The sequence below is a fragment of the Microtus pennsylvanicus genome, chromosome 7 (assembly GCF_037038515.1).
Source record: "Microtus pennsylvanicus isolate mMicPen1 chromosome 7, mMicPen1.hap1, whole genome shotgun sequence".
Lineage (NCBI taxonomy): Eukaryota > Metazoa > Chordata > Mammalia > Rodentia > Cricetidae > Microtus > Microtus pennsylvanicus.
The window spans coordinates 106,280,788-106,424,966 of NC_134585.1; the positions used below are offsets into that span (position 1 = coordinate 106,280,788).

A 144,179-nucleotide genomic window follows, 5' to 3' on the forward strand; every position below is an offset into this window, starting at 1 on the left:
TTAAACATTCTTGTTTTATGATCTGTGTCACGTTTCAACTTCAGAGTCCGCTGAGCTAGATTTTGCTGCCTTTTCTCTTCTGTGGATCCTTGCATAAGCTACCGTGTTTCTTGGTGTGAATTCTGATTAAGAGTTCCCCCCCCCCTTTTTTTGGAATCTTTTCTGTATAATTTTTTGGGGGATCTGGTTAAATTTGGCTTCTAATTTGATTTACCTAACCGGTTGAGAATACCATCAAACTAAAATCAGGTTAAAGCGAAACACTTTGGCTTTTAAGACAAGCTTTAATTTAAAATTAAGAGGCAGATAGGACTGGAGAGATGGCTTAGTTCTTCTAGAGGACCAAGTTTGGCTCCTAGCACTCTCATCAGGTGGCTTCAAACTGCTTTCAAACTCCAGCTCCAGGGGATCCCATGTCCTCTTCTGGCTCCCGTATGGCATGCATTCACACAGACACACACGAATAAAAATAATCTTAAATCTTTATAAAAGTAAAAAACATTCTCATGAGTTAGTTTTCTATTTTCTTAGAGATCTCTCCACCAGCAGTCTCAAGTAATTGAAACTGCATTTTCCTTATTAATATGTATTTTGATTTTTTTGTGTTCCTTCATTCATTATATTTTCATGCTTTTATTTCTTTAAATATATTAAACATTTTATGATCTGCCGTTTGTTTCAAAATCTGTGTGATATATATGTATATATAAAATGCTCTTAATTGCACTTATTAAAGAGTATATATATGTGTGTGTGTAAATATACATATTCTGTTTTTTAAAGATAGGATCTCACTATGTAGCCCTGATTGGCCTAGAACTCACTATGTAGACCAGAATGGCCTCAGACACACAGAGATCCACCTGCCTGGGCCTCCCAAGGGGTGGGATTAAAGGTATGTGAGACAATACTGAGCTCTTGTTACTCCTTTTATTTTTGATCATTAAATATTCTCAAGGAGAAGAATGCACAGTCTGATGTATGTGTGCTTTTGGAAAGATGACTTGCAAGACCATTCAACCTGAGTGGTTAGGAAGATGTACTTAACTGATAGCCGAGATAGAAAGTCAAATCTAGGAGAGAAGAGATGCAGGAAAGAAATGGTTCACTTTGGCTATACTGAATTTGAAATACTTCCATTGTGGTTTCCTATATCAATACCCTCAAAGAATTTATGCGTATAGGAAAATTACAATGCCTACCTCTGCAATAGTACAACCAGCTAATTCAGCTGTTTCTAAGAACCTGGTATTAAGGGTGCTGGCTGAAAATAACAACAAGGGAACCATTTATTGAGCAGCTTCGATGTGTCAGCAGCGGTGTTAACCGTTTCATAAACTTTACCTCCTGAAGCATCATAACAAACCTTATTAGAGGAGAGCTCATTATCCGTGTTTTACAAGGGAGGAAGCTAAGGCTACAGAGGACGCCTCGCTTGCTCAAGGGTCAGTCAGTCGGAAGGCGCGCGCGCACACACATACAAACACACACACACACACACACAAAGGAGAAATGTTCCTTGGAACAGTGGTCATGGCCATCACCAGAGAGATACTGAAATTAGGATTTCTCTAACACCTGTCTAACCCAGTAAAACATTAAAACTTCATCCCAGCGGAATAATAACCAGTGGCTATATAACGTAACTAAAGTCGTCAGCTTCGCACCAGAGAGCAAAGTAAGATCTATTTTCTGGTGAACTAGACTTGAAGGCGTGAACAGAATGGGGATGTAGCTGCCGAAGCTGATTCAGCTCGCCACTCTGTTTTCCCTGGGAACCAGGGATCCTGCCGTCAAAAGAAGTTTGCTTTTCAAACAGCTGGAAACGCCAGAATTGTGACACAGCCTCAAGAACTGAGGCTCCTTGTTCTGAGGTTCACACCGGACCCTCTGTTCCTTTCACACAGGCCTCTTTCTTTCTCACATCTGCCTCTTGGAAGACTTTCCCAGGGCGGGACTGAGCCTGCAGGGCAAGAGGCACTGGCCGCGGGGTTCCAGCGTTCAAAGTGTGAACTAGACCCGGTCTGAACTCTGATGTTTATTGTTCCACTTTTCGGCGTCGGAAGGAGAAATTCGAGATCAATAAACTTCCAGCTGGTGGCGGAGGACAGGTCAGATGCATAAAAGGACCAAGCCCCACGGAGCTGCAAGCTCCCAGGTCTTTAGGTGGAGGGAACCCCGGCTCACTTAGCCCCGCCCCCGCTTGCCTAGCCCCGCCCCCGCTTGCCTAGCCCCGCCCCGCCGTCGCCATTGGCCGGTCCAAAAGACGCGGGGCGTTGTCGGTTTGAATGGGAGAGCCCGGAGGTCGGCGCAGGCGCAGAGGAGCACAGGCGCGGAGAGCTGCTGGCAGGCGGTGGGTCGCCCGGAGAGGCCAGGGGGGCGTCCGAAGCTCTGGCCCACGTGACCTGCCGGGGGCGGGCGCCGGGGGCGCGCTCCGGCCTCCCGCGGTGCCCCTGCCTGGCTCGGCGTCGCCGCGGGGACCCGCCCGGGGGAAGCGCCGTGGTCCCGGGTCTGCGGCCGGAGGCACTCAGCCCTGCAGCGGCATCGCGTTCCTCGGAGCCGCTGCCCGGAGGGAGGTGAGCGGAGCCTGAGGGGGCGACCGAGAGGGGCGTGGAGGCGGGGGGCGTGTGGCCGGGTCTCGGGCCACCTGAGCTCCAGCGGCTCGGGTGACGTCGGGACCTCAGGGCTCGGCGGGGGGCTTCGCACCCGCACTGGCGCTCGGCTGGTTTCTTTTAAATGAGGGAAGAGTGGGGAGAGGGTTCTGCAGATCTTGCAAACGTTTGCAGGGATGCAGCGACTTCACGCGTTCACGAGTGTAACAGACAGTAGGTACAAAGCCTTATCCCCGTGGAATCGAATCCGAGACGCGTCGCCGGCCCCTGTTCCCCAAACCAGACAGGTTTTTTTTTTTTTTTCCAAATCACATTTAAACTCGTGAACTTTTGGAACTCAGCCTGTTTTCTACTGGCAGGTGAAACTGATAGATCGTTGCTAACAATTTTAAATCAGGCGTAAAATGTTGTGAGACCTTTCCCCGAAATCTGTGAACTTATCTTCAAATGAAAAGTGGACAACCCAGTTTCCTTGCATTTTAATGGTAAACAGTGAAGTAATTTTAACTAGTATCATTTGAGCTCTGTTGAAACGAGTAAGGGTGGAAATTTTTATTTGCCTCAATGCATAATTTAACAGTACTGTAGGATTAGAAGAGGTACGTTCTTGACTTTCGGGGGCGCGTATTGATTGGAGTGGTTTGTTCGGGAAGTGCCTGTCACCAACGGAGCTGAAGTTTCAGGCTGCTGCTTTGAAAGTTTACACTGAAAATTTCCCGGCATGTTAGTAATCATCCCGATTGCTTTGGATAAAGAAGAACGAACACTTTTGTGTGGGGTTTCTGCATGCTAGAGCACCGCTCGTTATCCAGAAGTACAAAAGCGAAGATCTCTGTCGTTTGACGACGTGGGGGGGGGGGGGGGGGCTCAGAGGTACTTGACTGTTCGTACCAGGCATTTGTAAGTCCCTCTTGCAAGCTACTTCTAACTTTTAATTTAAGAATTGGACTGGCTATGAACTCAGAAAATGTGGGATATTGTGGACGCATGTCCCACAGAAAAAACTGAATTTTTATTAAGTCAGTTCATACAATATTATAAATATGTTTTCATGTAAATTTGAGATTTAATACTAGGCTAATTATGAAAAGGAATGGAATAGAGTCGTTTTTAACGTGGCTCTCTCTGCCTCTATGCTTGAGTTTGAGCCCTGAGCCACGTGAACACCAGACAAGAGTTCTGTCACTCAAGTACTTCCAGGCTTGTTAATTTATTTCAGATAGTGTTGCTAGGTTTCCAGGGTTGTCCTGCAACTTGGAATCCACCTGTCTCAGCCTCCCCAGTAGCTGGATTACAGCTGTACACAAATTACACCTGTGGAAAAATTACTGACTTTTTTTCTTTCCTTCCTTCCCTCTTTCCTTCCCTCCCTCCCCTCCCCCCCTTTCTCTCTTTCAATTTGAGACAGGGTCTCACCGAGTTTGTTCTTGACCAGTGCTGTGAAGAAACCCTTCATACTTAGAGTCAAATCTAGGGCAGGTGTATGCTAAGCAAAACTGAGCCATATCTCCAGCCTTCGCCTTTTCTTATCCATAAAATATTCCAAGATTTACCAAAAAACCCCAAACCACCAGACTGTGGGTATTTAAGACTATAATTAATAAGTTACTGGCAGGATTGAAGCTGCCGCCCCGTCTGAAAGTGCCAGCTGTGTGTAGTGCATTTAAATCCCCACACGTCTCCCTCCCATTTGTGGCGCATTATTCTAATTAAAACCGCCTATAGGTTCTGTGTTTTGTTATGAAGTGTGAAGGAATATTTCCTCCCTCCTAACTATTGCTTGCTTTTATAGCCTTCTAAATCAAGTTACACTTCCCATTGCTTTTAACCTTTCTAAAAACTTAATTTCTTCATGAATATAGTCTTCACTGTAAAGCAGGAATGTATTTAACTCTTGTTTGTGCATTGTTACAGAATTCTTGTCTTTCAAAATGCTGGGGGTTCTTGCTTCCACTTCTTCTGAGCTGCACCCCCTATCCCAGCATTAGTGAATTCTTTGCTGCCTCCTAGTTTTTGTCGTGTTCTCAGGCAAAAAATCCAAGGAAGATGGTTGGACATCTGTTATGCAGATAATGTACTTGGTGTTCTGAGATGACCAGAGAGACTTCTGATTCAGGTTTTGTAGTATTTTTCTCCTCTTTCTCCTCGTCCTACCCCATACAGTGCTGCTAGTTTCTCTCCCTGATGTTGAATTTTGCTATTTTTTGTTGTTTTTGTTGAAAAACAGAAACAACAACAGCAAAAAAAATCCCTCTGAGGTTCCCCATTGCAGAAATACAGTGCCAAATACGTGTGTCAGCCAGATAGTGAAGCCTCATAATTCGGTCCTGTCCTCCCTTCTGAGAATCTCACTCATGACAGTGTGCTTGCCCCGAGCAGTCTGAACACGCCACCTCTTTGCTTTTGCTGAGTAGCTTCCCTTAAATAGAATGCCTTGCTTCTGTTTGCCTAATAAGTTCTAACATCCTCCAGTGCCTGGAGTACAAATTTCCTTGATTCCACAGAGGGGTTTCTTTTTTTTGTCCTTTTTAATTAGAATTCTTCTCATATAACCTTATAAAATTAAACTGAATGGAAACATTTCCTTCCATAGAAGATGAATAATAACATGTTTTACGTATAAGATCATGATTAATATATATTTTCCTACAAAAAAATTCTAAACTCGGACTTTCTAGGGCCCTTCTTTGGTTGAGTGTAATGTTTTGCATTTAGGATTCATTTTTGCTCTAAAATATATCTGAAGTTGGAGTTGCCTTTGTAAGAGGACTGAGCTAGTGTGTTGACTGAGGAAGGACCAGCTCTCATCAGCCTTGCTGTTGAGTTTGTAAATTGTCATGGACGTGTGCTGATGGAGGAAAGCTGGCGGCTGACCAGCATTGGTGCAGTACCTGTTGCATCCACTGGGGACACTTTAGGACCCCAGTCTTGAAATCTTGAGTAACACCCAACAAGCCTTTTCCTGTATAAACATACATGTAATACATGTGATAATTAATTTATGATCAATAGGTGAAGTAATAAATTGATATCTAATAATAAACAGCAGTTGTAGCAATATATGGTAACGAAATTGTAAGTGTCTCTGCTCTTGTGCCTTGAAACCATTAATAAGAACAATGAAGATCACGTGACTAAGACTGCAACACTGTGACCTTTACCTGTCAGGATAGTTGCTGGTAAATGACTGGCAGGTGTGGATACAGTGGACACAGTGATGATTTGCTTTCTCGGTAGAGCTAGGGCATTTCATCTTGCGTCTCAGAATGGTTCATATGTAAAGCCTTACGAATTATGTGCTTTCTGGAATTTAGGACTTATTAGTTTTGGACTGCCGTTGACTATAGGTATTGAACTGAAAAGGAAGGTCACGGATGAGAGAATTCCTGTGCAATCCATGGCTGTGAGCCGTGTTTTCAAAGGGCTCTGTACCTGTTTTTAAGGTTTTTCTCAGAGTTGCATGCTTTCCACCGTTGACTAATAATTGTTCCCTCTTTCTCTGTAACAGTAATTGTCATGAGACTATTTTACATTTATTTCTTTGAACTCTTAATTATATAATGTTTGTTCAATAATTTGTGTGATCTTTAAAAAGGTAAAATTTTAACACCTTTATTTATACTAACAAAAAACTACAGATAGGAAAAGTTGGTGACATAAACATATATATTCTTTTTTTCCTTTTTAGAAATTGTGTGTGGCTCTTCCAAAGGTCCTGAGTTCAATTCCCAGCAACCACATGGTGGCTCACAACCATCTGTAATGAGATCTGGTGCCCTCTTCTGGCCTGCAGGCATACACACAGACAAAACATTGTATACATAATAAATAAATAAATATTTCAAAAAAAAAAAAGAAATTGTGTTTAGGTTGGAGAGATGGCTCAGAGGTTAAGAACACTGACTGCTCTTCCAGAGGTTCTGAGTTCAGTTCCTTAAACCACATGGTGGCTCACAACCATCTGTAATGAGATCTGGTGCCTCTGGTGCAGGCAGAACACTGTATACATAATAATAAATAGATCTTTTAAAAAAGTTTAGAATGTCTAAAATGTTACTGAATTTTCTGATGATGTTATGTAAATAACCTGAGAAGGACCAGGACTCAACTCTGCAAGGGGCTTTTGAATGTACACCTTTCTTTTTCTAGCTCACAAGCCCACTCCCATTCTCATGAATGCCCTTTCTCTCTCTCTCTTTCTCTCTTTGTGTCTGTCTGTCTGTCTCTCTCTCTCTCTGAAACAAGAGTTTCTCTATGTAACCCTGGCTGTTCTGGAACTCACCATGTAGACCACATCAGGCTGGCCTCAAACTCACAGAGATCCACCTACCTCTGCCTCCCAAGTGCTGGGATTAAAGGTGTGCACCACCACCGGCTAGCCTCAAATGTCTTCCCTTTTAATAAATGGCCTTTATTTCCATTCTCATTTTCTCTACAGCTGACTTTTACATCAGTGTATCCAATTTAAGTATTAATCATAATTATCTAGAGATCATTTTTGCTCAATCCATTACAACTCATTGAAAATGGTGGACACAGTGGCACTTTCTTTATTCCTAGCGCTTAGGAGGCAGAGGCAGGCAGATCTCTGAGTTCAAGGTCAGCTTCATCTATATATCAAGTTCCAGGACAACCAGAGCTACATAGAAAGATCCTGTCTCAGAAAACAACAACAAACAAAAAACAAATTCCCAATACTTTGAAAGCTTGTTAATTTTATTGATGGAGTGCTCTTGTACACTGTAAAGATTTGTCACTCAGTTTAATAAAACACTGATTGGCTAGTAGTCAGGCAGGAAGTGTAGTCGGGTGACCAGACTAAGAATTTTGGGAAGAGGAAAGGCAGAGAGTCAGTCGCAAGCCAGAAGCAGAGGAAGCGAGATGAGAATGCTGTACTGAGAAAAGGTACCAAGCCACACAGCCAAACATAAACAAGAATTATGGGTTAATTTAAGTTGTAAGACCTAGTTAATAATAAGCCTGAGCTAATAGGCCAAACAGTTTATAATTAATATAAGCATGTTTTTAGGGGACTGAATGGCTACAGGACCTGGCTGGACAGAAACTTCCATCTCCAATGGAGTTAAATGATAATGTCTATTTGAAATAGTTTTGGTAGAAATGAAAAATTTAAATTCTGGAGTTCAATATGATGAGAAATAAAACCAACTAACGGGGAAGTATTAGTTTTACCGCCATGAACATATTTAGTATAAAGCCTTTTTCTTTTATTTGAACATGTTTCATAGTCTTTGATCGCACAGTGAGTGATGGGAATCAGACGCAGTTTATCATGAGTGCTGGCTGGGTGTTCTTTCACTGAACTAACAACCGCCAGCCCTAACACACTTGTAACTTTAAATATTTGTCAGTAGTCGTGTTGGAAGCAAATCCTGGTGACACATGCCTGTGCTCCAGTCCCATTGGGTAGGAGGGAAGAAGATCGGGGTTCAAGGGTAGCCTGGGTGACAGAAAATCCTGTCTCAACTCCCTCCCCCACCCAGCTCCCCCCTCCGCCGCACAACAAACAAAACAAAATAGGGTTGTGGGGTTGTGTGTCCATAATCCCACATTGTGGGGCAGATGCAAGGAGGGTCATGGGGGTTTGCCAGCAAGCCAGCCTCGCTGAGGTGACAAGATTGAAGTTCAGTGAGAGACCCTGTCTCAAAAATTTAAAATGGAGAGTAATAGAGGAAAATAATCCATCATGACCTGTGACCTTTCCACATGCATGTGAGAGTACACAATTCTGCATTCATATGTGCACACAGCCATGTGACATTTACACATAAAAGTAAACACAAATCTTTTGGTGCAGGATTTTTATTTCAGTAACGACTGTGTCAGAAGAAATTGACGAAGACTAGACTCTTGCTAAAACAGCCTTCCTATGACATTGAAGATTTTAAGTAAATAGTTCACCCTCTATTAAACTGTTACAATGGCTAAAGATTGTAGTCAAAAGACAGCAGCTTTTGATTAGTCTTTATCAGAGTAATTTAGGTTGACTCCATGTGTGATACAAAAAGTGGAGCTTTATCGTCCCAGTCAGGTCTTTAATTTTTTTTCTGACTTAAGTGCTGCTAAACCCTAAAATGCTAAAATGGTGCCGTGCAGAAAATTACATCTGCAGTGCTTTGTATAGACGCTGGGAGACTTGACCTCACATGCAGCGTTTGACTCCAACATGGGCCTCCTTCCTGCTGGTGACCGTGCTGGGATGAAGGCTTGACATACTCAGACCCCTTTCTGTTAAAGTGCAGGTGTTCTGTGTCCCTTTACTTTGAAATTTTATGTGTGGGTTTTGGCAATTCAGGCAGCTGGAGTCCTTTATATGATGGGAAAAAATAGAAATGTTTGTCTGACCAAGAAAAGGAGGTTATACAGTTAGCCCTTAGTATCAAAGTGGAGTGGTCCTAGGGCCCTTGAGATATCCAAGAATAAAAAGTGTTTGAGGAGGGTGGAGAGGTGACTCAGCAGTTAAGAGTGTTTGCTCTTCTTCCAGAGGACCAGAGTTCAGCTCCTGGCACCCACATTGATTGGCTGGTTCACAGCAACCTGTATCCAGCCTGTGCCAGGGGATCTAATGCCCTTTTCTGGCCTCTGACAGCAACTGCGTACACTCACACATGCATAAATAAAAATGATAAAAGTAAATCATTAAAAATAGTTTGGGATTATGGTCTTACTTTCATGTATTCTTTATCATGACTCATGTGAATTAATTTTAGATGCATTTGAATGAATTCCAATGCTTTTTGGCCTGTTGGATAAGATTAAATGAATTAAGTTCAGATATTCTTTTGTCTGGTGTGTTCATTTGGAATCATTTTGGGTTCATTTGGAATCTCTAACTATTGCCTTGACTCTCCTCCTCCTCTTCCTCCTTTTCTTTCTTCTCCTAAGTATACATTGTTCTGCCAGAAGAGGACACCAGATCTCATTATAGATGGTTGTGAGCCACCATGTGGTTGCTGGGAATTGAACTCAGAACCTCCAGAAGAGCAGTCAGTGCTCTTAACCTCTGAGCCATTTCTCCAGCCCTGGCAAATATCCTATGTTCCCCTATATTAACAACCCATTCTTTTGTTTTACAGTTTTTTAATTCAGAGTTTAAGATTTATTTCGTTTTTAATCATGTGTGTGTGTGACTACAGGCGCCCTTAGAGGTCAGAGGTTTCAGATCTCCTACAGCTGTGGTTCTCAACCTGTGGGTTGTGACTCCCTTTTCATGTGGATCACCTAAGATCTTCAGAAAACAGAGATACTTACATTACAATTTGTAACAGTAGCTAAATTACAGTTGTGAAGTAGCAACAAAATTAACTTTATTATGGTGGGGTTCACCACAGCTGGAGGAGCTGTGTTAAAAGGTTGCAGCAGTAGGAAGGCCGAGCACCACTGTCCTAGAGACAGAGTTACAGTGGTTGTAAGCCCCTGATGGGGTGCTGGGACTCATACTTGTATCATATCTGCAAGAACAGTATAGACTCATGAGTGCTGAGCCATTTCTCCAGCTGTGTGTGTGTGTGTGTGTTGTGAATCAGCTTCCTACACTTACTGTCCTCTTAATTTCATGTGTATTCCTTATACTTGCTAACTGGTTTCCACTTACCTTTGGAATAGAGTTGGAATAGAAATAGACTTTGAGGAGCTGAGGATGTAGCTCCAGGGCAGAGCACTTACTTAGCCTGCCTTAGGCTGCAGATTCAGTCCTCAGCACCGAGGTCTCAGAGTGGAGTTAGACTCCACTCACAGGCACATGATTAGACTCAAAATGACCAGTTTACCTAGGGTAGGGTTTCTCTAGAGGTGGCTGTTGTGGAATCCTGCTTTACTGCCTCCATACTTATTACCATGATGAGCCTGCGTTACTAGCGCCTGCACTCTGAATTCTAATATAGCAGGGCCTTGCTTTGAGTTGTTCTTGTTTGTTCCTCTTTCTTATTCCTGTTCACGTTGATGAAAGGCTGCTGTATTTAACATGAAATATTATAACTAAGGAGATTTAAGGAATTTGCATATTCATTGTATGTTAGAGAGAACTAATAGGATGCAAAAGATGTAAAGAGTTTAGATGACCTGAGGTGGGGGAAGAAAGACAGCTTACCTGGTGAGTGCTGCCGATATGTGTACATCTTTTTTTAGATTTACTTATGTGCATGAGTGTTTTGCTTGCATGTAGGTATGTGCACTGCAGGCATGTCTGGTACCGGCAGAAACCAGAAGGCATCAGATACCTTGGAACTGGAGCTGCAGGTGGTTGTGAGCCATGAGGGTCCTGGGAATGGAACCCAGGTCCTCTACAAGAGCAACAGGTGCTGGTAACCAGCAGGCCATCTTTCCTGTTGCATTTATGGAGACCTTTAAAAGAAGCAGATTAAAAGTTACTGTCTTTTAAGTTGGAGTCAGTAGCAAATTGTATAGATAAGTTCGTAGAAGTGGAAAGTGTAGCTATGTTCCATCAGCTCCCCATCCCCATGGTGTAGTTTGAGAACTCTGTCAGTGGAGTGAACCTCGGCAGGATTTCCAGTCTGCACTCCTTGCATGCTGTGGACGATACCTAAAGTCCACTGGGTGTGTCTAGGGAGTTTTCCTGTGTGACTTTCTAATCCAAGAGTCCTATGCTACTTCTTCCTGTGTGCTTCGGCCAGTTCTGAGATATTTTCTTTATTTCTTTATGGCCAGACACAAGCATGCTACCCCTGCGCTGTCGACCTTGGTTTTTGGAGCATTGTTGGGAGATGCATTGGGGAATAAATGCGTCTTGCAAATTATTAGCTGTGGTCTTACTGGAAGTCGAGACTGAAGCTTGACCACTTCTCACTGGTCTCTCCGAGCTCTCATTTTCATTTGCAGTTTCTGTCATTAAAATCTTATTCTAGCCGGGCGGCAGTGGCTCACGCCTTTAATCCCAGCACTCGGGAGGCAGAGGCAGGCGGATGGATCTCTGTGAGTTTGAGGGCAGCCTGGTCTACAAAGAAAGTTCCATGACAGGCTCAAAAGCTACACAGGGAAACTGTAGTAATAGGAGCGTTGGGTGCCGTTCTGTTGTATTAGGAGCGGTGGGGCTGCATCCCCAGCACCCCAGCCGCCTGCTAGCTTATGCCCCGAAATAACAACACACAAATTGTATTCATTTAAACACTGCTTGGCCCCTTAGCTCTAGCCCTTACTGGCTAATTCTGATATCCAGATCAACAAAAAAGACAAAAAACTTACTCTAATGAACAATTTAATAATGTGAATGTAATTAATGTTGCTCTTATGTGTACTTATAATACACATATCCTACTAGCATTTCTGTATATAAATATGCATACACACAAATGTGGTGCTGGATATGAACCATTTGTTAGCTGTGCAGTACGGAACAGAGTGAACGCATTGTTACAAAGTTGGTTGAGCTGTGAATCTTGAGTCAAGAATTGCTTGTCTGCCCAATGAGCAGTTTTAAGACTTCAGGTACAGGAGCACTTGTGTGGCGTGTTGAGGACCTGTGTTGAAAGAGAAGAGAGAATAAAATGCTACCCCATTGTTGCAGAGAGTAAATTTGGGGGCAATAGATTTGAGAATACTAAAACCATGTTGACTATTTCCTTCAGAGTTCTTTGTGGTGGGGCACACCTACCTTTACACTCGGGACTTGGGAATTGGAGGCAGGAGGATCAGGAATTTGCTACCCTGGGCTACATGAGATCCTAGATTGGAAAAAAAAATCAGTTCACCAGTCACTGAATCAATGATGTAGTTTTTGTTTGCAGTTTTTATCAGATAAGGTATTTTTGCAACTTCCTATGTATACGTTTGCTAATTAAACATGTAAACATCTTGCATTTTTACAGTATGAAGCTCACATCTTAGTAAAAGTTGGAATTCGATTATCTCATAGATGAAGGTATTTAAATACAACTTAACTTTAAGTAGGACAAGATCTAATACCTTTCCTTGCGCCTCTCTTGTGAATGACCGGCCAGATGTCATAGTGAATAGCGGAAGACTGTCTGATTGCCGATTTGGCTGCTCGTGTTTTCTAGATGCCCTTCAGAGCAATTGTTCTGAGTGTCTACACGAATTCAGTCGTGTTTTTAAAAGGGAGAAAAGTACACAATGGGATTGAGGGGGGTAGGGCAAGAGGAAGAGGCTTGTTGGGTTAAGAGCTGCAGTTTATCTTTTCAGCCTTAAGTTATTGCTTCCTTTATTGGGCGAGAGAAGGAATAGGAAGAGCAGTATTGTATGTTCCGTACATGCCAAGCTGGTGGCTTATGTGAAAAGCTCATTCGTCTAGGCAGCGTTGACAGTCTCCCAAGGCTGACCCCTCCCCCCTTTACCTCTCTCTGCACTAACAGCATCCACGACAGAGCAAGGCTTGTTCATTATTTACGGTCGGACTGTGCTGTAGCGGTGACACTTACAGGGTGTTAGATGGGAGAAGAATTAGGCTTGATTGTAGATGGTGGTGTGAAGAAAAGCCCAGACAAAGGTGCAGAAATGAAGACCACATAAACTAGGAGACAGCCTGGCAGTAGCTGTTCGCTTTGCAAACGCTGTGAAATGGAGCAGTCTCACGTGTACAGGCTTGTTGACAGCGCTGAGATTCAGGACTTTACAGTTACATCTTTGCTTATTTGTTTCCTAATTTCTGCCATAAAGGGCTACAGTTTCATCTGATGCACTCATTTCTGGGCTGTGTCTGGGCGTGGACCTTCTCTGTGTTGGGACTTGTGCTGCTCTGTCTGCCGATTGGTGCTTCTGAGTTTGAAAACTGCTCAGCCTTTGTCCTTTAGATTGTATCTGCTCTTTCCTTCTGGTGCTCCTGTTCCGTCCGTTAGAGCCGCTCTTCTGCTTCCCTCTCGCACTCAACCTTTTCTTCTCTTTGCTTATTTTTCTACCTGCGTCTACCCTGCTGCCTAACTAGTGCATCAGATTATGAATACCAGTCTTTGTGACAGTTCATTTAGTTAATAATAGCAAGGATAGGAGTATAAATGTTTAGTACAAATGCCTACCAACAGAAAATTGAAAAATACGCTTGCTATATAATGGAGAGTGGAATGGAGATAAGAATGTGCACATTATAGCTACGGGCAGCAATGATTTAAGTGAATCTCAAAAACAGTGTTGAAGAAAACCTTAGAAAGCGAAAAGCTGTGTTGCTTAGGGCTGTGTGCACACTTGAGGTGAAGTTGTTAAGCAAGAGAATGATGAGTCCATTTAGAGACCTCTGACAGAGGACATGAACGCATGGAGAAGTTGGGGTATCCAAGAGAGTCTCAGGGTGGTGGGGTGCACATTGTGAGTTGCCTTAATTAAATATTTGGTTCTCATTCTTTCTCTTTTTATATGTATTTCCTAAATTCTCTTTGTGCCTACTTGATATTAATGCAACTGTTTTAAAGGACTTAAATATGCTCAGAGCAAATGAATGCAAACATAGTTTAATTACCAGTGTGGTATCATCTTGAAAAGAGGTCGATAGAGTTTAGTTGACTTATTTAGATAGGTGTTGGACTCTTGATTTGTTTATAGTAGCTTTTAAGAGCTCAAAGTATCATGATTTTATTTTAAAGTATTGATCTGATACATTGCTTTTGCTCGATTGCTAGTAATAATTCCGTAAGATGATTATACTTCGAAACAATGTTAAATTTGAAGTGCAGTTCTCAGGCAAACCCCTCAGAGTCACATCCTTGTTGCTAATCTCCGCGGTGGCAGTCCAGCTGTCCGCTGTCGGCTGCGTCTGCAGTGGCTGGCCGGACCCGCGGTCGGTCGATGGCATTAGCTGTGTGGTGTACAGCTCAGTGGCTGCAGGTTAATCTTTGGAAAGAGGACTTCCAGCAAAGCATCTTGTATTCCTTTTGCAGAAATGTTGCGGAAGGGGCCAGAGGCGCAAGGATTTGGGACACACGTGCACCTTTAAGCTACCTGACATTGACCTCCTTTCATTATTAATAAAGAAGAAGCAGGAGCTTAGGATGTATTAACTGTCTCATTAATGTACTAACCGGACAGTCTGCAAACTCCTCTGCGCTCTAAAGACCTGGACTGGACAGGAGACAGTAATTTCACGTTTCTCAGCTTATAATATGACTCGATGGAGGGAAATTTGCTAACCATGAGGGAAGACCATTCTTTTCATGTTCGCTACAGGTAAGACTGCTGCTCTCTGAGTGTGTGGCTCTTCTCTGTGTAGACATGTATTTAGTTCTTGTCCGTTTCAATTTTCAATTCAAAATTCTCAAAACATACCAACTAAGTTTTGTGTATTCTGTATGCAGTTTTGTGGTGGTGGTAAGTTTCTGTATACTTTTGTGGGAAGATGGCGGTAGAGACCATATGTACTGGAATTTATTGATATTCTCTGTGGGAACTTGTGAATAGCTGCTTTCTATTTTGTAACTTGTGCATTATAAATAGGAAAATGGATTCCACTTTAAGACTGTCGTGGGTAGTGGTTGGACCAGCTGACTTTTCTGCTTGGCCTTTCAGAGCAGAGAGGCTAGAGAAGGTTGGAGTGAGTAGGTGCTTTCTAAACCTGACAGATCAACAGCCAGCTCAGTAGTTAGTAAGAAAACACTAACGGCTCGTCTGATAGGAGTAAAGCAAGCATATTTCTGTTATTCGCTATTCTAGAAGTGCTGGTCCAACCATAAAGCCATTCCTCAGATGTAACAGTAGATTCTTCCTCAAAATGTGTGGATGAAAGGCACCTGAAGTTCCTAATGATGAGCAGAATTCCAATCAGTGTCTGTCTCTGTTTCTCTCCCACTGGGGATTGAATCCATGGCCTATGTGTGGCTGGCAAATGCTTTGCAGCTGAGCTAATGGTCTCAGCACTCAGACTGTCCCATGTGAGGTGCTTGTTACTAATCCTCCCTTTCTTAACCTATGTTTAATAGGAGATTTATACTGTGAAATAGATGGCTCGTGTTAGGATGTGGTGCCAAGGAAGGTTATGTAAAGTTAGGATCCCTTCTTCCTTCCCTCCCTCCTCCCTCCTCCCTCCTCCTCCTTCCCCTTCCTTCGTTCTTCCTCTCCCTCTCTCCCTGTCTCCCCTGTGTGCGCGCACGTGTGCATACATGTGTGTTGTATGATGTGGAGGCCAGAGGACAGCTTCAGTGGCATTCTTCAGGTGCCATCTACCTTTTTTAAAGACAGGGTCTTTGACTGGCCTGGAACTTTCCAGAAGGGGTTGGCTGATCAGCAGGCCTAGGGATCCATCTAATTCTGCCTCCTAGCTCTGGGATTACAAGAATGTGGCACAACACCTAGCATTTAGATGTAGTTCTAGGCTATAACTCTTTGTGGTTTTTTAATTTGAAAAATAGATTTGTTTGTTTGTTTATTTGCGCTGTGTGTGTGTGTGTGTGTGTGTGTGTGTGTGTGTGTGTGTGTGTGTGTGTCTTGGGGACAGAGTGTGTTTGCCATAGTGTACATTTGGAAGTCAGAAGACAGTTTGTGTGAATTGGTTCTCTCCTTTCACGGGTGTGGATTCTGAGATGGAGCTCAGGTTGCTGGGCTTGGTGATAACCACCATCAAGCACTGGACCACCTTACAGGCCTAGAATTCATGTCCTTGTGCATGCGCTTTTCTAACCGGACTGCCTCCCCAGCCTACTAAGGACATTTTTATTAAAAATTAAAGAAAAAAAACCCTCAGGCTGCTGAGATCAGTCAGTAGAAGAGGCACTTGAAACGTAAACTGGCAGCCTGAGTTGCTGTGGTGTTCAGTTTAAACCAGTGGTATGCAGTTTAATCCCGTGGTATAGTTTAATCCCGTGGCATACAGTTTAATCCCGTGGCATACAGTTTAATCCCGTGGCATGCAGTTTAATCCCGTGGCATACAGTTTAATGCCGTGGCATACAGTTTAATCCCGTGGTATGCAGTTTAATCCCGTGGTATGCAGTTTAATCCCGTGGTATACAGTTTAATCCCGTGGCATGCAGTTTAATCCCGTGGCATGCAGTTTAATCCCGTGGTATACAGTTTAATCCCATGGCGTGCAGTTTAATCCCGTGGCGTGCAGTTTAATCCCGTGGTATACAGTTTAATCCCGTGGTGTGCAGTTTAATACCGTGGTGTGCAGTTTAATCCCGTGGTGTGCAGTTTAATCCCGTGGTGTGCAGTTTAATCCCGTGGTGTGCAGTTTAATCCCGTGGTGTGCAGTTTAATCCCGTGGTGTGCAGTTTAATCCCGTGGTGTGCAGTTTAATCCCGTGGTGTGCAGTTTAATCCCGTGGTGTGCAGTTTAATCCCGTGGTGTACAGTTTAATCCCGTGGTGTGCAGTTTAATCCCGTGGTGTGCAGTTTAATCCCGTGGTTTACAGTTTAATCTTGTGGTATGCAGTTTAACCCCATGGTATGCTCTGAAAGTCAAGAAAGAGTTGACTCTCAGCAGTTGGCCTCACTGGCATGCAGTGGTACGTGTATGCAGGTGTGTGTATGCACACATACATACACAGTAAGTAAATGTTCCTTTTTTGAAAGCAAGGCATGGTGGCTTATACCTGTAATCTCAGCACTTGGGATTGAAACAGGAGTTTTGCTGTGAGTCCAGCCAGCCTGAGCTATATACTGGTTTCTAGTTTAGGCTACAGAGTAAGACTTTGTCTCAAAAAAGCAAGAATATTTTCAAATAAAGGAAAATGGAAGGCATTCAACCTTGGTCAAGCATTTACTATGAAGTACTCCCGTCTAAACCCCAGGCTGTATCCTCCCAGACCTGAAAGGTTACTTCTCGTCTTTTCACATACTCAGTCCTGCGGGGGAAGCACTGCCACGTGATCTCTTGAGTGTTCCGTAGATTCTTCTGCCCATCTGCATCTTTCCCACCCTGCAGTGGTTCAGGTTCCCAGTGTCTTCCTTCCTCCCAACATTACCCACGCTTACCTTCCAGGAATCACCTTAAATTTGCCACTGGGAGCTCAGTGAGAACAGAGCTAACCGTGCAGTCCCGGGCGGCCCCTAGATGCCTAGATGAGCACAGTGTGAGCCGCTCCACCTTCTGCCTTTGTGCCTGGGCCATACGCTTCCCTTGTGCTGCTCTCTGTCCACACTGTGCACTGTGCTGCTCGGTGTTTAGCTTGGGCGTGTGCATGGGGACTTGAATCCCCTTCCTACTGTCTTGGTTTAACTCATTCTACTCATGCCTAAGAGTTAGCCCAGAGACCCTGATGGAAACTTTTCCTAAGCTTGATAGTTTGCTCAAATTGTGACCTGCACAAACTGTCATTAGGTGGAAGGGCTGTTTGTCCTTCTTTACCTCTCTCCTATTTCTCTGATTGCTAGCGCCTCAGGGCAGCACAGTTGCCTAGTGTTCGTTTGGTATGCATGCCTGTTGAACTTTGTAGAATGTAACCATCAGATGAACCGGGAACACATTTATCTGTCTTTGATCCTTGTGAGTGCTATGCCCTGTGGTACAGTAGAAGAACTGCAGATGAGGAGGAAAAGATTGGATCCCTGCCTCTAGGGAGATCTTAGTTTTCTTCTTTTTCTGTGACAGGTCAGACCTGGTTGCACATTGCTATAGGACTTGCCGAAGGAAAGATTTGTCACAGTAGTGAACATCCCGAGCACACCTTGGCCCCATCCGTGCTCTGACACAGCATTCTGTAGAAGGTAGCCTGTGTGCCGCTTCCGGTCATGATGTGATGTGTTGTGTCTAGTCTAGGTTCCTCTGCTACAGGGTCCTCTGTAGTAAATACTTAGCGTGCCATGTCTTAGCCGTCTGGTTCCTTCGTTGTAGAATTCCTCGTCTATAGGAATCTCTGTAGTTCAGTGACAGCAACTTTGAAGTATTTCCCTTGATAACAGAGGAAGCTTCCTCCCGGGGGACATCAGGAAATACTTTACACCTGTTTAGGAACATGAATGCTAACAACAAAATTAGAACATTTCTAAACTTTAAAAAATTCTGATTAACTTTAGAGAATTTTAGGTATGATAAAATAATCTCTCTCTCTTTCTCGGTCTTGAGTCAGGGTCTTACTATGTGCCCAGGTTAGTCTCAAACTCCAGAGCTCAAGTAACCTTACCTCTTTCTTCCAAGTGCTTAATCTTTTTTCTTTTTTTTTTTCTTTTTTTCTTTTTTTTTGGTTTTTCGAGACAGGGTTTCTCTGTGGTTTTGGAGCCTGTCCTGGAACTCCCTTTGTAGACCAGGCTGGTCTCGAACTCACAGAGATCCGCCTGCCTCTGCCTCCCAAGTGCTGGGATTAAAGGCGTGCGCCACCACCGCCCGGCTCAAGTGCTTAATCTTAATGACGTTAAAATACTCTTTAGCAATGCACACTAAATATTTGTTAGTGAAGTTATATGCATTCTGGAATTTACTTCAGGATAATCTGGGGTTGGAATGAGCTTAGTTGTAGAGCTGAAACGTTGATCGCACTGGTGAGGTTGAAAGATGGGTACATTATATTCATTACACTAGCTTCTACAGTTTTGTATGTCTTTGGGACCTGCCCTTCTTTATCCTTGTCACACGAAAATTCTTCAGTACTTAGACATTATAAAAAATAAGACGACAACATTCAAGTAAAAAGAGTAACCACAAGCTGGAGAGATGGCTCGGCAGTTAAGAATTTCTGCCCTTACAGAGGACTCGAGTTTGATTCCCAGCATCCATGTCAGACTCACGACCACCTGCAAGTCCATCCAGCTCCAGGGGATCTGATGTTCTCTTCTGGCCTCTGAGGGCACACACACATGTGGCAGGGGGTTGGGAGTGCGGGAGACATACATGAATACAAATAAAAACAAATATTTCTTAAAAAGAAAGTAAAATAGGACTGGGGAGGTGTCTCAGTGGGTAAGAGTGTTTGCTGCCTAGGTATGAGGACCTGAGTTCAGATCCAGCACTCACATGAAGGCCAGGGGTGGCCACGTGTGTAACCAACCCTGTTGCTGGGGTGAGGTAGAGACACTTACTGGCCATTACTTGAAAGACCCTGTCTCATGGGGATAAGCCTGAGAGTGATATCTCAGAACACACCATGCCTCCATTGACCTCTGAACCCACAAACATGCATATCATACATACACCAAACACACCTATAAATAAAATGAAAATATTTTAAAAGATACAATTTAGGGACTGGCTGTGGTGGGGAGGGTCCCGCAGTTGGTAAAATGCTTGCCCTACCTTCAGTGGTCCTGAGTTTAATCCCTAGAACTCATATGCAGAAACAAACAAAAAACAGCAAAAACTCAAACAAAATCCAGGCTCAGTGGCACATTGCTGTGGAGGCAGAAACTCGGATTTCTGGAAGTCACTGGCAGCTAGTTCAGCCTACTCAGCAGGCTCAGGCCAGTTAGAGCCCTTCTCAAGGCTCCCGAGGAGCAGCACGGAGCTTTTCCTCAGGTCCCTGCGCATACACAGAGCAGCATACACATGACAGACACAAACAGCGAAATAGAATTTGGTATTGAATTCAGTTTTGCTAGAGAATGTAATTGCTAATATTCCTTCCTGACGCCGAGGAGGTAGCTCGGTTGGTGGAATACTCTTTTGTGTGCCTAACCTGAATGAACCCCAGCAGAGTATAAACCAGGTGTGGCAACTCACCCAGCTGTAATCTCAACACTCAGTATGGAGACAGGAAATAAGAAGCTCAAGGTCGTTCTTTCTTAAGCAGAGTCAAATCAAATCTGGGATATATGAAACATATATATATATATATGTATATGTATATATATATATATGAGACATATATATATGTCTCAAAAAAATAGCAATAATAATACTATTATTTTCCTAAGATAGTTTGGGGTAACAAGGAACACTAGATTAGAAAACAAACAAACAATTTATATCCTTAGCTTTTCCGCCATGTGATCATTAAGCCAATCAGATAACCTATCTGAGCATCTATTTCCCCTTCTGTTATTTTGGGAGATGTAAATTTGAAACTTACTATATAAAATTTAAAGCTGGGGACTGAAGAGGTGGTTCATTGTTTAAGAGCACTTGTTGCTCTTGCAGAGGACATGGCTTCCATTCCCAGCACCCTTGTGGTGGTTCACAGCTCTTCATAACTTCAATCCTAAGGGAGCTGAAGCCCTCTTCTGACCTCCTCTGGCATCCAGCACACATGTGATGCTCAAACATACATGCAGGCAAAACACACCATAAAACGAATAAACCTAAAAAAATTGTCTAATTAAACTGTGAACCTAGTACGTTTGCAGTGCTTTTTCTTCCACAAATAAAGTAGAACAACTCGACCTATTGATAAGTAAGATACAGACAGCGTATAGGAGCCAGGACTGCTGGTGGAAAGGTCCATGCCCGAGGAGAGTACGAGAGCAAGACTAGGCTTTATGAAAGGAGGTGGTGGACGGTGCTCCTGGTTTGAGGTCGTAAGTCCCAGCTCCCATCATCATCTATCCTGAGAAACCTTTGGAGGAATCAGATTTGGACATAATCAGTATTATTGGGCGTTTTTAAATGCAGCTTCAAGATTTTAATCCTGTTTTGCTTTGACTGATATAATTTGAATGCAAGAAATTAAAATTAAGATGGTAATGAAGATGCTAAATGTCAGAATCTATTGTAGAAGTGAGAAAAGTTTGGCATTGAAATACCAGACTTGTGCAGAAGAGGAATTATACCTGACATATTTGTGTTAGTTACTTCCTGATTATAAAATGCCTGACCTAGACTTGAGGAAGCGAGGGTTTATTTTTGCTTACAGGTTGATGGTACAGTCCCTCAGGGCAAGGATGGCATGGCCGCGGAGACAGTGGTCACTTTCTGTCCATACTCAGGAGGTAGAAAGCAGGGACTCTGGTATTCAGATCACTTTCAGTTATTTTTTTTAAGATTATTTATTTATTATGTATACAACATTCTGCCTGCATATATGCCTGCACGCCAGAAGAGGGTGCCAGATCTCTCTACAGATGTTTGTGAGCCACCATGTGGTTGCTGGGAATTGAACTTGGGACCTCTGGAAGAGCAGCCATAGCTCTTAACCACTGAGCCATCTCTCCAGCCCTCACTTTCAGTTTTATTCAAGTCCAGGATCACTGCCTGTGAAAGGTGCTGTTCCCGGTCAGGGAGAGTGCACCCCAGTTCATGTAGAAACCCTTCACAGACAACACAAGGTGCTGTTCCCGGTCAGGGAGAGTGCACCCCAGTTCATGTAGAAACCCTTCACAGACAACACAAGGTGCTGTTCCCCTTCAGGGAGAGTGCACCCCAGTTTATGTAGAAACCCTTCGCAGACAGACACAAGGTGCTGTTCCCCTTCAGGGAGAGTGCGCCCCAGTGCATGTAGACACCCTTCACAGACACACTGAGAAGCTTTTCTCAAGGCGATCCTGTCAATTGACAGTCGACATAAACCGTCTGGTTTGCTCTGCTTACATTTATTCAAAGCAGTTCTTTGATTGTGCATCTAGACAGGCTGCCAGGAGCGACTGAAGAAGCCCTGTCAGAGAGGAATTGCCCTGGCCTGGTTCCTGCAGCTGAGTATGTGCTTTGTCTTCACCCCAGCTGGTAAACAGATGAAGTAATTCTCTTCTCTCACGGTGACAGAGAGGATAGGAAAATTTCTCTGTCATTTAATGATCTTCTAAAAATGCATAAGCTTAACTTGCTATATTTTACAATTCCAAATATTTGATTGGAGTTTAGGGATTTTGTTGCGATATTAACTTGTTTCTTCATAATATATAGTAGAGTCATAGTATGTCTGCATTGACAGTCCCCTAGATAGTTTTGAATTTTAGCTCAGACATTAGTTACTATAGTAACTTAATTTTTCCTATGAACATTCTCACGATCTCAGAGGACAGTGAGGTAGGTCAGTTCCAGTTGACTATTATGGTTTCTGGTGATAACTACATAAAAATGTCTTTCCAAAAGTATGTAACTTGGACTGGGGGATGTCTCCGTAGGTAAGGTGGGTTATTGGCATGAGGGCCTGAATCCAGATCTCAGCACCCGTGCAGTGTAGCAGCCAGGTGTGGCAGCACGCTTGTAGCCTCCAGCCAGACAGTACAGCCAAATTGGTGAGCTCAGGGTTCACAGGCAGACTGTCTCAAAGGTACAGTGGAGAGCGACGAAGAAGACCCTTGCCTTCGGTCTCTGACCTTGCCAACTGTACACACAGGCAAGCAAAGCTTCACATCCATGCGCACACAAATGTGTAACTCTTATGATATTGTTTTGTCGTCATATAGAGCAGACAGAACACACCCATACACACAAATTTTGTTATGTATTGTATCATTTGGATTGATGATGTCATGTTGTATGAATAAACTTAGAAATCCAGAAGGCCATGTATGTGTACTGGTGATACTTACTTTATATGTATGCTTGCTTTATATGGATGCAGGCAAACACATAGATCCTGTTTGTAAATGCCTTTTTTATGAATAATTCTGCTTGTCCCTGATGTCCTGTGTAACCCAGTCATCCTGAATTGAGAGCACCGCTGTCTGACCATTTCCCTACTCTCTCTCCCTCTGTGGAATTATGTGCCATGTATGGCTGCATATATTTTTTTATTATTTTGAGTATGAGTGTTCTGTCTGTTGATATGTCTGTGTACCACATGGGCCTAGTACCCGAGAAGGCCAGAAGAAGGTATTGGATCCCCTAGGACTGGAATTACAGATGGTTGTGAGCCACCAAGTAGATACTGGAAATCAAACCCAAGTCCTCTAGAAGAGCAGCAGTGCTCTATCCACTGAGCCATCTCTCCAGCCATGCTTGTCAGAGCAGTATTTATTGCTATGAATCTCCTTGTGTAGACGTCTTGTGGAACTATACTCTGAAGTTCTGTTCCTAGAAGGGAAAATGCGTGTTAGATATTTCCTACACAAGAATGTTTAGGTTAAAATTTTAGTAGGAAGATTTTATATACATATATATGTATACATACATACATACACACACATACACACACTTTTTTCTCTTTTCCTAATGTTTCCTGCTGGTAGTTCTTAGGTGGCCACTGGTTCCGGTATTCAGACAAAGACAAACTGGTTCAGATGCCTCATCTAGCAGCTTTCATGGAAAGGGAAGTTTTCGCTTGTGAAAGACAAGAAGAGTTTTGTTAATTTCAACCCTGTGGATAAAGAAATGTAACTAGCTGCTGTGGGGTGCCTGCCTGTGATCCCAGCACTCTGGAGCCTGAGGCAGGAGGATCTCCAGTTCAAGGCCAGCATGGCTACATAGTGAGGCTGATTCAAGAAAGAAAAAATTAGGGGAAAAAAATGGATAAATAGTAGCTGACCAAATACCTGTACAAGACTGGGGCCCGTCAACATTCCATCGTGGGTGGGGGAGGGGCTCATAAGACCTCACCTTCTGAAGAGCTGTAGACAGTTAATGGTTGCTAGGAGACAGGGAGTCATATTCCCAGTGTTGTAGCCACTGGTAAGTTGCCCACTTGAAGTGAATGACTCATGCTCATCCAGGCGGGCACCCTACACACATCCATCCATTGTAAGTGTTACACTTACCCAGGAAGCTAAGAGGGCTCCTTGTTGGGAAGAAGAAAGGTTTGGCAGTACAGGGAGAGTGTAAGAGAGGGTAAGGGGTGTAAAGTGCCTTGCCTATCTGTGTGAAATTGTGAGAACATAAGTAAACTGTAGAACAGTGTAGCTGGTTACGTTTCTGATTAGACTGATTTCATCTTTCTGTGTACTTAGTTCTTCCTTCCTGGTCTCGTTGGTTCCGTCTACTGTTGAAACATGTTAGCCTTGGTTATATTGACTTGGATTGCTTTTGTAAGTTCATACATGGAAGGCAAAGTTACCATCATAGAACAAGCAATAGACATTGGCTAAGTATTTCAAATTGTTAAAGAGAAAGCTACCTGAGTGCAGAATTGAGGATTACCTGTTAGAGATGCTGGATAAACCTGCCTGTTGTAATTCAGGAGTCTGCTTTGAAGCTTTGCTGTTGGTTCGTAGTTGATCTTAGTCCATACTTTTCTAGTTCCAGCAGGGTATAGTCTACTTTTACAAACACATTTTAATGTATGGCTGTAAGGGCAGCCTGGCCTATCCTTCTCAGGAAGACCATACATCTCCTCTGACAGTTTTTCTCTGCTCTAAAGGTCACCACCTAGGCTAGACTGGCTGGCCAGCGCACCTGTGGACCCTTGCCTCTCCAGTGTGGGATGACAAGCATGTGCCAGACCTGGCATTTTTACATGGGTCTGGGAAATGAAATCAGGTCATTATGCTGGCAAGGCAGGTGCTATACCAGCTCAACCATCCCTCCACCCCCCTGCTGTACCAGCTCAGCCCTCCCTCCACCCCTCTGCTGTACCAGTTAAACCCTCCATTTCCATCTAAATTAATTGCTTTCCAGGAAAACATGTTGATCTTTAGTTCTCTGGTGAATCAAGATAATTTGTTCTTTTATTCTTTTAGATGATAATTGCTTGTGTGCTGGTAAGAAATGAAAAAGGAGAGAGAGAGAGAGAGAGAGAGAGAGAGAGAGAGAGAGAGAGAGAGAGAGAGAGAGTGTGTGTGTGTGAGTGTGTGATATGAGACTGAGAAAGGCAGATGGAACGATGGATGGGTAGATGGAAACACTACTTAGGATAGCCTCCCTAGTAAAGTGGGTTGTTACTCTGGGCAGGCCACTTATAATTAACTCCATATACGATATTTAGCTACCCCATCTAACAGACCTCTGAGGCCCAGAGAAATATGAGCAGGCAAATTAGCTGTTGTTTCAATTAAGCATTTACTGTTTTGTAATGTTAGTAATGTGTATGTAATTCAACTAAGCGCCCGTCTGATGAAGAGCAGCCACAAAGCCCTTGTTTATATTACTGGGAGTTAAGATCACGGATGTGGTTGTGATGCTCCAAGTGTCTGTCCTATATAATTTGCAGAATGGAAGCGTCTTGCCTTGAACTGGCCTTGGAAGGAGAGCGCCTGTGTAAATCGGGGGACTGCCGCGCTGGCGTGTCCTTTTTTGAAGCTGCAGTTCAAGTTGGAACTGAGGACCTCAAAACCCTCAGTGCTATTTACAGCCAGCTGGGCAACGCTTACTTCTACTTACACGACTATGCCAAAGCCCTGGAGTACCACCACCACGACTTAACGCTCGCCAGGTAACGTCGGCCTTTGACTTACTTAAAAAAACCAAAGCCAAACTCCCATTCCCTCAAAAACCAACAGTGTATTTCACGGCTTGTATTTGAAAACAAATGTTTAGGCAAAACTGTTGAATTGAGCAGAAATGAAACAGCTCTAAGCTTAATTGAATGGAAGAAGATGAACTAGAGAAGTGCTTTTTATTATTTAAAATAGCTTTCAAGGTTCATGAATTTCATCTTAGCTGTGCCATTTGTCCTTAGAGAAACTGTTCTTTGACTTCTTTGTGTCTTAAGTTTTTGTTTGTTTGTTTAAGACAGGGTTTCTCTGTGTAGCAGCCCTGGCTGTCCTGGATGGAGCTCCCTCTGTACACCAGGCTGGACTTAAACTCAGAGATCCGCCTGCCTCTGCTTCCCCGGTGCTGGGATTAAAAGCCTGCACCACCATTGCCCGACTGTATCTTAATTTTTAAAAATGTTTTTTTTTGTGTGTGTGTGTGTGGTTTTTCGAGACAGGGTTTCTCTGTGGTTTTGGAGCCTGTCCTGGAACTAGCTCTTGTAGACCAGGCTGGTCTCGAACTCACAGAGATCCGCCTGCCTCTGCCTCCCGAGTGCTGGGATTAAAGGCGTGCGCCACCACCGCCCGGCTTAAAAATGGTTTTAACATCATTCACTTTTCAAATTTCTGTCCTAGGACTATTGGAGATCAACTGGGGGAGGCTAAAGCCAGTGGCAACCTTGGAAACACCTTAAAAGTGCTTGGGAATTTTGATGAAGCCATAGTGTGCTGCCAGCGACACCTGGATATCTCCAGAGAACTCAACGACAAGGTAATAAAGATGGTAGGCCAGATGAAGGCTATTTCCTCGAAGTTTATCTGTAAATTCAAATATTCATAGACAAAAGAAAAACAGAGTTTTTTTTTTAATAGAAAAAGCAAATAGCAAAAGGTCCTTCTTTGCGAGTGGAATGATGTGTTTGATTCTCTGTGAATGGGCATTGGGTGCTTGGTTTCCTTGACAACAGCATTGAGGATATTATAAACAAATGGGGAGTGGCAAGATGGCTCAGTGGGTAAGGGCACTTTGACTTCAGTCCCGGGGACCTGCAGGAGGGTGGAGGGGAACCACCACACACATCATGCACTCACGATAACAACACATTAAGTAAATACATGGGATTAGCAGTAGAAACCCCTGGCCTCCGTCTTTAGAATGTAAGCTTTGTTGACATCTCCACCCAGGTGGGAGAAGCTCGGGCACTCTACAACCTTGGAAATGTATATCATGCCAAAGGGAAGAGTTTTGGTTGCCCCGGGCCCCAGGATGTCGGAGAGTTTCCAGAAGAAGTGAGGAATGCCTTGCAGGCAGCTGTGGATCTCTACGAGTGAGTATGCGCACGCGGTGGGGCTGTGGGCCTGGGCCTCCCGTGCTCTTTACCCTGTGGGTGGTTCTCAGTTTGTCAAAGATGCAGAAATAGGGGCTGGAGAGATGGATCAGCGGTTAAGAGCATTGCCTGCTCTTCCAAAGGTCCTGAGTTCAATTCCCAGCAACCACATGGTGGCTCACAACCATTTGTAATGAGGTCTGGTGCCCTCTTCTGGCCTTCAGGCAGACACACAGACAGAATATTGTATACATAATAAATAAATATTAAAAAAAGAATTTTAAAAAAAGATACAGAAATAGCCCGGTGGTGGTGGCGCACACCTTTAATCCCAGTACTCCTGAAGCAGAGGCAGGCGGATCTCTGTGAGTTGGAAGCCAGCCTGGCCTACTGAGCGAGTTCCAGGGCAGCCAGGACTACAGAGAAACCCTGTCTCAGAAGAAACAAGAAAGATGTAGGAACTGTGAGCTAATTCACTGGCTGTGGTAGCACACGGCTGACCTCCCAGTTTGGAAGTAACCTGCTCTACATTCTGAGTCCAGGATGACATATTGAGGTCCTGTCTTAAACAAAACAAAACAATGTATCTGTCTGTGTGATGTAATGTCTCTGTGTCTGTGCTGTGTGGCTGTGTATGAGTGTGATGCGTGTATGCATAATTAATCGGAAAAAAATACAAAGGCAAAAGTAGGCTAACTTGAAAACTAAGCACTGGAAACAGTAGCTGCTGAAGTGCTACTGTACTGCAGAAACCTGCTCTTCACTTAAACTGCAGACCAGTGCCCCTTAGTGGTGAAAGCAAGAAACACCAATGCTTAGTTTAATTTATTTGGGGTAAGTTTAGTGTTTGGTCAGTAGGATTTCAAACAGTCACCTAGCTGTCGGGCTCCATGATCATCTCTTGCTGGCTCTGAATAAAGACCTCCAGCTGGCTGTTTCAGTGAATGAAGATACTGCCCCGCTCAGAACGTGCCTTTAAGATACTGTCATTATAACTGTAAGCTGGCTTTTTTTCTGACTAACAGATTAACTCTGGGGCTGGGGTATAGCTCAGTGGCCAGCACTTGCCGAGCATGCCCTAGGCCTGGGTTTAAACCCCAGCTATGAAAAAAGTAAAACCTGTCTGCAGTCAACCAAGAACTTTCCCCTAAACTTATGCTCTCACTGCTTTTTGTCATCACTAAGGGAAAACCTGTCGTTAGTAACTGCTCTAGGTGACCGAGCAGCGCAAGGACGGGCCTTTGGGAATCTCGGCAACACACACTACCTCCTTGGCAACTTCAGGGATGCAGTTATAGCTCACGAGCAGGTAAACACGGAGCTGGACCACTTCCTCCTCGGAGCGGAGGGCCGTGATTGGGCGGTCTTCAGCTCTCTCGTGTCTCTGACGAAGGCTTTATGTTACAGCGGCTCCTTATTGCGAAAGAGTTTGGAGATAAAGCTGCCGAAAGGAGAGCCTACAGTAACCTCGGAAACGCATACATCTTCCTGGGGGAATTCGAAACCGCTTCCGAATACTACCGGTTAGTCAGATATCTTTGTGGGTCAGTGTAAAGCGAGTCCTTACGTAGCCTGTAAAGTCACAGTGGGCTTTGGGGGTGAGACCCGGCTACTGACGCGTGTCGGCAGGGCCTAGGCTCCCAGGCCTGTCTCCTCATCTGTGTGGCCATCAGGATCTGGATTTGGGGATGTTACAAGAACTGGGCATGTTAAGACCTTACCTGGTACGCTGCGCTCAAGAAACATTGTACTCAAGTTTTGTTTTTGTTTTTTTTTTTTTTTTCTGGGAGTTTCGACTGGGGCCTTGAATTTGTAGCCCTCCTGTCTCAGCCTCCTGAGTGCTGTCATTGCCAGCATTGGCCGTTGACTGTGGCCTTTTACCTGATACTTAATAGCAGAATATGACTTCCTTTATGTTTTTTATTACCTTTTGTTTAAAGTTTGAAACTTCTAAGGTCCTTTATGAACCTGTTTAGCATGTAGGGTGTGTGTTTTATCTCACTCAATTACTAGTGGTAACAGAGGCCAAAAGGAAGTTTGGTAAAAAAAAAAAAAAAACTAGGTCTTGTGGGAAGACTATTAAAGTTTTCACACACACACACACAAAAGGATGTTAATCTCCACCAATGGCCACTGAATTTTTCCATCCTGCCCCACCGTCAGCCAGCAGTTCTCCCTTCCTTCTGCCCAGCATCAACTCCACCAAGGCTCTGCTCATCTGCCTGCAGCATTGCCAGCTTGCACTTCTGAGTCAGGGCCCCTCTAGCCCACGGTAGGCTGGAATTGATGGTAGCAAGGTCTCACCAGCTTCAGGTCGTCTGCTCTGTACCTTCTGGACTGTTGAGGGTTTTCTCCGCTTAGTGGGCTTCAAACAGTCATTCAGACTGAACCAGACACACAGGGGTTGGTTTGTGCTGATACTTCAGAGATTCCTGTATACAGGATTCAGATAGTTTGTCTCAAATCAACAACAAAAACAATATTGGCTTTTTAAAAAGGAATCTTTTAATTTTTTTTTTAAAAAAAATATACATTAGTGTTTTGCCATGGGTGTCAGGTCCCCTGGAACCGGAATTACAGACAGCTGTGAGCTGCCATGTGGATGCTGGGAATTGAACCTGGGTCCTCTGGAAGAGCAGTCAGTGCTGTGCTCTTAACCACTGAGCCGTCTCACCAGCCCAGTGCTGGCTTTTTGGTGTATGTCTTTCCCAGGTCACTAATCCAACCCATCTTTAGGAGTACCTTTCTTTTAATACATTTTCTCTGCTTTTGTTACTACACAAAGAAAAATCTGGGTGTTTGGCACATGCCCTTAATCCCAGAACTCAGAAGGTGAAGGCAGTGGATTTCTGTGAATTTGATGCCAACCTGGTCTACAAAGTGAGTTTCAGGCCAGTCTGAGGAACACAGTGAGACCTGTCTCAAAAACAGAGGAAAGAAAAAGCTAAGGTTGGGGGCCGGAGAGATGGCTCAGCGGTTAAGAGCACTAACTGCTCTTCCCGAGGACCCAGGTTCAATTCCCAGCACCCACATGGCAGCTCACAACTGTCTGAAAATCCAGTTCCAGGGAATCTGACACCTTCACACCAATGCACACAAAATAAAAAGCTAAATAAACAAACAAAAAGAAAAAGAAAAGAAAAAGCTAAGGTTGCTTTGGTCCATCTAGAACATTAAATGGTGCTGTCTTTCTTTAGCCTCCAAAGGGGCCATGACCCACAGGTTGAGAACCACTGAATTCACTAGCTAAGACATTTTCTTCCTAGTATGTCATGTGAGGAGTATAACATACATGTTAATTTTTAACTGCCAAGTTTCTTATATTTTAAAGTCGAGAACACAGAAAAGTCTTTGCTATTAAATGTTATACCTACGTTAAATATTAAAAGTTCTGTTACAAATTGGTTGATGGCTTTTTGACTACAGAAGTTACGAGTTTGCTGTTAACGGCTTGTTCCCCACAGCAAGCAGACTAGAACTCAGAAATTTAACCTCTGTTCCAAAAACACAGGCAAGTGATACTTTTGGAACGCGCCTTCAGAATTGTCTCCAGGCCCGTGGAAAAGTATGTGACCCATGCTTTTCAGGATACAAAGCAGCAGCTTGGCAAACAGACCTAAGTAATTGAATTTGCTCCTAGAAAGATTTCTGATCATTTACAAACAGTAATGGTGGAGCAGAGACAGCCATACTGTGGGGTCTGACGGCAGTTCCTGAAGTCTCAAAACTGCCTGTGAGGACCAGCCACTAGAGTAAGCATGCAGCCTCCCAGGGCGACAGCTCTGGAGATTATCATTGTTAGTATATAGCTTCAAATTTGTGTTTTTGAAAAGACCTATCTTATTACCATATTTCAATTTTGAAGTAGTTATGAGCGGTGAAGTGATTGTGCTTTGGGCAGAAACTCTGGAAAAGGTAATTTAGATTATTGAATCCACAGGCGTCTGTAGGCTTAAGCACTGATACAGTTTGCATACATCCTGGTGCATCTCAACGTTCCCAGAGCCTTGTGAGGTATTTCTCCCAGCCGTTATATACATATATGAGAAAACCGATAGGAAGCTTGAGTAGCTTGTTCTCGAACACATAGTGAGCAAGGGTAGGGTCTGAATCAGACAGTGCTGTCCCAAGACCGTGTTCTAGCCTGTTACACCAACTTCTTGCTGACAGTATATCACATGTGTTAGGTAGAATTTGTGTCATGTTAAATAAAATGTTTGGTATTTATGAATCAGTACTGTGATTCACAGTACTATAAACCCGCATTTAAGGACTTTCCCTAAATATTATAAATGTTGACAGAGGGTAAAGATAGCAGTAGGATTAAAGACAGATGTTGGGGTTAGGGAGACGGCTTCACTGGCAAAGTACTCACTACACAAATATGAGGACTTGAGTTCGAGCCCCTGCACCTACCTCAAAAGTTAGGCACCATGGTGTTACCTGTAATTCAAGTGCTTGGGGTAGAGATGCAAGGACAAAGATCCCCAGGCTCACTGGGCAGCTAGCCTGGCCAAGTCAGTGAGACCCATCTCAAATCAGAGACTGATGAGGAAGACAGCAGCCTGGTGCAACTCTGGCCTCCACGTGATGCGCGCGCGCGCACACACACACACACACACACACACACACACACACATGCATAAGACAGCCAATGCATGAACACGTGTAAGTTACCGCCAGCACAGAGGGGAGAGAGCGTCTTCTTGACATACTTCTGCTCTCCAGAGGCATTTGATCTCATGCTTCAGCACGGCTGTATTTTGGTGAGCTTATTAGGACTCAAAGTCTAAATCTATTTTTTTTACACTTTAAAACAGGTTTTTACTTTTTCTAAAGTAATGGAAGATAAATTGAACTCTCAGACTTGTTTAAAAGGCAGCAGAAAGCAACAAGAGATGGGAAATGTCAGTATTATGATTCTTTTAGAACCAGAATTTCAAATGAGCTTTATGCGAATTGGTTTCTCTTAGGAAGACACTGCTGCTGGCTCGGCAGCTTAAAGACAGAGCCGTGGAAGCTCAGTCCTGCTACAGTCTTGGGAACACGTACACTTTGCTGCAGGACTACGAGAAGGCCATCGACTATCATCTGAAGCACTTAGCAATTGCTCAGGAGCTCAAGGACAGGTAATTCACTCCCGTCCCTGAGTTAGGGCAAATGCAGATGCGTTATTGAATTCCGGCCTTTTGCCTCTGCCTCCCAAGTACTGGAATTAAAGGTCTGGCCACGGCATAGTTTAAAGACTGTTGCCATGTTTTAATATTTGACTTGGAGTTTGGTGTCGAGTATTCCCGTTTCTCTGTCTGGACTCCTCGTTGCTCTATCTGAAAGGTTAAGTAAATCCAAAGCATACTTTGATCCTTGAATTACTGCTTGGTTGTATTTATTCTGTACAAAGACCTCGTTTCAGATAACTGCATGTGAATTTTCAATTACATTTTAGAATTGGCGAAGGACGAGCATGTTGGAGTTTAGGAAACGCATACACAGCTCTAGGAAATCATGACCAAGCAATGCATTTTGCTGAAAAGCACTTGGACATTTCAAGAGAGGTATGAGACAGAGGAGACCACGGCCTGCCCTGTTGTCGCTTACAGATCAGGGAGGCCGTGGGGTGTTTTCCAGAGCAGCCTTACAGCTGTGCAAGCAGACAGGTGGCTGTGTTGCCTTCATCTGGGGAGACAGTGGGATGAGCTGGGGCATGTGGGAATAGGATGTTGCCAGAACACTCCATCTTCTTACCCGTGTAGAGAAATATCATGGTTTTTTAAAGAAAAAGTTGATATTTAGAACCAAGGACTGGCTCTTGTTAGACCTGATGGCTCTTTGAGCTTAGATACCATTTCTGAGCTTCATTTCTCTCATGTGCAAATGGAAATGGTAATAGATACCATGGGAATTGTTAGCACACGCACGCGTGCACGTGCACTGTGAACGGATGCTTACCATTTCTCTGTGTCACTCTAACAGGTTGGGGACAAAAGCGGTGAACTGACCGCACGGCTGAACCTCTCAGACCTGCAGATGGTTCTTGGTCTGAGCTACAGCACAAATAATTCCATGATGTCTGAAAATATTGAACTTGATAGCAGCTTACATGGTAAGTAACAGCTTTCAAAACCCCCACTTCTGATCTCTGTGAGTTCAAGGCCAACCTGGTCTACCTGGACAGTGAGCTCCAGGATAGGCTCCAAAGCTACACGGAGAAATTCTGTTTCGAAAAACCAAACCAAACCAAAAAACAACAAAACCCCATTTCCTATGCTTAAGATTTACTTTACATTTAGGAAAAGAAAGGCTCTTTTAAATCACTAGTGATGCGTGTCTGCTGTACCCAGAGACCACGTGTGACGGAAGTGTAACTTCTCCAACTTTTGTGGTTTTACACAGTTCAGTTAACCCATAAACACAGAACATGGCATTTTACAATTCTTATTGTGAACATAGAAATGATGAAGGTGTAAGTCTTTAGTTAAAAAAATACTCAAATGCTGTTAGATTAACCTATAGGTTAATTCAGAAACCTATAAATAAGGTACTAGAATGAAAACACTGTCTATCCCTTTATGTTTCAAATAGTTACAATATATCTGATTCTTAGTTAAGTCCTTTTTCTCCCCCATTTCACTTACGATGAAATAGCTTGGGATGGCTGTCTCTTCTTTCAAACCCGAAAACACAGGAGATCTTCTACCTGTATGTGACTCAGAAATACATTTTTAACTTGGTTTCATGAACCACAGACGTGACTCAATGGGTAAAGCATCCGCTAACAAGCCTTGTGACCTGAGTTCAAGCCCTAGAACCCACATAGTAGAAAGCGAGCACCAACCTTAAAGTTGTCCTCTGACCTCCCTGCTGGCACTGTGGCATTTGTGTACCCCACCCCCGACAATAAATAAATGTACTTTTAAAAAATATATTTGTTCCTAAGCTTAGATTCACAGTTGTGGGCTAGAGAGATGGCTCAGCACTTAAGAGCACGGGATACTTTCCCAGAGGTCCTGAGTTCAAGTCCCAACACTGACATGGCAGCTCATAGCTGTAACTCTAGTTCCAAGGGTTCTGTTCCCCTCCTGGCCTTCAGCACCAGACACAGAAGTGGTGGACAGACATATATGCAGTCAGAACACCCACATACAAAATTAAAAACTGAAAATCTTGGTCTGGAAAACACTGACACATTTCATACTTGAAAGCCAGTGAAAAAATTAGCTTTGTCACTGGAGTTTTCTTCTCTAAACTCAGAGATAATGGCGGGAAGTCTGTCCTGATAATTGCAGGATAGCAAAGAACATTTCATAAAAGATTCTGAAGTGGTGGTGTAATAAATTGCAATGTGCTTTGTAATCAATTATTGCAACTGGATAGTTTCCCAATGTTTAACTTGTAAGTCGGTATGTTGTAAGAATTCCCATCTTTTAAAACTGTCACGTGTTGTCACGAGCCCTAGCTCCGGAGCCTCTAGCGTCTCCTCTGCCTCCTCTTGCCATCGGAACCCACTCACCAGCCTGCACTGCTAGCCTGGCACCTCTTCTCAAGGTCACACGCTTCCTTGGCAGTATTTCCTGCAGCTGGTCACTCCACCTGCGGGGCTCTCTGCTCTTCATCCCCATCCGGTACATCCCTAATGCCCAGGGCTCGGCTCCAGAGCCTCCCCTTTCTCTGCCTCCCTCTCTATTCACTATCTACCGCTGGAACAGATTTATCCTTTTTCGTTCTAGTCCATGTCCTAGTTCAGTGCCTTCAATAGAACTTTTTAGAAAGGGAGGAAAATTCTTGGGACTGGAGAGGTGGCTCAGCAGTTAAAAGCACTGGCTGCTCTTCCAGAGGATCTTGTTCCATTCCCAGCACCTACATGACATCCAGAGCCCTCTTCTGGCCTCTGAGGGTTCTGCACTCATAGGTACATACTTAACACAGGACACATATGCAGATGCATGAAAATAAAATCTTTTTTAAGAAATGAAAAACATGGACTTCATGAAATATAAATGCTGATCACTTCACAGCTTGTAATCAAAGTTTAACCCTAAACCCTTGTAATTAAACCCAATATAGAAAATAAAAATTTCAGAGGCTCTGTATCTCACAGATAGTCTGTCCTCAGCACAGTGCAATTAAGTTGGAAATCAGTATCAAGAAAAAGTAGCATAGAAGTCTGGACCTAGTGACACATACCTCTAAATCCCACTACTAATCTAAGGCCAGGCTGGGCAACTCAGTGATGCTGGCCTAAAAACTAAAGAGGACTGTGGTGTGGCTTAGTGACACAGAACACTTGCCCATAGCTTGCACAAGGACCAAGCCCCATGGACTGTTTTACACACACACACACACACACACACACACACACACACACACACACACACACAGGGAAACATAGAACATCCATTTGAAAACTTAAAAGCACACTTCTAAATAACTTGTAGATTGAGGAATTCTTAAATAAGTGTAGTAATAAGGGCGGCGGGGCTGCGTCCCCAGCACCCCGGCTGCCTGGCTAGCTTATGCCCAAAATAACAACACACAAACTGTATTCATTTAATCACTGCTTGGCCCATTTCTATCTAGCCTCTTCTAGGCTAATTCTCACATATTAACTTAGCCCATTTCTAATCATCTGTGTAGCGCCCCTAGGTGCGCTTACCGGGAAGATTCTAGCCTATGTCCATCCTGGGTTGGCGCTTCATCGCATGTGTCTGCCTGGGAGCTGGGAGCATGGCATCTCTCTGAGGCGTCTGCTCCCGAGAGGAGAGCTGTGGAGTCTGAGCTCACTTCCTCTTCCTCCCAGCGTTCTGTTCTGTTTACTCCTCCCACCTATCTTCTAACCAATGAGGGCCAAGCAGTTTCTTTTTATTTAACCAATGACCTTCCTCCATCATTTCCCCTTTTTCGGTTTAAACCAAAAAAAAAGGCTTTAACTTTAACATAGCAAAATTACATATAATGAAACAGTTATCAAGTAAAAGTTACAATAATTTTATCATAACTAAGGAAAACTATAACTATAACTAACTATTCTTAACTCCATCAAAGACTCCAGAAAGATACAATACTACCTAAGCAAACAAGAAGAAAGCAATTTTTAAAACTTGAGAAATGACAGAGACATCTCGCTGCCTGGACAGTCACCCAAAGTTCCTCTGTACCGTTGGGGCATCCATCTTCAGCCTTCAGGTCCATGGTATCCAGCAGACATTTCCATAAAGCAGGAAAATTCAAAGTCAGTTCAGTCACTATCTGTTGTGTCCTGCAGAATGTCTTGCAGACTTTTTCATGAATCAGGAACCCCGAAAGATCATCTCACCTTAGGCAAGTTCAGTAGTCCTCTCTCTGTGGGTTCTCTGTGTCCATTTTATGCAACAGTCCAGGCAAGAGCAGTTTCTTGCCCAAATGGCTATCAAACTCCATAACGAGCCTCTTCGATGCCCATCTTCCTCTTGAAGTAGATTGGTGCTGCCAGGAGCAGAGTGTCTCATTGTCAGGAAAAGTCCTAAGTTATTAAAACATTAAATGCCATATTCAAAGACATAAATGTAGTCTTTGAAAGATATGACGAATGCCTATCTAACTGAAATATATATCTATATATTTAGAAAATCTAACTAATATGACTACAAACGACTATTATGATTATCTATTAACAATCTATATTTCTAATTATATATTACATTTTTAAATGAACTACACAATCACAATATCTTAATCAATAGCAGAAATATGCATATACATATAACAAAACTGACCTTAAATCTCTATCAATGAAGCAAAATCTATACTAATGCAAATTATTCATACCTATATCATATCCCCCTTTAAATGTAAAAGAACATTTATAAACCATATTTGGGAACATGGGCACAGTTTTTTCTCTCCAAACTGCTTCCTGCTGAATGGGGGCGTTGTTAATTAGGTCTTTCATGGTATAACCTGTGTGCTAGTTTCATCTCAGTTGGCAGTTGAGTGAAGCAATTTTCTGAAGATGTTCACACCAACCCTTCAGGAGGGCGTGGTCCATCATACCAAATCGGAATGGAAGAAATGAACAGGGTCTCATCCTCTGTGAAAACAAAATAAACTCCTTTCCAAAGCATCATGTCCTTAGATCCAAATTTCAAAGTCAAGGCATCAAAATATCTATGTTGGATTAGTTCAGCAGCATTTATAAATAAATATCTTTTAGCATCTGTTGCTCCTTCCTCAGCATTTAAATAATTTAAAGAGAGCATAATAGCATACAGTATCAAAATTCTCTGTGTATTTTCCATCTTTGTGCAGCTTTGTTTTAACCTCTATTTTGTTTATTTTTACTTTTAACTCTTTGCTTTTTGAGACAGGTTCTCTATATCTTTGACCTGAAGTAACTCTGTAGACCAGGCTGTCCTTGAACTCTCAGAGATCCGCCTGTCTCTGCCTCCCAGGCATTGGGATTAAAGGTGTACACTATGACACCTTGAACTCACAGAGAACTGTTTGTCTCTGCCTTCTAGGCACTGGGATTAAAGGCGTGTGCTACCACACCTTGAAGTCACAGAGGTCAATCTCCCTCTGCCTTTCAAGTGTTGGGATTAAAGGTGTGTACTACCACACACAACAACTCTCTTCCTTTTTTTTTTACTTTAAGAATTTTAACTTTTAGTCTGCATATATTTTTAACACGCTGTAAATCATTTAAAAATTTTCTTTGTCTTTGGCGCTCTCTTTACTGTATCTCTCTCTGTTTTTCTGACCACATGAGTCTTTAATTTACCAAGCAATCTCAGTAGGACTAAAGCCGTGGCTTTGACGGCTGGATCCAGCCCATTCCTTAGCTTTCCAGCCTCATGGCTGAGGTACTGCCTGTAGCCATGTTTACTACCATAACTCTGGCATTTCAAGGTCCCTGCCAGCAAGCGAGCTTCAGCAGCCTGTGTTTGCAAACCGCACGAACTGCCTGCGTAAAAGAGTCAGAGTTTGCCCTGGCAGGACAGCCCAGAAAGCCGGCATTTTAAACGGCGCAGCTTTTTTCCTGCTGCGGCTGAAAACCGAAAAGCATGCATTCAGCTTTTCGTCAACACCACTTAAGTGTTTCGTGGCAGGACCTCTTAATGAGCTGCAGGGTTTTGCAGCTAAAGCTGAGTCAGGAAGCTTCTCTTAGATGAGAGCGCTTGCTTGCCTCTAGCAAGCAGAGTGCCACAAATGCTTTAAAGCCAGAGTTCACGCTGGCAGCACAGCCCCAAGAAGCTGCGCTTTAAAATGACACAGCGTTTTTTCTGCTGCTGTTGCCGAATCAGGAAATCTCTCTACAGCACGCCACCAACAAACAGCAAAAATCTGTGTTAAACTCTCTCTCCCTGCCGGGCGGTGGTGGCGCACGCCTTTAATCCCAGCACTTGGGAGGCAGAGGCAGGCGGATCTCTGTGAGTTCGAGACCAGCCTGGTCTACAAGAGCTAGTTCCAGGACAGGCTCCAAAACCACAGAGAAACCCTGTCTCGAAAAACCAAAAAAAAAAAAAATAAAATAAAAAAAAACTCTCTCTCCCTTATTTTTAAGCCTTCTCAGGTTTTTTAAGTGGGTTTAGTCCATCACGTCGGGCGCCATTTGTAGTTGGGGACGCAGCCCCGCCGCCCTTATTACTACAAATAAGATTAAATCTAACTTAGAAGTTACAGTGAAAATATAGTGTTTCAATGAAATTTTTTATTTTATGTGTTTGGATGTTTTGTCTGCATGTGTGTTTGCCCACATGTGTGCCTGGAGACTAAGGAGGTCAGAAGAGGGCATTGGGGCCCCTAACACTGGAATTACAGTGGTTGTGAGCCAGCGTGTAGATGTGGGAACTGAATTCAGGTCCTCTCTACCCCTCTGTACTTCAGTTTTTGTGGCATGTTACTTGTAGTGGTTCTTCAGCAAAACTTGTATTTAAAAGAATTTTTTTAAAACTTTGTGCATGCATGTCTATATTCAGACAAAATGCAATGAAGATTTTCTTTAAAGTTAGATTTGGTTCTTAAAGGTGAGCAAATCTACAAGATTATTTTTATAAAGAGAAATTGAAAAAGAAAGGAGGGAGCACTCAAAATAGATGTACAGATTGAAAAGGTGAATGGCTTAGTATAATTTTAGAGGAATCTATTTCAAAACCTAGGAGAAATACCTATTTCTAGAAACATAACAAATCATAAAAAAAATTAGGTCAGGTATTAAAAGTCTTCTCACTAGGAAACATGAAAGCTCACAGTCGTCGCCACCTTTTGATGGGGTCACACATCCAAGTTAAACAGGACACTGACCGGAGTGCAGGTGGACTTCCCTGATGATCTGGAAACTGCCTCCCACTTATAACTGCCCAGACCATGAGAATATCCTGCTCAGATACCCAGGGTACGGAGGAGGGACGATCCAAACTCAGTAAACAGTTTCTACTGAATGTTCAAAGTGTATATAACCATTGCATTTTCCAGATAACTGAAAAACTGGGAAAGTTCATCAGCTTGAGAATCATATAACCTTGATACCTAAACTAGAAATAAACAATACAAGAAAGTAACTTACAGAAAGTAACTTACAGACCAGCTTCACTCATGAATAAAGTTTCAAAAATCCTCAAAACAAAACAAATCCGGGAAAGTGTTGAAAGCAAACGGGTTTTAACAGAGCATGAGCAACTACGGAACCCAGAGGAACCAGTGCCGTTAATCACAACACGCTCTGCTCTTGGACTTCCTGCTCTCATTAAATATGTAAAGTTTCATCTACATGGTTCTGATCACAGCAACTAATAACATTCTTTTTTTTAAAATTTATTTATTCATTATGTGTACAACATTCTGCTTCCATGTATGCCCACACACCAGAAGAGGGCACCAGGTCTCATTACAGATGAGCCATCATGTGGTTGCTGGGAATTGAACTCATGACCTCTGGAAGAGCAGTCAGTGCTCTTAACCTCTGAGCCATCTCTCCAGCCCCATAACATATTCTTTAAATAATGAAAAATCAATCAGGGATTCAACCAGATTCAAGATCAGAAAATCAATTAATTTACTAGTAAGCATAATAAATATGAAAATAGCCCAGATAATGCAAATGGAGCTATAATTCTTTTAAATACAAATGCTTCATTTTAGAGTATCCAATTAGAGAAAATAAGATCCAATCTACTAATAAGAGAAATACGTAAAATACTAAGATGTTGTAAGACTGAAAATAAAAGGATGAAAAGGATTCACAACTCAAAAACTACCATAAGGAGATAGCTGTGCTAATACTGGATCAGATGTGCTTAAGGAAAAAGGTCTGTGGCAAGGGTGTGGCTCAGTGGGAGGGAGGCTTCTGTAGCATGAGTAAGGTCAAGGATGGCTCTCTAGCCCTGGGGAAAGAAAGTATGTTCATATTTTAAATCTGGATGTTAGGTATCAGCTATGCTTTATATTATGTCCTTTTGTTCTTGGCAGTAGTTTTTTTTGTTTTCCTTGTTTTGTTTTAAACAAGGTTTTACTATGTAGCCCAGGCTAGCCTTGAAGTTACTGTATCCTCCAGACTCAGCCACCAGAGTGAGGCTAACAGGCATGCAATGCCATGTCTAGGCATATTGTGCTTTTAAAGGCTGGCTGCTCTACTGGAGGACCTGGGTTGAGTTTCCAGCACTCACAAGGTGACTCACTTCATATGTAACCCTAATTCCAGGGGAACTAGACATGCCTTTCTGGCCTCCTGGGACACCAGACATTCACACATGGTACAGACATGCATGTAGCAAGACATCCATACACATGAAATATTTATTTATTTATTTATTTTGTATACAATATTCTGTCTGCGTGCATGTCTGCAGGCCAGAAGAGGGCACCAGATCTCATTACAGATGGTTGTGAGCCACCATGTGGTTGCCGGGAATTGAACTCAGGACCTTTGGAAGAGCAGGCAGTGCTCCTAACCACTGAGCTATCTCTCCAGCCCCCATGAAATAAATTTTTAGAAAAAATACGACTTAATTTTTAAAGGCTTGTTTGGTTACAGAAACTCTGTACTTAATATTGAGCAATGTGAACAAAAGCTGGTTTTTTGAAACTTGACTTCTATCTGGCTTGTGTCCTGATGGTGAACCTGTCTGGAAACAGGAAACTTGGGGAAACTGTGTGGAACCAGGGTGTTATTTTTAATTCTCTCAAGACTGAAGGCCTTCAGCTTTCCCGTGATTTCACTCACTTAGACCACAACATGTTTGGGTTTCTTTGAAGCATCACAGGGAATATAAACCAGTTATTATAAAATGCCTTTTCTAAATCAAGGGGTAATGTTAGAAACCACACTGGTTAGCTTGCAGCCAGAATGTGGCTTTTGACATCAAAGTGTTTTAGAGAGGGACTCTATTTTTAAGTTGTGTGGAAAATAATTACTCTTTTTAAAAGTTGTGCTCCTTCCACGAGGGTTTGCGGATCAGATGTGAGAGTGGAATCATGTAGCGATGCCAAGTTTGTGTTCTGAAGGGCTCCCTGGATTATTTGAATTAATTTTTTTTTTTTTACAAAGGTTCACGCTCCAAGCTGGGACGAAGACACAGTATGGAAAATATGGAACTTATGAAGTTAACACCAGAAAAGGTTGGCAGGTTTATGTTTTAAATTTCCATAACTGTAACAGTATTTCAGTAACTTTTAAGTAAAAAAAAAAAGGTTAAGCCTTGTGTAACTGGAGGTTTCTCTCCTACCTACCAGTTCACAAATATCCACTCTGAGGCTTATTAATTATAAACTGTTTGGTCTATTAGCTCAGTCTTATTATTAACTTGCTGTTACAACTCAAATTAACCCATTTCTATCTGAAGGTCCAGGGTTCAAGTCCCTGCTTGGGCACCCGATGTTGCTAGGTCCTAACGGCTCTCTTGGGGGAGTAGGTGAGAAGGCACGGTGTCAATGGCATAGACATTGGGAGTCAGGTAAAAGGCAAATGGCAGACTCGTTTATTCAGTAATGGGGAGAGCCTTGTATGCTCTCCTCCCAGCATCCAGGCTGCGTTCCCCTTCACTGACATTGCATGTCCATCCCTCATTGGCGAGGCACCATCAGGACCTCTGACAGCACTTGTTGCTAGGTCCTCAGGCAGACTCCAGGTTGGCTCATCTCTCAGCCTTGTAGGCCTTATCTTCCTACAATTCTTTATTTTACCACAAGGCTCGTGGCTTTTTAACCCCTCATCTTGCTTCTCCTGTGGCTGCTGGCATCTGTCTGATACCACCTTGTTTCTCCCTGTGTCTGTTTGGATTTCCTGCCTAGCTATATTCTGCCCTGCCATAAGTCAAAGCAGCTTCTTTATTACCCAATGATACTAAACAGCATACAGAGGGACATCCCACATCAGCCTTGTCCTATGTGGATATCACTTTCGCTTTTAAATAGAACCAGAGCAAAAGGAGTGAATACAGCATGCCGTCATGGGTGATATATACATATATGTGTGTGTATACACACACACACACATATACATATATAGCACACTGGCTATTTTGAACTGTTTTCCTTGTTAAAAAGGTTTTAGCCAGGTAGTGGCGGCGCATGTCTTTAATTTCAGCACTCAGGAAGCAGAGGCAGACAGATCTTTGTGAGTTCAAAGCCAGCCTGGCCTGCAGAGTGAGTTCCAGAACAGACTCCAAAGCTACACAGAGAAACCCTGTCTCAAACCTCCCCCTCAAAATTCTTAATTGAAAGGATACCAGATTGATTAAAAGCAAGAACAATACTTCTTGTCATTCAATTACATATAGCAACATCACTGCAAAGTTATTTGTGTGTGAACATGTATGTGCCCATGTGTCTCCAGGCCATGTGTGTAGAAGTCAGGGAACTACTTTATTCTTCCACCTTTTAATAAAGAAAACATTCATATGTGCCAGTGGGTGCACAAGTCGGAAGACAACTTGTATGGGTTGGTTCTCTCCCTTCACCGTGTGGGCCATTAGCCTTGGCAGCAAGCCGCTTTCCCCACTGAGCCATGTTACCTGCCCCCACCTTGCATTCTGAGACATCTCTACCGCACCCTCTTCCCCTCTCTTCCTCCCTCTTCTGCACAGAAGAGCCAAGCTAGCTGGCTGATTGTCACGTGCTCCCCCAGCCTCTCATCCCTGTGGAGAGCTATGATTACTGCTGACTTTCTTGTGGTTCTGAGACTCAAGCAGAAAGTTCTAGTACTGCAGGACCTTTTCCTCACCTTTTAGCCAAAGTACCTTTTATTCAAGATGCATCCTTCCTGTGTTTTTGTTTTTTGAAACAGGGTTTCTCTGTGTAGCTCTGGCTGTCCTAGAACTCACTCTAGACCAGGCTGACCTTGAAACTCACAGAAATCCACCTGCCTCTGTCCCCTCCCCCATGTGCTGGGATTAAATGTGCACACCACCACTGCCCAGCAGGTGCAGAGAAGAGATTCTAATTGGAAGGATGTCCACTCTCATTCAGCTTAACTCACATGGTTGAAATAGGCCTCCCCTCTGCTGCCTTTATTACAAAGTACTTATTTTTTTTTCTATTTACTTTGCATCCTGGCTGTAGCCCCCACCCATACTTCCCTCCGACTCCCTCCCTCTCCAGTTCCTTTCCCCCACCCCACCCTCAATCCCCTTCTCTTCTTTCTCCATTCAGAAAAGGATAGGTCTCCTATGAGTATCAATAAAACCTGGCATATCAAGTTGCAGGAAGGCTAAGCACTCCCCTACATATTAAGGCTAGGCAAGGCGACCCAGTATGAGAAGGGTCCCAAAAGCCTGTAAAAGAGTCAGAGATAGTCCCTGTTATCAATGTTAGGAGTCCCCCAAGAGGACCAAGCTACCCAACTGTAACATATGTGCAGAGTGCCTAGGTCAGTCTCATGCAGGCTCTTTGTCAGTCTCTACGAGTCCCTATGAGGCCAGGTTAGGTGATTGTGTGTGCGCTGTCCCATGATGTCCTTGACTCCTCTGGCTCCTATACTCCTTTCTCCTCTTCCTCTGCAGGATTATAAAGCACTTTCTTATAAAACAGATTCATTATAGCAACTTTAAAAAATTATAAGAATCAGGCTGGAGAGATGGCTCAGCAGTTAAGAGCATAGCCTGCTCTTCCAAAGGTCCTGAGTTCAATTCCCAGCAACCACATGGTGGCTCACAACCATCGGTAATGAGGTCTGGTGCCCTCTTCTGGCCTGCAGGCATACATGTAGACAGACTATTGTATACATAATAAATATTTTTTTAAAAAAATTTTAAGAATCAAAAGAATCAGTAATTTCCCATCCCCATAGTAACTTCAGATATTAATAATTGTCCAATATTCATTTGGATATTATAGATGCTGTTTCCTATACAGCAGTCATACATCAGGAACATCTTTCAGCTGGGCATGGTAGCATGCACCTGCAACCCTAGCATAGCAGGCTGCACCTGCAACCCTAGCATAGCAGGCTGCACCTGCAACCCTAGCATAGCAGGCTGCACCTGCAACCCTAGCATAGCAGGCTGCACCTGCAACCCTAGCATAGCAGGCTGCACCTGCAACCCTAGCATAGCAGGCTGCACCTGCAACCCTAGCATAGCAGGTTGCACCTGCAACCCTAGCATAGCAGGCTGAGGCAGGACTGAAGTTGGAGCCAGCATGGGCAGCATGTGTGAAGCTCATCATTGCATCCCCTTAAGTGCCCTTCTCTTCTGCTGTTTTAAGTAGCATATGGCTTATATATTATTGATACTTTCTGCATAACTATCTAAAAGTCCATATCTAAGATCTTTTTTAAATTTTAACAAGATGTTCTAAAATGTGGGCCTGTGAGATGGCTCACTGTGTAAAGGTGCCTGCCGCTCAGCCTCACAACCTAGAGACAGGTTGTGTCCCACAAGTTGTCCTTTGATCTGTGCGTGTATGTCATGACACACACATTAAACAAATGTTTAAGTTGACCCTGACCTCTACTCAGTAAACAAATGTAATTTAAAAGTTTCTAGAGGAATCCGTTCATTAAAAATAGTTTTCATTGTGTGAGAGAGGTGGGGATACAGTATGTGTGTGATTTCTGTCTACAGAGAATTTATTTCATATTAGTGAAATCATTAGTTTTATCAACAAATTATTTGTATTATAAACTTTAGACACTAATTTTTAATTAAAAATTCTACATATCCTTACAAGTTTCTAGCTGTGACAGACTTTTATATAATTTACAGCCAGAATAACAGGCTTCTCTGACCATTCAAAATGTATTTTCAAAGGATTTGGGTAAACTGTGTTTTTTTACTCTAGCATTCATAAAAGCATTTACAGGATGCTAGATGCTATATGGTGTGTGTTGTTGAATTTGTTGAATGGGTTCATCAAACATTTGAGGCTGAGGCATAAGGCTCATGGCCAAAGTGAGTTCCAGGAAAGCTACATGAGACCCCTTGTCTGGTAACAAAAACGCCAGCCAAGGGTCTCTAATTCTCCCACACTGGTTGTGAGCTGTAAACTGGGGTTTTCATGCCTTGCTTTCCACCTACAACTTGCAGGTCCCAAACTGGAACAGTGAAATTCTTGCTAAACAAAAGCCTCTTCTTGCCAAGCCCTCTGCAAAGCTGCTGTTTGTCAGCAGGCTGAAGGGGAAGAAGTACAAAGGCAGCACCGGCACTAAAGTTCTTCAGGATGCCAGCAACTCCATCGACCACCGCGCACCAAATCCTCAGAAGGTATCACCCGGGAGGATGTATGTTAAGTGCCCACTTGTGACACTTTAGTTTTCTTGTGTTCACACTGAATCATTGATAAACGAGTAATACATGTATCAGTCAGAGGATGGGTCTCTGTCTTCCTGGTTCTCAGCTGGGACCTACTGAGAATAAACTGCTCCATTGTTCTGGACAGTAGTTATTACTACTTAAGTCACTGTGGCAAAAGCACTGTTTACTTATTTTGTGCTTGAAGCCAGAACAAAGTGAATTCAGGTATTCAAGGGTTTTATTTTTAATGAATTAGTCATTTTCACAGCACTAGACCTAGTGGATTTTTAAATAGATGGGAAAAAAGTATTTAGTAGCATCAGCTTTTATCTCATCCTATTACTGAAACCATAACTGCGTCTTCATTAAGTATATCAGTTTATTGAATTTAACTTACTCTAAAATAAAGGCTTATTGATCAGTATCAAAGAACTCTCTAACTAGTTCCTCTGTATCCTGATAGAGAACCAGAACATTCTTCACTGAGTCCCATTTTCAGTCAATGAGGATATTTTTTAAAAAAGTCTGTTTTTTTGTTTTTTAAATCAAAATTCCACTGATGACTGTATACCTTTCTTTGGTTTTTGGCTAACAAAAGGAAGAATTACGGGGCTTTGTACAGATGGGCCAGGGATGCATCAGAACTAGGGCTCCAGGCTATGTTCCGCAGACACCTAAACCGAGCTAAAATGTGTGTACTTTTGAAACCTACTGTGGGTTTTTTGTTTCCATTGAACTTCTTAAGACAAGGTCTTCCTCACCCATGCTGCTTTTGATGTTCAGAATTGTAAATTACAGGCCCTTTGCGCCTAGAACGAGGTCTTGATGATAACGTATGACTATAGTTTGGAAGCACTTCATTTCCGGATGTCCGATCCAGCTTACCTCCTACCTCTCCTATTCTTTCCGTCTCGTTTATAGGGTGTCCTATGCTGTCCCCCAGAGCTGGTGTTCCTCTAGATTCCCTTTCCTGTCTTACCCACGCCTCATCATTTTGTTCTTCAGATCTATATGTCTCTTCTAGAAAATTCCCCCCTCCCCAGTCTTCATCTGGTACTTACAGTCTCTTCTCTAGACTTCATCTCCCTCTGCTTTCGCTTTTGCTGCCTGGATCATGAGGCATCTGTACAGAACTGCCTATCGCTAGCTGCACGACCACTGAAGTGGAGAACTTAGTATTTTGCCTACAAAGGCAGATGCTTTCTTAACCCACCTCTGCCTTTCCGTCCACTGTCCTGTAAACAAACCTTTGGAACCATATTTATCAGTACAGAACATCTCCAACTGGCAAATGCCTGTTCATTTTTAAAAGAGCCAATACAAATACATGAGACCTTAGCTAGTTTACTTACTCCCTTCTTAGGACTATAACATGTTGTATGTATATACCTTTATTGCAATACTTATGGAAAATCAATTGCTTGTATTAGACATTACATACACTATTCAGGTTTCCTCCTCCCTTTAAACACTTAATTGAAGTTTTTTCCAGGGTCTTTTTATGCGTTTGATTCCTAGCTCTGGTGTCCCCACATGGAAAACACTGTGGAGATTGTCATGTTAAGAAAATACACTTGCTTTTCCTGTTAGATAGTTTACAAAAATTAACTTACTTAAATCCTATTACGGAGTCATTGAGCCTGGGGTAACTCCGTATTGCTCATACAGCAGAGTGGCATTTCTTTCTGATGAGACCACATGCACACAGGCAGTTTGCAGTCTAGCATGTAGCCTAGGCATGCAGTGGCTCCACCCACCTAGGTCTGCATTTCTCAGATCACAGCGCCACCACCAGCTGGCATGACTGCACGCTGAAGACTGAGGTGTTTTATTCTTGTAGTGGAGATTAAATCTAGGGCCTTGAACACGCTGTGTAATCCACCACGGAGCTACAGCTGCATCTCCAGAACTTCTTTCTGTTAAGATTCTATTTGGAACACTCACCAAGTTGGCCAGACTTGCCCTTCACTTTGTGATCTTCCTGCCTCAGTTTGTAAGAAACTAGGATCATAGTTGAGTGTCCAAGCCAAGCTTCAGATACATTACTTTGGCCTAAGAAATACAGGAATTAAAAGTTACAAATTAAGTGATTCTTGTAGGGTTAGTATGGGAGCGCTTTATTACCAACATTGCCACTCGAATTCTTTTTGAAAATAAAAGGCCGGTTTTTGTTTTTAATATCTATCCTTTCCCTTTCGCAACTGATTACATCATGATGTTCACGGATGACCTGAGGATAAAGGAGGAATAATTAAGCATACTAGACTTTCTGTTTTAGAAAATCAGTGCAGACAGTATTGGAGATGAAGGATTCTTTGACTTACTACGGCGATTTCAGAGCAACAGGATGGATGACCAGAGGTGCTGCCTACAGGAGAACTGTCGTGCAGCACCCACAGCAGCAGCTTCTGCCACTCCCAAGGTGGGGAAAGGTAAGCCTCCTCTGCTGCTCTTTCAGTTTTCGTCACTTATCTGAGGCATAGTCAAGGCTGGCTTTGGAGTCCCGATCCTCCTGCTTCCCTCCCAAGTGCAGGGATTACAGGCACCATCAATGCCTGCTTTTCCCCAGTTTTAATAGTTGTCTTTGGTGCTGTCATTTCTCATACTTCTTGTTATAGAAACACGGTAAGAGATCCCATAATCCTAGCATGAGGCACTGAGACAGGATATTAAAGTGAATTCCAAGCCAGCCTGGGCTATTAGATAGCAGCAGCCTTTCTTCTTGAGTCAGGGAGGGCTTCACTAAGTGGTAGAGCATCTGCCTGGTGAGTAGTAGGCCCTTTTGTCTGCAGCATCACACACATACAAGGCAGTGATTTATAGAGCATATACAAATAATAAGGCATATATTTCATATCTAAAATTTAGAAGCCTAAAATACATTACTCATATTTCGCTACTAAAAGATGATTTCTACCACATAAATTAATATTGGCCAGTCTCAGCCGGGAGGTGGTAGTGTATGCTTTCGGTCCCACCACTCAGGAAGTAGAGGCAGACGATAGATCTCTGTGAGTTTGAGACCAGTCTGGTCTACAGAGTGAGTTCCAGGATATAGCTAGGGCTACACAGAGAAGAAACCCTATCTCAAAAAACAATATAAGATTGACCAGTCTTTCTCTTTAAATGATTTCCATCCTGATCATGGAAAGAAAACAAACATTAGATGAAATTATATAAGGAAAAAAACTAACACCATTTGTTTACTTCTGAAACCCAGCCCGTACCTCAGTTATTTTGGGCGAAGCTGAAGCCCTGGAAAGGCCACAGCAGCGACAGTGCCCTGCGGGAGAGCAAGGTGGGGAAGACGGTGTTTCAGCATTTAACATTTACGTGTTTCTCTTTCCCACCTGTCCACAGCACCATCTGTTTCTGTGGTGTCCCCCAACACAGATGAGTTCTTAGATCTTCTTGCCAGCTCACAGAGCCGCCGCCTGGATGACCAGAGGGCCAGTTTCAGTAATTTGCCAGGGCTCCGTCTGACAAAAAACAACAATCAGTCTGTATTTGAGCGCCTAGTGACAAATGACAAGAAAGAGCCCGATGAAGACTTCTTCGACATCCTTGTAAAGTGTCAAGTACGTGTACACACACACACTCCATCTGTAGAGCAGCTCGGGCAGTATTCAAATTCTTGTGAAGGGCTCATTGAGGATCAGGCCCTTCTTACTTGCCTACACTGAACACCACTGATGTTACAGGCTCAGTTTGGGATATCAAGGATGCTCTTGCTTTTGCAGGGTCCTGCGTCTTATTGGGAAGATAGAGGCCAAGTGTGTATATTGTGCTAGAGAGACAGACAGGCAATGGTACTTGGTGTGAAGAGGGAGAAGGGGTAGTGGGTGATCAGGATGGGGAGTGATTGGGGATATCTGTTCTGTACACAGTTGAATACCCCTCTGGGTTGAACAGCTTCAAAAGTAGGCACAAAAGTATACTTCAAAACTATAATCTAGTAATTATAGTTTGTTGGCCTTTGGCCTTTGGCCTAGGTCATTCTAGAAATGTTCTATACCAACACCTGTAAAGACTGGTAAGAGGGCAGCTGTCATTGGGACTTTTGGACAGTTGACCTTGCATTTTAGCATCAGATTACTTGTGACCAGTTGTAATAGTATGATACAATGTACGTGTGAAGCCCATTTCTACATAGTATACTATATTCCCCATTCTATCAAGTTTCTGTTCTTAAGCCAAGTGTCTGAAAAAAGCCAAAAGGAATGCTTATAGATCTAGCCTGGCACTGTCCAGGGACTCCCTGGTCATTATGTTTTCATTCCTCTCCATCTTTAGGGGTCCAGGTTAGATGATCAGAGATGTGCTCCACCACCTGCTGCCACCAAGGGGCCAACTGTCCCCGATGAAGACTTTTTTAGCCTCATTTTACGCTCTCAAGCTAAAAGAATGGATGAACAAAGAGTTCTTCTACAGAGAGATCCAAACAGAGGTACTGAGTTTGGACTAAAGGAACTTTTGCAAAATAATGCTTTGCTGGAATTTAAGCATTCAGGAAAGTAACTACCAAACCACTAGATGCTGTTGTGGTATTTCCTACTAAAGAAGACTAGCTCCCTTCGGAACACTGCAGGGAGATCCACCCTTTTCGAGAGGAGGAAACGACGGCACTGTAGTTAACATGGTTTTAGGATGTAAATGCTGAAGTACTCAGGGACTGACATTCTCGTAGACGTTTGTTTCAGGGCAGAATGTCCTGTAGGTGCTCCAGCAACTTACCGTTAGATTCCTTGACTAGCATTTGTGAACTAGGAATTTAAATGATCCCTACATTAGAATTCAGTCCTCTTACTGAGGTCATTTTTTAAGGAATGAGTTGACAATGACTTTTTTATACTTACCCTTGAACATAGTGGACTGCATTGTTTATTGAAAATAATGTAAATGTCCTATGTAAAAAAGATGAAAAATAGTCATAAAATTTTAGTTTCTTTAAGAAAACTATATTCAATATATTTTTAGGCAAAGTCAGTGGGGGGATAAGAAATAAAACTACTTTTAGCATGCTTTGTTTCTTTTATTTCATAATACTGCTATATAAGACTTACTGTTGGGAAAACCAGAAAACCGTGTGGTTGGTTTGGTCAGAACTGTGAACTATCTAGGCAGAACACATGCAAACTCACATAAGCATGCAGGGCACTGGCTAGGCCCTCAGCCACCATTAGACCTTGCTCTGCCAAGGTATTAATGTGAGTTTATTTACACGACAATGATATTGTGAAGATCATCTGTTCATTAAGAAAGCAAAGACAGCACAGCATATCAAAATAATGTAAAAATAAGTGTTTATTTTGTGTTTACAGTGGCTATTAAGACCCTGTAAGCATTCAACATTATTCCATTTTAAAAGGTGCTTTTAACAGCTACCTACCCTGTTGTTACTTTCTTAACAGGCAGTTACAATATGCTTTAGTCTCCATGACAAACACTTGCTAGTCAACTGAAACAAGCTGGCCTTGATATGTTCACTTGTTTAAGTCAGTCTTCCCTGAATGACTGTAATCTTTCGACAACAGCCTGTTGCTTTGCTGACTGTCCAGATAGAGTCCACTCCCAAACAGTTATCTGCAATGAGAAGTACAAAGATAAGACTGTAAATGTTTCTGGATTAAAAGCAACAGCAGTGCCCTTCCCTTCCTTTCAGGAACATCTGTTACGGGAGTTCTTTCTCCTCAGAATTCCACCAGAGCTCCAATACCCGTCCCACCTTGGGAGTGTATTTCCCAGTCAGGGTGAATGACAAAGATAACTGCTGTACAGATGTTCAGACTCTAAATATATACCTAAGTATAAAAAATGGAATAGCACACATTTCTGTAAAGACATCAGTCAGTTGTTCTGAATATCCTTGCTGAAACAGTCTGCCTGATCATTTCAAGCCTTAATTCCTGAGTGATGTCGGTGTTAGGAAAGCAGCTGAATAAAATGTGCAGTGGTTACGACAAAGGACACCTGAGTTCAAAGAAAGACTGCTAACTAGGGACTTGTACAAAATACAGAAATTGCTTTTTTAAAAGGTTTAAAATGGAGAATGTATTTTAAAATCACAAAATGTTGATTGACAATATATCTGCCCACAGTTAATACATCTTATTTCCTATGTAAGCTCTTCGAAAACTAGAATTGCATTTAGCCCAGACAAGATGGTTTTCCATAATAAAAACTGAATAGCATCGATTTCTAGGTTCTCAACATGGAAACTGGGTCTTTATAAAAGCAGCACTTCATGGTGGAGAATAAAGCCATTCTCAATGATGAAGTGGGAAACTGAGAAAGACTGATAGCACCAGGCCATCCTCAGGTTTGTCTTAGTGAGACCTAATGTAAAATGTATGACAAGCAGGCCTAGTAACCAGAGAGTCACATTGTTCTACATAATGGGATTGACACGGTCACGGGTACTTTGGGGCTGCAGCAGCTGCCAGCCTGCATTAAACGCCCTTTGCAATGCAAACACTGACGAAATCAAACCAATTATTCTGTTAACTAGGTTTCACAGGACCCTCCACCAGCTAACATACACTTTGATTAGTTGCTTCTTTTAAATGCCAGTTCAACTTTAATTACTTAATTATATTTGCCATAGCATTCATCTGAAAACATACAAAACCCTGTTCTAAAATTATGAGACATCTTAATAGGTAAGAGATACTGATGGTCTGTAATATTAAAGTTGGCAGCTTTGTAGTAAATACACCAACATATTTTTAGGGAAGAATGAAGAGTTAATACTTTACAGACTTCAAAGATGACTTCATGTTCCTTAGCCACATGGGCTGCTGACAGGATCAGCCACACATGTTGTGGTTCCTGGGCTGTGTGTGGCACCTCCCTGTGGGCTGCACGCAGAATCTAGCATCATCAGGGCTTTCTCCGTTGTGGGTGAGACTTCTGCAGTCCCTGCACCTTGGCCAGAGACAGTCTTGGCACACTGGCTGTGTTCTGTTGGGGTGCTTTCTCCTGGGAGTCCACCAATCTCTTTGAGGTTTGTATTCACAATGGATGGTTTATGCTTTAAAATACAGAATTATATTTTAACTACTTAACAAAATATAAAGGATTCATTGCCAGTTCTTAACCACATCTATTGTAGTGTGCTCCACACATCTTAAAATCCCGACTCTAGCCGGGCGATGGTGGCGCACGCCTTTAATCCCAGCACTCGGGAAGCAGAGGCAGGCGGATCTCTGTGAGTTCGAGACCAGCCTGATCTACAGAGCTAGTTCCAGGATAGGCTCCAAAAGCCACAGAGAAACCCTGTCTTGAAAAACCAAAAAAAAAAAAAAAAAAAAAAATCCCGATTCTAGAGCTGCATCATGATTGAAGCAGTAAGCTTCACAGAAGGATGGGGACACTTAAGGTCTTGTAGGTATCTACAAACCCTGCTTAAGGAGGTCTGAAGGGTTGGCTACCAGTAACAATGTCTCCTGCCTGGTGAGAATGATCTCATGTGAGCCTGTTTTAAGTTCTAGGTGCTGGGAATAGAGAAGAAGCAAAACACAAAATCTGCTCCCATAGGAACCCACACTGGGGAGGGATGATGAATCTGGCGTACAAGAGTATGACATTTGAAGTACAGGCTATATAGAAAAAAATGAGTTTGGTGCCAGACGGAATATGATCAGATGGCAGATTAAGATGACATGAGTAAACACTCAAGAGTGTGTGCACATGTGCACAGCATTTCAAACAGTGAACAACAAAAACAAGACCCTGTCACCAAGGTTCAGTGAGCAAAGAGCAGGAAATGATTGGTAAGGGGGTTACATGTGGGGCAGGGCAGAGCAGGAGCTCCCAGGACCACTGTGGTAGATGGCTTTCCCTGCCTGCTGGGACATCACTAGAGGGGCTTGGAATGAGTGACAGGTGATCAACAGCTACAAAAGCTGGAAGGAACAGTCTCAGGTTATTTAGCTACATTAACATCCATAAAAGAACCCAATGCCATTTCTAGAGTCTCTTGTATGTACAACTTTCTCAACGATTTCTAGTTGAAACTCAAACATTGCAAACAACAATACCAATTCCTATCTTGGGCAGAAATGGAAATGGCCCTTTAAAAACACCAACAGTAATGCCAAAAATGTAGTTCAGTGGCTTAGCACATGAGAGCCCAGGTTCAATACCCAGGACTGCTGAAGAACTCATCACCTTGCAGATAAAACGTCCAGTCCAGCCAACCGTGCTACTACCTTCTTCTATACTACAGAATCAATAGGGATTCTGTCGAGAGAAAGGGAGAGCAGGGAGGGCTTCTTCCCATCCCTGCCCAGCCCTTTCCTCCCAGGCTGGGCCATCAGAGCTCTGCAGCCAGCCAGTCCCCTAGCACACTTAGGCCCCCTGGGAGACCCTCTCTGATCATGTCAAAAGCAGAAATTCCAGTCAGACTCACTTGTTGGTTTCATAGGAAATACCACCTGTTGTAAAGAATACAGTTAAATGGTATTTAACATAAAGTAAATATTTTCTGAGGACAACAATGAGAGGGTAATAATCATTGCACTAGTGACTGAGCTGACGGGGTAAAGACCAACACAAATCTGTAAGGAGCTTTTGGGCCCAGAGTGAACAGGCAGCAGAGTAGAATACACAGTGGCTGACTTACGCTGGGTACCCCTTCTGGATGCTCTTGTGCCTCCGTGTCAGGTAAATCGTATGCCCGGAGCACTTCAGGGCTCTTGTTGCCAGTGCGAAATCTCATATCAGCGTGTCTCTGTCTCAAACCATCTCTGTTACACGCATGCATCATGTCATAAGGGCCTTGCTCGATGGAGCCAGCGTGGCCCCTACAACAGAAATCTGCATCACCTGCTCCACCATGGAGTCTATAGTCAAGTTGCTTCTTCTGTCGCCTGTCGGCTGGCTCAAGTGCCTGGGGAGGTTCTCTTTCAGGACCACCCAAGTGTCTCAGCATAGGAACTGACTTTCCAGCACCGTAGCAGAAGCTCTGTAAAGAAAAGAAATACATTCTGAGGATTTAGTGATGGACAGGTAATCAAGTAGGAGCTATTTTATTCAGAGTTTAATAAAGCCAGCTATCTTAGTATTTGTGGACATAAAAATGTTAATTTCACTCTTTGATTAAAAACTTCTTCTTTGGACTAATAGGCCAAAGTAGCCAATACAATGTACTAAAAAACAGTATTAAGTAAATATTTCAATCAACTTGATATACTTTAAATACATAAGAAGAGTATTTTTAGACCTAGAAATTTAGACAATTCTAGAAATTTCAATTTAAAAGCTTGGTTATTGTTCCTATTTTTATTCATATTCATTTAGGGAAAATGATAAAATTATTAATTATTGAATTTCATAATCAATCATGCACCAAAGCAAAACCCAAAAGAGAACAAGTCAGTCAGTGCATACAACACATAATTCCAAGTCCCTGGGGAGTCTTCATTTTTGATCCATACAGCAAGTGCTTTGGGAAGGCCATGGCCATAAGTAACAAGATGCTGAACTAACTATGGGAGAAGTACAAGCACTAATTTTAGTAAATATCTACTCTGGACTCCCCCACCCAAACTGATTTTCAGTGCACACAACCACTCCTCCTACGCCCCTTTCTGTTCTGTTCTATGCTGCAAAACTCAGACTGGGATAAAGCCTCATTTCTCTACAGAGGAGGCAGTCAGCCAACTTCCTGTGTATTCAAGTTAAAGCTAAAAAGGGCTATTCTAAATTATTACTGTGGTGCTTACAAACCCAAGAACTACTAGTTAAAAGAATATATACTATCTCAACTTATTAAAAATCACCTTACACCTCTGAGCACAGTATATTAATCCAGATGTTTCAAACTGCCTTTTCTGTCAAACATCACACGCTTGTTAACTACCAGCAGTTGGGCTAATGTACTAACCAGGACGGCCAATGCCATAATCACCAGCACCGGAATCTGCAGTAACACTGGAATCTCCTTCATGAGTGCTTTAATGAATTCACCAGTTCCTTTTCCAATGTGCTTTAATGGTTCTGTTACGAAGTTAGTGAATGTAACTGCCAGAGCCTAAAACCAAGATCAGAGCAACTTCAAAAGACTGAGACATCCACATGCAAAACTTCACCACGCACTAAGGCTCAAATTACAAATTAAAATGCGCATTTCTATGTATGCGCATGTGTGCTCTGAGCACGGGTCTCTCATTCAGCTCAAACCGTGATCTAACCAGGCCTTGACATCTATCCTCCCATCTTGGCCTCCCAAGTGCTAGGATTATAGGTATGCCACCATGCCCACCTAAATTTGAAAACCAATGTTTAATGAAAGTACTTTTCCCCTAGGACAAAGGTTTATTATTAACCCTATCAATCCTTTATGCAGGCAAAGAGTTTGTGATACTGTAATTATTACAAATATATTCTATACCTTTGTTGGCGGAACCAACAAAATAGGGTTGATTAGTAAGACCTCATAGTACTTTTGGCACGAGTCATCCTGATAGGTCCATGAACTTCTAAACCATTCTACATAGAGAAACAGACAAAATAATTAAAAACAAAGCTGTTTATTTCACAAATGAAATTACTTTGGTTTTAACCATTCTTACCCACCCACCAGTAAATTTTTGAGTTGTTTTATATTATATTTTAAATAGACTCTCTGTAATGTTAATTATTTCATATCAAGTCCAAAATAATAATTTCAAAATCCATTCAAATTCAACAAATCTTATGGAGACAAAAAAGATCTACTTTATAGATTTCCAAAAAGTAAAGAATTAGTTTTTTATGCACACAAACATAAGTAGAACTGCAAAGTAGAAGATTGGTGGGTTAGCGCACTCCTGCTACAGGGCACTGCCACAGCTGTGTGAAACGCTGTAACCGGGGGAATACCTACTAATCTCTCTCTCAATAAAATTTCACTTTACAAAGTCAACTCTGACAAAATTGTTAAGACAGAATAGGCTCTTAATTAAGAATAGCTAAAGCAGTCTTATTCACGTTTGGAAACTAGCCTGCATTAAAGGAGGCATATTGTTTGAAGCCAAGAACCCAAGTTTTAATCCCACAATTAAAAAGGGGGGCAACTGGGGACCGGAGCAGGATGAGGGTGAAGGGTACCTGTAGCTCTTGCATAACACCAGATTCAGTTCCCAACACCCACATGGTGGCTACAATCATCCATTAACTCCAGTTCCAGGGGATCTGAAGCATTCTTCTGTGTAGAATATTATTTTAAGATGTGTCAACGTTTGTTTATACTGTGGAATATTTGTTTAATGATGTAAAGGGTGTGTTGTATTCTTTTATGTTGTTTAACTCTGTGAAGCTGTGATTCTTTGCCTGTCTAAAACACCTGATTGGTCTAATAAAGATCTGAACAGACAACAGTGAGGCAGGAGAAAGGACAGGTGGGGCTGGTGGGCAGAGAATAAATAGAAGAAATCTGGAAGAAGAGGAAGGAGCAAGAGAACAAGGAGAGGACGACACCAGGGGTCAGCAACCCAGCCACACAGCCAGTCAGAAAGGTATACAGAAAAAGAGAAAGGTATACAGAGCCCAGAGGCAAAAGATAGATGGGATGATTTAAGATAAGAAAAGCTGGCTAGAAACAACGAGCTAAGGCCGGGTATTTGTAAGGAGTAAGATTCCATGTGTGATTTATTTGGGAGTTGTGTGATGGGCCCCTCAAAAGCTAAAAGAGTAAAAAGAGTAAAACAACCAACAACATTCTTCTGACCACCTCGGGCACCACGCACACATGTGGTCCACAAAAATACATGTAGGAAAAACACTGAACACATTAAAAATAAATCTAAAAAAATTTAAGTTAATTCTGGGACCTACTTGTATAATCTATCCTGTGTCAGTCAGTACAGACTTGTGTTTATAAAGTGTCTTTGAACATTAAACCATTCCAGGCCAGATTTCAACAGTTACAGTGGTCAATACTAGTGAGAACCATTATAAAATCTGGAAGGATAAAAAACAAAATTTCACTTAGTTAAAAAACAAAACTAGTGGGGCTGGAGAGATGGCTCAGTGGTTAAGAGCATTGCCTGCTCTTCCAGAGGTCCTGAGTTCAATTCCTGGCAACCACATGGTGGCTCACAACCATCTGTAATGAGGTCTGGTGCCCTCTTCTGGCCAGCAGACATACACAGAGACAGAATATTGTATGCATAATAAATAAATAAATAAATAAATATTTAAAAAAAAAAACTAGCTAGGCAGTGGTGGTGCATGCCTTTAATCCCAGCACTTGGGAGGCAGAGGCAGGCGGATCTCTGAGTTCAAGGCCAGCCTGGTCTACAAGAGCTAGTTCTAGGAAAGGTTCCAAACTACAGAGAAACCCTGTCTCAAAAAACCAACAAAACAAAACACAGAAAAGTAAACTGTAGGAAAGTTATAAAATAGTTTATGTCAATCTAAGAAGATCACAGCTAAAATAGCTCTAATTTTATCTCCTTGATTGTAGTAAACTTCTGCTAAGGATCTAGAAAATGCTGTGGACTAGGTGATAGAAAGGCAGCCAAGGATCTAGTCTAGTCTCATGACCACATATACACAGCTGCTGTCTCTCCTGTATGTTTACATGAATTCAGTAAGTCACTACTTTTTAAACTTAAGAATGTATGTTATGTTCGCTTTCGTTTTTTGGTTTGTTTTTGAAAAGGGAATAAAACCTGGGGGTAGTTCATAAGGTGAGCAAGATTCTAACACAGAGCTACATCCCATCCCTTTTTTCTTGGGACAGGGTCTAAGTTGCTGAAGCTTGGCTCAAACCTGTGAGTCTCTGGATTCTGTCATCACCCTCCTCTGGCCCCGCTGCATGAGCCCGTGTGTATGTGCTTACAGTAAAGATAGCCATGGGGAGCCTCCTCTGGCATCCCATCGTTTTATCATTATCGGTGGGTTTGTTTTCTCCTTATTCTCAGAAATTCTAATTAAAATAGTGACGAATGAACCACCGCTTACCCCAGAGACTTCCAGTCCAGTCCATCTTCTCAGCACACACATTGTTCGATGGTGCCATCTTGGCGATGTTAGCCTGATGCTCAGCAAAAGCTACCTGGCCGGAACAGGGGAAAGATGCTGACTGTGAGCTTCCAAACAACAAAATGTACCCAATGTTTTCTATGCCATTTATCCAACCAAGGCTTTGGTGGGTTGTGGTTTTTAGGTTTCTTAAAGTTTTCTGAGACGGTCTCCCTGGCAACCTTGAAACTCACTCTGTAGACAGACTGTCCTCCTGTCTGCCTAACGCTGGGACAAAAGATCGCACCACCATATGACAACTAAATTAAGAAAAACATTTTAAAAGACGGGTTATTTTCAGCTCGTGGAAAAGCATACGTTTTTCCCTCTGGTTTTTTGTTGTTGGGTTTTTTTTTGTTTTGTTTTTGAGACAAGGTCGTTTACAGCCCAGGTAGCTGAAGATGGCCTTGAACTCTTGACCCTCCTGCTTCCACCACCCAAGCGCTGGGTTACAGGTGTGCGTTACCTTAACCAGCCAGAAACCAGTCTCAAGGCCTCACACCATCTCTGTACACAATTTGATGAAAGAAAACTATTTTTTTTTACAAGACTTTTTGTTGTTGTTTTTCAAGACAGGGTTTCACTGTGTAGCCCTGGAAGTCCTGAAACCCACTTTGTAGACGAGGCTGGCCTCAATCTCACAGAGATCCGTCTGCCTCTGCCTCCCAAGTGATTAAAAGGCATGTGCCACCGCCGCCTGGCAAGATAGTTTTGAAAAGGAGTTCACATATAGTTTGTGCCATGACTGAAAATATGAAGAATTCAAATTGTTCTATAGTTAATGATAAAATGGTGCTTTGCTCTGGGTAGGTTTAATATAGACAGTTACTATCCAATAAATGGCTGGCAAACTGGGTATTAAACACGTCCAGCTCTGTGCACAGCACGCCCACAGATGACCTCACATCAGAGAGGGTGTACATAGTTTATATGCAGTGCTGTCTGTGAGGGCTTTCCAGACCCAAGCCTTTCTCATCTAGGAGGACAGTCTTCAGAATCCACACTCCCAGGGGAGCTCGCTTGTCTTCCACCAAAGCCCATGCGCTTAATGTGTAGGTGTGATTTGTTTCAGGACCACAGAACCGCAACACCGATTTCAGCAGAATTCACTGAAGGTCCTGAATCCCTCTGTCGGAAGACTGAGATTAGACTGTCCTGCTAACAACAGTCCAATGTGGGAAAAATACCTCAAAATACCAACAGGCCAAATGTCATGACATATGCCTTTAGTCCCAGCACCTGTGACGCAGGAAGAGCTGAGTTCAAGGCTAGCCAGTCTGCATTATCAAGACCCTCTCTCAAAAAAGTGAAAATAGATAAAAATTCAACAATTATTCATACGTAATAAGATTGTGAGTAAATTTTAAAAAATACTTTACCTGCTATCTTTGTTTTCTAATTTCTCCACAGTGACCATAACTTTTATATTCAAAAAGCCTAATTTTTAGAGATAACATTTTCTATCATAATTTTGGTGTCATTTCTTTTCTTTCTTTTTTTTTGTTTTCTTTGTTTATTATTGTTGTTGAGACAGGGTTTCTCTGTAGCTTTGGAGCCTATCCTGGAACTAGCTCTTGTAGACCAGGCTAGCCTGAAACTCACAGAGATCTGCCTGCCTCTGCCTCCTGAGTGCTGGGATTAAAGGTGTATGCTCCCCCCAGCTATTTCTAACAAATATAAATTAATTTCCCAAATTACATGTTTCTAAACTATGTCCATTTTGCTCTGTGATAATAAAAGATAGAGCCACTTTTCTTCACTAAATGATCAGATCTCCCCTAAACCCCAAGTGGCTGATAATTACCAATTTATTTATTCCCACTACTGATAATCCAACCACTGTCTTCAACCATATCTGAGGCAAGACTGTTCTGAGAGTATATTATAGTCTCTGGTTACTATGAATTTACATTTAACTAAAAAACAGAAATGAAAACAAAAAAATAACAGTAACAAAAACAAACTTATTTAATACCTTATATAGATACACCCAATTCCATCCCACACTGAAGAGAAAAATGATAATACAAATGCGTCTCAACTGTGTGTACCAGCGAATATATGTCCACAGCTCTGTAGCCACCAACAGCACAATGCAGAGCAGACACAAGAGCACCTTGAAAACAGAAATGGGAATCAGAGTCACTGCTGAGTGGTCTTCCCCACCAAAAAACATCAGTTTTTAAACAGGCAGCTCAGCAGGTTAATGCACTGCCTCAATCCTGAGGAGCGGAGTTCAATCCCAGGGCACACAGCCGACAGAGGACCGAATCCTACAAGCTGTGCTCTGCGCGCGCGCGCGCGCGCGCGCGCGCACACACACACACACACACACACACACACACACACACACACACACGTATCATGCATACAAAATAAATGAATGTCATTTTTAAACAGCCTTAAAAGAACGAGACTCAAACAAAGTTATCTGTACAATTTCACTGCTTATTCATCCCTGTAATGAAAACTAAAAACAGGTTCTCAATTATGCTGGAGTTTCGGAAGGGTTTTTCCAGCGGAAGCTTCTACGCCACCCTCATAGCATCTTTTTTTTGTTTGTTTGTTTGTTTTTATAGCATCTTACCATAAACGCATTATACGCATCTACTCCAAAGGAGTCTTCAAATCGCCACTTCCATGCTTCTGAATCATGACACTTAAAATTGATTAAAATATCACTTAAGGCATCATCCAAGGCTCCTGGCTTCCACTCCTCTCCTCTGAGGAACTTCTGTATCTCCAATAGTGTTTGTCTTGTAAGAAGAATCTCAGCATCATAATGCATATCAACTTTGTCTTCATCAGGCTGCATCAGTTACCAAAACACCAACAGAGAAACAACTGTATTACTACGTTATTCAATGAAACAGGAAAACCAATCTGGGCCAAATATGATTTCATACACCGGCAATTCCACCTCTCACAGGAGGATGTTGCAAAGAACTTCGCGTTCAGGGTTAGCCTGGGCTACATACAGAGAGCTTATCTCAAAAATAAAATACTTTGGAACTCAATATAATAAGGTGTAAATAGTTCTACGTGCCAGCACTGCTTTAAAAAAGTATATTAATTTGTAGTATTTCATAAGTATAATATATACTTATCCTCAAAGGCTAGCATAAAATCCAAATATATGTAAGGAGCACTAAAACATTGTAGAATCCTAAAAACAAAGACACCAGACATTTCATGAAGGAGAGTCGGTTTCACTGTGTAAAGTACACAGGCTCTATACTGTCACTCACAACTGCTGGGCCACAGTCCTACAAGAAGCACAGGGTTAGGTTCCCGTGCACCTCTAGAGGCAGGGCAGTCCTACACTAGCTCAGAATTGAGTATAATAAAGGGTTCTTTATTCAGGGATAGACAGACTCACAGATCAACAGTCCTTTGCATGAGTGGGGAACAGGAACCAAAAATTAAAAATAAAATAAAAGAAATAGAGTTTAAAATAAAGCAACATAAAGATGGAAAATACAGAGAATCTGGATGCTGAATGTTACTGTGTTGTCTTTGAATTGTTTGATGGCTGAGGAAGGAGCCATAGCTGCTAAGACATTTGATTATAAATGCTGCTGGATTAATCCAACATAATTATTTTGAAAATGCCCTGACTTCAAAATTTAAGTGAAAAGATATTTCTCTTTGGAGAAGAGGTTTTGCTTTTGTTTCCACAGGAAATGAGAGGCTGGGAATTCATTCTGGGTTAAGAAAAATCAAGTTTGATCAAGAAAGACCCCCTGAAAAATCTCTGATAGGAGCAGATAGCCCAGATGATCCAACATTTCAGAACATCTCATTGCAGTTTCCTCTGAGTTCTGCACCCAGAACAGCCTCAAGACTGCTGGCTGAGATGATCAAGCTTCACAGAATACTCCAGTCAGGACTTGACCACAATCCTAAATTTTCTTTAGGTCCCCATAAAAATTATCAGTGTTCACAATCAGCAGAAAGTAGCCTATAAATCACGCCCACATTCCCCCCAAAAATGGATTATGACTGTCTTTGTTTAGAGTGTTGGTTACAAGTTGTTGTGGATAGTGGTCAGGAAAAAAAAGCTAAACAAAGGAGGTAAGATTCAGAGTTCTTGTTTAAAAAAGAAAAAAAGCAGAAGTACCGTAGGACAATGGTCTTGTACCCTGTAAAGATCTGTCACTTGTATTGGTTTAATAAAACATTGGCTGGCCAGTAGCCAGGCAGGAAGTATACATGGGGTGACCAGAATAGGAGAATTTTGCAAAGAAGAAAGGTTCAGTCTGCAGTCATCACCCAGATGCAGAAGAAGCAAGATAAGAACACCTCACTGATAAAAGGTACCAAGCCATGTGGCTAGCACAGACAAGAATTATGGGTTAAGATGTAAGAGTTAGTTAATAAGAAGCCTGAGCTAATAGGCCAACCCGTTTATAATTAATGTAGGCATCTGTGTGTCTCTTTGAGATTGAACAGCTGTGGGTCCAGGCAGGACAGAAACCTCAGCCCTGGTCTCTGAACACTTATCAACTGATCAATATATAACTTTGTTTCTGTTGACACCTTAATCAGAAATATCAGTGACTCGTTACCACTAAACACACTGCCAAGAGTCCTATAATTCATGCCCAGGTGAAGTTTATATAACATGCTTTTCTTGTAGGGCAAATCATAGGCTTTTTGCATGCAGGGACAATAGATGGCATTTCATATTTCGGAGACATTCCAAATGATGTAATTACTTTAAACAAAGAAATCCCTTCCTACCCCAAAGTGCGCAAAACGTAGCATGTAATAGGCCACACTGAATGTAGCATGTAATAGGCCACACTGAATGTAGCATGTGATAGGCCACACTGAATGTAGCATGTAATAGGCCACACTGAATGTAGCATGTAATAGGCCAGGATAAAAACAATGATCTACAGCCGGCCGGTGGTGGCGCACACCTTTAATCCCAGCACTCGGGAGGCAGAGGCAGGCGGATCTCTGTGAGTTCGAGACCAGCCTGGTCTACAAGAGCTAGTTCCAGGACAGGCTCCAAAGCCACAGAGAAACCCTGTCTCGAAAAAAACAAAAAACAAAAAAAAACCAATGATCTACAGTATTGGCCCTGAAACAAAGTAGTGAGTTTTGTTACCTTGTTCCGCCTTACTAAACCCAGGGCCTTGGACATGCTAGGCCATAGTGTTACCTCTGAGCAGTAACCCTAGCTCCAATTTTCTAGGGTTTTTTTTTTTTTATCTACCTACCTACCTACCTACCTACCTACCTACCTACCTATCCATCCATCTTTTTTTTAGAATCACTCTTTCAGTTTAGGGAACCAAGACATGATGAAAGTATCAAGCAATTAGCACATGTACAAGAATGACCACGGAAATACCTCAAGTAGGGGACAGTGAGATGACTCAGGTGGAAAGCGCTTTCTCTGCAGGAATGAGAACCTGAGTTTGGATCTCCAGCACCCACATTAAAAGCCAGTTGTGGGAATGAAAACCCACAGTCGCACCCCTGAGAACACAGACACAGGGGGATCCCTGGGGCATGCTGGCCAGCCAATCTTTCCCAGTTGGTGAGCTCCAGTTTAGTTAGAAACTTTGCCTCAAAAAAATAGGGTGAAGGGGGCTGGAGAGATGGCTCAGAGGTTAAGAGCATTGCCTGCTCTTCCAAAGGTTCTGAGTTCAATTCCCAGCAACCACATGGTAGCTCCCAACTATCTGTAATGGGGTCTGGTGCCCTTCTCTGGCCTGCAGGCATACACACAGACAGAATATTGTATACATAATAAATAAATAAGTATTTTTTTTAAAAAAAAAATAGGGTGAAAAGTGATTTGGAAGATATCCCAAATTGATCTCTGTCTTTCCCATTGTGAACACACATACATGTATATATATATATATATATATATATATATATATATATATATATATACACACACACACACACACACACACCCCTTAAAAATGATAGTTTTTAGAAATCACGAAGGACTGATTTTGATATGGCAAATCTTAATAGGTAAATTCACAAACATGGAAATTACAAAAAATAAGGATAGACTCTGCATCTTTATGATTCAACTTATGAGTTTCATTTGCTGACACTATTTATTGTCAGATAGCCTAAAATTTAAAAATAAGAAACATTTTCAAAATTATTTAAAAATAAAAATGGGTTTCCTTGAAATAGAAAACTATCTTTTTATCAGTGCAAGTTCACTGTAAACAACTGACATTCACTGACCAGTTGATACATAATTTGGATTTTAGTTTGATTTTTGAGACAGAATCTTATTATGACTCGCAAGACAGCCTCAAAGCAGTGATCCTCCTGTGTTAGACTCCTGAGCACAGGGATTATAGGCATGTGCCAGTACACCCAGGCTTTACAGTCTGAATGTTCAATGTTGCCCAAAGGTCCACATGCTAAACGCTTGATGCCCAGGGTAGCACTATAGCCATGTGGTCAAACATTTAGGAGGTGGGACTTGGTGGGAGGAAGTTAGGAGTAAGTCCTTGAAAGGACTTGTGGGGCGGATGTTCCTTTCTCCTTCCCTTTTGCTTCCTAGCCACGAAATGAAAAGGACATTCCACTACATGCTTCTAGCCATGAGTATCTGCTATACCTACTAAAGGCCAGGTCCTACAATGGAACGTCCAAATCATGAAAGGTTTGTCCAAACAAACCTTATTTTTTTCTTTCTTTTTTTAATTTATTTTTTGTTGTTGTTTTAGATTTTTGAGAGAGGGTCTCATGTATGCCATACTGGCCTTGAACTTGCTAAGTAGCCAAGGAAGACTGAAATACTTATCTACCTCCAAGACTAGGGGACTGCAGCATACACACCAAAGCCTGGTTTATGGGGGCTAGGGATGGAACCCCAGGCAAACACTATCAACTAAGGGTCCTTTCTCAGATATTTTGTTATACTGAGAAAAAAACTGCCTAACAGGAAATTTCCTGTGCTCAATTTGTCTGCCCATATACTACAGCTGGAATGATAGAGATTTTTAGAACCCCTGCAAACGGATGACAAGCATATCTCATATTTTTATGGACTACATAGGACTTTATCTCAAAAAAGAAAAAAAAATTAAATTTGTGAGCTGCTTTTGGTGGCTAGAACACATGGCCAGACCAAACAAAAGTCTGCCTACAATCCCTAGACCAATTCTGGGGGCATAAACAATACAGAAAAAATACGTCATGCACTTACAGATAAGCTTTGGGTACACTTCTCAGCCTTCCGGCTAACAATGTGTAAAAATGAGCTTCATAAGTATATTATAAGATACAAAATCATAAGTCTTCATCATGTGTTGATTTCCCAAACTGAAACAGTGATTCTCAAAAATGATGAGATAATAAACAAACAAACTATAAGGAAAGCTGGAGCTAGGGTTACTCTATGGTAACACTATGGCCTAGTACGTGCAAGGCCCTGGGTCTGCTCTCCAGCACTGTGAAATAGCACAAGGACTCCCACCTTGTACCATATGCACATGATCCACAATTCTAAAAGTAAGACCTACCATAGTAACCAGCAAAGAAAAAACTACTGAAAACACATTTTTCTTGTCCTCACGGGAATGGGAAAACGAGAAGAAAGGTTAGGACGAGAACAGCAGTGCAGTTGATGGAGCTAGTCCTCAGAGGTCTTAGGGAAAACAGCACCTTCTGTACTGCTCACCTCCACCAGCCCCTGTCATGCTGAATGCTTCCTACAGTCTTGTACACACAGCGTTTGGGGAAAGGGTGAAGCAGGTTCTTTTCTACTAAACACAATGAGGCTCTATTACTTCCCCCCCCTTTTTTGGGGGGAAACAGACTGGGGCAGAACTAGAAATTCTCCTGCCTCAACCTCCTGAGTGCTAACACGACAGATGTGTCACGTGCATGGCACCACTTCTTACACGATGTGAAGCGAACAATGAAAGTATCTGCTACGGATCAGGATCACGTCCTCAAATACTTACAAGTCCAAGCTTGCCGGCTTCAATTAAAATCTTATTTAGGTATCTCCTAAACACAGGATTGCTTTGACTTTCATAATCTTTCATTTTCTTCTTCTCACAGTCATCCACCTGTAATCATATAATAAAGTCAAGCTTCAAAGGCTAATGAGAGGTCAAGTTCTAGTGCTGTGGAATATTAGTGAAGATGTGTTACATTTGTTTATGCTATGGAATATTTAATGATGCAAAGATGGGTTGCATTTTTTATGTTGCATTTGTTTAACTCTGTAAAGCTGTGTTACTTTGCCTGTCTAAAACATCTGATTGGTCTAATAAGGAGCTGAACAGTCAATAGCTAAGCAGGAGAGAGGGATAGGCAGGGTTGCAGGCAGAGAATAAATAGAAGAAATTTAGGCTTGAGAGATGAGAGAGAAGCAAGAGAAGAAGAAGAAAACGCCAGCTGCCAGCTACCCAGCCACACAGCCAGCCACGGAGTAAGAAGGAAAGCTCTATAAAGATAAAAGCCCAGAGGCAAACAAAACATGGTTAAAGAGAAATGGGATAATTTAATTCCGCTATCTCAGTGGAGACCTCCAAATGCCGCGCACCACGCCCCCGTGTCTGCGCTCTGTGCGCTGGCACCCAGTTACTGAGCTTCGGGAAAGGGGCTAGAGGTTAAAATACACAGACACACACAGACAGAGAGACAGCGACACGGGTCATCCTTAAATTCCCCAAGAATGCCCCCTTTATTGTGTTCAGGGGCAGATTATATAGAGATAGCTACGCCCCCGCCAAACCCACCAGAAACCACTCTCCTGCCATCAGGAACTCCTAAAGGTCTCATGCTCAGAGCAGCTGTAGGCACTCAGATCTGGGGATTACAAGAAATTCAGGATCTGGGGTCTCACTGCTCCCAACAATTTAAGTTAGAAACAAGCCAAGCTAAGGCCAGACATTCATAAGTAAGAATAAGTGTCTATGTATTTACTTGGGAGCTGGGTGGCAGGCCCCCAAAATGTAAAAAATACAAAAAACAAAAAACTAACAAAACCAACTACTTTCTGGCCTGGTGCTGCTCTCAGAATGAAGAGAAACACCTGGCTGTTATTTCTGGTCTGACAATGTACAGGATTTATTTTAAGTATGCTTAAAGAAAGGGCAGAGTGCTTGCCCGGGACACACGTGGACTTCAGTTAAAACTCTTACTGCCTCACAAGATGGACACAGCGCCCATTCTGTCTCCTCACTGTCCCCATCCTCACCTCTCTTCTCTGCACCCTCGTCACTGTGCCACTCCTCAGTGACCACAGGATTCCCTCCCTCCCCACTCCAGGCCCTTTCCATGCCGCCCCCATCTCACTGTCTATACAACCAACAGAGTAGTTACCACCTGACCAGAGAAAACACTCAAATCCCTCAAATCCCTTAACATCCTATTTCCTTTTAGATAAACTCTACATTAAAAAAAAAAAAAAAGCCGGGCGATGGTGGCGCACGCCTTTAATCCCAGCACTCGGGAGGCAGAGGTAGGCGGATCTCTGTGAGTTCGAGGCCAGCCTGGTACAGGACAGGCTCCAAAGTTTCACAGAGAAACCCTGTCTCAAAAAAACACTAAACAAAATGTTAAAAAGCTTAAAAAGAAGAGCTCCCCACACTAAATTATAAGCACTGCTCACATCTGGAAGAACAGCTTTCACAGTCTTTAATAAGCTTTCCTCATCTGCTCACCTGCTCCACTGCAGCAGTAGGCAGTGATAACAATCAAGATAAAAGCTATTCCTGTACCAACAAGTTTATACTCAGAAATAATTACAATTAATGTTACAAAAATAGTAAGTACTATTTTATAAGACAAGATGTAACTAAATTATATTGATAAAAATATACAATTGTATAGAACACAGAACATTACAAATATAAAAATTAACGAAGACAAAAAGACCAAGTAACTGTCTTAGGGTTAACACTGCTGTGACGAAACAGCATGATAGAAGCAAAGGGTTTATTTGGTTCCACTGTTCATCAATGAAGGACGTCAGAACAGGAACTCAAGCAGGGCAGGAACCAGGAAGCAAGAGCTGATGCAGAAGCCATGGAGAGGTTGTTTATTGGCTTTCTTCAGAACCGAGGACCACCAACCCAGGGGTGGCCCCCCACAATGGGCTGTGCCCTCTCCCATCAATTGCTAAAATTAAGAAATGCCCTACAGGCTTGTCTACAGTCCCATCTGATGGAGGCGTTTTCTTTTTCTTTTATTAAATATGTATTTTTTTGTTTTTTGTTTTTTGTTTTTCGAGACAGGGTTTCTCTGTGGCTTTGGAGCCTGTCCTGGAACTAGCTCTGTAGACCAGGCTGGTCTCGAACTCACAGAGATCCGCCTGCCTCTGCCTCCCGAGTGCTGGGATTAAAGGCGTGCGCCACCACCGCCCGGCTTTGTATTTATTTATTTATTTATTTGTTATGTATACAATATTCTGTCTGTGTGTATGCCTGCAGGCCAGAAGAGGGCACCAGACCCCATTACAGATGGTTGTGAGCCACCATGTGGTTGCCGGGAATTGAACTCAGGACCTTTGGAAGAGCAGGCAATGCTCTTAACCACTGAGCCATCTCTCCAGCCCCATGGAGGTGTTTTCTTAATGAGGTTCCTTCCTCTCAGATGACCCCAGCTTATCTCAAGCTGACAGAAAACTAGCCAGCAAAGTAACTAAAATAAATAGTTAATTTGTGAATGGAAAAAAAAATGCAACCTTGGGAGCTAAAGAATCCAGTCTGTGCAAGCAGTCTGATAACTCCTCGGCATTCGACAAGTCAGGGATCACTTCCTTTTTCTCGGATGCACCGTATTTCATCTGTATCAAAGCAGAGATTTTACTCTTCAGGTTTCAGTTGTACAGACAGGTCCCACTGAATAAAGACTTAAAACATGACTATCGTTTTATGACTTTGCTTCTTAAATTCTTCACTTGCATCAAACCACCAAGAAGTAAGAATTAACTTATATGCTAAGAATCAAAACTAAACCGGTTTACTCCTTGATGGGCCTTTATATCCAAATTCAAACAGAAATAACCAGATGGGTGAGTACTTGTCTATTGCCTGAAGGCCCTTGGTCCAAGCCCCAGCATCAAAAAAAAAGGGAGGGAAAATATCAAGAAAGTACCTTGCATAACTACTAATCCTTTATATAACTCTTATAGCTCTGTATGAAAAACAACAACAAAACTGGACTATTCCCATCATGGCAGATAAGGTCTTCTCGGTGTATTTAGATCACAAATACCTGAGACTTCCTCATGGTTCCTGAAGCAGCGTCATAATTAAGCATATCTGTGGGGTCAATCCAGTCATCATCATGAGCATGACCAGTTATCAGCAAAAGACATTCACAAAGGAGCAGCAGACACAGCATCCTGAGTAGGCTTAAAAAAGAAAAAAAAAATCAATGAAATACTAGTTTTTAAATAATTATAAAAATTACTTCAAGAGTTAGCAGTTTCTGAATAAAGAGCATACAGAATGTACACACATTAAAAGACAAACCCATAAAATGGCTTGGAGAGTAGCAGTTAAAAGCACTTGGCTATCAAGTGCAAGGCCCTGGGTTCAATTCCCAGCACCTCGTAAACCAGGCATCATGGTGTACACTTGCAATCCTCAAGACAGATGCAGGAGGACCCCAAGTTTAAGATCTTCCTTAGCTACATACTAACTTTGAAGCCAGGCTGGGGCATGATACAGTGTTTTTTAAAAATACAATAAAATGATATTCACATCGAAATATGTATATAGATACACACACATATGCACGAAGTAGTCTCATTAAAATATACATTTTTACATGGTGCTGTCATTTTACTCCTAGTTCTTCTATACCCAAAAGATACATGACCACATAAAAACTTGTGTGAGAATGGGTACACAAATTTTCAAACTAGTCAAAATAGAAAAGAGCCCAAAGTCTATCAACTACAAAATGGGTAATAAAATGCAGTATAGCCATACACAATATTCAGGCATAAAGACAACGGATTGCTGATGCTATTCTACAACATAAATGAAACTTTTTAAAATGTGTTACAAGAAACTAGTCAGACAGCTGGGCAGTGCTGGCGCACACCTTTAGTCCCAGCACTTAGGAAGCAGAGGCGAGCGGATCTCTGTGAGTTCGAGGCCAGCCTGGTCTACAAAGCTAGTTCCAGGACAGCTAGGACTGCTACACAGACAAACCCCACCTCAAAATACAAAACAAAGGGCCTGGTTTGTTGCATTTTAGTATACTCACAGATGTGTTTTAAAGGGTTGTTCATTACTTGTACCATTCAGGACATTTTCCATATGACTCCAAAACCCAGCCTTAAACACGCATTAACCAATTTTCTGTCATTATAGATTTGCATATCTGGACATTCATTCTCTGCATAGCCCTGGCTGTCCTGGAACTCGATCTGTAGACCAGGCTAGCTTTGAACTCAGAGAGATTCACTTCTGCCTCCAGAGTGCTGCCCAAGGTTTGTTTTGTTGTTGTTGGTTCGTTATCCAAACTAACCTCAAAATCCTGGGCTCAAACTATCCTTCTACCTCAATCTCAGTCTCATGATTAGCTGCCACCATGGCACTCAGCTTCTGAAATTATTTCCTTATTTACACGTGTGCGTGTGAGGGGGGGGGGAGACCCACCAAAGTCTAAGGACAACTGAGAGTCTAACCTTGCCTTCCACCTTGCTGATGCAGGGTTTCTCTTGTTCCTGCCACTGTGATGCTTATCTGTGCTATAGCTAGCCCATGAACTCTGGCCAGTTCTGCCCGTTGTTATAGCACTGGGATTACAGAAGCATGTCACTGCACCCAGCTTTTACATGGGTTCTAGGGACTAAACTGAGGCCCTCAGGCTTGCCAGCAAGATCTTCTACCCCTGAATTTCTTAATCGGTAATTTTAAATGAATGGAGAACACTTATTCTGTCTCATGGAGCAGAATACTACCTGACCGTATAGTCCAAAAAGTCACGCTGGTGAGATGGCTCAGCGGGAAAGACGGTGCCATAAAAGCCTGGCAACTTGAATCCAAACCCAAGAATCCATACAAGGTGGAAGGAGAGAGCAAATCCCCTCTGTACCCATATGAGCATCATGACACAAGTGCCCACATACACATCACTCTCTCTCTCTCTCTCTCTCTCTCTCTCTCTCTCTCTCTCTCTCTCTCTCTCTCTCTCTCACACACACACACACACACACACACAAAATAAAAGAAAAATTAAACCAATGAAATGAACAAATTACATAGTATGTGCTTTATAGCACAATACAAGTTGCTAGAAAATAAATATTTTTTTTAAACTTCCTGTGCTTGTGTATAGTGTACGCATGTGTGCACAGTTACCTGTGCATACATGTGCACTTGTATATATGCTGAGGCCAGAAGCCGGCATCCGGTACCCTCTACTGCTTTCCACTTCAGTGTGGAGACAGGGGCTCTCCCTGAACCTGGAGCTCATCAGTTTAGTCTCTAGCCAATGAGCCGCAGCGAGCCTCTTGTCTCCAAGCCCTGACCCAGTGCTTGAGTTTACAGGCATGTGCCTCTGGGCCTGGCTTTTTACATAAATTCTGTGGATGTAAACCCAGATCTTCATGCGTGAGCACCAAGCACTTCACCCACTGAACAACTTTCCCAAGTATTTTAATCAGACCTGCCTCACTAATTTACAAAAATCGTTTATTGGGAGTGGGGGTTACGTATGTGCCACAGAACACACATGAAGGTCACAGGACAGCCTACGAGAGCTGGTTTCTCCTCCACCACGAGGGTTTTGAGATCTGAACTCAGGTCCTCTTACCAGAAAGGGCCTTTACTAGCTGAGCCATCTTGTCAACCCTTCCCCATTTTTTTTAGCAAATAATTTTAGGGTTTTTTTTAAAAAATAAAGTTTCAAAAGGTATGGAATTAAGACTCAAATGAGGGTCTAGTAAGAGGCCCACAGGCCAAAAGTACTTACTGTAACTCCAGAAGATCTGAGTTCAATTCTCAGCATCTGCATTGGGCGGCTCACAAATGCCTGTCACTTCAACTTCAGGGAATCCGAGCTACTCTTTTAGATTCTGCAGGCATCCACATACACATGCATATACACCCACATGAACATACTTGTAAAAAATAAATAAAAAGATAAAAGCCTGTTCTAAATTAAACACTTGTCTGTGCTTTCCTGATACCTTGTTCATTATTCTAGCAAAACGCAGTGAACTGGACCCTAGACTGGTCTGTCTCTCCCATCAGCAAAGGGCCTCTCAATTACGGCTACACACTGATCACCCAAAGGGCTCTCAGACGCCCACAGCTCTGGCCACTTTCCAGCATCACCAGGACTGAAGCCCAAGCAAACAGATTTGTAAGGCACCATGGGTGATTTCAGTGTGCAGCCCAGGTAGAAAACCAGAGCACTATGTGAACACCTCTGAAAGGGAGTGTCTTACCCACACCTAAACTTCCCACTTCCCATCCGTCTGCCGAAGGCCCAGCACCTAGCCTTGTGGCTGGCAGATCACTCAATGAATGCTAGAAAGCAAGTGCAGAGGACTCAAGCCTTAGCAAGGACAAAGCTCAGAGAACGGAGGAAGCCCATCTGATTAGGAAACTCCAGGGAGACGGCACAGAAGAACGGCAGGGTGAGTGGAACTTGAAGTACAGGGAACCTTCTAGTAGTGCACGACAAGGAAGAGCAAAGTACACACTTCAGAAACTGTGAGCCAAGGATGAATGGTGGGATAGGGGATGAAGCGCTTGGCAGCGAGGACGACCCCATCTGTGGAAAAGAGTGCTCCACTGTTTTATCTAAGTGTCTACTACAAGCAAGCACCAAATTTAATAATAAACGTTGAATAGTTTTCTTCTAAGATGAAAAATGAGACAAGAGAAGCAGGCATGGCAGCATATGTATTTAGTCCCAGCACTGGAGAGGCAAAGGCTGGACTACATGTGAGACCCTGTCTGAAAATAAAAGAGGGGGGTAGCGGGCGCTTGCACAGATGGCTTAGAGCACTGGTTGTCTTTTGGAAGAGCCAGGTTTGAATACTAGCACCATGTGTCAGCTCAAACCACCTGTAATTCCACATCCAAGGGATCCAACATCTTCAAGCCTCTGCAGGCACTAGACACACATGTTACACAGACATACATGCAGGTTTACTCATGCACATAAAATTTTTAAAAGGAAGCATAGTAGCGAATGCCTTTAATCCCATCACTCAGGGAGAGGCAGGAAATTTGTGAATCTGAGGCCAGTCTCGTCTACAAAGTAAATTTCAGGACAGCTACACAGTGAGACCCTGTCTAAAAACAAAACAGTGGAACTGGATCCCCCAAGAAGAAATTTAGACATAGACAAATTATAGTAAGACAGTGTGAAGGCACAGGCCATTTATAATCCTGTACGCTCCCTCCTCTCCACTGAAACATTCTCTTCCAGGGAGCCAGGCAGCCTTACAAGCGTGATGAAGCCTCTCCCCAAAAGTGGTAACAATTGCTGGGGGGAGAGGCTCTTCAGTAACACAGCTTCCTCCAAGGGCCTCCTCACCGCTGGCATAGTGTACCTTGTCCTTCTATAGATGCTGCTGCCCCAGCCAATCACCCATACGCCATAAGTAACCCCAATAAATTCATTAGTCACTAAGCTAGACTTGGATGGAATTGTTTTTGTCTGTCATTGCTCTCTTTATCTGGGATGAATAAAAATAGTCTTGTCAAGGAGCTGGAGAGATGGCTCGGCAGTTAAGAGCACTGGCTGCTCTTCCAAAGGTCCTGAGTTCAATTCTCAGCAAACACATGGTGGCTCACAACCATCTGTCTATAATGGGAGCTGATGCCCTCTTCTGGCATGCAGGCATAAATGCAGACTGAACACTCATACATAAAATAAATAAATAAAGATTTTAAAAAAGTAATCTTGTCAGAAAAAGTCATACAACAAAAGCCAAAAGGCCTCTGAAGACACCATCCGGGCCGCACCTTCTTCTCAGTCTCCTACAGAACCATCAGAAAACTGGTCTGTTACTTCAGCTGCCCAGTTTATGATTATTGTGCCAGTCCTAGAAAATCAACACAGAATTCTTTAGTCAGAAAAGACCAGAAGTCTACAATCCATAGGCTCCATATGATGATCACAGGAATGAACCAAACACAGAAATTTTTTTTTTTTTTTTTTTTTTTTGGTTTTTCGAGACAGGGTTTCTCTGTGGCTTTGGAGCCTGTCCTGGAACTAGCTCTTGTAGACCAGGCTGGTCTCGAACTCACAGAGATCCACCTGCCTCTGCCTCCCGAGTGCTGGGATTAAAGGCGTGCGCCACCACCGCCCGGCTAGAAATATATTTTTTTAAATATTTATTTATTCATTTATTATGTATACAACATTCTGCCTCCATGTATGCCTGCATGTCAGAAGAGAGCGCCAGATCTCATTACAGATGGCTGTGAGCCACCAAGTGGTTGCTGGGAATTGAACTCAGGACCTCTGGAAGAGCAGCCAGTGCTCTTAACCACTGAGCCATCTCTCCAGCCCTTTTCTTGCTGTCTTCACTTTGCTTTGTTTTTTCTTTCTTCTGTATTACTTTAGTTAAGTCTCCACATTCTTCTGAATGTAGTTCTTCTAAGGCTTTATTCTTATTTTTTTTATATTTATTTATTTGTTATGTATACAATATTCTGTCTGTGTGTATGTCTGTGTGTATGTCTTCCAGAGAACCCAGAGCTCCACTCCCAGCACTGACATAGCAGCTCAGATCTGGCTTTAAGTCCAGTTCCAGGGGATGTGGCACGCTCTTCCGGCCGCTGCAGGCACAGCATGTACATGGTACACAGACATGCATACGGGCAAAACTGCTCATAAACATAAAGGGGAATCAATCTCTCTCTCTCTCTCTCTCTCTCTCTCTCTCTCCCCCCCCCCCCCCCCCCTTGAAAAAGAAACCAAGAAAGGGCTTGGCAGAAATAAGCATTAGTCATATTTGGCACTTCAAAGAAATTCAGTAAAGCCTGAGAAAAGGTCATTGGATGAGTTAACCATTTACTAAAAAAGAGTAATAGGGAGACACCTAATTCTAAAGAGTTAAGAAGTAGGTGAGAGCATATAAACTGAATTGAGACTCTGAAAAGACGAGAGTTTATACAATCAAAGACACAGGAAAGGTACCCTATACCCCTTTCATGAACACTCCATATTTCATTAATAGAAAAAATGAGAAGGAAGACAAACTTTCCCAAATAAACAGGGAGGTGAGGGTGGAGGTAAAGGAGATTTAGAAAATATAAGCTATAGCAGGAATAATAAAAACCCAGAGACAGATATTGGGGGTTTCTACCTGATGATCAGAAAAGCAAAGCAGTCAAGTCACTAGAGAGGTCTTACCTCTACCAAGGCTCAGGCAAACAAAGGGATGCTCCTCCAACCTCAAACTCCACCCTCCACTGAGTTCCTGTCTCTTCCCCCTTATATTCCTCTCTTCACCCAGCCATACTGCCCTGTCTTCACCTCCCTAGTGCTGGGATTAAAGGTGTGGGAATCCCAAGTGCTGGAGTCACCTTTGTGTGAGCTCTGTTTCTCTTTTAGACAGATTCAATCTTGTGTAGCCCAGGGTGGCCTTGAACTTCCTGGCCTGTATGGATGCTTTGCCCTCTGGATCTTCAGGCAGCGTTATATATTAAAACACAAATAACAGACCACTCTACAAAGCAGAGGATATTATATAAAGGAAGGTGACTGAAAGTCTGACACGTGTCACTCAAAGTCAGGCCACTGGTAACCATGTCACTTTCTCCAATAATGACCAGCAGGTGCAGAGTTAACCTGACTACAGCGTGATTCAAATGATGGGGGACCAGAGGGTCAGATACCACAGCAGAATGATGGGAAATCAAAAAAGAGGGTGAGGGATGTGAAAGGAAACAAAACAATCAGCTGGGAATTCAAGGCCTCCTTCCAGAGTCCTGTGCTCACTAATAAGGCCAGAATATAGTGGCATGTCATTTGTATTTATTTGTTTATTTGTTTTTTTTTTTTTGAGACAGGGTTTCTCTGTGGCTTTGGAGCCTGTCCTGGAACTAGCTCTTGTAGACCAGGCTGGTCTCGAACTCACAGAGATCCGCCTGCCTCTGCCTCCCGGGTGCTAGGATTAAAGGTGCGTGCCACCACCGCCCAGCTTCATTTGTATTTTAATAAATCTTGCCTGAGAATCAGAAAAGCAAAACAGCCACACCTGCCAGCCTTACAGACCAGACAGTAACAACACACACCTTTAATCCCAGTAACCACATTAGCTTGCCATAGAAACCAGGTGGTAGTGGTGCACACACTTAATCCCCGAACTAAACATAATTCTAAAACGGGAAAAGACAGTTCTCGGTCTCATCCTGAGATTTCTGGGAGGCAGGGTCACCATTGTCGGACTGAGATCGAGGTAAGAGCCAGCAGCTGGCTGCTTTGCTTTTCTGGTCTTCAGGTTGAAACTCAATATCTACCTGTCTCTGGTTTTTTTTTTTAATTTTGATATCTTTTCCTGGGTTTTTATTAATAGTGTTTCACTAGAACTCTTTGAGAAAAAAAAATACTTAGAACTTGGTGGGGCAGTGGTGGCACAGGCCTTTAATGCCAGCACTGAGAAGGCAGAGGCAGGTGATCTGTGAGTTCCAGGCCAGACTGGTCTACAGAGCGAGTTCCAGGACAGGCTCCAAAGCTACACAGAGAAACTCTTGTTTCGAAAAACCAAAACCAAAACCAAAACCAAACCAAACCAAAACTTAGAATTGATCTTGCACTTCCTCCAAAGACTCATCTAAACCTGCTGTGAACTTATTTTAAAAACAAGTTTCTGAGCTAGGGCCAACCTGAACTATTATATATAAAGAGGCTGCCTCAAAAAAAAAAAAACACCACAAAAACATCGTAATGTTGCATTAGTTTATCGAAAGAATCTGTGTTATTCTACTAGCGAGCACTAGTCTGTTTCTACCACTTTTCTTTTTGGTTTTTCGAAACAGGGTTTCTCCGTGTAGCGCTGGCTGTCTGTCCTGAAACTCACTCACAGAGATCCACCTGCCTGTGCCTCCCGAGTGCACCACCTCACTGGGCTGAGAATTTGTATTTCTAATGTGTGTCCAGACGATGCGGCGAATCGCTTGTCTGGGCACACATTACAAATACTTCAGTGCCACGGAGAAAACCTGGCTTGTTTTCGCGGCCAGTCATAAACACACAGGCTTACGGCATCTCCTAACTTCATAGGCTCGAATTAGATTTACACCATTAACTACAACGAATATACTTGCTTCCTGGCCGCCAGTATTTGTTGCCGGTTCTGCCTCATTTTCAGAAATAACAAGATCCAAGAGTGCTCTTCCCTGGGCCGCTCAGCATTCATAGGGCAACGGAAGGTGAGGCAGGGGCATGACTGGCGGGCGCTATCTGTCCGCCTAACGCGGGGCAGGGGCTCGCCACAGGCCCAGGCCCTGCCACCGGCCCGCCCCGCCCCGTACCACCTCCCACACAGCCCCGCGGGTCACCCCGACAAGCCTGAGCGCACCCACTCACTTCGAGGGCGTCCCGCCTGCCTCCCCACAGCGACCGCTGCCAGCCTGGACTCGGAAGAGGGCGACGCACCAGACCTCAGACGCCGTGCGCTCGCGCCCAGCTCCCGCACCGACTCATCGACTCGCTCGGCCCGCGGCTGTGCGGCCTTCCCGCGCGCGCCGCTGATTGGTTGAGCCTAGGGGCGGAACCGAGCCTCGCTCCTCTGCTCCAAAGTCAGGGCTTTTCAATTATTCAACCAATAATTCAGTTGGGGTAATTTGACCTTAGGATCCCAAGTGCGTTAAAGAAATACGAAATATATTTTCTTACTGTTAGCTTGTTTTTATATGTTCGACTGTATAGTATTTGCAATAAAACCAAATACTTCGAGGATGATTTTCTTTCCCTTTTTTTTTTTTTTTTTGATTTTTCGAGACAGGGTTTCTCTGTAGCTTTTTTGGCTCCTGTCCTGGAACTAGTTCTTCTAGACCAGGCTGGCCTTTTCTTAAGATTTATTTTATTTTGCCGGGAGGTAGAGGTGCACGCCTTTAAACCCAGCACTCCGGAGACAGAGGCAGGTGGATCGCTCTGAGTTCGAGATTAGCCTGGTCTACAGAGCGAGTTCCAGAGCAGGCTCCAAAGCTACAGAGAAACCCGGTCCAGAAAAAAAAATTATTTTATTTTATATGCATTGTTTTGCCTGTATGTATGTGTGAGAGAGCCAGATCCTCCAGGACTGGAGTTACACACTGAGTTGTCATGTGGGTGCTGGGAATTGAACCCGGGTGCTCAGGAAGAGCTGCCAGTACTATTAACCGTTGAGCCAAGACTCCAGCCCCGAGCATAATTTTCTAAGTGGAAGGTAATGAGTAGCTGTAGTACTGCATTGAGGCAGACAAACGGGAACTGGCGTACTATAGAGCATTGGGATGTAAGGTTTGTTTTGTGTTTATCTTCAACTTCTGGCTTTGAAACATCAAAAAACTCACCACAGAGGAACCCCACCCCCACCCGGAAGTGGATACAGAAATTAACTGGCAGGAGTTCCTGCTGGCAAATAGTTCCGTATTCTTGGGTACATATGTGTTGTTTACAACTTTTTAAGATTTTTTTGTTTTTAGTATTTTTAGATTTATGTATGAGTGCTTTGCCTGTAGGTATTATGTGTTCTCTGTGTGTCTCATACCCACGAAGAACCATACAAGGGAATCAGATGCCGTGGAAATGGACATTCGTGAATCACCATGTGGGTGCTGGGTCTCAAAGTCAGGTCCTCTGCAAAAGCAGTGCGTGATCTAAACATCTCTCTGACCCCCAAGACTGATTTTTAACTGTGTCTGTGCATATGAGTTCTGGTGCCGGCAGAGGCCAGCGACACCTCAAGCTGACACCTTGGAGGTAGAGTGTGAGTCACCAAACACAGGTGCCGGGAACCAAACGTGGGTCCTCCGGAAGCGCAGTGTGTTCTTTTAACAGCTAAGCCATCTCTCCAGCCCTTGCTTCTCTTGCTGGTTGCCCACCAGATCGAGTTGGTAAGATACTATTACTGGAGAAATCACATGCATAAGTCAAACCGGAACTCAGCTGGAAGCTTACTCTGGGTTCCTTAACTTTCATAGCACCAGAAGGTGCTATAGGCTGCACGGAAGACATCATCAACAGGCTTGCCTTGCTGGGACCTCCCAGACAAGGTGTGTCTACTTTTGCTATAGTGGCAAGTTGTTAAGTGGGTTTCTGATTTGATTTGAGGCCCATTCCACAGGACAGAATCCATGCCCGGCACAGTCAAACTAGGTCTACTAGTTTGTGGCTGTGGAGGTCATGTGACCTAGTGGGGAAACTACTACTGTTTTGCTGAATAGATGCGTTGTGAATATCAAACAGCCTTCCAAATACTGACGTTTATACCCGTAGATCAGTACTGCTTTCAGCTTTCCTCAAAGAAGCTTCATTTTGCAGTAGCAGTGGCTATACAGAGACTCCTAACAACTCAAGGTGTTGGGACCTAATGGAGTCCTGGCTTTCCTACTCACCTCCCCTGTTGGTGACCTTTCTTGCCCTTGTTGTTCTGGGTTTCTGAGAAACTTACAAGTTCCTTACTCTGAGTTGTTTACCAACCCTGCTTCCTGAGTACACATTGCCTTGGCTCTAACCCGAGGATCCTGCGATTAGGTCTCCCTCCTTTAGGCCCACTTGTCTGGGTTAGGTATATCTTGGTGATGTGCAATAAAGGGCTTCTGATTCTCCAACATCCAGAGTGGGTGTTTCATTAATCCTGACGTCCTTCCTTCACTTGGACACGGCATCCAGGCTGCACTGTTGTGGGATCAAGGTGCTGGGAATAAGTGGCTTGAATGTTCAGCCCTAAATGGGGTATCTATAGCACTCTTTCCAAGGCTCAGGGAACATCACAGGAGGGGTGTGGTAGAATCTAAGAGCCAGAAGGGTAGAAGTGTAATGGAATGTTGTCTCCCTGGCTTGACACCTCATTGAGGTCGTGACTCACTAGTAGCTATGATTAGCTACACAAGACCTGTTCAAGACAGTACCTGTCTTGGCATTATTGTGAACATGGCCAAGGGCTCATAAGGCCCCACTCTTTCCTGAGGAGCTATGGGCAGTTGATGATTGCTGGGGAGAAGAGTATTTTCTTCAGTGGTGTAGCAACTGGTAAATTGCCCACCCATGCTCCTGTAAATAACCCCTCACTTATGCTCAAGGAAGCAACCCTAATTAAACTCACATACCTCTATCCCCCACTCTTTTCATTAGTATGTATTAATTATGGATACTGGTTACATTTTATTTTCATACATGTTTATAATGTATTTGACCAAACCCACTTACCATAACCCTCTTTTGTCCCCTTCCCCCTCCTTCTGCTCTCATTTTTCATATCAAGTCCCTCGTTTACTCCCACGTCTTTGTGTGTGCGCATGTGAACCAACAATCTTAATTATGGATGCTGAGATGTGAACATGGATGAGGAGTTCAAGGTTATCCTTGGATATAGGGATTTTGAACCTCTGAACTCCTTAATCCGTCTCCATTATTTGCTTTTCCTGTTGCTGTGATCAAATGTGCCTGCATTGCCATCTCAAGGAAGAACAGGCTTATTTGGGCTCATAGTTCCAGGGAGGAGTCCACGATGACAGGAAGTCATGGCAGCAGGAACTTGAAGAAATTAGTCACATTATATCCCCAATCAGAAAGTGGAGAGCGAGCAATTTAGGAATACTATTCATTACAAGACACCAGCCCATGAAATGGGGCTGCCCACAATTAAAGGGGTCTTCCTTCCTCTATTAACCCAGAGGCATGCCCAATTCATGGAGCTGACAATAGTACCACACTGTTCATCCAAACATAGTTGATTAAATCTCTGTTCCATCCTTTGTCATCTTTGATGGAAACATCAGGTGCTTGAGCCTGGCACGTCGGGACTTGGGGCCAGGACTCTGGTCCTAAAACTCCAGTAACACATAATATTATTGAAGATTTGTTTCATATGAATGAATGTTTTGCCTGCATGCATGTATGTGTATCATGTGTGCGTACTGGATCCCCTGGACCTGAGTTTATCAGTTGTGAACCACCATATGGGTGCTGGGAATCAAACCTAGTCCTCTGCAAGAGCAACTAGTGCTCTTAACGACTGAGCCATCTCTCCACCCGCAGTAGTGTGTGTTTAAATGTAGGATTGCTGAGCAGTAATTTAATTTTTATTTCATTCTGTATTTCCTAAGAGGGTCTTACTGTTTAGACCCCAACAGCCTCCAACTACCATAGTTGGGATTGCAGGCATGTGCCAACACACCTGGCTCTTGTTTTAACTTTGTGGGAACTGCCAACCTTTCTATAGAGCATTTTATAATCACAAGTGTGTGCAAGAAAAATGCCTGCATCCTCTTGGTGGCAGTAGTGGGAGATAATGCCATGCTGCCCAGGCTGGCCTCAGACTTGTGCTGCCTCTCGAGTGGCTAGGTATATAGGGATATAGACGGATTCAAATCCCTTACTTTCTAATCAGGGTTTTTGTTTGGTTTGTTGGTTTTGAACATTGTTACATATTAGTAATCCTATGTCTGTGTGTTTGGGTCTCTATCACAACCCAGGAAGGCCTGAGATTTACTATGTAGCCCAGACTAGCCTTGAATTTGTGGCTGTTCTCCTGCCTCAGCCTCTCAACTGCCATGTCCAGATATATTAAATGGACAAATACATATATTTGTTTTGTTTTTTTGAGACAGGGTTTCTCTGCGCAGTCCTGGTTGTCCTGGAGCTCACAGAGATCCTCCTGCCTCTGCCTCCTGAGTACTGGGAATAAAGGTGTGTGCCACCACCTCTTGATGACAATGGTATATCCTTAAAGATTTGTGAGCGTTTTCTCACGTCTCATAGACTTCCTTTCACTGTTTACTGTATCTTTGGGGCTTATATTTTTGAGGAGAGCTACATATTTTTTAATGGAGAAAAGAAAAACAAAGAGAAGGGGAAAATTTGAATTAGACTGGAAGTCCAGGACCACCTTTTACTCAAACTCCTTCCTCACGTCCTGAGAGGAGCTGGAAGAGCAGAGACTTGGGACTTGGCATTTCCTTTGTGTATGCAGCTCAGAATCTACTCAGCTCCATGGGGAAGACAGTGTGGAGACACAGGGAATGGACACAGTTATCTCAACAGTTACTAAAAGTCATTTCTGGTGCTTTAATATCAGACCATGCAATGAAAGAAATGCAATTGGAGCCTATGAGAGGCTCAGCAGGTAAAAAGCTTGCTACCAGTCCAGATGACTTGAGTTTGGCCCTTCAAACCAATATGGTAGAAGGAGAAAACTAAATCCTAGAAGCTGTCCTGACCTTCCTATTCGTGTCTCAGTGCACCCCAAGAGACACATACGCACACCTATGTTGTCGGGGGCTTCTGCATATCTTTGTCCAGTTCCTGCAATTGTTATGTCCCAAAGAAATCACACAGAGCTCTACATTAACTATAAATTGATTGGTCCATTAGCTCAGGCTTCTTATTAACTTTTATAACTTACATTAGCCCATTATTCTTGTCTATGTTAGACACATGGCTCAGTACCTTTTTCAGCGAAGCAGTCACATCTTGCTTCTTCTGTTGCAGGGTCACAACTGCAGAGGAATGGGCTTCTTCCCAGAATTCTCCTGTTCTCATTGACCCACCTCTACTTCCTGTCTGGTTGTCCCACCTATACTTCCTGCCTGGCTACTGGCCAATCAGCATTTATTTAAAATATAATTGACAGAATATAGATGATTGCCCCATACCACACCTATGTGTATGTAAATAAATTAATAAAATGTTAAAGAGAAGTGGATTTCATACCTCACTTGAGAGTCCTGAAAGCTTTCTTCCCGACAGTGATTTAAGTAGGATACAGCATTTCATAAACTTGGGGAGGCGTGGTGGATAGTGTTGAGAAGCAAACCGAGAGACTCACGTCAGGAAGAACTCTGCCACGGAGCTACACTGTTAGGAAAAGCTCTCCACTGAGCTATATCCCTAACTCTATATTTAGTTATTTGAATATAAATCTTTTGAGATAGTCTCAGGAAGTCCAGTTGCTATACAGGAATGTAACGCCATGCATATCTACTACCATGAAACTTAACAGGGATATATTGATAAAATTTTGATATTTTATTATCTACTAGGGTACATAATGTGCCATGTCAAAAAGCTAGAAGAAAATATACAAAGGAGTTGAAAAGTCCATGGTATCCTATAAATACAATTTTTATGAGAAGGAAGAAGTGGTAAGGAAGGGAAAGATGGGAAAATAAAGAGAAAAGAATTAACTGCCCTAGAATGACTGGGTAGCTGTATACATGGAGTCCTGGAGTTGTTGCCCAGGGAAGCTCCCTATTCCTCATTTGTAACTTTTATAATGTCTTCCATAATAAATGAGCAATTTTGCCCTTTAGGAAAAGCAGCTAATAGGAACCATGAAAAATCTGCTCCAAAAATGTAGAGAATAATTCATCTATGGAAGTCCCCAGAGAACAAAAGGTGAGCTGGGCTATGGAGGTGCCCACACAGAACAAATACTTTCTCTGAGACAGCGTTTCCCTGTGTTGACAGCCCTGGCTATTGTAGAATGCACTATGTAGACCAAGCTGGCCTCAAACTCACAGAGGTCCATCTGCCTCTCCTCTCGTGCTGGGATTAGAGGGTGTGACACCCTACCTGGCTATAGTGTTGCACACCTTTTTGTTTGTTTGTTTTTAGAGAAGGGTTTCTCTATGTAGCTTTGGTGCCTGTCCTGGAACTCAAATCTTCCTGCCTCTGCCTCCTGAATACTAAATACTGGGATTAAAGGCATGCACCACCAGTGCCTGGCTGTGATTGCACACTTTTAATCCCAGCACTCGGAATGAAAGATCTGTGAGGTCCAGACCAGCCAGAGCTAAGAGTGAGATCATCTCAAAACAAAATGAAAACAGAAATCCTAAAGTCTGTGAAATTGTGCATTAAACTAAACTAAGGAGATTTAATTTTAAGATGATGTTGGTTTTTACAGTGTTCCCCTCTGCTTGTGTGAGGGTGAACCTGTTAAACATTCAAAAGCTTCCAAACCCAACTAGAGCTGGGTTAGAATGTGTGCTCATTTTTATGTGTTTTACAGTGCTGAGGACTGAACCCAGGGCCTTCTGCATGCCCTGCTAAGTGCTTTACTACTGAACTATGCTCCAGCCCTTGCTGTGACAGGCTTTGTTAACTAAAAGTCACAAGAGATGGGGATGCAGCTCAGGAGGAGTAGACTGACTGCTTAGCATGTGCAAAGTCTTGGGTTCAATCCTTCAATACCTGAAGGGCAAAGGGCAAAAGGATGGAGGCGGGGCAGAGAAGTGCTATCTGTTGCTAGCGGTTACAGAGCACGTTAGTAGACGAGCTTTAGGAAAAAGTTAGGGTAGGGCATAGGTCCACTCCTCCAGCAACTTTCTTTCCTTGGACCTACCTGCTCCAAAAAACCTGGAAGCGGCACTCTCAACAGAGTGCCACAGACTTAGACCGTGGGAAACGGATAGAGTTGTAGGTGTCAAGAGGTCTTTATTGAAATAAAAGCACAGTTACACTTCTACTGCCCTTCCCACTTGGACTATAGATTTAAAATGCTTGCTACATATGGTGAACAGACAGGTCAATACAATTGCAGTTGAAATAAATAAAATAGCCTATTTAATAACTTAAAGTACTGAACAATATGAAAATAAAGATAAAGTGTTAGGATCTATAGTACTGTACAAATAAAATCATTATTCTTTATTACACAAACTGTGCAAGAAAAACCCAAGTTAGTTTCTGGAGTGCAAAGTTTCAATTCCCCACTTTAAATTATCATGCAGACAGTTTTTCAAGCCATGCTAAGGTCATGGCAAAGTCTTTAATTTTGAAGAGGAAAATGCTACCCAGTAAATTAACCCTACCATCAGATATTGTTCCTCATAGCTGAGGCTGCTCTGCTTCTACAGTATCGCCTGGAAGGGAGGTATCTGTGCATTCAAAAAATTGAAATCAACAAGTTTCCAAAGCATAATAGTTACGTTTTAGCCGGAAACAAAATGATGTGACAAATTAGCGACCAGACCCTGGGTTAAGGAAAAGAAATGCGTGGAGAAGCGGTTTTCCTTTCATTGTGAACTCCAATAATGATCCCTATGTAAAGGCAGTCATGTACAATTTTAGAGATTTACCAAATTCTGACCTCTAGAAGACACGTGATACAATATGGGATTGTGACAAGAGCAAAGTAACTTCTGAACACCTATGTTTCATCTGGGGAGGACTTGGGTGTATTATATGTAACAATTACTTAAATATTAATTCCATGTCAGTGTATGTATAAAACTGTTATTTGGGCAAAACCCGAGAGTGCATTTAATAATAAACCATAAACACATCCTGTACCTTGACTTGGCGTGCAAACCAACATAAGAGTTCTTCTGCAGACTTTGGCAAGGGGACTACACAGCAGCATGAACACACATGGAAGACTGAAAACCACCACCCAACACCTTCTGTCAACAGGACATGGTAACAAGGGGCTTCCTTGTGTAAAGTCTTTCTGGAAAGTCTACGTTCTTCAGGCCTGTAGTCCTCACAATTCAGTAGTCTCGAGTCTGTGCTTTCACTGCATAGACCGACATGGGGTGGCCTCTAGCCACTGTAAGTCCAGAGGGTCACAGTTCTGTCTGCAGACGATGACAGGAAGGAAAGATCCTGGGTGTGCCATCTGCACTGGATCACTTTGTCCTTGTGCTCCCCCACCACCATAAGAGGAAGCTGCTTGGTGAGGTCCCCTAAATTGAGAAAGAAGAGACATTAGCTTACAAGGAAGAAGTGAGTAGACAGATTGTACAGACTTCCTGCTACTCTAGGGTGCTATAGCAGGAAAGTCCTAGGCAGAGATAAACGTCAGGATTTGGTAACAAACACACAGCAACACTTGTTGTGGCTGCACTCTCTCCTCCCAAGCTGCTGATCTCGCTCAAGGCCTTTGACGATTTTCCTTCCTTTCCTGATTTAAAGTTTGAGGGGTCCCGGAGTCATCTGGCAGACCCCCTTCTGTCCTCTGTCTTTCCTCCTCTGAAATTGCACCTAACCTGTGTGTTTATAAACCTAGGATCCACACTCACTTCATCTCCAAACCTAAACTTCAGATTAGGAACCAATTTTTTTTTTTTTTTGAGACAGGGTTTCCCTGTGTAGCCCTGTTTGTCCTGAAACTCACCCTGTAGACCAGGCTAGCCTCAAACTCACAGAGATCTGCGTGCCTCTGCCTCCTAAGTGCTGGTATTAAAGGCGTGTGCCACCACATCCAGCCTTTAAATAATCATTTAATACCCCATTGGCACCTGTCTTAAATTTAAATTTTCTAAAACCAAATTCTTTTTTCTTGCCCAGATTTGTTCTGCCCTACCCATGCACCCCCTCTCACTAGTGGCACTGTCTGCTTATGTCAGAAACCCGGGACCACCGACTCCTTGTTCTCTTACTCCCTACATCTAGTCTGAATTAAAACTCCCTTAAATTCAGTTACTTCTTTCCCCTCCGCTTCACACCTCACTCCCAGACACCGCCTGTCCTCAGGCCATTGCAGCAGCACCTTCTCCAATTCCGCATTTCTATCCCTGTCCTACTAACAGCACACACAAGTGAATACTCAAATTACTAAGGATGTAATTAGATCAGATTACTTCTTGATTAATGATTTTTCTGAAGGATTCAGGTTATAACTTATGTACTATTCTGGTGGGGAAATTGACAATGGGGAGGATGCATGTGGAGGACAGACAGCACATGAGAAATTGACCCTTCTCTTGGTTTTTGTATTAAAAACAGACCTTTTGTGCCAATAAACTTTGTCTCAAAATTAGACTTTTTTATCTCTTTCCCTGGGTTCACTCAATTCCAACCTTGGCTTCCTGCAGACTCATGACCACTTCCCATCTGCCCCTGCCTGAGCATCCTTGCACGTGTTATGCTCTTCACAAGGGCCTTGGGATAGCTTATACTCATGATTCAGGATCCATGCAGACAGCATCTCCCTGTCTAGAACAGCCAACCCCTAACTACAGTCACTGTCTCCTACTAGCTAATCCTTTAATAGCACTGGCCAGGACCTAAAAAAACGACATCATTTGTTAATTTATTTTTCACTGGCCTCTAAAGTACAACCTCCATTAAGATGGGAGCTAATTGTTTAATTCATCTTCCTAATTGCTACACAGCAAACATTTAGTTAAAGAATGTTTAAAGAGGTGGCTGGAGAGATGGCTCAGAGGAATAGAGCACTGGCTGCTCTTCCAGAGGTCCTGAGTTCAATTCCCAGCAACCACCTGGTGGCTCACAACCATCTGTAATAAGATCTGGTGTCCTCTTCTGTACTGCAGGATACATGAAGGAAGAAACCTATATACCTAATAAATAAAAATCTTTAAAAAAAATGTTTAAAGATAAAACTGGACACTGAAGTACTAATCATATAAATTGTACAATATTTGTAAGGATGCTAAGGAGCATATAAATCCATCATTTATATCACAGAATAAGTCACTGTAGCAAATAAACGGAATAAAATGTGTTTTATTAAATAACATCTCACTCCATTTACTTAATAATTTACTATAAGAAATCTTAATTCATTCTTCTCAAAAACTATAACATTGAAGCTTAAAATGATAGTCAATCATATCAAACTAGACAAAAGCCCCAAAAAGGAGACTAAAAACAAAGGGAAGCTGATCTCATCACCTTGTAGGTCTGTCACCTTTATTTTCATATCATAAGAGCCTGTTAGCAAGTAGTGAGCTCCAGGAGAGAAGCGAACAGAGCGCACATCACTGGAATGAGGGTGGTAACTCTGGACCATTCTGCCTCCTCTTATGTCATACAGCATGCAGCTGGAGTCTTCTTGACCTGTGGCTAAGAGACGGCCACTAGGATCCACAGCCACAGATGCCACCGCACTGCCTATAGTTGAGAAATGAAAATCGCAACACAGAAAATTAATACACTTATGACACAATGTAGCACTTTATGTTCACTGAACTACACACTAATGATCTGATGTAACTTGTCAACACTATTATATTGATTTGATAAGGAATGTATTGTATAAGGAAAAATCCAAATTAACTAAATAACTACTGTATCATTTTTAGAAATGAGAACCTGTTTCTTCTGAGTTGAAAACCCCTCCCCCAGCATAACATTGTGAAACAGTGCTAGAAAACACACTTCCAGCCCCGCGTGATCACTACTAGGCAAGACTTAAAAATACCTCTTATACTCAGCTTAGAGAATCTAGCTGATGGAACAAGAAAACCCATTAACAAATTTTACTGTAAAGCAACAGTGTAGGAAATATCCCAAGGCAACCTATGATTTATTAACAACAGAAATTAAGTTCTGAGTCTGGGGGTTGGAGAGATGGCTCAACTGTTAAGAGCACTGGCTGCCTTTCTAGAGGACCTGGGTTCAAACACTCCCAGCACCCACATGGCAGCTCACAACTGTCTATAACTCGGTTTGGATCAGGACTCTAACACCGTCACACCAATGTGCTTAAAATTAAATAAAATTTTTAAAAAAGTTCTGAGTCTAAAGGATATAGCCTTAACTTTGCCATATATTTTCAATGGGGGCATTCATGACCCTAAGCAAGCACAAAAAGATGGCTAAAAAAATTAAATGCTGGGCTGGAGAGATGGCTCAGAGGTTAAGAATACTGACTGCTCTTCTGGAGGTCCTGAGTTCAATTCCCAGCAACCACAGGGTGGCTCACAACCATTTGTAATGAGATCTGGTGCCCTCTTCTGGCCTGTGTACATAATAAATAAATAAATCTTAAAAAAAAATGCTGCCAGGCAGTGGTGGCGCACGCCTTTAATCCCAGCACTCAGGAGACAGAGGCAGGCAGACCTCTGTGAGTTCGAGGCCAGCCTGGTCTACAAGAGCTAGTTCTAGAACAGGATCCAAAGCTACAGAGAAACCCTGCCTCTGTCTCAAAAAAAAAAAAACAAAAATTAAATGCTAATGATAGTTTGTGGATCTGCCAAAACTCAACTGTATCTAAGAAAATTTTAATATTTAGAATTTAGTTTTTCTTGTTAAGGAAAAGATTTGATTTTTCTTCTTAAAGGAAATCAATCATGAAAGTAAGATTGAAGAGTTGTGCTCGATACCCAAGTAGTTCAAGTAGTCTGTGGAAACTTCACAGGAAAAAGAGGATATAATCATGAAAAACAGTAAACAGTATAAATGATGGTATCTATGTATACACGAAGTAAACACACCTTTGTAAACTAAGATAATATTTCCTTGAAACTTTGACAAGAAAAAAGAATCATGGTCTGGAAGAATTACGTAAGAAAACATTAAATGAACACATATAAAAGCTGAGAGGTTCAAATAGGAAAGGCAGCCATGAAAGGCGGTTGAGCCTTGCATTCTTAGCTGCAGGTTTGAAGCTCAAGCATCTTTGCAAGTTTGTAAGCAAGAGGGCTACATGGTACAAAAATTAACCTACGTGAAAGTGTACAAGCAACTAAAATAGATTATTAAGGAAGACAAGGCAGAATAACCAAATAATGAGGGACTCAGGGCTGAATTAAAAAATAAAGGATAAACAATACTGGCAGATAACTGAGTGGGTCTAAAAAAAGTACAAAAGAGTCCAGAGGTCAAATAAAACAGCCTTCCCCAGACTAGTGTCCAGTCATTTAACATCTCATTTGAATGCCTGATAGGTCTCTTAGCTGTATGAGGGAAAAAATTATAAGAATGAGTCACTGTAGTAAATAAATTATCAATCTCAGAAAAGACGGAACCAGCACAGCAGAGCAGGTAAAAGTGCTTGTTACCAAGCCTGGTGACCCGAGTTTGATTCCTGGAACCCACATAGTGAAAGGAGAGAATCGACTCTAAAATTGTCCCAGGACCTTCAGAAGAACACCATAACACATGGGCACCCACACCCACACAAACACAAACATACACACACACACACACACACACACACACACACATACATACATATACGCACATACAAACACACACACACACAGAGTCATTTATCATTATTTTTCCATTAGAGAAGCTGAGGACTGATGATATGACTCTGGGAAAAGTGAAAGACCCGAGTTCAAATCACTGCACCCGTGGGAAAAAGCTAGGCCAGGCATGCATGTCTGTGATCCCAGTGCTGACAGTGAAGACAAGCTCACTGGCCAGTCAGTCTGGCAGACGTGGAAAGCTCCAGAATCAGTGAAAGACCCTCAAAGAAATTAATGAGGTAGAGAGAAATAGATGAAGATACCTGATATCAACTAACCTTTGGCCTCCACATATACAATGAATAGATCTGCACACACACACAAACACACGCATACACTACATATATAAAATATACACAAAAACTGGGAAAAATGAGAATAGCTGGTACATAGGAGAATGTTGTGGAATATTATTTTAAGATGTGTTACATTTGTTTATGCTGTGGAACATTTGTTTTAATGATGCGAAGATGTGTTGCATTCTTTTATATTTAGTTACTTGACTCTGTGAAGTAACTTTTGTTCCAAAATAAATCTTAGTTCATTTCTTTAAAAAGTTGACTATTAATATTCAGTTGTCTCTTGGGCTAGGCACTTTACAATAGGTGGTACGTCTACTCTGGAATATGAAACAGGTATGACCATTTAATCTCTATTAGGGAAGATAAGCAAAAACATTATTTTAAGTAGATATTAAGAGTTCGTGACCGATCAGTGTTGAGTTTGGAATTAGGGCAGTCAAAGGAGTCTCATGGTGGTAAGGCAATGCTGAATGAAACCTAAAGATAAGCCTGGGCTAGAGAGAAGGCTTAGAGGTTAAGGTCCTGAGTTCAATTCCCAGCAACCACATGGTGGCTCACAACCATCTGTAATGAAATCTGTTTGAGACAGGGTTTCTCGATGTAGCTTTGGAGCCTTATTCTGGAACTCGCTCTTTAGACCTGGCTGGTCTGGAACTCATAGGGATCTGCCTACCTCTGCTTCCCAAGTGCTGGGATTAAAGGCGTGCAGCACCACTGCCCAGCTATAAATAAATCTTAAAAAAAAAAAAGCCCAATAAAGAGAAGACAAAAGAAAGAGAACCTCAGGCTGCAGAAACAACATGAATTCACAGAAAATCTTGGGATGCCACAGAAAAGGAAAGAAAATATTTTGAACTGAAACTGTAAGGATGCAAGATACCAGATCAGGTTTAAATCTGAGATTGCCCCCTATACCTTCGTGTTTTAAATATTTTTCCCCCACTGCAGGAAGGGATTTGGGGAGGCTATGAAATATTTAGGAGGTGGATCCTGGCATGCAGAAGTAGGTCACTAGCATCAGGCCTTTGAGGGTCAAGAGAACAAAAGAAGACCACTATGTATTTTAAAAGGTTAACAATTCACCAAGAAGATATATACCAACTTTTCATAAAACAAATACCAATGGCTTTTTAAAGTTTAAATAAGTATTGATAGAAAAACAGTGGGTAATTTCAATACTGTACTTATCTCTAGACAGATCATCTAAATAAGAAGTCAACCAGAACATTAGAGCTGAACTTCCCCATAGAGCAGTCGTTCTCAACCTGTAGGCTGCAACCCACAGGTATCACATATCAATATCCTACGTATAAGACATTTACATTACAATTCATGACAGTAGCAAAATTACATTATGAAGTAGCAACGAAATAATTTTATGGTTGGGGTCACCATAACTTAAACTGTATTAAAGGGTTGCAGCATTAGGAAGGTTGAGAACCACTGCTAAAGAGTAAAAACAGACTTAACAGGGATCTCAGAACACTCCATTTAGCCAAAACAGCCCTCTGAGCCCACACTAGGTAAGAACACTGTTAAATAAAAGACAAAGCTAGTCATAAATAGGAGCCAGCACATGAACATTCTTCAGGAAATGAGGTTCATCAGAAGAAAGGAGCATTAGAAAGAAGAGGTACAATATATTAAAAACAGCACAGCACAGCCTTTAAAAGGAAAGAAGAGGCTTTCCTTTAAAACCTGGAGAGGACTACTGAGAACTCAAGAACAATGGCAATGGGTTTTTGATCCTACTGCACGTACTGGCTTTGTGGGAGCCTAGGCAGTTTGGATGCTCACCTTACTACGACCTGGATGGAGGTGGGTGGTCCTTGGACTTCCCACAGGGCAGGGAACCCTGATTGCTCTTTAGGCTGATTGCTCTTTGGGCTGAAGAGGGAGAGGGACTTGATTGGGGGACGGGGAGGGAAATGGGAGGCGGTGGCGGGGAAGAGACAGAAATCTTTAATAAATAAATTTTAAAAAATTATTGAGGAATAAAAAAAAAACAACCTGGAGTCAGGAGTTTCAGGAAGAGAGAAAATAATAGAGACAGGGTGTAACTGGAGGTTTCTCGTCCTGACTGATCCCGCAGCTGCTTTAAAAATAACCACTTAGAGGCTTAATATTAACTATGTACTGTTTGGCCTATTAGCTCAGACTTATTATTAACTAGCTCTTAGAACTTAAATTATCCCATTTCTGTTAGTTTATATTTTACCACGAGGCTCATGGCTTGTTACCTTCTCCAGCAGCTGCTCACATCTCTGACTCTGCCTTCTTTCTCCCTGTATTCAGCTTTGTTTTCCCTTCTAGCTATATTCTGTACTGCCATAGTCCAAAGCAGCTTCTTTATTAATCAATGGTAATAAAACATATTCACAGCATACAGAAGGGCAACCTACATCAGCAGGGAGAGGTGTAGACCCTATTTCTACCTGGTCTGGTGACCAGAATCCCAGGCCTAGTTTGCACCTGCTACACAGGAGGTGGTCACCTCCCTAACAAAGGGTCAGGATATGCTAATTTTGTTTTGCTCCCTTCTTTGTAATTTGGAGAATGCCTGAAAAGAGATGTTAATTCAGTCTACTTGACAGAGCTGGCCTACAAAGCTGGCATACAGAGCAGGAAGATAGGAGGTGTGACAAAATGGGCATAGAAAGGTGTGGTCAAAGGGGTGGACGTGACCAGAGACATTCACCTGGTTACCTAGAAAACAGAATGCTAATGAATTTCCCCTAAGTTTATATGAGGCTGTTTGGAGAATAAACTGGATGAATTTTCAGGATTGTGAACTCAGGATTTCATGAGGGATCACTGAGTATCTCAGTCCTGATAAAACCATGTGAATTGTGTCTTTAATCCCACGCCCCCAGTCTGGTCCGGAGAAATAATACAGGGTCACTGAGACTCTCCCTCCTGATAAAACCATGTGAGTTGTGTCTTAAATCCATGCCTCCCGTCTGGGCCGGAGAAACAATACAGGGTCCTGGCTGGCACTGGACCCCGACTGAGAGGGGCTGGAGAGATGGCTCAGTGGTTAAGAGCACTTAATGCTTTTACAGAAAACAAGGGTTTGATTCCCAGCTCTCACATGGTAGCTTCAAAACCTTCCGAAACTTCAATTTCAAGGGATCCGAAATCCTCTCCTGGCCTCCAGAGACAATGTAAGCACATGGTGCACACACATACAGGCAGGCAAAACACCCATGCGCATAAAATAAAAATAAATCTTTGAAAAATCTTTAGAGCCAGTGGAATGATCCGATCAGGTAATGGTCACTTGCTGCCAAGCCTGATGACCTGGGGTCAATCTTCATGATCCAGATGGTGAAAGGACAGAATGACTCCCACGAGTTACCTACTGACCTCATGTGAACATGTGACTGCACATAAATAAGTTATCTAATTAAAAAGTGTTAAATATCTGAGATCTGGACAGGGGTTTGGCTCAGCAGTTAAGGCACTGCACTCAAGTCCGGAACTCAGGTCAACCTCCAGAGCCCACACACAGAGGAAGGAAAGAATGGTCTCCCACAAGTGTCTTCTGCCGCTACGTACACAATGTACACTGTTGGGGTGTATACGCTACATACATTACATACATAATAAATAAACAAATCTATATATATATTCTAAAATTGCCCTAAGAGGCCAATTTGGAACATAATATTTAATCTAGTATTGGTTTACAAATATGGTAACATATGAATGAATTCTAAAAGAATTGAAACTAATCAATAAAATACAAAGTCAGTTTCCCTCAAAACCTCCACCCTTTTGCTTTTTTGTTTGTCTTTTGAGTCTCTTGTAGCCCAGGCTGACCTGGTTTATTTGGTACTAAGAATTAAACTCAGAGCGCCCATTAACTGGTCCAGCACTCTATCAGCTAAGCTACATTCCCAGACCTCGTTTCCTTCTTCACATGAAGATGGGGGGAGGGGGAGGAAAGCAGACACTAGCATAATTTATGAAGTTCCTTTCTCATAGAACTTCGTATCTATGAAAAACCTACCAGTTCCATGGAATGTTGTGCCAACCACACGAACACAGCTTGGTACTCGAAGATCCCAGAATCTAACAGTCTTATCCTGGGAACCAGATGCAATCATCCAGCCACTCCAGGTATAAAGTGCTAAAATATGCCCTATAAAAGACCATACACGCAGTTAAGTGAGAAAGGGCTTTTCTACAACATGTCTCAAAGCAAGTCCTTCTCATTACTGGTTAACCAAATGTCACAGCATAGAGATTTTATATACTATCAAAGAGATTAATTTTTAAAAATTCATTAAAACACATCCAAACCACTCTGAACAAATTCATTCTTTCTTTGGTGACTCTATTAGTAGAATAAGTAATTTCTGTATTTCAAAATATAATAATTAATACACACAAATTTGTCACTTGAAATAATGGTAACTTTCATGAAGAGAACACAGGCAGTTATTCCGTGGTGTTAGATTACTAGCTTTGAATGAAATGGATATAGAATCATATCTTTGATCTGCCACTTCCTGGCGTTACCCTTTCTGCCCCACTGTCTTCATATATAAAGAGGAATAAAACTTCCTACATCATATAATGCCTGTGAAGATTAAACTACAAAAATTCTGTGATGAATAAATAGATAATACCATTATTACTACTCTGATATCCAAAACTCACAATGAAGGTCTTTGAAATAAAAATCTGTTTCAGAAAGACCCATTATGAAGAGCTCTACCCACCAATGAAAACAGCACATAGCACAGGCTGAGCAAAAGGAAAGAGCACACAGTAGGATTGTTACGTACCAGTGTGTCCACTCAAAGCATGGAGACCCTGTCCTCTTTGACAATCTGTTGTGTAAATGTTACAATCTCCTGCCCCAGCACTTATTAAAATAGCTCCACCACTTTCCGGGCCTTCCATAAATGCCAAATCTCGGATTGTCCCATCATGCATGCTAAATTCCAGATCTGGTCCTGAAACAGCAGTAAGAATTAAAAACAAAAAAATGCTGCTCAACTTACTGTGTGAGGAGGATGCTAAAGCTGCCTAAGCACTGGCCAAGGATAATACAGCAGCGTCAGAGCAAAGCATGGCACACCACAGGGAAACCCATCATCTTGTAAGCTAATCTAAAACACTCATCTTCAAAATAGTGTAGTATGATTTATATTTTAACTTAGGGATTGACATAGTTCACTTATTGAACATGAAACTTCAAAAAATCAATGTACTGATTTAGTTATTACTGTCCTTAAAGCAGAGGTACAGAAAGTTCATTGCCTCTCTGCCCTTTGTTTTGGTTTTAGTTTCTCAAGACAGGATTTCTCTGTGAAACTGCAGTGGCTATCCTGGAACTTGCTCATGGTAACCAGCTGGCCTTGGACTCATGGAGATCCTCCTGCTTCTGCCTCCTGAGAGCAGGGATTAAAAGCATGTGCAACCACCACCCGGTACCTCCCTGTCTTTTATTTCAAACAAAAAGGACAGATAAACTCTAGAAAATATCCACTAGTTCAATTATGGTAGTTATTTAAAGGTTCTCTGTCTCTGTTTCTATCACTGTCTCGTGTGTGTGTATGTGTGTGCACGCACACGCGCGTACAAATACTTCTGTACACTGTACAAATGGCCTACCACTCAGCTACATCCCTAGTCCAGAAAAAAATTCTTTTCACCTTAATGTTTTTCTAAAATTCATATGCCATTTGGCTATGTGTAAGACTTTTATTTAAAAGAATAATACCTCACTGGAGTGGAATAATCAGAACAAAAAAATAAATTCCTCAAGATGATGTTCTGAGATTTCACTAGTAACAACAGGAAGGCACGGCAGGGGAAGCGCACAGGTACACTGGCATGTCAGCTACTGCTGCACACTCGGGCCCTACCTGTTGCGTTACAAGTCTCTGCATTGAAGGGCAGCACTTTCACGTATTTGTCGTTTGATCCAGTTGCTAATAACTGTCCACAAGGACTCCAAGCCACACAATAAATGGATCCTTTATGATGTTTGTTTCTCTTAAATCGTACCACTGGCTGCTTAGGCATGTCATGTGCACTGAAAAGAAATAGTACATAAAGATATTTCAACTTCTTGATTTTTAAAATTAGTTAACATGCAATTCTTATAAGGGAAGGAAGAGAAGAATATCCAGCAGCAAAGTTTTATTTGGGGAGAGGCTGGATTTCCAACTCAATAATCCTCCTGTCTCAGACTCAAGAATGCTGATGTTAAATCACCACATCCAATTTACAGTAGATTATCAGATTTCTAAAATCATAAAAGAAAATAATATAAACCATATTTTAAACCAAAATGTAAAATTATAACTATTATACAAATTTCTCATTTCAGATCACATAATAGGATATATGTTTTTTTAATCTCCATTTATCCATTTTTCATGAAGTGTTTTCCAAGAAAAAATAAACAAAAGAAAGCTAATACAAACTAGGAAGTACAATATTTATTGACAAGTAATAAACAATGTGGCTCAGTTTAAGAAAAGGTGAAAATGGATAAAAATAAAAAAGACAAGATCTCTTTCCAGAGTTTAAAAATCTAGTTAGGGTAGATAATGTCATGACCACTACATGTAAGTCATTATGGGATAGAATAAAGTTTTGAGTTCTAAAAGATAGGAAGATTGTTTCCCCCAACAGTAAAAGTCAGAGAACAGCTGCAGGGGACTGAAGATGGAGGTCAGAAGGGCTGCTCAGGGTGTGGCAGGGACAAACCATCGCATCAGCTCTACACAGACAAGTCTTGGGCTGTGCCACCATAACTCCTGCTATCCGCTCCCTGATCTAACATTTTGCTTTCTCCTTTTCAAGTATTTCTACTTAGTAACGCAGAGCTGGAGAGATAGTTCAGTGGTTATGAGTATTTGCTGTTCTGGTGGAGGACCTGGGTTCAGCTCACACTGCTTGTGACTCCAGTTCCAGGACCTGACACCCTTTTGGGCCTCTGCAGGCACTGCATCATGTGCTGCGCTTACAAACATACAAGAGCATTCATCCACTCTATTTACTCAGAAAATGAGCAACAAAGTATTTTAACACTGTGAACTAACAGGGGCTCTATGATTCCTTTCCCTAATCTTTATTTTTTTTTTACTAATTTATGTATACATGTGTGTGTCTGCATGTATGTTTGCCTATGTGAACTCAGGTGCCCTTGGAGGCAAGAACAGGGTATCAGACCCCCTGAGACTGAAGTTAACAGATGGTTGTGAATCACCTGATGAGAGCCAGGAACTGAATGCTGGTTCTCTGAAAGAGCATCAAATGCTCTCAACCACTGAACTATCTCTGCACCTCCTATCTATGTCTTTAAATGATTCTACAGGGGAAAAGTTTCTTTTTGCAGCAGACAACAGTTAATACAGAGATGGACAGCTGGTCAAAGTGCTAGGAATAAGAGAGCGCCAGTGCCTAGCTCAAAACCAGACAACTTGGAAACAAACAACCAGCAGACCCTTGGAAAGGAACCGCTACGAAATGCTGCCTCCTCTGCATGACATGGCATCGCACTCATGGACTCCCAGCAGCTGGGGCACCTACTCTAGACCTGCGAAAGGACAAGCCAGTCAAAATTCCAACAACAGACCAGAGAGGGGCTCAAGCTTCACTGCTACTTGAAGAGCTATTGGTAATAAGCAGATAGTCAGGATTCTTCGGGGGTGTGGGCACTGGTAGGTTATCCGTGTGCCAGTGGATGGCCCCATACTCATATGTATGTGAAAAATACTAGATTCATTGTGTATTTAACGTAAAAAAAAAAGTCAGAAGGCAAGTGGCACAAAGCTTTAATCCCAGCACTCAGGAGACAGGGGCAGGCAGACCTCTGCATTTGATGCCAGCCTGGTCTACAGAGTGAGGTACAGGACAGCCAGGGCTGTACAGAAACCCCGTCTTGAAAAATAAAGCAAACAAAAAGCATAAGTGTATGAAGTTGAAGAGCGATGGATGTATGTTCGGGGCAGGGGGCAGGTCCAGGAAGAGTTAAAGGGGGAGGAATGGATACGATCAAAGTACATTATATACATGTATGAAATTGTCAGATAAGTATTACATTAAAATTTGCTTTGTAAATGCAAAATAATATATCTCATAGTACTTATAATAATTAAAACTTTTAAGGATTTATAGCGTGTTTGGGTATCTTTATACTAAAACTAATTTTTCCTAGATAGGCACACACAGAGTTTTTTTCATTTGAGCCAACAGTACCAATAGTATATAAACTACAACTTGGATAAAAAGCCACTGTTCTAAAAGCTTGTGTGTCTTCTAGAGTATTAATACAAGTTTATTTCCATCAGCAGAAAAATTTACCAAATTATCTCATAATCTTTATAATGCTCGTTTTTTATTTTATGTGTATGAAAGTTCTGACTGCATGTATGTTTATGCCTTATGTCTGTGTCTTATGTGTCAGCATATTGGTTCTCCTGGAGTTAGAGATGGTTGTGAGGCAATGTGGAACCTGGTACTCAACCCAGGTCCTCTGAAACAGAAGCCAGTGCTCTTAACTGCTGAGCCACCTTCTAGGCCTATAATGTTAGCTTACTCACAGCAGACAATTTAACAAAAACAAAAACAAAACAACAAAAAAAAACTGACAAAAACGTTCTAATGTAGATTCCTATGAAGTTACATCAAAACAAAAACTAATTTTCTGAAGTGTTGGGGACTGAACCCAGTCCAGTGTCTTGTACACCATAGGCAAATATACCACTGCAAAGCTATAAATAATGGATATTAGCATTTTCAGGACAAATCTTTTAGAATATATATCTGGTTTTCAAATCCTATAATTTGCTAGAACAAGAGGGTAAAAGATATTGTTAGGTTAACCAAATGAAATTTTACTTTTTGTAGGTTTTTTTTTTTAAAGATTTATTTATTTATTATGTATACAACATTCCGTCCATGTATGGTTGTGTGCCAGAAGAGGGCACTAGATCTCATTATAGATGGTTGTGAGCTACCATGTGGTTGCTGGGAATTGAACTCAGGACCTCTGGAAGAGCAGTCAGCGCTCTTAACCACTGAGCCATCTCCAGCCCCTTTTTGTAGGTTTTAAATGGCCAAATATCAGCAATTGCTATAGTTTAACTTAAACTCCTCTGAAACTATAGGGACAGTAATACAGGGAATGTCAGCAGATGCCTGCAAAGGCAAAAGAGGCAGAAGGATCTGGGGTTCAAGGCCAACTTAGGCTACAAGTGAAATGCTGCTTCAATAGGAAAAAAAAAATCTAGTTTTTCAGTCTGTAATGAGCCATAACCTACCTAATTTTTGTTTTACATAATAAATAGATTATAAGAACCCTAAAGATAAAAAAGATGTCATAGAAATAAGAAAGACTTACTAATACAAAATGCCATAATCAAAAATATGATGGGTGATAAGTTAATAATGAAGGCACTGATTAATAAAGCTTTAACAGAAGGAAGAACTGAAACATTAATAAATGACAAATATGAAAAGCAACCATCTGGGCAGTGGTGGCACATGTCTTTAATCCCAGCACTCAGGAGGCCGAGGCAGGTGGATCTCTGTGAGTTCGAGGCTGGCCCAGTCTACAAAGCAAGTTCCAGGTCAGCCAGAGCTATTACACAAAGAAATCCTGTCTCAAAAATCCAAAAACAGCCGGGCGGTGGTGGCGCACGCCTTTAATCCCAGCACTCGGGAGGCAGAGGCAGGCGGATCTCTGTGAGTTTGAGGCCAGCCTGGTCTACAAGAGCTAGTTCCAGGACAGGAACCAAAAGCTACAGAGAAACCCTGTCTCGAAAAAAAAAAAAAATCCAAAAACAAAAGGGGGAGGGGGGGAGAAAGGAAGAAAGAAAAAGCAACCAACATAGCTAACTGAAAAAGTAGGCAAGTGGAACAATGCAATTCTTACCTTGGATCAATTTTTTCAGGATAGGCACACACTCTCAGGGTTTTTGAGTTTGAGCCAACGGCATATAAATTACCACTTGGATGAAAAGCCACTGCTCTCACGGCTTGTGTGTCTTCTAGAGTATTAATACAAACAAACTGCTTTTTTGATTTGTCATCCTATGGAAAGAATGGATATAAAAGTCAATATATGGAAAAACAAATCTGAGTCACCTCAATCCACTCTAATTCATTTCAACCACATTATTCCAGTTTGATCATTTCATAGTAACTACCAGTAATCTTTTAGGTAACAAATATTACTAAACAAAAGTCAGACTAGGACAAAATACAGGGTCTGAAGAGACAGCTCAGCAGTTAAGAGCACGCGTTGCTCTTACAGAGGACCCAAGTTCAGTTCCCAGTACCCATATGGTAGTATTCCATACCTCCAGTGCAGGAGGAACTGATGCCCTCTTCTGAACTCCTCGGGCAAACAAATTCTAACATTAGAATAGATATCGCCATATGAAGCTCTCTTTAACTGTCAACCACTCACATATACAGTTCTAGTGAAAACAACAGTGTCATTTCTCTAATAGGAAATTCATGAGCTGCTAGTTGAGAAACTGAGGAGAAGTAGCTCTAGACTGGAGAGGGCAGCACAATCAGATTACTCTCTCAGGAATAAAAAAAGAAATATAAAAGGCTATTATTAATTTAACCCACTTATAGGTAAAAACAGACAACTCACTATTATCTCCAGCAATTAATATTTCAGTATTTCAAACTAAAATTGTAGAATGTCTTTTTAAAACTATAAAAATGATTTAATCAAAATATTTGAGATTTGTGTTTTTTTAAAGTGTCAGTCTGTCCGCCACACTCTCCCAAAGAGGAGAGTTGAAGCCGCTCTAGACAAAAATGTCCATAGCTCCTGCTGTTTTGTCCTTTGAAACAGCACTGCTACCTTGAGCAGGACTGTCTGGACCAGGAAAATGGATCTCCAGATGGGAAAGTTGACAGTCTTTATGTAATCTTGTCTTTGGCAATGGCAAGGACACAAAAATGCCAATCGCTTCAGCTCTGGTCAAAGCTAAGAAGAATCACAGTGAGCAGTGAAGGGACCCTCCCTCTTGCTACCCAAGCTTTCATGCATTCAAACAATGCGCCCTCCTTAGGGAAGCAAAGGCAAAACTAACACCACATACATTTTCTTATCTAACTGAATTCTGTTAGTCACACAGACTTTAGTCCATTCAGGAAATGGACGCGTAAATGAGTAGTATGCAGGAGATAAGAGAAAACCAAGAGGATGATTGGTTAACACCCTTCTAAACATTAAGAGTTTCTTTATAGCAGAAATAATGTAAGTTGATTTTATTCGTACCACAATGTGTTTTACATTTTTTAAAATGCAGCAATATGCTTAATAGGAGACTTCATATAAAAACAAATGCTAGCTTTTCTTGAGATCAAAGAAACTGGAAACACTGGCATCGTGCATTTCTTTGCACAAGGAGCAAATATTCTTGGGCACTTAGGAAAATGGCGAGCACTCTTCATTTGTTTCCTGTTTGCCCTACAGGTATCTGGAAAATATCTTTATTTATGAGGCTAAATTCTGAGCTAGAATAAAAAAGAATAGTAAGAAAAGGATACCTGATTCCGAAACACAAAACACATTGAGGTGAAAGGCCCAGCAGAAACACCAAAAATATCTAAACAAAGCCACCATAAAATTCAGAGAGTAACAGTTCTCAGTGAGGCCATTAATATGAATTCTCACAAATGTGTTTTCATTTTTAAGTTAACTACGTGGGGGGGGGGGGCTTGGGGGGTGCACATAAGCATACAGAGGCCAGAGACAACTGGGAGTCAGTTCTCTATTCCCACCATGCGGGTCCTGGGGACTGAACTCAGCTCTTCAGGCTGGGTGATGAGCCAGCCATCCCACACACCTTTCCTAAGGCAAACTCTCCATTTAGTGCAGTGAGATCTCTCCCACTACTTTGAGATAAATAATGACCATTTCTATAGCTTTTCTTTGGATTAAGAATCTTTTTTTAATATTTATTTATTCATTAATTTATTATGTATACAGCAGACCTCATTACAGATGGTTGTGAGCCACCATGTGGTGGCTGGGAATTGAACTCAGGACCTTTGGAAGAGCAGGCAATGCTCTTAACCACTGAGCCATCTCTCCAGCCCTGGATTAAGAATCTTTTGCAGCAGGGCATGATGGTGCACACCTTTAATCCTAGCACACGGGAGGTAGAGGCAGACAGATTTCTGTGGGTTTGAGGCTAGCCTGGCCTACATAGCAATTTCCAGGTCAGTTAGAGAGCTACACACAACACCCTGTCTCAGGAAAAAAAATCCTTGCAATACATACACACACAGAAAGAAACTTCTCCAAAACATTACCTCGTCCCCTTTTGATCTTGATAGATTCCCTGAAGAATCTCCAAGAGATGGCTTAATGACAGAATGTTCTGATGAGCTGTGGGAATAGATTTCAAATAAAGTTTACTCTAAAAATCACAACAGAAACTAAGTTAATTTAACCTTTCAGAGCCAGGCAGTAGTGGCGCAAGCCTTTAATCCCAGCACTCGGGAGGCAGAGGCAGGCAGATCTCTGTGAGTTCGAGACCAGCCTGGTCTACAAGAGCTAGTTCCAGGACAGGAACCAAAGCTGCAGAGAAACCCTGTCTCGAAAAACAAAAAACAAAACAAAACAAAAAAAATTTAACCTTTCATCTTTATTTTACTTTTTAGCAAGTAATCTTCAGGGACTCTGTTCAGAGCCACTGTATGGAGGCCCTGGGGACTGGGCTGATATGGTATCATATCAGGAGAGCTATGGAGTGAGGTGAGACGCCATGCTGGAAAGAAGGCCACTTTCCCACACTGTACGGTGAAGGGTGAGAGCCTCTCTGCCTGTCCCACAGTCCTTCTGCAATGCTAAACTCTACCCCAAGCAGAAGCCTACAGACTGCTCTTTAGGAAAAATATCTGTCCTTGGAAAAAAAATAAGAAACAAAAAATAACAAAAACTGATAGCTATCCCTTCCCAGAAGAGTATTTCCAGTACTCCTTGGTTTGTAAGCCAAAGACACATGAACCACCAACACATGCAGTTCTTGTCTAATAAGCTTAAAGAAACCCTCAGGAATTACACTCAGAGGCTTCCAAATCCTCAAAGAAGTAAGGGACTAAAGCTAGCGAGCAAAGAGAAAAAGCTTCAAAAAACAAAGTCCCCAAACTAAAAACATAATTACACTCTTTACAGAAAAGAGGATTTCATCTCAGAAAAAAATGCAGTACTTTTTTTAAAGTAAATTTTTAGAGAATGAGAACTCTTAATCAAAACATCACAGCAGGGAAAAAAATCAATAGAAAATAGAGATGAGGACATTACTAAGCACTTTTTCTAACTTCCTAAATCTTAAGTTTCTAGTTTTAAAAGAACCATGGAGGAATTCAACAGAACAAAACTACAGAACATGGGGGAAATAAGGGACCTAAAAATTTCAGAGTGGAAAAAGCAACAGGCCTTACACAAAGGATCAAGAATCAAAAGGACATCAGACTTCTTCATAAGAGCACTGAAACTGAAAGGTCACATCACAGAGCTCTGAACACTGAAAAATGGTTACCTCCAGGCAGTGATGACGCACAATCCCAGCACTCAGGAGGCAGAGGTAGGCAGAGCTCTGTTTCGAGGCCAGCCTGGTCTACAGAGTAAGTTCCAGGATAGCCAAAGCTGTTACACAGAGAAACCTTGTCTTGAAAAAAAAAAGAAAGAAGGAAGAGGAGGAGGAAGGGGAAGAGGAAAAGGAAGAAGAAAAAGAATGGTTACCATCCCAAATTCTACACCAACACTGGGAAATACAATAACATGAACAGATATGCAAGGTCAGAGAAATTTTACTTCTGACATATATCCTTTTTCAAAGAACTACATGAAAGCTACAGGGGATCCAACACAGGGAAAAGGAAAAGACAACCCAGGAAGATAAGGAGGAAAGTCCTAGGATTCTCTAGGTCTGGTTTTGTCTTGTTTTTGTTTTTTAAATAATGGCGTAAAGCCCGTAAATAAAAGCAAGAATGATATAATGCTGGAGCTATGACCCAGAGAGAAAACAGACAACAAACTGCCCTAATGAAATAGTTCTGTTTCTTACATTTACTTCTGGTGTGTGCAATGCTCTATGTAGAGGTCAGGGTGCTAACTTGCTGTCTTCTCAGAACTCAGGCCCTCTAAATAAAGCATAACTTTAAGATTTAATTCCTATCTCTACTCAAGAACATTTGTGTAACAGCCTGAAACCAGTATCCTAGTTACAAAAGTAAAATATGACAATTCCTACAAGGCTAATTCCTACAAGTACACAAGTGTCAAAAGAAGTTATACATTTTTAAATTAACCTACTTGAGAAGTGTTTTTTGGTAATGCAAGAAAATGCCCTTGACTATTCTCACTGCATTAATTAACACTTGTTTACTAGCGATAGGAAGATAAAAATGTTCTAACTGGTGAAAACATAAATATGCAAAGTCTTTAGCTGCTATAATTTTTTCACAGTTGTCCTTCTATAATCACTCTAACATGATGTAAAAAACACCCTCTTGTAGCCCAAAGGTCTATGAGCTTATCTGTTGAAAAATGTCAAAACAAGGGGGAAAATTCAAGATAAAGCCTAAAACCACAGACTCTCTCAATAAGATGGTTTATAAAAAAAAATGGAACTGTCTTTCTGCTGGCAAGGAAACAGAAGGAAAACAGACAAGAAAGGAGACAAACGGCAGCAGGCAGAGAGAAATCGGGAGCTAGTGAGCTCTTAGCTTATGTTCCTAGCACCACAGTAAGAAGGTAACATTTCAGGCTTTACACTCAAGCACTTACTTCTGGCTTCCACAGGGCGACTCTTCAAGAAAGGGGATGTGATTGGTAGATCCAGGATTACGAGGAGTGCTTGTGTGAATATGTGAAGTATCGTGGACCAACCTCTGACTGGAATCTTGGGGTGGCGTACTAAAACTAGCCACAGAAGAACTATTGGATTCGCTGCTTTTGCTCCCAGTGCACTGTTGGTTGGGCACTGGTACCTCATTGCCAAGATTATCCATTCCAATGTTTAATTCACCAAGCTTTTGAATAGACCTATAAAAATAACAACACACACAGTTTAAAATAAAAGTGTAGTTTAAAACATTCCTTATATATCCAAGACTAAAAGCTTGAAAAGACAAACACATGCACATTTATAATCTAGGGGAAATTTTATTTTAAATATAATCTTCATCAATTTAAGACATAACCAAGGCACTACAAAAGATAGTCCAATGCCAGGTGATAGTGGGGACACCTTTAATCCCAGCACTCAGGAGGCAGAGGCAGGAGGATCTCTGAGTTCAAGGCCAGCCTGGTATACAGAGTGAGTTCCAGGATAGTCAGAGCTACACAGAGAAATCATAATTTGAAAAACTAAAAAAAAAATAATAATAATAATTTACTTTAAAAAGAAATTAATATTGAATCCAAAAGAATCTACAAGTTGTCTTGTTTCTTTTTCTTTTCTTTTTTTTTAAAAATAGTCTCATTTTGTTGTCCAGGCTGTTCCAACCTTAAGTCCTAGGCTCAAATGAGTATCCCACCTTGGCCTCTCAAATAGCTACAGCTATAAAAACATGTCACTATGCCTGGCTGAATCTGAAGGTTTAAAACTAATAACTATAAAATGACAGCCATAGTAGAGTGCTCACAGCACATAAACAGATGAACTCATTTACTTTCATGGCACCTAGGGAGAATGTATGAGCAGACAGAAACTAAGTATGGGCTGGAGAGATGGCTCGGCAGTTAAGATCACTGCTGCTTTTCCAGAGGGCATGGGTTCAATTCCCAGCACCCACATGGTGGGTCCAGGGGATCTGATGACTTCTGGCCTCTGTGAACACCAGGCATGTGCATGGTGCACAGACATACATAGAGACAAAACACAGTACGCATAAAATATTAATGTTTAAAAACAATAGAAAAGAAACAAAGTAAAGTCTATATCCTAATCTACCTTGGGTAAAATGGGATCCACCTAGCCCACAAGCTTCCAACCCATGAGCTGAACCACCACATTGCAACTGTGGTTATTTGGGGGAAGAAAGAAAAATCTGGATTTTGTAACTGAAAGACATTATGTAATTCTACATTTCATAAAACATTTTTAAAATCTTGAAAATTTCAAACTACAGAGAAAGTAACAGTTACTGCATGTTTTTTAAAGATTTTATGGGTTTGCCTGCATGTACATATGTACGCACATGTGTATTTGGTGCCCAAATAGGTCAGAAGGGAGCTAACGCTGGTGGGGAGCCTTCTGAGCCACCATGTGGGTGCTGGAACTGGACCTGGTCTTCTGTGAGCAGCAGCATGTGCTCTAGTTGAGAGCCTTCCCTCCAGCCCCAGCAGGTACACTACATGACTCTAGTGTTTACAGTGAGGTTCAACAGACCTACTAAGGAATTGTTCTGTGAGATTCTGCTGCTGGTCAGGACCGTCCTCTTGGTTCACACCTCCTTCAAGTAACATCTGCTGGTATATCTGCCGCTGCTGCTCCTTCTGCTCTAAATGCTGCTGATAGCGCAATCTTTGCCTGTAATATTCTTGAAATTGTTCAGTGGAATCTCGAAGCTTAAAAATATTAGAAAAACAACACATATAACAGACCATTACTGAATTATGTTTTTACAGTATCATCTATAAATGCTGAATAAAAGTACAACTACAACAATTTAAAAATTACATTGCTCTTTGAAAAATAACAGTCACAGATTATCAGTTCCTTTACTTTCTAACACCAACCGAAATGACTGGTTACTGTGTGTTCCTGACTAGCCCAGAGTTGACACGCAACTGATGGTTATAACAGGTACACAGTCAGAGAATACACATGTAGATAATGATAAATTTGGTATTACTTAAATAAAATGCCTTGGAAAACTGTATTACTACTCAGTAAATATTAACCTTAGCCAGATGGAGGTGGCACACGCCTTTAATCCCAGCACTTGGGAAACAGAGGCAGGCAGATCTGTGAGTTCGAGGCCAGCCTGGTCTACAAAGAGAGTTCCAGGACAGCCAAGACTGTTACATAGAGAAACCCTGTCTCGAAAAACCGAAAAGCCAAAAAAAAAAAAAGATTACCTTTATCAAACATATATAATACTAAGCATGTAATAGATTTCTATAGACAGAAACATGTATTTGCCTAAAAACTAGGTTCCAAATGTTCTTTAATGAGTAAAAACCGGTTTTAAGTTCAGCGATCTCAATACTTCCCATTCATTCTCCTAAAGTGTAGGTGCTGGAGAGAGAGGCGAATGGATAAAGATGCCCACTGTCCAAGCCTGACAACCCAAGTGTGTCATGGAGAGAACTAACTCCCACAAAAGCCTCCTCTGACCTACACATACACACACACACACCAATCCAATAATTAAAAATTTTTAAAAGAAAAGCTTAGGGGCTGGAGAGATGACTCAGTGGTTAAAAGCATTGACTGCTCTTCCAGAGGATCCGGGTTCAATTCCCAGCACCCACATGGCAGCTCACAACTGTCTGAAGATCCAGTTTCCAGGGGCTCTGACACTTCACACCAATGCACATAAAATAAATGTTAAATAAACCATAAAAAATATTTAAAAAAAAGAAAAAAACTTAACACCTCTTGTAAGTGGAACAGTACATAAATCTCTATTCTACATCATAGTACAATTTCTTGCCAGAAACACATAAAAGATGGAATCTTAGATTTATTTTTATTTTTTTTAAAGTTATTTTTTTAAAATACTTATTATGTATACAATATTCTGTGTGTGTGTGTATGTCTGCAGGCCAGAAGAGGGCACCAGATCTCACTATAGATGGTTGTGAGCCACCATGTGGTTGCCGGAAATTGAACTCAGGATCTTTGGAAGAGCAGGCAGTGCTCTTAACCTCTGAGCCATCTCTCCAGCTCCCGGAATCTTAGATTTAGATAAAAGTATCACTATTATATATTTTTATTATTCATTAAACACAAATAAAATATAGAATATGTCTTTAAAATGAAAATTTACTGTAAATTCAATAATTTGAGTCATGAAATATGTGGCATTTTAGATTTTTAATAAATTCCTCTACTTATAAAATACATGACGACAACTAAACATACTATAAATTCTTTGAAGAGAAACCAGAAAATGAGCCAATAATGAGACTATCTAAAATCTTTGTACTACTCCCTAATATAAAAGTCTTTTACATTTTATATAAGAAATCCTATTAACTTTTACAAAGAGAACAACTTTGAGGCACATTACACTCAGTAAATATTACCTCGTTTTTTTCTTGTTTAGCTGGCACTGGATTCTGTGCTCCATTTGCAGGCTCTTTTTCAAAACCTGAACCCTGGCACGTGGGTTCACTGCTGACAGGCGGCTGGGCCTCAACAGGTGTATCGCTTCTTCCAAAAAAATAGAAAAAGCAGAGATGGACTTAAAATGCATTTTAGAGGAATTTTTCTTGCATTAAAAAGAGTATTAAGGGTTTATCGTTTATTAATTATAAAAATTAGGTATCTTTCTTAACTATATAAAATGTTTTCAAAATACAGAACATGCTTAGAGAGAATGTGTTTGTTTCTGAGACAGGGCCTTGCTATGTGGTCTCAAACTTCTAAGCTCAAGAGATCCTCGGCTCCCACACACCACAGCTGCAAGTGTGTACTGCCAAGATCCTCGGCTCACACACACCACTGCTGCAGACGTGTACTGTCATGATCCTCGGCTCACACACACCACAGCTGCAGGAGTGTACTGTCATGATCCTCGGCTCCCACATACCACAGCTGCAGACGTGTACTGCCATGATCCTCGGCTCCCACACACCACAGCTGCAGACGTGTACTGTCACGCCAAGATATGACAAACGTTTACTCCGGAAGCAGGGTCTCTAACGTAATATCAGTAGTATGTGTTTTCGGGAAATTCATTTTCATTCTTTGTGGTCCAGATACATCTACAAACTAGACAGTCTGGAGGCTTTCATACCTACATTCTCTTTATGAAACATGAACTGTGATTTTGTTGCTCAAATATTTGTTTTCCCTCTCATATGTTTCTTTAGTTTTAAGACTTTAGATTTTAGTAAGATACTTCTTTGGCTTATTTACACTAATCATAAAAGCAAAACAGATTTTTCCACTTCTTTAAAAAATTACTTAAAATTCTTTAATATATTTTTATTTATATTTTTGGGACAGGGTTTCTCTGCATAGCCCTGTGTATCATGAAACCTGCTGTGTAGATTAGGTTGACCTCAAACTCAGAGATTTACCTGCCTCTGCCTCCTGAGTTCTGGGATTCCAGGAGCGCACCCATCATACCTAGCCTATCTTTCCACATTTTTAATAAATATCTTTTTACTGAAATAATTTGGGAATTTTATGTCAGGTTGTTCCTAATATTCTTTTAAAACACTAACTGCGCTGGGTGGTGGTGGCACACGCCTTTAATTTCAGCACTCGGGAGGCAGGCGGATCTCTGGGAGTTGGAGGCCAGCCTGGCCTACAAGAGCTAGTTCCAGGACAGGCTCCAAAGCTACACAGAAACCCTGTCCCGAAAAACCAAAAATAAATAAAAAACAAAAAAAACACTAACTGCTTTACATAAATCTCAAATAATGTTAACAGTGACCCAGGTGTGGTGATGCACACCTCTAATGCACACTTAGGAGGCAGAGGCGTGGTATCCATGAGTTTGAAGACAGCCTGCTCTACACAGTGAGTTAGTTCCAGGCCAGCCAAAGCTACATACCTTATTTCAAAATAAAAAAAGAGAAATAAAAAAGAAAACAAAAGAAAGAGGGAGGAAGGGAGGGAGGGAGTGAGGGAAAGAAAAAGAAAGAAAGATGTCATCTGAAGATGTTGAATACCAGACACATACACAGATTTATCTGTTGCTACAAAACACCATAGAAACAACTACCAAAGTTAAATTACACAGCACTGATCTCTCTAGGCAGCAGATATATCGAAACACAGTTGTAGGGATCAGGAAGGCAACATTAGACAGTCATTGTCACAAAGGCAACCTTTGCCTAGGAGCTTCTCCTTCTGACTACTACCTGTGCATGTATAAGAATATTCATTACCAGACTTCTATAAATTACTAACAACCATGATAAAGTAAGTGCCACCACACAGAGAACTATGGTTTAAAAAAAAAAGCATGGTATCAGCATGAAACTAGACAGAAAACAGAACAGAAGACCCAGAAATAAACCCATTTAGCTACAGCTACCTAATTTTTGGCAAAGGTGCCAACATATGTTGGATAAAAGACATCCTCTTTATCAATGGCATTGGGGAAACTGGATTTTCATTTAGATGAATTTAGAAATCCATGTCTCATCCTTCACAAAGACCAATTCAAAGTGGATCAAAGCCCTTATATACAATTTGAAACATTTAAAGGAAAACAAATAGGCAAAATATAATACGATATATACAGGAGCAAAGACTTTTGAAAGGTCTCTAACCACACAGAAAATAATCTCAAGAACTAGAAAAAGGAGGTTACATGAAATTAAACAGCTTCTGCAGAGCACAGAGACTGGGAAAAAGTTCTTCCAACTATAAATCAAACAAGGGAATAATATCTAGAATATAGACGAAGCTGCAAAAATTAAACACTAAAGAAAAAACCTCATCAAATCAATAAATGAGCTAATAACTGAACAGATAATTCTTAAAACAAGACATTCAAATAGTCAATAAATATTATACAAAGTGTTCAATGTCCTTAATAATCAGGGAAATGCAAATTAAAACTGAGATTCTACCTCATCTCCAGTTAGAATGGCTATCATCAAGAAAACAATGACTAAAGCTGGCATGGAAGTGGGGAAGGAAGAACCCATAATTCATTGCTGTTGAGAATATGAACTTGTGTGGCCACTACGGGAATCAAGATGGAGTTTTCTCAAAAAGCTAGAACTACCAGGTAACCCATCCATACTACTCACAAGGATGTACCAAAAGTTCCTAGTCCACACATCACAGAGATACCTGCACAGCCATGTTTCTGCACACTGTACAATTCACAACAGTGAGGAGATGAGCAGACCTGGGTGACTACCAGCAAACGAGTGGGTAAAGAAAATGTACACAGTGGGATGTTTTATGGCCACTTTATTTATTCCTTTACATTATATAATATATTTTTGATAATTTTTATTTCTGATAATGTTATATAGAATGCCAGTGATCATCTTCAGCCCCAATTACCTCTCTCATTCCTTTCCCTCTCCTGCTGACTTGCTTCTCCTCAACCAGTCCCCCTCCTAATCCCCGGTCTCTTTTTGTGCAGGTGACCACAACTGCTATGAGCTGGTGTTTGGAACGGCCATGCCACTTCCAGAAAAGTGTTTGAAGATGCTCCTCTCGGGGCTGGAGAGATGGCTCAGAGGTTAAGAGCATTGCCTGCTCTTCCAAAGGTCCTGAGTTCAATTCCCAGCAACCACATGGTGGCTCACAACCATCTGTAATGAGGTCTGGTGCCCTCTGCTGGCCTGCAGGCATACAGACAGACAGAATATTGTATACATAATAAATAAATAAATAAAAAAAGATGCTCCTCTCCACCATTAACTTAATAACCCCCCCCACACACACACCTTTGTGGATGTTTGCTGGCCCTGAAGGAGGTACAGATGTTTCCTTTAGAACTAAGCACTCAACAACCACTTATTCTCAGTACTTTGGCTATATAACTGTCATCCTCTGCTAAAAGAAGCTTTCCTGACCCAGGCTAAGAGCAGCACTCTTCTATGAGTGTAAATATAAATATGTAGAGGGCATTTTGATTGGATGTCCATTTAGCAAAACACCTGTAATACACTCTCCTCTAGGGCCTAGAACCTTCCCAGTCATAGGCTTAGTACCAGGCATGTATTCCCTCCAATATACGGGGCCTATAATATAGCAATTGGTTGTCCCCCAAACTTGCCTGGCAAGTTGGAGTTCACAATGAGATTTTAACCCATCATAAAGAAAATGAAATAATGACATCTGTATGAAAATGGATACACAGGATATGATTGTATTAGATGAAATAAACCAGACCCGAAAGACAAATACCTCATTTTCTATCATATGAAGGACCTATATTTACAATTATATTTATGAATATGGTGTATGTTTAGGTCATGAAACTAGACAGGGGAGGAAGGTATCTTCAGGAGAGGGAAAAAAGAGAGGGAAATGGAACACATGTGCATGAACATGTAAAAGGGTCTGAGGGAAGAGGAGGAGCCAGTCAGAAGTGGGCAGGGGATGGGGGCACAAAGAAGGAGACAAATCAGAACCAAGTAATAATGGCATGTATAAACATGTGTGCCACCATGAAACCCATTACTTTATAAGCTAACTTTAAATGTAAACTTAAAATTCTAAAACTATAAAGTGCTGAACACCAAGAGCATTTGCATGCACACTACAGACTACTTAGAACTGGCAATTTCCTAATTTTTATGAGCAAATGCCTACCGTTCAGGAGATTCTTCATAGATACTGTGGCATTCTGTATTCTCAAGCATGAGGCTTCTGCTAAGGTTTTGTACTCCTGGATAATGAAAGTTAGCAAAGGAGTGTGACATTGGAGAAGTTTTGTTCCCAAGATCCGAGATTCTCTTATCGTGGCTGGTTAATCCACACGTGAGGCCATCTAGGGCAGGGTTCAGAGAGCGAGTCATATAGGCATCAGCTGACTGAGGTCTTCTCATTGGTGACGATGGGTAAGGAGAAAGCTTGCTGATAAGAGGAGTCAAGAGATCAGCATACGCAGCTTTTGTAGGTTTCAGGAGTTTGTCAACATGAATATTAAGCATTTTCTGTTCAAATGCACAAGAAAAGACTGAAGAAGGGAGATTCTGAAGCCAAGATAATAAACTCAGATCTAAATCATCACAACCGTTGCCACATAAGAGGTCAATGCCAAGAAGTACTTCACTTTCTGTAATTTCTTCACCCGTTGCTTTACTCTGACAAAACTCTACACAGCACTCATAAAGTAAGCCCTTCATTACGAGCTGGAATAAGCGATTGTTACTTGCTTTAAAACCAGCCTCGCTTAGCTTCCTGTCGGCAGGGATGAACTCTGCGACCATGACACAGACCTCTTCAAAGCAATGAACTCGTGCAGTGCTGGGATTCCAGTCCTTAAATTCAGCGTGATTGGTCAGACGAGGCAGAGTGAGGAGCAGACAGAGCTTGCTGTAATCATCTTTAGAAGGGCAGTACTCTTCTAGAGCATGCAGACACTGGACAGCTTCTTGCATGGTAAATTCCAACTAAAAAATATAAAGGATGACTATAAAAGAGATGAAGGCAACTGATCACCTTAAATGAAATGTGAAAGCTGAGAGCATAGAAGATAAATTGTTGTGCCAGAGAACATAATTTGTAGAACGTGTAAAATTTTTAATTGATGATGTTTTCATAACTTAAAAAATAAAGAATTTGGTTAATTACTAAATTAAAATTTTACCTACAAAATTAACATTCTAAATCAATTCAGATTTAAAATTCTAATTTCCAACTGTTTAATTTACTTCCATTTTGTTAATATGGTTAGATACAGGGCCTCCACATAACTCGGGCTAGCCTTGAACTCAAGCTTCTCCTGTCTCAGTCTTAAGAATACTGGGATCATAGTTGAAAGCCACCATGCTTAGCTAAAAGTAAAAACAAAACGATATCAATAGTTTGTTTGACAAATTGGTTTGGTTTGTCCCAAATGGAAAAGCCACTTTTTCAGTCTCAACTTGTCTTAGAATAAATTCATATGAGGATAGAAAGCAAAATTCACAAAAGGAACCATTTATAGTTGATTTCTACAAAACACCAGAAATAGCATAAAAAGAAGCTTAGCTGAGATACTGACAACAAAGTGCATACTGAATACCTTGTGGGAATGTGGGGCAGTATGTGACCCAGGCTAGCTACGAATATGGCTAACTCAAAAATGTAAACTTGCCTTTAATCCTAGCACTCAGGAGGTAGAGGCAGGTAGATTTCTGGTGAGTTCAGGCCAGCCTGGTCTACAAAGTGAGTTCCAGAACAGTCAGAGCTGTTGCACAGAGAAATTCTGTCTCTAAAAAACAAAAACCAGTAACAACTAAATGTAAATTGACTTAAAACACACACACACACACACACACACACACACACACGAAGGCTGGAGAGATGGCTCAGTGGTTAAAAGTGTGCATTACTCTTCACAGGACCTGAGTTTTGACCTGAGAATCCATGTCCAGCAGTTCACAACCACTTGTAACTCCATCTCTAAGGAATCCAATGGTCACTTCTGGCCTTCACAGATATCTGCATACATGTGCACATAACCACACACAGATAAATGTATCTACACATAAATAAAAATAATTCTTTAAAGTAACTTTCTGGCTGACAAGATGGCTGGGAGAAAAGCACGTTGCACACAGGTCTAATAGCCTATGTTAAATCCACAGACCCACAGCAGAAGAGGAAAGACAAAATTTTTCTCAGACATCCCATGCTTACCACAATGCTTTGACATGCATGCTCGTGTGTACACACACATACATACACACAGACACACTCATGCATGCACACATACCATTCGCACAAAAATAAACAAATGAAACTTCCCAGGGCTTGAGATACAGCTCAGCTCGTACAGTACTTGCCTGAGACACGTAAGAAACTGAGTTTAATCCCCTGTACTAAAATAACAAACTTTTTAAATTTAACTTTTAATTAACGTTTTAATCCAAATATATTATATAGTATTGAACTTAAGTCATAAAACCAAGCATTTCTTTAAAAAAACAATCTGGAACCCAGGCCATGATGCTGCTGCCCATAAACTCGGCATTTAGGAGACTGACCATCAGTTGAAAGTCAGCTCGGAGGCAGGGTGTGGGATTAAAGCCATGTCCACTAGGGAGGCTGAGGCAAGCAGATTTCTTGAGTTCGAGGACAGCCTAGTTTAAATAGTGAGCTGCAAGCCAGCCAGAGTTACAAAGTGAGACTCTGTCTCAAACAAACAAACCTCAGTTTGATCCCTGGAACCCAGATGGTAGAAAGAGTCCTGCAAGCTGTCCACCAACCTCCACATACTTTCACCATGGAGTGTATGATGCCCCCAATAAAATAAATAATAAAGATTTTAAAACATTGATGAACTCTGAAAATGTTGAAGATGTGCTACATCCTGCAATATAAAATATTTAGCCAAGATTTAATCCTTTACATAAAAATGAGAAGCATCAGGGGGCAGAGGCAGGAGGGATCTTTTTTTTTAAATTGATTTTTATTGAGCTCTACATTTTTCTCTGCTCCCCTCCCTGCCTCTCCCCTTCAACCCTTTCCCAAGGTCCCCATGCTCCCAATTTACTCAGGAGATCTTGTCTTTTTTTTATTTTCTACTTCTCATGTAGATTAGATCTATGTAGTCTCTCTTAATGTCCACATTGTTGTATAAGTTCTCTGGGATTGTGATTTGTAGGCTGGTTTTCTTTGCTTTATGTTTAAAAACAACTTATGAGTGAATACATGTGGTAATTGTCTTTCTGGGTCTGGGTTACCTCACTCAAAATGATTTTTTCTAGCTCCATCCATTTGCCAGGAAATTTCAAGATGTCATTATTTTTTTCTGGTGTGTAGTACTCCATTGTGTAAATGTACCACATTTTCCTTATCCATTCTTTAGTCGAGGGGCATTTAGGTTGTTTCCAGGTTCTGGCTATGACAAAAAAAAGATGATATATACACAGTTGAGCACATGTCCTTGTGGCATGATTGAGCATCCTTTAGATATATAACTAAAGGTGATACTGCTGGGTCTTGAGGAAGGTTGTTTCCTAATTTTCTGAGAAATCGCCACACTGACATCCAAAGGGGCTGTACCAGCTTGCACTCCCAAAAGCAATGCAGGAGTGCTCCCTTTACCACACAGCCACTCCAGCATAAGTTGTCATCAGTGTTGTTGATCTTGGCCATTCTTACAGGTGTAAGATGGAATCTCAGGGTTGTTTTGATTTGCATTTCTCTGATGACTAAGGATGTTGAACATTTCCTTAAGTGTCTTTCAGCCATTTGAGATTCCTCTGTTGAGAATTCTCTGTTTAGGTCTGTACTCCATTTTTTTAATGGATTATTTGTTCTTTTGAACCAATTTCTTGAGTTCTTTGTATATTTTGGAGATCAGACCTCTGTCTGATGTGGGGTTGTTGAAGATCTTTCCCCATTCTGTAGGTTGTCATTTTGTCTTATTGACCATGTCCTTTGCTTTACAGAAGCTTTTCAGTTTCTGGAGATCCCATTTATTAATAGTTTCTCTCAGTGTCTGTGTTATTGGGGTTGTATTTAGGAAGTGGTCTCCTGTGCCAATGTGTTCAAGTGTACTTCCCACCTTCTATGAGGTTCAGTGTAGCTAGCTTTATGTTGAAGTCTTTGATTCATTTGGACTTGAGTTTTGTGCATGGTGATAGATATGGGTCTATTTTCATTCTTCTACATATTGATATTTAGTTATGCCAGCACCATTTGTTAAATATGCTTTCTTTTTTCCATTTGATATTTTTTGCTTCTTTGTCAAAAATCAGGTGTTTGAAAGTGTGTGGATTAATATCCAGGTCTTTGATTCGGTTCCATTGTTTCTCCTGTCTGTTTTTATGCCAATATCAGGCTGTTTTCAGTACTGTAGCTCTGTAGTAGAGTTTGAAGTCAGGGATTATGATGCCTCCAGAAATTCTTTTATTGTACAGGATTGTTTTAGCTACCCTGGGTTTTTTTTTTTTTTGCTTTTCCATATCAAGTTGAATACCATTCTTTTGACGTCTGTGAAGAATTTTGCTGGGATTTTGATGGGCATTGCATTAAATCTGTAGATTGCTTTTGGTAAGATTGCGGTTTTTACTATGTTAATTCTAACTACCCAAGATCATGGGCGATCTTTCCACTTTCTGGTGTCTTCTTCAATTTCTTTCTTCAAAGATTTAAAGTTCTTAGCCAGGCGGTGGTGGCGCACGCCTTTAATCCCAGCACTCGGGAGGCAGAGGCAGGCGGATCTCTGTGAGTTCGAGACCAGCCTGGTCTACAAGAGCTAGTTCCAGGACAGGCTCCAAAACCACAGAGAAACCCTGTCTCGAAAAAGAAAAAGAAAAAAAAAAGATTTAAAGTTCTTGTCATACAAGTCTTGTTTGGTTAGAGTTACTCCAAGATATTTTATGTTATTTGTGGCTATTGTGAAAGATGATGTTTCTCTGATTTCTTTCTTAGCCCATTTATCATCTGTGTATAGGAAGGTTACTGATTTTTTTTTTTGAGGTAATCTTGTATCCTGCTACATTACTGAAAGTATCTGTGAGTTGTAGAAGTTCCTTGGTAGAACTTTTGGAGTTGCTTATGTAAACTATCATATCATGAGCAAATAGAGTTTGACTTCTTCTTTTCTGATTTATATCCCCTTGATCTCCTTTTGGTGTCTTATTGCTCTAGCTAAGACCTCAAGAACTATATTGAATAGATATGGAGAGAGTGGACAACCTTGTTTTGTTCCTGATTTCAGTGGGATCACTGTGAGTCTCTCTCCGTTTAATTTGATGTTGGCTTGCTGTATATGAGGCAGGAGGATCTTACAGAAGTTTAAGGTCTTCCTCTGCTATAAGCCTTCTCAAAGCCAATCTGGGCTACATGAGAACCTGTCTTTTTTTCTTTTAGGCGCATGAGTGTTTTGCCTGAATGCATGTATGTGCACCACATGTGTGCTCAGTGTCCCGGGAGGCCAGAACAGGGTGTTGAATCCCCTGGAATTCAGAGGCCCTGTCTTTAAAGAAGCGAGTGCATAGAGAGATGGCTCTATAATCCTTCCCCAACAGAAGGTAACTGAGGACACCCTTGGGAGCACTGTCCCTCCTCCATGTGTACACACATGGGTACACCTCACACCCATACATACACAAATCTGGTCTAACCTACCTGAAAGGAGAAGAATATACTCTTGAAGTGGTCCTATAGCACCTTGATTTAAATCACGGAGCAAGTTTAAAAGGACTATAGATTAATAGGACCATAATTGCAAAACTACAGATCTTGCTTCATCACAGCTCATAAAACTTTAAAAACTCATGATAATAACCTTCTGGTTTAGTGAATAAAATAACTGAAAGCAAGACTAGGGCGCAAACCTTCAGGAATAAAAATCTTACATGCTGGGGCTCATCTTCTGCAGACATTGCATTGTTAACACACAAAGCTTCTAGAAACTTCTGCTTGAGGATAATATAACGAAACCTAAGAAAGAAGAAACATTAAAATGATTAAAAAGTTGAATGATCTCATCCGCAGTAGCATACATCTGTAAGTTCTGACTCAGGAGGGTAGATAAGGAGGAACATGAGAAGACACTATTTTGAAGAAACCTCAGCTTCTGAAACACAACAGGCAAAGTTTGATTTCTGCAGGACTGCAGACTAAGCCCAGGATTCTGCATGTGCCCGGTGTACCATCTTTTTCTGTTTGCTTGTTTGTCTGTATTTTTTTTTCAAACATTCTTTTTTCTCTTTAAGATTTATTGACTTGTTATGTATACAGTGTTCTGCCTGCAGGCCAGAAGAGGGCACCAGACCTCATTACAGATGGTTGTGAGCCACCATGTGGTTGCTGGGAATTGAACTCAGGACCTTTGGAAGAGCAGGCAATGCTCTTAACCACTGAGCCATGTCTGTATTTTTTGATACAGGGTTTCTCTGTGTAACCCTTGATGTGGGAGTGTAATATATCAATCTGTTGATTTCATTGGTTAAGCAATAAAGAAACTGCTTGGCCCTCATAGGTTAAAACATAGGTGGGTGGAGTAAACAGAACAGAATGCTGGGAGAAAGAATCTGAGTCAAGGAGTCGCCATGATTCTTCCACTCCAGGCAGACACAGGTTAAGATCATTCCTGGTAAGCCAGCTCGTGGGTTACAGCAGATTATTAGAAATGGGCTATAAACCCTAACTGTCCTGGACCTCGCTTTGTAGACCGGTCTGTCCTCAAACTCACAGAAATCATCCTGTCTCTGTCTAGGAGTGCTAGGATTAAAGGTTTGTGCCACTTCTTCCCAGCACCAGGCACACAGTCTATCACTGAGCTAGAGCAACACTCCAGCCATTTTGTTTGATCAAATTGGGCCAGCAAGATGGCTCTACAGGTAAAGGTGCTTGCTAACACACCTGAAGACCTAAGTTTGAGCCCCAAACCCCAACATAGTGGAAAGATAAAATCAATTGTTATAAGTTGTCCTCTGCTCTCTACATGTACACTATGGAAAGCACATGTGCACATATATACACATATAATTACATGGGGTTTTTTTTGTTTTTGTTTTTTTTGAGACAGGGTTTCTCTGTGGTTTTGGAGCCTGTCCTGGAACTAGCTCTTGTAGACCAGGCTGGTCTCGAACTCACAGAGATCCGCCTGCCTCTGCCTCCCAAGTGCTGGGATTAAAGGAGTGCGCCACCACCGCCCGGCTAATTACATGTTTTAAAAGGCATCAGTTATTATTTTAAAATAAACCTAAAAACCATGATTTTCTAGTATCTGACAAACAAACTTAGAAGTTACTCTAAGTAAAACTGGGCTCTGGAGAGATAGCTCATTAGTTAAGAGCAGATGCTGTTCTTGCAAAGGACCTAGATTCAGCTCTACACAGACACTTACAACTTTTGTAATTCTAGTTCCAGGGGATTTGGCATCCTCTTCTGATCTCCAGAGGCACCACACACACACATGGTTACAGTAAGAGAATAAGACCAAATTACTGCTGACTGCTCATTGAACAATGAAGGCCAAGAGGGAGCAGGAAGACATCCTTGAAGCCTGTGCTGATATCTCTTTGCATACATACTACCGACTAAGTAACTGCATTTCAGACTTGCAAAGACTTCAAGAACTGTAACTATGTAATGTATCCTATGGATGCAGTGTGCTGCTTCATAGGAAGGCTACATTAAATGTGTTTATTGTTCTGCTAGGCTGCTACAATGACAAGACACTAAAAGTTTAAAGTAAAATCCTACCTTTTTTTGTCAAATTTTTCCATACATTCTAGAGGCTGAATGAACTGAAGAACTTCATCCCATTGACCATCGAGAATTAGTTGCCTAAATAAAGAAAAACCCAGAATGCTAATCAATTCAGGTCACACTAACAGCTGATAGAGCAGATGACAAAACAGACATTAAAGCAAATAATGAGATTAACCTGATTCCTCTAACATTACAGTATTCTTTTACAACAAAAATTTCTCAATATTGACTTATGATAACAGTAAATTTATAAAAAAGGATGGGCAGAAGGACTTTTATAAGATTACCAACATTTTACTTAAAGACTACGAATAACCAATCAATAGTAGTTTTATAAAGAAATGGTTTTTTTTATTAATTTTTATTGAGCTCTACATTTTTCTCTGCTCCCTTCTCTGCCTCTCCCCTTCCCTTCAACCAAGGTCCCCATGCTCCCAATTTACTCAGGAGATCTTGTCTTTTTCTACTACCCATGTAGATTAGATCTATGTATGTCTCTCTTAGGGTTAAAGGAATGTTTTAAACTTAAAAAGGGAGAAAGGGCACAATTTCAAAGGTTAGATCTTTAAGATGAATACATTAATTTAATAAAAACTTTCTATCCTGTAATTCTTTCCATTTTACCTCAGACCAGTAAAATTCTATCATAAGCCAGCAGGCTCCTGGAGAGGACTCAGGGGCCAGTACTAAGTTCCAGAGGTATCAACACTTGAAAGACAACGGCAAGCCAGGTATGGTAGAGCAAATCTTTAATCCCAGCACTTGGTAGGCAGAGGCAGGTGAATCTCTGAGTTTGAGGACATCCTGGTCTACAGAGCGAGTCACAGGACAGCCAAGGACACACAGAGAAACCCTGTCTCAAAATAAGAGGAGGAGGAGGAAAAGCAAGACAAGGGTGAAAGAGCACAGTCTCAGAACTGGTTCCTCACTCCAGCACTGTGTAGGTCCCTGAGGTTAGAGGACCACAGCATGGGTGCGGAAAGTACAAGTTTAATACGCTGCAGCTCATATAAGAAACCTTTGGTTCTCCTTTCAGCTCCATGTTCATGAATTAGGAACAGTGTATTTCTTTCAAGAATACACAGTCCTTCTCAAGGATATTTGGAATCATTAAAATAAAATATATTTCTATCTAAGAGCTTGGTATTTTCTTTTCCTTGCAAGCCAGTTTAGGATATATTCAGTTTTCCACTGTGGCAAAAATGGCAATTTCCCTTGCCTTGAAAAATCCCTCCTGCTAAGAATTGTGCCCTAGAAAAATAATTCAAAATACAGAAAGTGCCATATATAAAAACTGTTCAATAGAGTATTTAAGAAAATTAGAAACAATGATCTAAAAATGGGTGAAGCATTAAGAGACTAAATTGAAAAGTTTTAACATATATATTTGAAATCACAGAGAATTCTTGTGATACAACAAATTTTTTTTTGACAGTCTAGCTCTGGCTGTCCTGGAACTTACTATATAGATCAGTGGTTCTCAATCTGTGGGTCTCAACTCCTTTGGGGTCACATATCAGATATTTACATTAGGATTCAAAACAGTAGCAAAATCGCAGTTATGTAGTAACAACAAAAATTACGTTATGGTTGGGGGTCACTACAACATCCGAAACTGTAATAAAAGGTTGCAGCATTAGGAAGGTTGAGAACCAGTAATGTAGACCAACCTAGCCTGGAACTCACAGAAATCTGCCTGCCTTTCCTCTCAGGTGCTGGGACTGAAGACATACATGCCTGGAAAAATATCTATTTTAAAAAAAATATACACAAGAGGGGCTGGAGAGATCATTCAGTGGTTAAAAGTACTGCCTGCTCTTCTGGAGGACCAGGGTTCAATTCCCAGCATCCACATGGCATCTCTAACTTCAGGTCTGGGGATCTGACACCTTCTTCCAGCCTTCTAGCCTTCACAGGTACCAAATATGCACATGGTACACAGACATACATTCAGGCATAACACAAATATGCATAAATAAAGCTTAACTATATATTAAAATGTATATGTGCGTGTCCATAAATATATACATATATATTAATCACAATTGCTCCTAGGTAGTGGTAAATTTTCTTTATTTTTAATAATGAATATATTTCTATAATTTATTTTATGGCATTTGTTTCCTAGTACTCCTTATGCATATTTTAGAAATGTTTACCTTTCCAGTGCCTTGGATTTCTTGAGTACTTTTTAAATTGCTACGATAACACTGTGACTCCAAAGACTATGCATCTTACCACTGAAAACATTCTACAGATCTATTACTATACACTGTGAACATTCCATCATGAAATAAAAACCAATTATTCAATTATACTTACAGTCTTTTATGAGCATATTACACATACCACTACCATATTAATGCTCTTCTTTGGAAGAGCTACATGTAAGCCTCATAGTAATGATGTAACATACCTCAGGAAAAGCATATCATCTGAAAATAGGCCATTTATGACTCCACTTTCCTTCTCAAGGGCCAGCATACTAATATGAAGCTTCTTTGAATTCAAGAAGTCCAAAATCAGCTTAATGATTTCCACCTCCTTCACATTCACGGTCTCTTCCGCCGTCATATTGCTAGCCTAAATAAATGAAAACAACAAAAAATTTAGTCCTACTGTTTTATGTGTAGGTTTAGTCACCTAGAAATAACAATGTCACTTGGCATTTCAAAGTAAAATTAACTATCAAAACTGAGCCATTCTTTATGTGTTAAAAAATATAACTCAGATATTGTAAAAGTACTAATCTGTGAGAAATACACATTGGAGTGATGACAGATGAAATGATGAGGTCTGAAGGGTCTCAGAATAATCTGCAGTAACAATATCAGGTGTGTCTAACACTCAAGACACTGCCACAATGCTGTCACCTACGAAGCCCATCTCAAGAATACCTCCCCTTCCCCAATTGAGTTAACAACAACAAAAAAAATCATAATTTTAAGTAAGTTTACAATTTTTCACTGTGTTAAATTCATATACAGCGTAGGAAACATGCAGCCTGTGGATCAAACATTGGTCGCCCATGAATCATTTTGGAGTTAAACATAATAAGGCTCAATTGAAACATGGAATGTATTGGTAATTTCAGTGTTGTACTGGTAATATCAACTATATTTCAACACTTTAAAATTCCTTCAACTCAGATTAGATTAGTCATGGGTCTAAGGAAAACCAAATACCATTATTATGCTAAAGAAACATAGCAATAAAACAACTCCTAACAATATTCTGCTGTACCTATCTAGAGATCAGCGTCTTGCTCAGTCATCATGACAAAAGTTTCCTCTTGCAGCAGATGGAAACTAATACAAAAACCACAGCTCAACAATGTGCAAAGAGTGAGACACTTTGGAACATTCAGTCACAAATGGGATGACTTCATCAAACCTCTCCCACTTCAGGGATCACAGAACTATGCGAAGAGGAGGCTGAACAATTCCAAGAGCTAGAGGGGATGAAGACACCAAAGGAAACAGTGCCTTCCAGACATAATGGTACTGACACACATATGAACCCAAAAGCAGCATGCACTGGGGCTGCACAGGTCTAAGACAGATGGGGTCCCAGTGCTCAGAGGGGGACATGGACAAGGACTCCCATCCCTAAACAAGAACCTACCTCCAATTGACAACTGCTTACAAAGGGAAAATTAGTTTTCTTCAACAGAGTCTCACTGGGTATATAAGCCACACTTAAGGGCAGGTCCCAAGCCTAGCAGTAGATGACCAACACAAAACAAACTCAATGATATTTCTGTAGAATTTTTTTTGTCTCATATTGCTTTGTTTGGGCATTTTTTTAAAAACTTACTGGTCTTTTGCTCGTGTATTATGGTTTTCAATTTTGTTTTTATGGATTTGTTTGGGTGTGTATTTCATGCACATTTTCATTTTCTAAAAATTCTTGTTTGATTTTTTTTTATTTGCCTGTTTTCTCAGAGAGAGAGAGAGAAAGAAAGGAGATGTAGAGTTGAATGCATAGGGAGGTGGAAAGAATTGGGAGAGGAAACTGTGATCAGAATATTTCATTAAAAAAACTGTTTTCAACAGAAAAAACTAAAATTCCTCTTCCTAACACTTACCTATAATCTGTAAAGATACAACTGAATACACAGGCTGTGAAAGCAGAGAGATTTATAACTCAGAGGACTGAAAATTAGATCCTCTCATTTTGCACAAGCCATATACAACTGTACTTTTCAAATGTTAAAACACATAGGAAACACCCTGACAGATTACAAGAACATGGACAAAGGTAGCTCTCACTTTGCCACATCTACTGTGAAAATGAAGAGCATTCTCAGCAATCAGACTGTCCACATTCCAGAAAATGTGACATCACACTGAAGGGGTGTGGTTACTATAAAGAGCCCTGAGAGGAACCTTTCAGGAGGACTTAGATCACACCAACATCAAGCTGAGTTTCATTGGAAAGAAAAAGAAGAGGTTCTGGGTTGATGAATGGCTACTGTCTGAACTATCTGTGGTCATGTTCAGAACAGGACCGGGAGTGTTACACTGAGCTTCCATTACAAAATAAGGTCTGCACATGCTCACTTGCCCAGCACTGTTATTATCCAGGAGAATGGGTCTCTGGTTGAAATCTGAAATATCTTGGGTGAAAAATATGTTTTGTTTCTCAAGCCTAGATAACCCTTGAAGGAAATGATATTAAATTTGTTTCAATTCCATGGCTTTGAACCAACAAGTCACAACAATTAAGAACTGACCATCACAAAGGTTTTAGATGGCCTCTGTGTGTCTGAAAAGGGAGCAGCGTAGCATGCTGATGAGTGAGACCAGAGTTACCCAGCTCCAGAAACAAGAATCATAAGTACAATTTGGGAACAATAAAAATAAAAAACCTCTATTAAAGAAAACAAACTCATAGCAGGGCTGTCCATTTGGCTCAGCAAGTAAAGGTCCTTGCTGTCCAGCCTGACAACCTGAGTTCAATGCCCAGGACATACACAGTGAAAAGAGAGGAGAGACTTCTGGCAAGTTGTCCTCTGACTTGCACATTCTATGACATGCATTGACTCACACAGACACAAAATAAACAAATATATGTAAAAACTTCCTCAGAGCAATGTAAGATTATCATGCTAATGGACTAGCTGCAAGAAATAGTCCTGATAACTAACAGGACTATCAGGAAGCTTTCTTTCTCATAGGACCAAGTCATTCTAACCAAGCTCACAGAAACATAAGCACAAGCTTGTAGATAATCCAGTTCTGCTCTTCTCAATCTGTTAATTCTCTATTTCTCCATGAAGAGAAATGCAAATGTACAGCCAACTAGAATGTTCTCATCATCAAACAGCATACTGTCTGTTATACAGAGAAGCTGCATGGATAAGGAGAAGAGTGTGTTAAGATAATTACTTAACTAAAAAAAAAAAATTATAGCCCCTGGCTAACCTGCAACTCGCTATATGGACCAGACTGGCCTCTAACTCACAGAGATCCACCTGCCTCGACCTCCTGAGTGCTGGAATTAAAGGCATGCACCACCATGCTAGACTTATTTATGTGTATGGTTTCCCTGCTTATATATCTGAACACCATGTGCACACAGTACCTAAGGACACCAGAGGAGGACATGAGATCCCTTGGATCCATCGTGGAAACCGTCATGAGGGAGGGGGACACACGACCACAACACACACAGGACGGAACAGGATACATCACATATGTTCAACTAATGGTAGTTAAACAAACTTGAGATGCACAAAATGTTTGGCAGTGGTGACTCATGCCTTTAATCCCAGCACTCCGGAGGCGGAGGCAGGCAGATCTCTAAGTCTGAAGTCAGCCTGGTCTATACAGAGTCCTAAGACAGTCAAGGTTACGCAGAGAAACCCTGTCTTGAAAAACAAAACACAAGTCGGGCAGTGGTGGCACACACCTTTAATCCCAGCACTTGGGAGGCAGAGGCAAGTGGGTCTCTGTGAGTTCAGGCCCAGCCTGGTCTACAGAGAGAATTCCAGGACAGCCAGGAGTGTTTCACAGAGAAACCCTGTCTTGAAAACAAACAAAAACCCAAAACGAAAAAAAAAAAAAAACCAAACAAATACACCAGCTTGGTCTACAAGAGCTAGTTCCAGTACAGGCTCCAAAACCACAGAGAAACCCTGTCTCGAAAAACCAAAAAAAAAAAAAAAAAATAGAAATGGGCTAGTCCAGGTGCAAGAGTTAGCCAAGAGGCTAGATATAATGGGCCAAGCAGTGTTTAAAAGAATACAGTGTTCGTGTAATATTTCGGGGCATAAGCTAGCAGGCGGCTGGGATGCTGGGGACGCAGCCCCGCCGCTCCTATTACTACACTTCCCAGCCTATGGTTGCTGAGAACACTTACTTAGAAAAGAATTCACAAAGGAACAACAATAGGGTATATTCCACTGAAATAGGGGGAGGGATTTCAATGTCCGCATATCCATTAATAAATGGTAGCTCTTTTGAAGTCACAACGTGTAATTCTGTGTTTCTTAGGGATTTTCTTTTGAGAGGTAAATTTTTACTTATATTCAATAACTAAACTAGGGGCTGAAGAGGTCACACAGTAATTAAGAACACTGGCATGGATAGTGATGGCACACGCCTTTAATCCCAGCACTTGGGAGGCAGAGGCAGGTGGATTTCTGTGAGTTTGAGGCCAGCCTGCTCTATAAGCAAGTGCCAGTACAGGCTCCAAACCTACACAGAGAAACCCTGTCTTGAAAAACCAAAAAAAAAAAAAAGTACACTGGTTCAGCTGTGTGTATTAGTTTTATCCCAGCACTCAGGAGGCAGGTCTTTGTGAGTTCAAGGCCAGCCTAGTTTACACAGTGAGTTCAACAGTTTGAACCACATAGAGAGACTCTGTTTCAAAACAACAAAAAGAAAGGAAGGAAGGAAGGGAGGGAGGGAGAATAGGGGGGAAAACCCACCACCAACAGAAAAAATAAAACCACTGTTCTTCTAGGCGTTCAGTTCCAAACACCCACATGGCAGCTCATAACCCTCTCTAACTCCAGTCCCAGGGGATCTGATGCCATTTTCTAGCTTCTTCAGGTACTACACCCATAAACACAAAACACCCATAAACACAGAATACAGGCAAAAGAAAAAGTTTGAATATAAAATTAGATTTATAAATCTAAGATTACAGGCCCCCCTGCACGTGGGAGACAGTTATATAACTTATTCTATCTGAGAGGTCCCTGGAAGTAGGACCAGGATCTCTATCCATGGTACATGAGTTAGCTTGTCTGGAGCCCATTCCCTATGATGGGATGCCACGCTCAACTTTAATGCAGGCAGGTGGAGGGGCCTGGTCCTCTCTTTATTTAAGAGCCAGGCTTTGTTGACTCCTCTTTGGGAGGGGTGGATGGGGGGTTGTGCTGGAGGAGGAGGCAGGGGGAGGGAGAACTGTGGTTGGAATGCAGAATAGAATTTTAAAAAACTTTTAAAAAATCATTTTAAAAAGAAATCTAAGATTAAAGTCAACATTAACAGACTAAAAATAATAACAGAAATGTAGTTTATACATAAAGAAAATTTTCACTGAGTGGTGGTGGTGCAGGCCTTTAATCCCAACACTCAGGCGGCAGAGGCAGGCGGATCTCTGTGAGTTCAAGACCAGTCTGTCTACAGAGTGAGTTCCAGGACAGGCTCCAAAGCTACTTAGAGAGACTCTGTCTTAAAAATCCAAAATAAAAAAATTTTCATGAAAAACTAGCTGCAAGCGGTAACATACTATAGTGAACTCAGCACTCGGGAGGCCACATCAGGACTACCGAGAATTTGAGGTCAGCCTGAGCTATCTAGTTTGTCTAAGGCAAATTCAGGCTACACAGCAAGACAATGTCTCAAAAGAAAAAAATCAGGGCTAGCTTTCTAACCAAATATAAATAGAAATGACTTAACTGTTCCTTTGCAATGACGTTGCTTACTTAAAATACAGAATAGGGAAGAAGGAAAACATGGATGGCTAAGAATGATTCAGAAGTTAAGGCAGAAGAAATTAGGATAGTTAAAAAAAAGTGCTTACAGTTTTCTTTCTATGATTTGCATTTAATTTTTGTGATTTACTTCAACTCATATTTTAGAAAGGGGAAGCACATATTCTATTGGATACTATAAAGTCTGGGATAATCAGAAATTTTGAATTTATAAAGTCAGTTAAATAAAAGAAAAGAAAATAGATATTCTTTAAGTAATTTTTTAAAGATTATTTATGTATAATGTATGTAGTATTCTGCATGCATGCATGCCTGTGCGCCAGAAGAGGGCACCAGATCTCATTAAAGAGAGCTGTGAGACACATTGTGGTTGCAGGGAATTGAACTCACAACCTCTGGAAGAACAGCCAGTGAGTGTTCTTAACCTCTGAACCATCTCTCCAGGTCTCTTTAAAAAATTTACCAAATGAAACTTTCCTTCTAACTACAAATCTCCATCATTCTGCTAATCACCTATAAACACGTGTCCTTTCTTTATGTTGACAACCATCTTCTGACCTCCGACTCACTTACCTTCCAGAACTGTGGATGGTGGTGACCCACAGAAACAGACTGTGGGGCTGAAAGTGTGAACATAAAGGATTTAGCTACCATGCAAGAAGCACTGGACCACATAAGCCAGGCATGGTGATGCAAACCTGCAACTCCAGCCCTCAGGAGGAAGAGGCAGGAAGACTGGGTCATCCTTGGCAATAGAGCAAGTTCAAGGCCAGCATGGCCTGCTCAAAATATAAAAAGGGGACCAGAGAACTGGCTCACTACCTAAAGGCACTGACCACGAAACCTGAAACCCTAAGTTTGATCCTTGGGAATCCATGTCTTAGAAGAAGAAAGCCTACCCCCACAGGCTATTCTCTGACCTCCACATGTATACAATGGCGTGCACACACAAATACACAACACACACCAGAGAATAGACTTTTAAAAGCTAAAACAAGAAGAAACATATTATACCCGGGCATGGTAGCACACTCCTAAATCGCAACAGTGGGATAAAGCTGGGGTAAGGTGGGGAATCAGGGACAGACATGACAACAGACAATTGAGGACATATCGAGACAAATGATGTTTAAAGCCTGGTGCTACTTTATTTTCTTTTTTCTTCTTCTTCTTCTTCTTCTTCTTCTTCTTCTTTTTTTTTTGTTTTTTGTTTTGTTTTTCGAGACAGGGTTTTCTGTGGCTTTGGTTCCTGTCCTGGAACTAGCTCTGTAAACCAGGCTGGTCTCGAACTCACAGAGATCCGCCTGCCTCTGCCTCCCGAGTGCTGGGATTAAAGGCGTGCGCCACCATCACCCGGCCTGGTGCTACTTTAAGTAGCTACAGAAATAAAGTTAGCAGATACATATACCTAAAATGTCTCTCAAAAAAAAAAATACAAGCAATTGGCAATAATGGTTGTTTCCCAAAGACCTAGATAGGTAACAGGAATGGTTAGATGACTTTTTATGATGTACCTTGTTAAATCTTTTGAATTTTGTACCATTACAAATATTAGCCAGGCAGTGGCAGTGCACACCTTTAATCCCAGCTCTCGGGAGGCAGAGGCAGGTGGATCTCCATGAGTTTGAGGTCAGCCTGGTCTACAGAATGAGTTCCAGAACAGGCTCCAAAGGTACACAGAAAAACCCTGTCTCGGAAAACAAAAACAAAAAAATATACATTCAAAAAAATTAAATGTGAGGCTAGAAAGAAGGTTCAGTAGTTAAGAGAGCTTGTTACTCTTCCAGAGAACCCAAGTCCCAGTTCCTAGTATCCACATCAGTAGCTCACAACCACTTGTGACTCCAGCTGTAGAGTACCCAGCTTCTTCTCTGGTTTCTTCAGGCAACTGCATACATGTGGCATACACATGACATTTTTTTAAAAAAATAAAAGTTTCTACATAAGAGTTTTGCACAAACACACAAGTATGGTAATCCCAGTCCTTGAAAATTTGCAGTAAGTAGATGGCAAGCTTAAGACCAGCCTAGACTACATAAGTTAACCTGAGCTATATACTAAGATCCTATGTAAAAAAAAAACAAAACTTTTAAATAATAAAACAGAAGCAAACAGTTATGCCATGTATAGTAGCATATACTTTAAAAATAGCAGCACTCTGGAGACAGAGGCAGTATACTGCATTCCCTTCCTGGAAACATCCCACTTTCTATCTATCAACTTAACCATTGTGAGTATTCTAAATGAAACATGTATATCTAAAGCTTAAAGACCAATATCCACATATGAGGAGAAAACATACAATGCTTGTCTTCCTGGGTCTAAATTGCCTCATCCAGGACGACTATGGTGTTCCACATTCTTGAGAAGCTGAGGCAGGACTATATGCTCAAACCTCAGCAATTCCAGGCAGTCTTATGAACACAGAAAGACTCCCATTTCAAAGGATCATCATCATCTTACATAGCTCAGGCTGGTCTCAGACTTGAGATCCTCTTGCCTCAGCCTCCTGAGTATTGCAGATAAAGGTATGCACCCTGCCAGTGGATTACTGATAAGAAAACAACTTTTAATTTTAAAATTAAAAATATGGGGCTGCAGAAATAATTCAGCAGTTTAAAGCAAATACTACTCTTGCAGAAGACCCAAGATCAGTTTCTGTACCCATATCCAATAAGTTACAACATGCTTGAACTCCTGCTCCCAGGGATCTAACACCCTCCTTAGGGCCACAAAAGGCACCTATACACATATGGCATGTGCGCGCGCGCACACACACACACACACACGAATAAAAATAAAACTAAACCCTTAAGTTTTTAAAATAAAATTAAGCTAAAAAATTTACAAATGAAAAATGTTTAAATTAGATCACAAAGGTTCTGTTCTATTATTGAGCTGCAAACTAAAGCAGAATCCCCAAAACAAGATTAACTGCTTAGTTTACAATATATAAACACTGGGTACTATTCTTAGATCTTATGTATATTGTTAATAGAGCCTTACAAAACCATTCTTCACATCCCCTCCCTACTGGAAGATGCGCCTCTAAATACATGCAAATATCTGTCTTAATTAAAGCACATAGATTAGAACGCAGTATTTTGGGTATGGTTTGGTCAGTAACGATATACAGTAAACTAACACTTCTCACAACCGAGGCCGTTTCACAGTGAATGCACCAAAAAAACTGCTGAATGTCATCACTTACTTGTGATCTACTTTTTACATTACCTAAAGTTTCATCACCAAGCCTCCCTCACCTCCACATACATTTTGAGGCATTATTAGTCTAGGTTGTCCTGAAACTTGTTATGTAGACCATGCTCCAAACTCACAGTAATCCACCGTCTCCCAAGTGCTGGAATTACAGGCATTTAGGCACCATGTCTAACTGCTTTTTGAGACAGAGTCTATATGAGATCCTATAGCTCAAGCTGGCCTCAAAGTTGCTGTGTAGCAACTTGGAACTAATGATCTTCCTGACTCCACCCCCAAGGCCTGGATTACAGATGTGTGCCACCATACCCACCTCCCCTTTTTTCCTTTTCTTTTTTTTTTCTTTTTCCAGAGTTGAGGACAGAATTCCAGGCCTTGAGCTTACTAGGTAAGTGCTCTACCACTGAGGGAAATCCCCAATAATCCCCCTGCAACTTTTCTTAAAATTGATAAACAAAACTTACTCAATTCTATCCCTAAGTTTTTCAAAATAACCTTTGAAAACTGTTAAAACCAGAAGTTGAGAGACAGCTCATCAATTAAGAGCATCTACTGCTTTTATAGAGGGACTGAGTTCAGTTCCCAGGACCAACATCAGACAGCTCACAATCACTTATAACTTCAGCTACAGGGGAACCTCTGGTCTCCCTGGGTACCAGCCCTAAGAAGCACACACCCCTACACAAATACACACATACACACACACACACACACACACACACACACACACACACACACGCTCCTCCCCCCCCTTTTTTTTCTGTAGCTCTGACTATTCTGGAACTCACTTTGTAGACAAGTTGGCCCTGAACTCACAGAGAGTGCCGGAATTAAAGGCATACACCACCACACCAGGCTAATTAAATAAATCTTTAAAACAAAAACATTTAACTAGTACTAGCAAGTTGCCTCAGTAATTGCCACCAAGCTCAATGACCTGAGTTTGATCCCAGGACCCATATTATGGAAAGAGGGAGCCAACTTCTTCAATTTGTCCCACGCACAGTGTATGTGCATGCACACAAAATAAGTAAGTAAATAAATGTAACTGAAAGTTTTAAACATATATTTAAGTATTTTTTACGTGTAATCTCCAGTCTGCATACATCAGATACAATGTTAAGTCACTATGGTGAACATGAGAATAACACAAACACATGCACACTTGGTTTTAAAACAGTGTGATTATTTTTGTTTTCCAGACAGGGTTTCTCTGTGTAGCTTGGGAGACTCTCCTGAAACTCACTCTGTGGACCAGGTTGGCCTCCAACTTACAGAGATCTACCTACTTCTGCCGCTCAGTGTGATAGTTTATAAAGAACATGAAGTACAGAGTGCATGAGTATAAAAATTTTTTATACATGGGTATAAAAATATTCTTTTTAAATTTTGTTTTTTGGTTTTTTTTTGGTTTTTCGAGACAGGGTTTTTCTGTGGTTTTGGAGCCTGTCCTGGAACTAGCTCTTGTAGGCCAGGCTGGTCTCGAACTCACAGAGATCCGCCTGCCTCTGCCTCCCGAGTGCTGGGATTAAAGGCATGCGCCACCACCGCCCGGCTTAAATTTTGTATTTTATTATTTAATGTATGAGTATTTTGCCTGCATGTGTGTCTGTGCACCACTCAGGCACCTAATGCCTACAGAGGTAAGAAGAGGGTGTTAGATCCCAAGACTGGAGATATAGATGGTTGTAAGCCACAATATGGTTTCTGGGACTTGAAGCCAGGTCCTCACAGAGCAGTCAGTGCTCTTAGCCACAGAACCATCTCTCCAGCCCCAAACTATTAGTCTTTGAAACTACGCAGAGTAAGTGAAAAGGTACTAACATTTATTTACAGAAAGTCTTGTGCTAGATACTTCCATACATTATCTATCTATATTAGTCCTCATGCCCCTGTGATCATCATTTTACAGGGGATTACACTTAAATGCTCAGGGCTGTGAAATTTACCCTAGAGAAAATAAGTACACGGCCCAGATGAAATGGTCAGTCTGTCCAAACCAGTAGTTCCCAACTTTCCTAACGCTGTGACCCCTTAATACAGTTCCTCACATTCTCGTGACCCCAACCATAAAGTTATTTTCATTGCTAATTTTTAATGTTATAAATCTTAATGAAAACATCTGATATGCAGGATATCTGATATGTAACCCCTGTGAAAGAGCCGCACGAACCCCTCAAAGGGGTCGAGACCTGCAGGTTGAGAACCACTGATCAATCTGCACATTTCCCATTACATTTCAATCTGCACATTTTCTCTTAACTTTTTACAGGGCTTTAAAAAAGAAGGAAAAATTAGAATTTAAGTGATGGTGAACCTAATATCAGTCAAACTTTCAAAACCTTAAAAATAACAAAACTGAAATCTGACTTTTTTCCTAGGCTATGTAAGAACTTGCTATTCATTAACTAAGCTTCTTAAACTTTTATACTTAAGGACAGAAGAAACTAAACTCAGCTGAGAGTTTACTTGGCGTCAGTGAACTCCAACGGGAAATCTACTTTGAAATCTCTAAATGTTATCATAGAAATTAGTGTTAATACTGCCTTCCCGCTGTGTTTTGCACAAACATGTCCAACTCTTCACGGGAAATTCAGGACTCCTTCCTGCGTCACTTGCATGCCTACAGATCAGTTTCTTATTCATCCTCTTCTTCGTTTCTGTTGTTCTGGGGATCAAGCCCAGGGTTTGTGGAAACTATAACAGTATCTGTCACTGAACGACACGCCCAACCTGAAACGGTGTCAACACCTGAATTTGGAAAACTTAAGTCTGAGGGAATAAAACTATGTCTTCATTAGTCAAGAACTGGTGAATCACGATGAGGATTCCAGTGCCAAACATAACTCAAGTTATTAGTAACAGCCTGATTTGCAAGAAAGCATCACTAACCCTTACATACAAGAAGAAAATACCCTCTTTCACCTACATCACCATATAAGCAAGAAAAAATGTTTTTTTTAAACTCTACCAAGAATGGGGATACCCCTCAAGTGTTCCCATAATTCCTTTTAGCCCCTGTAATAAATAAGGTCCTAGGACTAGAAATGTTAAAAAGGTTACAGAGAAAACGGTAATGATCCTTGTCTGTGTCCCCTCTAATAAGAGGTGGTCAACAGATGCCTTCATGTTGTCTCAAGTGCTTGCAAATGAACTGTTCTCAACATCACAGTCCCTCTCAGACTCCAACATCAGGCATTATTCCTATTTTACAGAACGAGAAACAAACAAGGTCAGTGATAGGATACGTTATCTCTTCCAAGACTGTAATTACAGTACCAAAGAAAGAGATCCTAAATCCAGGCAATATGATTTCTAGGGAACTGAACTGCCAAGAAAAACTGGACATTTTTCTTATTTTGAAATGTTTTTCAAACTGTAGCATATACCAACCAAGTCATATGGTGTCCATTCAGTGAGAAATTATTTCACAAACAGCAAAAGAGACTGTACAATTATGTAACTAGAAATATTGGTTAACGCTATTGCTCTCCTATGATACATTCCTACTATTGATTTTCATAAAAAGGGACAAAACTAGGAAGCGGCAGGGTGGGAAATAAGTTAAATGTTACACACTCACACACACACAATAATGGCACCCCAATTCAAGGAGTTTATGTTTTGGTTGCTTTACCTATGGGTTATTTAGTTGTGTTTCCCATTTACGTGTTATTTTGTTGTTGGAAGCAATGTACCTTCCCCCAAATCTTAATGTACAATGATTCATTACATCTCCCTTAAAATGAGACCTCCAGAATGTGTCATATAAAGGAAAATTGGCTCCTCAGCGGTTCTCCTTTCTACTAAAATGTAAAGAACATATGCCAACACCTGAGACAAAAAAAAAAAAACCTGAACCTGTATTTTCTGTGAAAAAGATTTACAGCCCTTTTAAACCTGCATGTTAATTTCTGTGTCATTAACTTTTTTATAGCATTCTATGAACTCTACAACAAAGGGGGGGAAACTAAGTGTCAGGATTTCAACCGATGAATCTGGGTGGAACAAAGACTTCTCCTTTCATTATGCAGTGAGAACCAAGTTGCCAAAAAAAAAAAAAAAGAAACCATAAGCTCCCCTCAGACATCATTCGTAGTTGCTAATTGCATGACTGGATGTATAGGGAAAAATCATCAGGTCACACACTACCCCTGCCTATCTTGGTCCCTACCCCTTTGCCAAAGGCGTCGTCCCAGAGCTAGAGCCCCAATCTTTTTCTCCCCAATACAGCTAAGAGGCTTAACCCTTTGAGTTCCACAATCCCCCTCCGGTGTCTTTTACGCAGGCGCCCCCTCCCCCAAGCAGCACAACCCGCGTTCGAAATTCAGACGACGCCTCTGTCCCCACCCTCCCAGACCCCCGAAGGCCTGCTCCTAGAGACCACTGACGTCAGAAAGGGCAAACCAGACCCCCCCCCTCCCGTGTCTTCCCCCGAGCCTCGCCACTCCCTACCATTCGCCGAGCCGGGAAAGGGACAAGAGCGCAGCCCTCGGTCTCGTTCCAGCCCAGCACAGGGGCCAGGCAGATGCAGCGCCGTCAGCCCGCCTCGCGCCCCTCAGCAGCGGTGACGAGGTGGGTACCCCATGCCAGGGCGAGGCGCATCGCTCCGCCGCCGGAATCAAGCTGGCAACCAGGGGAAGGTGTGGTCCAGGAGCGGCGGCCTGGAGGGTCTCAGGTCCTGTCCCCTGGCCACCCGGGCCTCACCGGCGACCCATCTACTCGCCGTCGCCACCCAAGTCTACCCCAGACACTCCTCCCGCTCGCGACCACCACCCAGGGGGGGCCGTGGGTTCTGCGCCTCATCAGGCTCGTGACAGGTGGCGACGGGTGACCATGGCAACCCACGGTGCCCGGCGGCCCGCCCCCGCCTTCTGGAATCCACTCACCTGAGGGCTCCGGGCGGAGCCGGCACAAGCGGCGGAGGGAAACGCGGTAGAGAGGCCGGCGGCAGGAGCCGCGAGGCAGCCGATCCCCCGGCTGAGGCGCGAGCGCGAGGGCGGCGGTCGGGGCTGAGCAGCCCGCACGTCAATCCATCAGCTCGGCAGCCGGTCCCCGCCGCGTCCGCCCCAATCCCGCCTCCGACCGCTCGGCTCCGCAGACTGCGGTTGTCAAGAGCCGCTGGAGCCGGGCTCAAGCCGCCAGCTGCAGCCAATCACTGCCCGTCCCTGGGGCCGTCTCAGGACCCCTCCTCTCCTCGCGGGGCGGCTAGGCAGGTGCCTGCGCAGAAGAGACTCGGCTGGGCCGGCCCGGGAGGATAGGGCGGGGCCTGCGGGCGGGGCCTGCGGGCGGGGCCTAACGCGGAGGGGCAGGAACTGAGACTGGGCCGCCTGGAGGCTCCTGGCTCTCAACTTCTATGCCCTTAAGGATTTGGAGACTCCGGTAAGAGGATCCAGGCCCTGAACCATCGGGTGACGCTGTGTCCCAAAATAGCATGGACAGGTATGGTGGTTTGAATGAGAATTACCCTCATAGACTCATACATTTGAATGCTTGGTCCCCTGTTGGTGGACTGTTTGGGAAGTGGTTCTCAACCTGGGGGTGGAAGGACTCTTTTACAGGGGTAGCATATCAGATCTTCTGCATATCAGACATTTACATTATGACTCATAACAGTAGCAAACTTATAAAGTAGCAATGAAAATAATGTTATGATTGGGGTCATCACAGCACGAGGAAGGTATTAACGGATCACAGCATTAGTAAGGTTGATAATCACTGGGTTAGGAGGCGGGAATGCTTGGAGGAGGTGTGTCCCTGGCGGGTGGACTTTGAGGGTTCAAAAGCCCAGACCATTCCTAGTTAGTTCTATGTCTGGTGCTTGTGAATCAGATGTAAACCTCTTAGCTACATACAGTCTGCCACGATGTCATGGCTTACTCTCTGGAACCCTGAGCACAAAATTAAATGCTTTCTTTTAAAGTTGCCTTGGTCATGGTGATTTGACACAACAATAAAAAAGTAACTACACAACAGGTCTGACACTTCCAGATGTAGAAAGACCTCTGTGCACTTCTAGTATATGTGTTATACACATATACACCATATATGCATACATATATATTATGGCTTCCACTGTTATTCTACTTCATATATATAAAATTTTTTTCAAGACAGGGTTTCTCAGTGTAGACTTGGCTGTCTTGGAACTCGCTCTGTGTACCAGGTTGCCCTCAAATTCAGAGATCCACCTGCTTCTGCCTCCCGAGTGCTGGGATTAAAGGTATGCACTACCACTGCCCGGCCAATAATTTATTAATAAAGGTTAAATTAAATAAATCTTGCTTCCTTCCTCTTTTCCATACTCTACTTCTTTCCATGAAATCTTAGCAGCTTGTCTGTCCCCTTCTAGTTTCTTTTTTTGTTTGTTTGTTTGTTTTTCGAGACAGGGTTTCTCTGTGGTTTTGGAGCCTGTCCTGGAACTAGCTCTTGTAGACCAGGCTGGTCTCGAACTCACAGAGATCCGCCTGCCTCTGCCTCCCGAGTGCTGGGATTAAAGGCGTGTGCCAGCACCGCTCGGCTTCCAGTTCCTTTTATTTATTTTTGTTTTGTTTTGTTTTTCAAGACAGGGTTTCTCTGTGTAGCTTTGGTGCCTGTCATGGAACTAGCTCTTGTAGACCAGGCTGGCCTCGAACTCATAGAGATCTGCCTGTCTCTGCCTCTGAGTGCTGGGATTAAAGGTGTGCACCACCACCTCCTGGCCCCTTCCAGGTTCTTACTATGTAAAGCTAATCCTTCCTTGAAGCACCTCTCGGGGTCACTGGTTTCCTGCCCTTTTATTTACAGCAGCAGCCTCACTCCTACAATATTTGTGTAGTGGTGTTCTTCCAAATATGTGATGCTCACGGAGCTGAATTAAAGCTTCAGGAATTGTAACAATATAGAACTATAGAAGACATCCCTGGCATAAAGAATTTTGTCCAGCCAGGTGTCCAACACTTGGGAGGCAGAGGTGAGCCAATCTCTGTGAGATTTGGGCCAGCCTGGTTTACAGTCAGTTAGGGCTACAAAATGAGACCCCTCCCCCATCTAAAAATAATTATCCAGTTTAAAAAAAAAGCCAGATGAATCACGGCATTTGAGAAGCAGAGACTGGAGGACTGAGTTCAATGTCATCCTCAGTTATACAGAGTTCAGGGTTATCCTGGGCTACGTAAGGCTCTGTCTCCAAGAAAAAGATGGCGCATCAGGTCAAGCCAATGCCACAGAGCTGATGGACTGGGTTTACTCTCTGGTAGCCATATGATAGGAGAGAGCAAACTCCTGCAAGCTGTCCTCTGATCACTACAGTGAACGCTGTGGCTTGTTCAAGGCCAGGCATGCTGGTGCAGCCCTTTAATTCAGCAGGATCAACAGTATTGCAGGTTGGAGGCCAGTCTGGGCTCAGCTACATAGTAAAGCCCTCCCCTGTATCAAAATAAGATGGGACTGGAGAGATGGGCTGTGGACAGTGCTTGCCGTGCAATTGTGAAGATCAGGGTTTGGAGCTTCAGCTCCTATGCAGGACTGGTGGCTACCTGTAATCCCAGAGATTCGGAGGCACAGGTGGGATCACGGGGTGAGGGACACAAGCTGACTGATTGTCAAGCTCTGGGTTCAAGGAGAGGCCTTGCCTTGATAAATAGGATTAAGACACCCAGTGTCAACTTCTGGCTCCCCGTGCACACATAGCGCACATACAAAAAGGAAGAGGAGGGAAAACTGAAAAGATAAGGCAGAGTTTAAAGGAAAAGTTGTAGGGAGAACAATTTTAATTTCAGGGGGAAATTTTTTATTTATTTATTTATTTATTAAGGATTTCTGCTTCCTCCCTGCAACCGCCTCCCATTTCCCTCCCCCTCCCCCGATCAAGTCAAGGGGGAAATTTTTTAAAATCTGAACTTCAAAACATTAATTGCTCAGTTCACCTAAATCCTGGAAGAACATCATATAACAAGTATCTTAATCACTATTCTATTGATGTAAAGGGACACCACAACCAAGGCAACTATTATAAGAAAAAACATTTAATTGGGGGCTGGTTTACAGTTTCAGAGTCCATTATCATCATGGCAGGGAGCACCGCAGCAGGCAGGCAGACACTGGGGCAGTAGAGGGGAACTACATTCTGATCCACAGTCAGAGAGAGGCCCTGGGCCTGGCACAGGCTTTTAAAAACTCAAAACCCACCTTTCAATGACATACTTCCTCCAACAAATCCTCACTTGCTAATCTTTTCAGTCCTAATAGTGCCACTCCCTGGGGACTAAGCATTCAAATATATGAGCCGATGGGAGCCATTCTTACTCAACTACAAGCCTGGCAGAAATGAAAATATTCTGAAGAGAAATGTGTGCCCTCCTCTCAGTTGCTAGACTTTTGAGACAATAGTCCCTAGGACATTGGAATTTCTAGGGGTGAGGGAGATCTCAAGCTGGGAGCAAGGAAAGGCTGAAGCTGGTGCCATCCAGGGGAAGACTTTGCAGGAAAGAGATTTCACACAATGCTTAAAACTGGTTAAACTGCCTGGGAGCAGAGGCTCCCTCTGCTTGCACCTAAACCTCATGTCAGTACCCTGAAGACAGATTTGGAGGGCCACTGGACTCTGTCCTTCTCCCTCACATGGCCACATTGAATGTGGTCTTTCTCCGCCTCTCACTATTACTTGTCCATTTAATTGACATATGGAGGTGGCATACTGAGGACAGGTAACAACCTAGGTTATTAGGGTTGCCAGACCCCAGGTTCTGACCCGAGCAACTCTGGTAACATTGATTATGAATCTTCTCAGTGACAGAAGAATTAGGAAAAGAAATACAAACACAATTGTTCAGGTGGAAGCTCCACCTCCGCCCCTGCCCCCCTCCAGACCCTGTGTTCAGAAAGGCCTCCAAACAGCAGCTCCTCCTCCTGAGATGCTCCTGAAGACCCAGCCCCTAGACCTGCCACGTGCTTCCTCTCCTGCCTTTCCTGAGAGTCACCCAGGAGTAGCTTTACTCTGTTTATTAAACCTGGTCTTATTAATTTGGCAGGATTTGGTTTACTGCATTGGCAGAGAAACCCACAACTGAGGATTTTCAAAATACTTATCAACATTCTGACATTACCTAGGGTCCTCATATTTTAAAAAAAAATGCTCTATGGAACGTTTGAACCCAACACATCCTAGAAATAGCCTCACTCTTTGCCAGGATGCTTTGCTCGCTCTGGGGAATTTCAACTACGCCTAAATTTTGCCTGCCAGCGGTAACGGCATCTAAATATTTAAATCTTCAGTGAGATTTAGAAAGACACCAGTTAAGTTCAATCAGGTAAGTGTGAACACTCAGAAATGTGGTAGAAGGAAAACTACATCCTGTCTTTCCTGTACTAGGTTGGTTTGGGTTGTCAGGACGCTCCCCGCAGGGCTCCACTCCCAGCTCACGGGTCTGGACTGGTCAGATATGTTCAAGGTCAGTCTCCCAAAGCTGTGGACCTATTAGCTTCTCTTTGTTTGTCTCAATGACCAACCGAACCTCAAGTTAAAGGAAAGAACCTGTCCCATAGCACTGTAAATACATATTTGTCTGCAGCTGAGGGCCTAGAAGCTCCTCTTTGTTTAAAATGGCCAACTCAAAATTAGGGGAAGGGCACTTATTCCAGAACACCACCAAATCACTGAAAGTTCCCAGTACTCCATGGGAAAAAGGGCCTTTAGCTCCTGAATCCCCCTCTGCTCTGTGGGGAGTCTGTGTGCTTGCTGTGTATGTGTATTCACTTTTAATAGTTTGTGCCTATTGCTGTGTGTTATATCTGAGATTTTTTCCCTGCCTTTTTATTTCTTTAATTGGCTGAGAAAAACAAACACAATCAAGATGCTAAGACAGTAACATATAACTCTTAAAACCTTATTTCCTACCCTACTTCCTTGTATCAACCCAGCATTTTAGATTAAAGAAGGTGAACCTTACTCTGATGAGGTAGGGGGAAGGGAGGATTGTGTTTTATGTATGTTGTGACCCCCATACTCTATGATGTCGTGCTACAGTATACATCTAAATTTTCAGTAAGAACCAGCACTGTTAGAAGCAAATACATACTATTTATCCTTCTGGGGAAAGGGGGTACATGTAAGAAATGGACGAGACTGGAATAAGACAGCTGGTACCCCTTACCACTCGTACACTGACAACACGATGACAATTTATGTAAAAGCTGGAGGTCCCTGGTATGCTGTACGCGAGCCGGGAACTAAGCCTGGAGACTGAAAAACACACGCACACACACACAAAGAGACAGGGACACGGGCCATCCTTGATACAAGAATGCCAGTGCACACTTCACCGTGCTCAGGGGCAGCTTATATAGGGACCCTTAGCCATGCCCAGCTCTCGGGATCTTCCAGTTGCAGGCTTCATCAGGCTCAGAGCAGGTCTCATGCTCAGAGCAGCTGCAGGCACAGGTATTTTGCTCAGTTCACTCCAGCAGGCAAAGGGTCTAAAGCAAGCAAAGAAAGTCAAGGGGCCAGGGATCTGCAGCTCCCAACAAATTTATGTATTTGCTTCCTAATGAAACATCAGCTCTTACTGTCTGACCTTAATACCTGGTGGCCTAAGGGATCTCCTTTCCTTCTATACTCAGCCAGTGTTAAGATTAGATCTTCTTGGCTTTCGCTCCACTGGCTGCAATAGAAGCAACCTGTTTGGAAAAGACAAAGCTTTCTTAGATGGACTGTCCTTAGATCCAGAGGTGTCGCCTCAGCCACTCACTAAATATTACCTGAATGCCTACTGTGATTCAGAAACTAGGCCAGGCATCGTTTGGAAGCACAGGTTCTAACATGACAAAAATGACTCATGGCGCCCTATGACTTAAATGTCTACAGGCTAAGGTGGATGATTTTGAATATGATTCTCAAATCTCATTTCTAAAAAGGCAAATAGGAGCTTTTGGTGCCCCCCCACACACAAATGGCACAAAGGAATCTGAGCACAAGCCTAAACAGGGAAATTTTAATCCAAGGTGTTCAGAGAGAGTTCAGTGGAAATAAGGGAACTTGGCTGAGAGGAACCACTCGGGTTACTAGAGCATAAACACACCAGAGTTTTGTGCTTTAGGGTCAGCAGCATCCTGGCCTTGGGAGAAGGAATTTTACTACCATCACTGCTTCTCCTTAAAACCAGATTCAAGGATTAAACCCAGAGCCAGATGTGGTAGCCGCCATCTAAATTCCCAGTAGCAAGAGGCAGGAGGATCAGAAGTTCAAAGCCAGCCTCTTCTTCATAGGGAGTTCTACAATAATAACCTGGGCTACATGAGACCCTGTCTTAACTCTTTCCTCCCCAACCTCCCCCAAACAAACAGAGTCACATGGATCTACCAAAGCTCCTTAACAAAGCTTACATTATACATGCATGGTTAAATCTAGTTTTAAAAGCACATCATTGGGGCTGGAGAGATGGCTCAGAGGTTAAGAGAACTGACTGCTGTTCTGAAGGTCCTGAGTTCAATTCCCGGCAACCACATGATGGCTCACAACCATCTATAATGAGACCTGGTGCCCAGAACACTATATACATAATAAGTAAATTTAAAAATAAAAGCACATCATTGTTTCAAATAAGAAAGATGGTTTATTTACATTAACATTTGATCACTAATAAAGATAATTTTGTGAAATAGAAAATGTCATGTCCTAGGGTCAGTAAGAGGGCTCTGCTGACTAAAGCACCTACAACCAAACGTGGCGGCCTAAGTTTGACCTCAGGGACCCACTTGGTGGAAGGAAAGACCCAACTCCCACAAGCTGTCCTCTGATCTCGACATGAGTGCCATGGTACTGCATG

At 42.0% G+C, this 144,179-nt stretch overlaps 3 protein-coding genes across 12 annotated transcripts; 1 reads left to right on the forward strand and 2 right to left on the reverse strand.

Moving 5' to 3' along the window:
- Window positions 1-2,320: 2,320 nt before the first annotated feature.
- Gpsm2 (G protein signaling modulator 2) lies at window positions 2,321-50,792 on the forward strand. Of its 2 annotated transcripts, XM_075981581.1 has the most exons (15): window positions 2,437-2,576; window positions 14,477-14,762; window positions 25,480-25,701; window positions 26,378-26,513; window positions 26,927-27,069; window positions 28,255-28,378; window positions 28,477-28,592; window positions 32,043-32,198; window positions 32,516-32,624; window positions 33,043-33,172; window positions 41,591-41,661; window positions 45,567-45,743; window positions 48,052-48,205; window positions 49,134-49,351; window positions 50,067-50,792. In XM_075981581.1, exons 2-15 carry the CDS (start codon window positions 14,707-14,709, stop codon window positions 50,289-50,291), a joined length of 2,037 nt encoding a protein of 678 aa, XP_075837696.1. In that variant the 5' UTR covers window positions 2,437-2,576; window positions 14,477-14,706; the 3' UTR covers window positions 50,292-50,792. The 2 variants fall into 2 exon arrangements, with proteins under 2 accessions (XP_075837697.1, XP_075837696.1); XM_075981582.1 differs by lacking the exon at window positions 14,477-14,762 and having other exon boundaries at window positions 2,321-2,576.
- A 267-nt stretch (window positions 50,793-51,059) lies between these two features.
- Window positions 51,060-78,444, reverse strand: Clcc1 (chloride channel CLIC like 1). Of its 4 annotated transcripts, XM_075981584.1 has the most exons (13): window positions 78,303-78,352; window positions 74,729-74,808; window positions 70,005-70,143; window positions 69,472-69,573; window positions 66,740-66,847; window positions 61,369-61,590; window positions 60,757-60,897; window positions 58,722-58,815; window positions 56,167-56,264; window positions 55,660-55,806; window positions 54,397-54,738; window positions 52,529-52,803; window positions 51,219-51,356 (listed from the first exon to the last, which is right to left on the reverse strand). In XM_075981584.1, exons 3-12 carry the CDS (start codon window positions 70,131-70,133, stop codon window positions 52,555-52,557), a joined length of 1,632 nt encoding a protein of 543 aa, XP_075837699.1. In that variant the 5' UTR covers window positions 70,134-70,143; window positions 74,729-74,808; window positions 78,303-78,352; the 3' UTR covers window positions 51,219-51,356; window positions 52,529-52,554. The 4 variants fall into 4 exon arrangements, with proteins under 4 accessions (XP_075837700.1, XP_075837698.1, XP_075837699.1 ...); XM_075981585.1 differs by lacking the exon at window positions 74,729-74,808 and having other exon boundaries at window positions 51,060-51,356; window positions 52,533-52,803; window positions 78,303-78,444; XM_075981583.1 differs by lacking the exon at window positions 74,729-74,808 and having other exon boundaries at window positions 51,060-51,356; window positions 78,303-78,444.
- Window positions 78,445-85,338: 6,894 nt separating this feature from the next.
- Window positions 85,339-137,452, reverse strand: Wdr47 (WD repeat domain 47). 6 transcript variants are annotated; one of them, XM_075981591.1, is made up of 15 exons: window positions 137,265-137,452; window positions 123,625-123,791; window positions 121,200-121,283; window positions 119,345-119,429; window positions 113,640-114,442; window positions 109,430-109,556; window positions 107,565-107,743; window positions 105,959-106,216; window positions 103,477-103,552; window positions 101,069-101,226; window positions 97,047-97,216; window positions 95,961-96,131; window positions 95,180-95,311; window positions 88,563-88,781; window positions 85,339-86,608 (listed from the first exon to the last, which is right to left on the reverse strand). In XM_075981591.1, the coding sequence occupies exons 2-15, from the start codon at window positions 123,780-123,782 to the stop codon at window positions 86,466-86,468; spliced, it is 2,763 nt and encodes a 920-aa protein (XP_075837706.1). In that variant the 5' UTR covers window positions 123,783-123,791; window positions 137,265-137,452; the 3' UTR covers window positions 85,339-86,465. The 6 variants fall into 6 exon arrangements, with proteins under 6 accessions (XP_075837706.1, XP_075837708.1, XP_075837704.1 ...); XM_075981593.1 differs by having other exon boundaries at window positions 119,324-119,429; window positions 137,265-137,406; XM_075981589.1 differs by lacking the exon at window positions 137,265-137,452 and adding an exon at window positions 136,831-137,251 and having other exon boundaries at window positions 119,324-119,429.
- Window positions 137,453-144,179: the final 6,727 nt, after the last annotated feature.

Excerpts from the sequence above, each read along its gene's own strand:
- Gpsm2 (XM_075981581.1), top strand. The coding sequence starts at position 14,707 with ATGGAGGGAAATTTGCTAACCATGAGGGAAGACCATTCTTTTCATGTT. Across the intron at positions 28,379-28,476 it reads CAGTTATAGCTCACGAGCAG|CGGCTCCTTATTGCGAAAGA; the intron begins GTAAACACGGAG and ends TTTATGTTACAG. Across the intron at positions 49,352-50,066 it reads ACATCCTTGTAAAGTGTCAA|GGGTCCAGGTTAGATGATCA; the intron begins GTACGTGTACAC and ends CTCCATCTTTAG.
- Clcc1 (XM_075981585.1), bottom strand. The coding sequence starts at position 70,133 with ATGCTGTGTCTGCTGCTCCTTTGTGAATGTCTTTTGCTGATAACTGGT. Across the intron at positions 66,848-69,471 it reads TGGATTCTTTAGCTCCCAAG|GTGGATGACTGTGAGAAGAA; the intron begins GTTGCATTTTTT and ends ATATGATTACAG. Across the intron at positions 54,739-55,659 it reads TTATGGCATTGGCCGTCCTG|AGCTTCTGCTACGGTGCTGG; the intron begins GTTAGTACATTA and ends TTTTCTTTACAG.
- Wdr47 (XM_075981589.1), bottom strand. Across the intron at positions 114,443-119,323 it reads TAAGATTTTTATTCCTGAAG|TTGGAATTTACCATGCAAGA; the intron begins GTTTGCGCCCTA and ends TATATTTTTTAG. Across the intron at positions 106,217-107,564 it reads ACAGAACAATTCCTTAGTAG|GTCTATTCAAAAGCTTGGTG; the intron begins GTCTGTTGAACC and ends TTATTTTTATAG.